We start from the raw sequence: 144179 nt of genomic DNA, 5'->3' as shown, positions 1-144179 counted from the left end.
AACCAGTCCTAAAAAGTAAATCCACACGTGTAGCCTCCTAAACAACGCTCCATCTTGGTAATTCCCTGTTGCACTGTGGGGAATGTCCGCCAACTCCTGTTTCTCCTGGTAGCGCTTACTGCCACTGGGGAGACAGACTGGTTGTATCCTCTCCCTGTAACAAGCACTGCCGCTGGGGAGGGGGACTGACTGTCTCCACTCCCTCCACTGTACGCTGCAGCTGGGGAGAGAGGACAGTTGTCTCCTCTCTCTGTAACAAGCACTGCTACTGGGGAGGGGAACCGACTGTCTCCACTCCCAGTAACTCGGCTGCTGTTGAATAGGGGAACCGACTGTCTCCCATCCCGGCTGCTCCAGCTGCTGCTGGGGAGGTACACCAACCATCTCCACTCCCATTAACTCCTGCTGCTGTTGGGGAGGGGTACCACAGTTGTCTCCGCTACCTGCACTTTACACTGCCACTGGGGAGAGAGACCAGTTGTCTTCTCTCCCTGTAACAAACACTGCCGCTGAGGAGTGAGACTGGTTGTCTCCACTCCCTGCAACACATTCTGCCGCTGTGGAGTGGGGGAACTGTCCTCCCCTCTCTGGAACTCACTTTCCCGATGCTGTACAGAGTTGATTAGTCACTGGTAGTCCTGCTCGAGCTCCCATTCCTGGTTGGCTATGTAGTTCAGATCAGATACAAGGTCTGTTGCTGCTAAAAGATCCAGCAGGTCTCCGTTAAGTTCCCAGATGTCCCAGAATCAGAACAATGCTGAACCAGGGCCAACATAGTCCTCACCCTCCAGAGGGTTGTCGTCTGTGAGCCACGGGTACTGCTGGACCTCAAAGCCTGGTAACTATCGTCCAGACACAGTTCTCACCAGACTAGTCTCTCCAGTTCAGTTACCCATTTTCCAGGGGCTGCTCTCCAAGAAAAGGCATCCGCATATCCAGTTGACCCTGATATCGCTGTTATGGGATTGGGAGGGATTCTTTCTGGAGAACCTGTACCACCTTGAGGACCTTTCTCCAGAGTTGCTTTCAGATCAGGTCCCTGAGATCCTGCTCACACTCTCCTGGGATAGTGCCATCATACTGGAACAGAGCTTCTTATAGTCGCTGCTGAAACTCTGAGGTCAAGCACCTATGTTTCTGCACTCCTCCATCTACTGAGGGATTGCCTCCAAAACAGGGCTATATCTCTGATCCTCTGCACGGGAACTCTTCCTCAAATAAGGATGCTGCACGGTTGCTAGCTTGATCCATATCCTCAGGAATACTGCCAGTGGCTTCCGCTAGGCTTATGGCAAGATCTTCAGCTCTCTCTTTCTCCGTCTCCACCATAATCCAATCAAAACACCTCAGGTGACGTGTTTGGGCCATAGAAAGCCAGGCATTCTCTTACCCTCTGTGAGAGCACACAGAGCTGTTATGCCTCCCCAGCAAGCTGTGGCACAGGAGCTTCCGTGACAGTATGATATGCCTTTTTCTTCTGGCCTCGGTTTGCAAGCTTTGCTTTTTTTTTTTTTTAGAAACTATATTTTAAGAAATTATTTTTTTAATCCCTTTTTAAAAAGTCTGTATATTGTGAAAAGCCTCCTAAAAGTAAATACTAGTCCAACTGTAATTTATTTAATATATACTTTGTGATCACTTTGTGATCACTTTATTGTGTACAACTTTCTAATACTATGTAGAACCCCTTTTGCCGACAAAATAGCCTAAAATAGTTTCAATAAGATGCCGGAAACATCCCTTTAAGCTTTTGGAGTTGCTGGATTTTAAATTGCACCTTACTCCAGGAACCTAAGGTGCCTTGTTGGATTGTGATTTGGTAGCTGTGGATGCAGTTTTAGTAAGTGGAGCTCATTGTCATGTTTGTGGAGTCAGCATGAGGTCATGTGTGATTTATGATATTGCCTTTAGTGGATGAGTAGTGGCAGACATGATTCAGAAATAGTTGATAAACAGCTATCTGATGTTCTGTTCTGACCTTAACAGAAAATACTATCTACATTAACTAATGAATTTACTATCAGAAGGATGCAATGAAGAGCATTACCACTACATTTGCAGATAAATACCTAGCACATGTTGGCATTGCCAACATTATAAAAACAGGGATACGTAGGCCTTAAATAATTTGTGCCTCTTGAATATTTTCTTTTATAATTCCATGCAGTTTGCAAATTTGCTTATCTCCAGCCCAGCATTAATAAGTCAACAGAAGCCCTATGGAAACTTGTGGCTTTTGGATGGCGCCACTTGGAGAAGACCATTCCAACACAGGGAACTGATGACAGAAGGGGGAATTAACAATTTGCAATCTATAAAATTCAACTGTCGTGTCTGCATATTTTTTGCACAAGAAAAATTGAAAGTATGTAATATGTATGTTTCAAGATACATATTGTTTCTTTTAAGGAGTATGGAAGGGTTTAGGCTTCAAGGCAGCATAAAATGTGTCAGTACCAAGGTAGAATGGTTTGTCGAGTTTCCATCTGTTTTAGAAAGAGATAAGATCATGATCAACCAGCCCAGTAGCATTATAGCAGCTGTTGGGTGGGGCTTCAGTATTGTAGCTCATTGAGCATTTGACACAAGGAACAGTCCAGGCCTGGACCTATGTAAGCAGATAGCACAATAATTTAAAGAAGCTAATAAAACGTCACAACTTTAAGACCTGTTACAGAATTAACTCTATCATTTTAAAGAGGTAGCGTTTCTCCAATATAAAATACAAAATGTGCTTACAACTGATTTTAGAACAAAGCCAAAGTGGGTTATTGCTTAACCCCTTAAGGACCAAACTTCTGGAATAAAAGGGAATCATGACATGTCACACATGTCATGTGTCCTTAAGGGGTTAAATAAGCTTGAAGACAACATCCAACCACAAGTTTGTCACAGTCAGCTCATATAAATACTTTGATATATCATTAGATCCCAATTTCTCTTTTTGCTCAGTAAATACAAATTGAAAGTAGTTGGCCATGCTGCATGGTCACAGATTTCTGGAGGACACATGATGCCTTCCAGTGGACTTTTCAGTACAAAAATCATTTAATCATAAGCCAGTACTTATCTGGATTGATTTTGAAAGTTTCACCTGGATGTTCAATAGGGTTTTCAACCACTGTTCTGCCATTGGCCTAGCAAAGATGAGAGAGAGAAGCAGCCATATTTCAGGACCCGCTGAAGTTAGTTCAGTTACAGGAATAAGATTTGCACCACATTTCCCCTCGAGATAGTTATTCCAGTCTATATAGCTGCCATTTAAGCTTATTGAATGCCAAAACTGACAGGAAACACCTACCAACCACATAATCCAAAATGGCTGGTATCACACATTCCTAGCCAAGACATTAGCTAAGCTGGACCGCTTCAGGGAAGGCCTCCTAATACTAGCAGGGGACCTGAACCTTCCCCTGAACCCCCGCCAGGATACCTCGAGAGGTACCAGTGCCATACCATCACACTACCTACAAGCAGCCACGAGATCCCTGCATAAGGCGGGGCTGATTGACAGCTGGAGGACGGCCCACCCAGATGATAAGGACTATACCTGCTACTCGGCTGTGCACAAGTTGTACAGCCGCATAGATTATATCTTCATCTCACAGGAACACCTGTCGCTCCTCCAGGAAGCGCATATAGGGATTGCCTGCCAGTTAGACCATGCCCCGGCAACGATGCTAATCAGCTCCCCCCTTTTTAAACCAGTGGAACGCCAGTGGAAACTCAACGAGTCCATCCTGACGGACCTGGTGACCCGCACCGAGGCACACCAGACTATCACCCAGTACTTTGAAATTAACGAGACCCCCGACATGCCCCCGCTGACACTGTGGGAAGCACATAAATGTGTGATCCGGGGGCACTTTATATCCAAATGCACCCACCGCAAGAAGGAAAAGACACGCCGCATCACAGACCTGACAAGACGAATCGCGGACCTAGAATGCACCCATAAACAGACGTTGGACGATGCCACCTATCTCCAGTTGACAGAGAACCGAAGGGAGCTCAGGGACCTCCTCGCACAGGAACACCTACACATACTGCGGAAATCTTCCAGGTTCTTCTACGAATACTCCAATAAGAGCGGAAGACTCCTGGCACAAATGCTCCGATCCAAGAGGAGGACCCAACATATACACAAGCTCCAGACGCGGGCGGGCACCCACACCAGCATGCCCAAAGGGATCATGGAAGCCTTCAGATCCTACTATACAGACCTTTACAATCTAAAACCGACCTCACAGGACGCCCCAAATCGAACCCAACTTCAAAATATCACAGACTACTTATCGATGCACATCACCCGCAAGATAACCCCGGATATCGCAGAAGACCTGGAAAGCCCCTTGACACTGGAGGAGTTGACCCTGGCATTAAAGCACTCAAAAATGCATCGGGCCCCGGGCCCGGACGGTCTCCCGCTCACGTACCTCCGGACGTTCCAGGATACACTCCTACCGAGGCTCCTCGCGGGCCTTAACTCCATAAGGGATGGCGGGCACTTCCCCATGGACTCCCTGGCGGAGACAGTCACGGTCATTCCCAAACAGGGCAAGGACCCCACCATCTGCGCAAATTACAGGCCCATCTCGCTATTGAATGCCGACTTGAAATTATTCACCAAGGCCCTGTCCCTGAGACTAGCACGAATAATGCCTGACCTGGTCCACCCGGACCAAGTGGGTTTCATCAGGGGAAGAGAAGCCAGGGATGACACTATACGGGCACTTAATGTTATCCACGTCGCCAGGAGGTCCAACCGAGAGACGTACTCATATCAACAGACGCCGAAAAGGCGTTCGATCGGGTGGACTGGAGGTTTATGGACGAAACGCTGCGGCATATGGGCTTCGGACCACACATGCGCTCATGGGTCTCGGCGCTCTACACCACTCCGACAGCGAGGATCAGAATCAACGGAGCCCTGACAAAGGCCTTCCCTATAAGTAACGGCACTCGACAGGGATGCCCCCTGTCCCCCCTCCTGTTTTCCCTCACCCTGGAACCATTCCTTGAGGCGGTCAGACGGGACGGGGGTATCACGGGGGTTCGGGTGGGCGGAGAGGAGCATCGGGTGGCAGCATACGCCGACGATATGCTCTTCTCCCTGGAACAGCCACTGATATCCGTCCCCAACCTACTGCAGGCATTCGAGACCTACGGACGACTATCCAACCTGAAGCTAAACATAGACAAGTCCGAAGCCATGTCAATATCACGAAATGAGGACCTCGATGCCCGACTCAGCTCCCAATTCACATTCTCTTGGTGCTCAACCAAACTCCGCTACTTGGGCACCTGGCTGCCGAAAGACCTATCACAGCTATACCAGTTGAACTTCCTCCCCATCCTAACGTCCATACAACAAGACCTGGCGCGTTGGACAGGCCAATACATATCGTGGTTCGGCCGCATTAGTGCGGTTAAGATGAATATCTTACCAAGACTGCTCTACTTGTTCACAACCCTGCCCACGAGGATCCCAAGAGCCTTTTTCCGGTCGGCGGCGACGGCCATCCGAAAATTCGTGTGGAACCAGAGACCGACCCGCATCCGCAAGACCACCTTAGAACGCCCCAGGGGGGGTGGGACTGCCGTCCCTTCTTGCCTACTATCAGGCAACCCACCTACACAGAGTAGTGGACTGGCACGCCCACCCTAGCCCCAGAAGATGGGTACAGATGGAGACAAAACAGTACCCAGGCACCATCCCGTCCAGACTCTGGCTGGGACGACTAACCTTCGCAGAACTGCAGACGGGCAACCCCATCATCGACGCCACACTCATGACCTGGTGCAATCTAAGATACGCCCACCAATTGACGACCTCCCCAAACCCCCTCACCCCATCACCTACAACCCCGACCTAGCAGGGGGCCTCCCCCCCGCAACCTTCAAAAACCTCCAAAGATCGAACTGGATCTATATGCGACAATGGAGCGCGGGTAATCAACTCTGGCCGCTGACGGACCTGATGGATGACCGGCCTCCCACACAACTGGACGCATATCACTACCACCAGGTGAAGACATATTACACACTACTGCCAGGTAGAGCCCACCTTCACAGGCAACTCACTGAATTTGAACAAATGTGCACGAACAGGAAACATATTGAGCACGGAATCTCCCAGATGTACAGTATACTTCAGGAGTCGGAGGACAAAGGCAGACCAGCTTATGTAAACAAGTGGGAAGCGGAGACCGAGACCCAACTTACGGACCAGGAGTGGGGAAAAATATTCCTACTCACACATAAATGCTCCATAAGCTCAAAGTTCCAGGAAACTAATTATAAAGTACTGACTCGATGGTACCAAACACCGGACGACCTCAGACGCATGCGAGTCACCGACACAGGCGAATGCTGGAGATGCGGCACCGAACTGGGTACCCACATGCACATATGGTGGACGTGCCGGCACATCAAGCCATACTGGCAGATGATCCACTCAAAGATCAGGGAGGTCACTGGTTCGGACCTTCCCCTACAACCCCTACCGATGCTCCTACACCACACACCCACACCGGTACACACATACAAAAATTCCCTCACCATACATTTACTTACAGCAGCGAAAGCCCTTATACCACTACATTGGAAACGCACAACGGTTCCCACATTCCAGCAATGGGTAGATAAGGTAGAAAACATCTATGACATGGAAATCATGACCGCCTCCCTGCAGGAGCGCTCCGACAAGTGTGCCCTTAGGTGGTTCCCCTGGAAATCATATCTGTCAAAAAGGACAGCATAAACCGCCTTTAGAGGGCGCGCAAGGGTGAGACGCCCGATGTAACGGATCGCCTGGCACCCCGACTGAGTACCTCCGTTAATGGATGCTCCTAGTGCTTCCTGAGGACTCCAAGCACTCTGGCAGACACCATAATCACCGAATCCGAGAAACCTTTAAATTCTCCCAAGCGTATGAATGCTGTAGACCATTGAATAGGAACCATACGAATAGGCTTGTACTCCTAGCAGTCAACTGGAACAGCATACAATAAATCCTTCCCCCAATAATGAGACGACACATCACTTTGAGGGTAAAACAGGAACTCTGGCCTGGCTCATCCAGCCTGGCTTTTATTACAATAATACACATACAGGCCACACCCAGGGGGAGGCATAAAATAACCAATCACATACATGGTTCAGCCCACACATCCCCTCCCCTCAGATAACAGTAAACCCAATTATCCGGTACACTTTTCCAGCCAAGTTCTGGATGTACCCCAAAAACAGGGGGTACACCTTTAAAACGAATTGCCTGTGTTATAGAGCCTAGAGAGGGTTTGAATGAATTCCCTTGTTTGTGGGGTTCTTTCTACCGAACGGCAGGTCATTCGGTAGTATCTATACGAATTCCTGGAAGTATGGAGGTCTCAGCGGTGTTTGCCTAGTCAAGTGTCCGATTTTAGTTCCAGACACTCGACGGCAAAACACCGCTGTTCGGTAGTTTAAGATGGCCGCCGCCACGTGTTTGTTTCTCGAATGGCGGCCACCCAGAGGACAAAGAATATATTACAATGATTGCCAATTACCCGTTTGCAACATTGTTGCAAACTGTAATTGGAGGCACACTTATTCCTGGGTGGTCTGGTTGTTCGGTAGTTTCACTCAATATAATGAATGGAGTGATTCTACCGAACAATCAGATAAATGCTGCATACATATCACCCAGGTTAAACTTAACACATGAATACATATACAATATTACAGGCAGCACACTAGAACATGCTTCACAGTCTTAAAGGGACAGTAGTCCCAAAAGTCCCAATGTGTCCATAGATGCTGTTAAAAGGGCCAGTAGCAGCAATATACAGTACAATATGCCCAAATATAAATCTTTAACTGTACCAATTTTCCAGGGGCCATAGTCAGCAGGTAAGAGGCAGGCAGCCAGGCCCCTCCAATGCCCAGTGGCGAGGTAGGTTCCGCCACATTTCTCCCCTTTCCCATTTAGACTATCCAGACTCCAGACCTCTAGTCGGTCTGGGGCTCTGATAGTCGGCTGGCCTTTCTCACAGGGGGTCGTTGTCCAGATGGCCCCCTGCCACTTGTGTCCAGTTGTAGGTCCAAGGCTTGGGGAAAAAGTACCCAGAGTGTCCTCTCCTCTGGTTGAACAAAGCTGTGGTTGGGGAAAAATGACTGTCTCCCCTTCCGATATTTTGTCTGGCTGTTGGGGACCAGGACCGACTGTCCCTATCCCCAGTGGTGTAGATGCAGAGACTACGGTCCCATCTGCACGGTTGTGGGGTTTTCTGTCTCCCCTTGGTGTGCTAAGCTGCCGCTGGGGAGAGGGAATGACAAACTCCTCTCCCTGAACCGTAGACTGCCGCTGGGGAGCAAGGACGGCTCCTTCAGCTCCCTGTAACTTGGGCACAGAGACCACGGTCCCATCTGTGCTGTTGTGGGGCTTACTGTCTCCCCTTGGTGAGCTGTGCTGCCGCTGGGGAGAGGGAATAACAACCTCCTCTCCCTGAACCGTAGACTGCCGCTGGGGAGCACGGACGTCTCCTTCAGCTCCCTGTAACTTGGGCACAGAGACCACGGTCCCATCTATACTGGTGAGGGGCTTACTGTCTCCCCTTGGTGAGCTGTGCAGCCGCTGGGGAGAGGAAATAACACACCCCTTTCCCTGAACCGTAGACTGCCGCTGGGGAGCAAGGACATCTCCTTCAGCTCCCTGTAGCTTGGGCACAGAGACCACGGTCCCATCTGCGCTGGTGAGGGGCTTACTATCTCCCCTTGGTGCGCTGTGCTGCCACTGGGGAGAGGGAATAACAGGCTCCTCTCCCTGAACCGTAGACTGCCGCTGGGGAGGAAGGACGACACCTTCAGCTCCCTGTAACTCACACTGCCGCTGGGCAGAGAGACCAATTGGCCACAGGCCCAATCTCCGCAATCGGCACTCACATTCCCATGCCGCTCGATTCTCCGCATCCAACTTGCGCACGGTTGCCATAACCGCCTCTATTGAAGGATTCGGGCCATATCTGGTTAATCGTCTCATGACCTCGTCCCGGTACGCGTCGCCCTCAAAGCGATAGGTCATGTTTGCTGTGACCAGGGGTGCTGTATGAATACTAGCGTTACCCTTACTTTGTAACTCCAAACGAACTGTGTCTCCGAGCTGCTTTACCTCACACTAGGACGCCATCCCACCGCTGCCACCAATGTAACGGATCGCCTGGCACCCCGACTGAGTACCTCCGTTAATGGATGCTCCTAGTGCTTCCTGAGGACTCCAAGCACTCTGGCAGACACCATAATCACCGAATCCGAGAAACCTTTAAATTCTCCCAAGCGTATGAATGCTGTAGACCATTGAATAGGAACCATACGAATAGGCTTGTACTCCTAGCAGTCAACTGGAACAGCATACAATAAATCCTTCCCCCAATAATGAGACGACACATCACTTTGAGGGTAAAACAGGAACTCTGGCCTGGCTCATCCAGCCTGGCTTTTATTACAATAATACACATACAGGCCACACCCAGGGGGAGGCATAAAATAACCAATCACATACATGGTTCAGCCCACACATCCCCTCCCCTCAGATAACAGTAAACCCAATTATCCGGTACACTTTTCCAGCCAAGTTCTGGATGTACCCCAAAAACAGGGGGTACACCTTTAAAACGAATTGCCTGTGTTATAGAGCCTAGAGAGGGTTTGAATGAATTCCCTTGTTTGTGGGGTTCTTTCTACCGAACGGCAGGTCATTCGGTAGTATCTATACGAATTCCTGGAAGTATGGAGGTCTCAGCGGTGTTTGCCTAGTCAAGTGTCCGATTTTAGTTCCAGACACTCGACGGCAAAACACCGCTGTTCGGTAGTTTAAGATGGCCGCCGCCACGTGTTTGTTTCTCGAATGGCGGCCACCCAGAGGACAAAGAATATATTACAATGATTGCCAATTACCCGTTTGCAACATTGTTGCAAACTGTAATTGGAGGCACACTTATTCCTGGGTGGTCTGGTTGTTCGGTAGTTTCACTCAATATAATGAATGGAGTGATTCTACCGAACAATCAGATAAATGCTGCATACATATCACCCAGGTTAAACTTAACACATGAATACATATACAATATTACAGGCAGCACACTAGAACATGCTTCACAGTCTTAAAGGGACAGTAGTCCCAAAAGTCCCAATGTGTCCATAGATGCTGTTAAAAGGGCCAGTAGCAGCAATATACAGTACAATATGCCCAAATATAAATCTTTAACTGTACCAATTTTCCAGGGGCCATAGTCAGCAGGTAAGAGGCAGGCAGCCAGGCCCCTCCAATGCCCAGTGGCGAGGTAGGTTCCGCCACATTTCTCCCCTTTCCCATTTAGACTATCCAGACTCCAGACCTCTAGTCGGTCTGGGGCTCTGATAGTCGGCTGGCCTTTCTCACAGGGGGTCGTTGTCCAGATGGCCCCCTGCCACTTGTGTCCAGTTGTAGGTCCAAGGCTTGGGGAAAAAGTACCCAGAGTGTCCTCTCCTCTGGTTGAACAAAGCTGTGGTTGGGGAAAAACGACTGTCTCCCCTTCCGATATTTTGTCTGGCTGTTGGGGACCAGGACCGACTGTCCCTATCCCCAGTGGTGTAGATGCAGAGACTACGGTCCCATCTGCACGGTTGTGGGGTTTTCTGTCTCCCCTTGGTGTGCTAAGCTGCCACTGGGGAGAGGGAATGACAAACTCCTCTCCCTGAACCGTACACTGCCGCTGGGGAGCAAGGACGGCTCCTTCAGCTCCCTGTAACTTGGGCACAGAGACCACGGTCCCATCTGTGCTGTTGTGGGGCTTACTGTCTCCCCTTGGTGAGCTGTGCTGCCGCTGGGGAGAGGGAATAACAACCTCCTCTCCCTAAACCGTAGACTGCCGCTGGGGAGCACGGACGTCTCCTTCAGCTCCCTGTAACTTGGGCACAGAGACCACGGTCCCATCTATACTGGTGAGGGGCTTACTGTCTCCCCTTGGTGAGCTGTGCAGCCGCTGGGGAGAGGAAATAACACACCCCTCTCCCTGAACCGTAGACTGCCGCTGGGGAGCAAGGACATCTCCTTCAGCTCCCTGTAGCTTGGGCACAGAGACCACGGTCCCATCTGCGCTGGTGAGGGGCTTACTATCTCCCCTTGGTGCGCTGTGCTGCCGCTGGGGAGAGGGAATAACAGGCTCCTCTCCCTGAACCGTAGACTGCCGCTGGGGAGGAAGGACGACACCTTCAGCTCCCTGTAACTCACACTGCCGCTGGGCAGAGAGACCAATTGGCCACAGGCCCAATCTCCGCAATCGGCACTCACATTCCCATGCCGCTCGATTCTCCGCATCCAACTTGCGCACGGTTGCCATAACCGCCTCTATTGAAGGATTCGGGCCATATCTGGTTAATCGTCTCATGACCTCGTCCCGGTACGCGTCGCCCTCAAAGCGATAGGTCATGTTTGCTGTGACCAGGGGTGCTGTATGAATACTAGCGTTACCCTTACTTTGTAACTCCAAACGAACTGTGTCTCCGAGCTGCTTTACCTCACACTAGGACGCCATCCCACCGCTGCCACCAATGTAACGGATCGCCTGGCACCCCGACTGAGTACCTCCGTTAATGGATGCTCCTAGTGCTTCCTGAGGACTCCAAGCACTCTGGCAGACACCATAATCACCGAATCCGAGAAACCTTTAAATTCTCCCAAGCGTATGAATGCTGTAGACCATTGAATAGGAACCATACGAATAGGCTTGTACTCCTAGCAGTCAACTGGAACAGCATACAATAAATCCTTCCCCCAATAATGAGACGACACATCACTTTGAGGGTAAAACAGGAACTCTGGCCTGGCTCATCCAGCCTGGCTTTTATTACAATAATACACATACAGGCCACACCCAGGGGGAGGCATAAAATAACCAATCACATACATGGTTCAGCCCACACATCCCCTCCCCTCAGATAACAGTAAACCCAATTATCCGGTACACTTTTCCAGCCAAGTTCTGGATGTACCCCAAAAACAGGGGGTACACCTTTAAAACGAATTGCCTGTGTTATAGAGCCTAGAGAGGGTTTGAATGAATTCCCTTGTTTGTGGGGTTCTTTCTACCGAACGGCAGGTCATTTGGTAGTATCTATACGAATTCCTGGAAGTATGGAGGTCTCAGCGGTGTTTGCCTAGTCAAGTGTCCGATTTTAGTTCCAGACACTCGACGGCAAAACACAGCTGTTCGGTAGTTTAAGATGGCCGCCGCCACGTGTTTGTTTCTCGAATGGCGGCCACCCAGAGGACAAAGAATATATTACAATGATTGCCAATTACCCGTTTGCAACATTGTTGCAAACTGTAATTGGAGGCACACTTATTCCTGGGTGGTCTGGTTGTTCGGTAGTTTCACTCAATATAATGAATGGAGTGATTCTACCGAACAATCAGATAAATGCTGCATACATATCACCCAGGTTAAACTTAACACATGAATACATATACAATATTACAGGCAGCACACTAGAACATGCTTCACAGTCTTAAAGGGACAGTAGTCCCAAAAGTCCCAATGTGTCCATAGATGCTGTTAAAAGGGCCAGTAGCAGCAATATACAGTACAATATGCCCAAATATAAATCTTTAACTGTACCAATTTTCCAGGGGCCATAGTCAGCAGGTAAGAGGCAGGCAGCCAGGCCCCTCCAATGCCCAGTGGCGAGGTAGGTTCCGCCACACCCGAGCTGTAGCCACCGGCGGTTCACAAGTCGACCGCAGTAAGACAGAGCTGTTGGCATGGTCGCGAGGGCCTGGGAGTCCCCGATCGGACAACCCGCTCCCCGTCCCCCAGCCCACCCATCCCGATCTCCGAACACACCCCCCCAAACCTGATCCCGTAATGGTCTCGAGACATATACCTAAGATGGACTAGCAAGGCCCACTCACACTGGTAAAAGTCACAGAAATAGGAACTACCAACATGCCCACCGCCTGAAACAGGCCACAACCGATATGAACCCAGACGCACCCAGACGAAATAACACAGAGTCAGACGGAATATGGTAAAGGGAGAAAGTACATACAGACAAATACGTAATACACACACACACTGAAGACTACACGCTCACTTACTATCAGGGTTCTTAGAGGCTCATACGCCCATGCAGAGAAGCTCCCCTGAATGATGTGGGAAACCCCACTTACACGGAGTCGGACCTATATAGAACTGCAGAGACATCCCTACCTACCCTGACCGATAACCCACCCTATAACAGCACCCACTATACACAGAGACTGACGGGACAACAACCCACCCACTGAAAGCCCCGACATACGGAGCTTCTCTACCACGTCCCACCGTTCTACATATACGGATAGGTATCCGTCTTGCAAATCCCAGACCCCAATACCGCTTTCTTAAATTACCCACAGTTTCAACTTACCCTGTTTAGAATTACTTATTCAGTTATATATAAAAATTGGACAGAAAGGTATCACGATAAACGCCTTGAACTAAATACCAATAGAACTCAGCCACTATGTATAAACACTGTTATAACCGGATATATTGTTGCAAATTTTGAGACACGGCTTTTGCATAAGCCTAAATAATGACTATATTCAACATGCTTGTATTAATCGACTCTGCCAATCGAAAAATAAAGAATTACAAAATGGCTGGTATACGTGGTCCTGAAATAAATAAACATATTATTCAGTGCCTTGGGAGCTTTCTGGAGAAAGATCCAAAAGAAAAGTATTCAGATTGCATAAAAAAAGATTCAGATAGTGATCCACAAGAGCCTGATGATCAGACACAGCAGAATGTAGATATTGGGTCATTGGACTGTTGCTGAACACTTCGAGAAAAGAGTCAGACCTGCCCCATGTTTGCTGCAACCAGGTTTGCTGCAATGTAGTGTACTTGAGGAATAAGGGTCTTAATTTATGAATTTTGATGTCTTACTTAAGTGCATGCATTTTGGGTCTCCCTCCATCATAGCAAACAGGTACTGGTGATACTAAATGTGTACTTACCACTTTCCAATAGCTGGAACTGCTTAACAAATCTATGGTTAACAATGATGGCAGGACTTTAACCTTACATAATCTCCAATAGCAGTAGAAAACAGTTAACAATTATCCTTTATATTTCCCAGCATCTCGCAGGACATAGTTTGGTAGGGTTAGCAACTTTTTGACTAGTAGCATTAGTTTTGATTTCAGATTACACTAGGTAAAAAAAAACTAAAAAAAAACTGAATAATTCTAGAATTCATGTCAACTCGTTCAGTTTTAACCTTTCAGCCTAGCCCTTAACCACTCCTCTTAAAACTTCCACAGCACCATAGCTAAATGCTGGTTATTGTCTCCATCACTGCCTACACTGTACCTTCAACCATACAATGAAAAACAAAGTAGGTTGTGCAGCCTTCTTTTATAGAACTCTGTAAATGTGGAATAAGATTGCAGAAAATATCAAACTGAATACCAATATAAAATACACTGTTAAAGGGCATATTGTTGACAAAAATAGCAAGTTGTCGGCTTGTAGTAAAAGAAGCTGGATCTAATACATAGATTGCAACACTGAAAGAAATTAACAGTACCAAGGGGAGTTTTTTGTTGAGAGAGCAGCAAAAAATGAGCTACCCTTAGCATTTACATGGCTCAGGGCAAGACATGTGTTTACTGCACAGAGCACTCTACACTTCTGTTGCAGTCCGGTGAAGAAATTAACTCTGGCAGTGAATGCAATGAGAAAGGTTTGATATGATCTGGAAAATGCTCCAAACTATTCCTGCACCATCTAATTCAGGGACCCAGGCAACCATCTAGAGCATGGGTTCTCAACCCAGTCCTCAAGTACCCCCTACCAGTCCAGGATTTAGAGATTACCCTGTTGTGTCTAAAGTGTTTTGTTTTTTTTCTAAAAACATCTTAGACACAACCGGGTAATCCCTATATCCTTGACTGTTAGGGGGTACTTGAGGACTGGGTTGGGAACCACTGATCTAAAGGAAACAGAGGCAATGGAAGGGAGACTGAATCGAGAGTGAAGAAATAACTACAGGGCCCAGGAGTGTTTGGTACCAAGGCTAAAAGCCTATCTTGTCTTTTCCTATGGGTGATAAACATGTGACTGAGCATGGTGTAGGAAAGTAGGATATAGTTGTTGGAATACAGGGTTTATTCAGTTTTGGCAGATTGATGGGTGAGCTCTGTGCTGGCTAATGTCAATTATGTGCAAATTGTATTTCTGAATATCTTTCTTTAAATTTTCTTTAGAAAAATACAAATAACGTAAACATCAACAAAGCCATCTCTTGAAAGCATAATCAACTTTTACCTATAGGCAAACACATACAGTACTCCTTTACACAAAATCAGACAATAACAATTACTCTGTGCAAATTTTAAAATGCTTTCAGATAATGAAGAGCAATTAATGTACGAACATGGGGGTCAATAACACAGACTTTTATTTGATATCATTATTAATTACTTAACTGGGTTAGTCATTAAAAAAAGTTTTTAAATATGTATATGAAGCATATGTATTGGAATTTTTTTCTACAGCAGCCAACCCATTCATCGGGATCAGCTGCTAGAGTTTTAAATGGCATTAAATCCAGTCAAAATCAGTCAAGATCCAACAAAAATATTGGTCAAAACAAGTTAATAACTTTCAACTTAGTTTTGCCAATGGAATGTAATCAAAGCCATTGCTGTGAAAGCTGAGCATTGACATTTTCAATTTTTATTTGAAAAATGCATACATTACATCTTACAAGTACTTTTCAACATGGCACTGTTTCCCACTTTAATTATTGGTTTAGGTGGTACTTAGGGCTAGAGAACTCTCTAGTTAAAATGATAGGTTACCTGCTATCAGATACACAGTAAGGATATTCACCTTCATACACTGCACTAATATTATGATTTACATTGCCATTACAATATTATTGATGCCTTACACTATTGATTCACTGTTTTAACAGTGATATTTCTAAAAGTCATTGAAACTGATGAGTTTGAATCAAATGAGACAAATGTTTGACAGAGTAATTTTAAAACTTCATAACTGTGACCTGTGACAGCTAATATATAAATACAAAATACAAATTCTCGATGATAAATATTTTGGTAGAAGTTGAGGTAGAGGTAGGTATAGATAATTATTGGCTATTTTGGATATTATGTATTGAGTGTTCTGCCACAGTGTAATACACATTCTCTTATATGTGAGATGTATGTATTGTTCTTTATATTCACAACTATCAATATTATTTTGAGGAAAGCATTAGCAATCGTTGTATTATCTATCTCATTCATAAAAATGTTAGTGGTTTTCTTTTAGTCTTAACACTTAAGCTTAGCTGTTTGGTTTGAATGAATAACAGACATTAAAGTAAAGTTTACATTAAAGTAAACATTATCATAATTTCACTGATCAGCCACAAAATTAAAACCACCTGCATAATATTGTGTAGGTTTCCTTTGTGCTGCCAAAATAGCTATTATGCATCGATGCATGGACTCCACAAGACCTCCGAATGTCTCCTGTAGTATCTATTACCATGACATTAGCAGCAGATCCTTAAAGTCTTGCAAGTTGAGAGGCCTCCATGGATCGGATTTGTTGTTCCAGCACATCCCTCAGAAGCTCAATCGAAATGATATCTGGGGAGGTTAGAGGCCAAGAAAACACTTTGAACTCTTTGTCATGTTTCTCAAACCATTCCTGAACAATTTTTTCAGTGTGACAGGGTGCATTATCCTGCTAAAAGAGACCAGTGCCATCAGGGAACACCACTGGCATAAAGGGGTGTACATGGTCATCAACGATCTCTAAGTTGGTGTTACGTGTCAAAGTAACATCTACATGAATGCCAAGACCCAACTGAACATTACCTAGAGCATTATACTGCCTCCGTCTGCCTGGCTTCTACCCAAAGTACATCCTGCAGTCATCTCTTCACTAGATGAACCACGTAAATGCACTGGGCAATCCACCTGATCTAAAAGAAAATGTGATTCATCAGACCAGAAAACCTTTTTCAATTGCTTCATGGTACAGTTCTGATGCTCACATCCCCATTGAAGGCACTTCCGACAATGAACAGGGGCCGCTACACAGCCTTATACGCAGCAAACTGCGATACACTGTGTGTTCTAGCACCTTTCTAACATGGTGTAACGAGAATATACCCCTACACGCAGGATCCAGCTAAACAGAAGACAGCACAGAGGAGAGATACGTCTACCGGACCTTAGAATGGCCGGACTCGACGTATATAGGAGAAGTACAGAGTCAGGAACGATCCGAGGTCAAGGGCACAAAGAGACAGTGTAAACGAGGATTAGCCGGGGTCTGGTACACAGGAAACAGCAAGCCGGCAAACAGAACAGACAAGGATAAAGCGAAAAACGAAGTCAGAATACAAAGCCAAGGTCAAATACGGAGGAACACAACTGAACACAACAAGCGCTAAAGGGAACTGAAACAGAAACCACGATAGGGCAAGGAACCAAGGGAAAAGGGTAAGTATAAGTAGCTTCCAAACTAATGTGATTGGCTCCTGTCACTTCCACACCCCCAAAAGGTAAGTGTATGGGGTGAGTGGCATGACAGGGGCCAATGGGAGCCTTTTTGCAATTTAGGCTCCCACTGTCTCTTTAAGAGCGCGCCCGAGACTCGCGGCGCGCTCTTAGATTCAGGCGGGACACGTGACCGCATCTCGCGGTCACTGCCCGCCTTCCTGTTAGAAGAGTCGGATGAGCCGCGCGCGGCTCGTGCAGTCGCAGGACCGCGCGCGGCTTGAAGAGAGGACCGCGGCCGCCCCCCCGGATAAGGTAAGTAACGCTACACATGGCCAGCATTAGGTTTTCAGCAACTTGAGCTACAGTAGCACTTATGTGTGATCAAACCAGAGGGGCTGGACTTCGCTCCCCACATGCATCAATGAGCCTTGGGCACCCATGATCCTGATGCAGGTTCACCAGTTTTCTTCCTTGCACCACTTTGGTAGGTACTAACCACTGCATAACAGGAACATCCAACAAGACTTGCCAGTTTGGAGATTCTCTGACCCAGTCGTCGGGCCATCACTACTTGACCATTGTCAAGTTACTCAGAACTTTTCTCTTGTCTATTTTCCTGCTTCCAACACATGAAATTCAAAAACTGACTGTTCACTTGCTGCATAATATATCCCCCTCCTTGACAGGTGCGATTGTAATAATATGATCAATGTTATTCACTTCACCTGTCAGTGGTTTTAACCCCTTAAGGACTGGACTTTTTTTGCGATGTTGTACATTTGCGACCAGGCATCTTTTTGACACTTTTGTGGTGTTTGTGTTTAGCTGTAATTTTCCGCTCTCTCATTTACTGTTCCCATACAAATTATATATTGTTTTTTTCAGGACAAAAGGGGCTTTCTTTACATACCATTATTTATATAATCTCATCTAATTTAATTTAAAAAAAATGAAAAAATATGATGAAAAATTGAAAAAAATACACGTTTTTTGAATTTTATGTGAAAAATCTTTTACTCATCTACAAAAGCGAATGAAAAAAACTGCTAAATAGATTCAAAATGTTGTCCTGAGTTCAAAAATACCCAGTGTTTACATGCTTTTTGCTTTTTTTTTGCATGTTATAGGGCTATAAGTACAAGTAGGATATTGCGGTTTCAAAACATACATTTTTAAAATGTATCAATAGTGACATTGTAACACTGTTATCTGTCATAAATTGCTAAATAACACCCCACATGTACATATTTTTTTAAAAGTAGACAACCCAGGGTATTCAATATGGGGTATGTCCAGACTTTTTTAGTAGCCACTTAGTCGCAAACACTGGCCAAAGTTAGCGTTCATATTTGTTTGTGTGTAAAAAACTAAATTGAACGCTAATTTTGGCCAGTGTTTGTGACTAAGTGGTTACTAAAAACGACTGGACTTACCCCATTTGCAATACCTTGGGTTGTCTTCTTTTGCAAATGGTATGCCATCATGGGGGTAATTCTCATTCCTGGGCTACCATACGCTCTCAAAGGCAACGTAACCAACCTGGCCATTTTCAATGTAAAAATATTTGACCTATATATTTGACCCTGTAACTTTCAAAAAGGCTATAAAACCTGTACATGGGGGGTCCTGTTCTACTCAGGAGACTTTGCTGAACACAAATATTAGTGTTTCAAAACTGGAAAATGTATCACAACAATTATATCATCAGTAAAAGTCCTGTTTGTGTGTGAAAAATGCAAAAAAAGTCACTTTCACTGACCATATCATCGCTGTGATATGTTTTACTGTTTTGAATCACTAATATTTGTGTTCAGCGAAGTCTCCCGAGTAAAACAGTACCCCCCATGTACATGTTTTAGGGTGTCGTAGAACGTTACAGGGTAAAATACAGTGATAGCAAATTAAATTCTCTGGTCTTTCGGCCTGGGTTGGCAGGCAGGTCCCTTAAATTGCAATCAATAAAATAACTTAATTATGTAAAAATATTACCTAAATACGCACGTAGAATTTAAATATATATGCATATTTATATATTTGAAGTCTACGTGTATATTTATATAATTATTTATGTAATTTTGTATATCGACATATGAATAGTTCGCATTCTTTTTATTTATTTAAATATACATAGATATATATACAATTTCATTCTAAGTGTATTTTGATATAAATATATATATATTAATATCAAAATACAGTTAGAATAAAATTTCGTATAGATATATAATTTTTTTTCAATTTTTTATTATTATTTTTAATTTTTTTAATTTAATTTAAATTATTTATTATTCGTATTTTATAATAATATATATATACAATATATATAGTTATTATATATATTATATATATACGTGTGCAAATTAATTATAAGTGTATTTTTATATTAATATATGTACATATTAATATAAAAATACACTTAGCATGACATTATATATATGATATATAGACATATATTATATAGGTATAATATATGTCTATATATCATATATATATACACATATATAATAATAATTTTTTTTTATTACCTTTCACTTTAATTTTTTTTATGATTTTACACTGGCAGGGAGACTGCCTGTCAGCACAGACAGTCCCCCTGCAGGCAGAGACTAGGACACCTATTGTGACCATGTGGTCGCCCTGTTGGGCGATCACATGGCCCCAGGGGTCCTAAACCGCCATGGGGAGACTGTCTGGGCTGCAGGCAGTCTCCCCACACCGGGAGCACCGCCGATCGCCGCCGATCGCCGCCGGGGGAACGACGGCGATCGGGTAAGTACATTTTAAATTTAGGACGGTTCAGGACCGTCGTCGGTCGGCAACGCAAAAATGCCGATGACGGTCCTGAACCGTCCTGCGTCCTCAAGGGGTTAATGTTGCGCTGATCAGAGTAATATAAAGCAATGAATGTAAGTAGAACTGGAACATTTACAAGCAATTTACCATCTATGAACATTTAAAGTAACACTATAGTGTCAGTAATACAAACATGTATTCCTAACTCTAGAATATTAAACTATCTGTTTAGCCATCTGGCCCTCCTTAGATCATTCTGAAAAGTTATTAAACTTGTCTTTTCTCCCACGCCGCACTGATTTTGGTCCCGCCTCCATGGCTGAGATTATGAATCTTGTCATCAATCAATCCTGTGCAGCACTGGACTAGGAACCACCTCTAATTGTCATCTGAGTGACTACCACAAGAGGTTTTACTAGGCAGCAATTACACTGCCTCATGCTATAGACTATAGATTCCAGAACCACTACATTAAGCTGTAGTGGTTCTGGTGATTATATGCACTTTTAATAACTATATTTATATAAATATAATATAATACTTGATGAGACAAAGGACGTGTTTGTTCTTTTCTTCACAAGTTAGTCAGGCATATAAATGTATCAAAATGTATGCTCTTTTCCTTTCAAGTTTGTATTTTTTTTTTATTACAAGAACTGACATAATTGGCATAAGAATTCCAATTTTCTTGTAATCATTTTTAATATCAAGAATAAATTTCTTCTTCTAGCAAACACTTGGAAAAGTTATTTCAATTCTTGATAGAAAAGGATACATTTATACATATTGCCTAGGTCAGTGATGGCGAACCTATGGCACACGTGCCACAGGTGGCACGCCGAGCCCTCTCTGTGGGCATGCGGCCATAGGTCGCCCGGGGGGCGCCGGCCGGCAACAATGCAGAGTAGGCATCTGCCTGCCCGAAACGGCAGGTGCCTACTCTGCTTTTGTGTCGGGGGGACCTGGAGGCAGGGGGAGGGATCTGGGAAGCAGCTCTCCTGTCCTCCCACGAGTAGGCTGTGTGGAGCGTCGCTGCGCATTACCATGGCAACGATCCACACAGCATTGCGCAGGAGGACAGGAGAGCTGCAGCCAGACACATACTTACCACCACAGGACCACCAGGGCTGGCTCTGTCCCCCCTTCTTCACCAAAGGTAAGAAGAAGGGAGGCCGGGATAAAGATTTTGTGTCTTTTTTTTTAAATGTATCTCCCCCCTCACACAGCACCCCTAAGCCCACACACACGAACTCCCCACACACACAGCACGCTGCCCCACACACATACAGCACCCCCCACAAACATCACTCCTCCCCAACACAGTACCCCTTCCGCTCACACACACACAGCACTCCTCTCCCCACACAGCACCCCTACACACACAGCACCCCACCCACAGCACCCATCACACAGCACTCCACACAACCTCCACACCCGTATACACAAACACATACACTGCACCCCTCAATGCAGTATGTGTGTGTGTGTGTATTCCGCAGACTGTGTGTGTGTATTCAGCAGTCTGTGTGTATGTATTCAGCAGTTTGTGTGTATTCAACAGTCTGTGTGTGTGTTTGTGTGCATTCAGTGGACTGTGTGTAGGTATTCAGCAGTCTGTGTGTATGTTTGTATGTGTGTGTATTCAGTGGACTGAGTGCATGTATTCAGCGGACTGTGTGTATTTATTCAGCAGTCTGTCTGTGTGTGTATTTCTCAGTCTGTGTGTGTATTCAGCAGTCTGTGTGTGTGTTGAGGTGTATGTATTCAGCAGTTGGTGTGTGAATGTGTTCAACACTCTGTGACTGCATTCAGCAGTCTGTGTATGTATTGTATGTATTGCATTTGTTGGAGATACTAATAAATGTAAGCTTAATTTTATCTATTTTTTATATCATTATTTAAAATTTGTATCATTGAACTCTGTTGTTGTGTTCTTCTTTTAAAACAAAAGATGTTAATTAGTTTGGACAACTGTACGAGTTGTTTTATTCTAAACTTAAACGTCAGTATTGAGGTTTAATTGCCTAGTTGGCACTTTAAGGGAAATAAAGTTGGCATGTATTGCGATTTGGGCACTCGGGCTCAAAAAGGTTCGCCATCACTGGCCTAGGTTTATAGTAAACATATTGAATTCACAGTTCACATTCAATTCAACAGTTTTTGTTCAAGCATTTACAAGTCTGATCTGATGAGATCTATACATTGCCTTGTTTAATGTTACTGAGGGTAATATATAGGACTGTCAGAATGAGTTGTATCTGATTAATCATTTGTTGTCATTTTATTGAAGACATACCTGTACATGTACATTATAATATCGGTTAGCCCCACCTTCGCTTCAAGAGGAACTGTCCCTTCTGTTGATGACATTTCCTCTTTTACTAAACAGAATAGATGCTTTTTACTTATTTACTGGGGTGGACAGCTGAGGTAAATATAAAATACCCTTTCAGAAAATTGGAACTGACATATTTTCAAGGTGCTGGGCAACATTTTCCTGTGGGTTCTTGAGTATGCATGCTTGGTCAAGGACTAAAGGGTATTGCTGGGCATACATTTGGAACAATGTACATCTTGTGTCATACTTAAAAACTTCCTTTTCACCCATAGTTTTAGAATTCTACTCATGTACCTCTGTGTGTGTAGACATTATTGATATGCAGACAATAGCTGAGATCATAAATATAACGTATAAATGTATAGTAAAATTACATTTGAATTTGGCTAACAGAATGCATGCAAAAATTGCTTTCTTTGTAAAATGACATGTCATATTGGTAATACTAATGACACGTGAATTTTACAAAAGTGCAAAACTGCAAACACATTTAAGCAAACACTACATTGATGTGTTTGCAGTAGTTTGTTGTTTTGTCTATGTGTAAATCAAAGCCAATAAATATATTTTATTTGTATAACATATCATTCTAAAACTATTTTTACATTGGATGAAGTATACAAATCACTGTAGTTAACTATTAAGAGATTATGTAATCTAATCTACTAGTATAAATGCATCACTTAAATGAAGGTATGGGGATTACAGGGGTACACAAATTAGCATTTTGGCGGCAGTCTAAGTATCCCCAGCAGACTGCTAGCTATTAAGCTATTATAGTGCAAGGACTCCATGGCACTCTCACTGTAAAGAGTCAAATTTATTTTTAAACAGTATGACACTTTCATATATCCTCCCAGAGCCTGCAGCACAGCCCCTCTGCATCGATATTTTACTAATGCAGAAGTTCCCCCTCCCCTTTAGAAATATTGATTTTGTCCAACTTGGAGAAAATTATTTGACTTAAAGTGTCATATGACACTCTTCAACTGGTAAATTCCATCATAAGTTGGTCAAAATGTATATTTCTAAAGTGGAAGAGGACCTTCTGCTTTGGTGATGTCTGTGGAAAAAGGCTGGAACAAGGGCAATGGGGTTACCGGGTGTCAACCCCTTTGAAACTATTTGACTCTTAAAAGTGAGTCAGTACCAGGGAGCTCCTGGCGCCATAAACACTAATGTGCTGTAGTGGTTATGATCCTATTTAACTGTTGATAAATACACTGCACAAGTTATAAACTTTAGAACTCTACATTAGATCAGAGGAAATGCTTCCAGATTATACTTGAAAATCGCAATGTAATTCTACCTATTACATAAAATACATTATATTAATTATATAAACGTTGGTTATTAATATATTTAAATAATGGTTACACATTTTTATTTGCAATGTCAAACAATTGGCATGCACAATATAAATTGGTTTACTAAGATGCATTAAGAAAAAGATATAAAAACTACAACACCTCTCTCAGTGAGTTAGATGGCATGCAAAGACAAAATGGAAAAGTAGACAAGTATGCAGTAAAGAAATAGTAATGCTGTTTGTTTTATTTTTGGGAATGTGTATTAAGTGAACAGACAAAAATCAACTTACTGCAAATATAAACACAGATTCCTTTATACATGTAACAAGCATACCAGAGCCAACTTGAACACAAGACAAGTATATGGTTTGTGTTTTATCAAGTAAAGGTACACTTTACTTCAATTCATGTTATTTGCATTATAGAAGGAAAGCAGACATGGAATATAGTTATGCTTGTCTCTGTCCCTCAAACTCTAAATTACCAAGTGCCACTGTTTTACTTTCTTACTGGCTCTTCAACTTCCAGCTGTATATAGCTTCTGCCCATGGGAGCTGTCCTACTGCTAGGAAGGATGGGGTGGTGCAATGAGGAGGGCTGGTAGTGGCCACCTACAAAGGATCCAGGCACAAAACTTATTGGCTGGAAGGGAGATAGGCCAGTCCAGCCCCCCCCCTCCTCAGATTTCGATACTTTTCCCAGTGTTATGTTTAAACATTCTCTATGTACATAATATGGGGAAGACATATCAGGGGAGCCAGGCAGAGGCGAGAGGGGTACTGGAAGAGGTACCTCCTGCTCCCACCCAAACTAGCCCAGCTGTGCACACCGGCCGGAGGGAGGGTCGGTGTGAGATGGGGAGAGGGGGGGCTCAGAGCTGGAAGGACAATGGGAGGGAGCGTGTGGAGGGGGAGGAGAGGAATAGCGCCCGAGAGGAAGGAGGGAGGTGTGTGCGATAATGTAGGTGGGCGGTGCGGTACTTGGTGCTGAAGGATTACACTGAAGAAGACGAGGATCTCTGATCGCGCCTTTACACCCGCCCTTCTCCCCCCCCCCTCCTCCTATCTGCGCTCGATTTCGAATCCTTGGGAGCCGCGGCCGCCGCTGCTGTAGCGCTGGGAGCACACACACACACACACACACACACTCAGTGAGAGAGAGAGAGGACGCGGTGTGCCCGTGCACTGTGTGAGTCGGCTGCGCAGCTCCTGTGCGCACTCCAGCAGCAAGCACCCTGGCATTACAGCGAGAGAGGAGGCCAGGCGGCTCACAACTGAACGAAAAGTAACCAGCTCAGCCCGGCAGCGGCCCCGGCACCCCCAGCATGGCTTCCGAGGAACTCTATGAGGTAATGTAACCGGCCGGGCGGAGACCCCCCCCCCTTCTTGCCCCCAACAACTCAGCTGCTATTGCCCCCTTTTACAGTGACCCGGCTAAGCAGCGCCCCCGGAGTATAGTTGTGGTTTATTTTATTGAGGGAGCTCTGCTGGAGTTACTCCTCTCCCCCAGCACCTTCATCTTCCTCACACTCAGTGAGAGACCGTGTGCGGCCGCCGCTTCCTCCTCTTCGTCATTATCCTCCTCTTCATCCTCAGCAGCACTTTGCTGGACACTCATAATGAGGGGAGCCGGGCAAGTGGCCTTCCTCCTCCTCCTCCTCCTGGAAGGCTGGCTGCTGAGTGAGTGAGTGAGCACACTCAGGGTGTATACTATCCAGTGACTGTCAGTGTACTCACTAATGGTCTCCACACAGTGTCTCTCTCCCCATTAATCACAATCGGGGGCTCACCATTACTTGGGAGACTTTACACAGGGGTAAACTGAGCCTCTCCAAACATATCGGGGGTGATGATCAGACTTGAGTGAAAGTGCCTAAAAATATGAGGAACAGTCATCTGAGTGAATGTGCTGAGGCAGCAATGCACGTAGCGTGAGGAGCTGCTGGGGGGAGGAGGAGGGGGAGGCACGTGCGGTTGGGGTAGAGGGGGCTTTAAAGTATTGGGAGAGTTTGCTACCTGTCCTAATATTGACATACTGATTAACACCCCATCCTTTAGTGGACTGCATGGGACTCCCAACCCTCCCAGTATGTCACAAAGTGGGGCTGGTATAGGGTGGGGTTGATAGTGATTTGGCAAATATGGCAGCCCTCTTCAATATGTGGAAGTTAATGGGTGATATGTGTGAGTCATTAAAATAAAACATGGACTCCTCCATTAAGACAATGGGAATTTTAAGTTCAGTAGTGCAACTGTTGATAAAAAGTTTTTAGTTTTGTTTCTTTTTTGGAAGTAAAAATGTGCATGAGTAGAGTGGTGGAAGTAACTGTGGACAGTGACCATTGAACTTTATGGGGACTTGATAATGGCATTAGGGGAAAAAAAGTACATTTCCATTGCAAATGGTATTGTTTGACAAATGACTCATTTATTTTTCCTTTTTAATATTTGAATGCTTTATAGTTTTGAGCAAGCACAACATGTAAGCACTAATCATTTCTTATGAATGGATTGGATTTGTTAATAGTTGAAGGACCATTTGATGTGAATTATAACCTTTAAGGATAACCTGCCATTTTAGGAAGTAAAAATAAACCAAGGAGACTTGAAATAATGTAGGGTTGAGTTTTGCTAAAAATGTTTTATATTTTGATAGCTGCTTTTTCTGTTAACTCTTAGCATGTGTTATTCTTACCAGATGCAAATACAATTATAGTAGTAGTGAATTACATTTTACTAAAGTTCATCATCTGATGAACTCGATATTGGTCGGTTTTTCTTAAGAGGCTGCCATTGATTTTTCTGACCACTGATAACCACATTGCCAGATGGTTACGTGGATTGGACAATTCCTTGCATCCATTGTATGGATATTTTGTAAATTAATCTAAAATGTTGCACATGTGACATTTGATGACTAGAAATTGTAATGTTAATCAAACATTTGACATATATTGTGAGTCCGTATCATAACTAAATTGGTATCTGGGGCAGAACTATTACTCATTCATCTGTTTGTTGGCGTTTATTCTGTGTTTTACCCATTCTCCGTTCGGGAGTACTTCATACGAACGTAGTCCATTTGTCTCCTGAATGGGGACCACCCCTGTACCCCGTTAGAATGTTCACCCCAGTAACTCAAGTGTGAAACTGCAAGGGACGTAATGAATGCTCCCCTTTGTGGCTGCCATTTCGTATAACCGAACACGTGACAGACAAAAAAATGGTGGCCATCTTGTCTCCCGAACGTGGGCAGCGGACCTTGGTCGTCAACTGCCTGGAACTCTTTTCGGCTAGGCACTTGCGCTAACCTCGGTAAAACCTAGACCGCTGCCCGTTCTATTTCTCGATCACCTACACGATCGAAGTTCGTTAGATATGAACTACCAAACAGGGTAGTATTCGTCTACCAAAATGAAACTATTCCCTTGCTCGGTGTTCGCACAGGAACCTCACAAATGGAGACCGGCCAGAGCACCTATTTTCCTGGAACTGTTTTGGGCTATCTCCTCGTGTCTGGCCGGTCAAAACTTTACCTTGATGGCATTCCCGTTTCATTGAACTGATCTGAGTGATTCTTGGATATGTTGTACACTCATATCGGGGCTATCAGGGAATGTACTTTTTTTTTGTGGGGTTCCTGAGTATGGTGGGTGCACTTTTGGGGTACTATATGTTTTGTACCTGAGAGAAAGGATTAGATTTTCTTTTCTCACGCTATTATCTATCAGACACAGAGGATCCTGTTTTCTTGTATTGTAAACCCCATGTACAGGACTGGGCATAATAGCCGTGTATGTTCCAATAAATCTCAGTTGACTCCCAGGACTATGTTTCGTCTGGTTACTGGGGGAATGGGTATTTACTTGTGCTGATGGTTCCAGAGTGGCTGAAGTAAGGTTATAGCGGAGATAACCAGTTGAGTTACCTGTGGTCCGTTACACTCACAAGTATCCTTTGTCCTCATGCCATATTGAGCACAGTTTCACTGTTAAAGGGACACTAGTCAAGTCACCAAAACAATTTTAGCTTAATGAAGCAGTTTTGGTGTATAGATCATGTCCCTACAGTCTCACGGCTCACTTCTCTGCAGTTCAATTCACACCTCCTGCATGTAACGTGCATAACCTTCCTAGACACTTCCTTTAAAGTTGGATCTAATGTTTACATTTCCTTTATTGTACAGTCTGTTTAATTTAGAATTTCTTATCTCATGCACTGTTAATAGTTTGCTAGGCCTTGCAGGAGCCTCCTGTGTGTGATTAAAGTTCAATTTATGGAACAGGAGATAAAAAAACATCTAAAGCAAGTTGGCATATCATTGAAATTTAAACCATTTTTCCATGCATGCTGTGTGCGTCAGAGCCAGGAAACGTATGGCTAGGGCTACTGAAACAAGTGATTTAACTCCTAAATGGCATTGAATCGAGCACGGAGACTTAAAAGGCATGATCTATACACAAAAAACGCTTCATTACGCAAGTGGTGTTTGGTGACTATAATATTCCTTAAATTGTTGCCAATGACTCCTAAACTACAATTTTAAAGTTTTTACTTGATCATAAGTAGTGTACAATTTGAAATTTATGTTTGGTCATATATTCTATAACTTTCCAGGGTTTCCTATGATTGTGCAAGATTGGACACATCGTGCAACATAATAAATTTTATATTCAAGTGGCTAAGTTTGTAGAGCTGCGCTTGCTCTTGAGGTTTTTTAATTTTTGTTTTGAGGATAGCTGCGATGTGATGATTCTTTTTGGAGGAGGAGATAAGTACATGTTGTAAATTTTAATGCTTAGTTTGTGGTTATAATGTGATAATGGTTTTAATTGAATCCAATGTTTAGGAAAAAAGTTCAAGAAATCGATGCATATAAGTGTAAAATTTGGACTGCTGCACAGTATGATGAATCATTCGTAATTACATTTTTTTGTATGTATTTGTCACATGTGTGGGTGCTCTGTCAGCACCAATTCTCTACTAGTTCCAAACTTACTATTTAGCGTATTGAGTTATTTCGTACCACTGCTAATTTGGTTAAGTTACAGTTAAATTAGTCTTTATTTTTATTTTTTTCTGTACTATTGGGATTTTGCCAGACTGATTTTCTTCATCCGTGGCTCCTCTCACACCTCTCCCCTCTTTCAGTCCTTACATTGGCTTCCTGTATCCAATAGGAGTAAATTCAAAGTACTAATTCACACCTATAAAGCGCTGAGCAATTCTAGCCCTTCCTATATATCTTCGATCCGTAGGTGTGCCCCTTCTCTGTCTCTCCGCTATGCCCATGACCTTCTCCTGCTTGCACCCAAACAGCCAACTCGCGCTTACAAGATTTCTAACAGGCGGCTCCTTTCCTTTGGAATAGCCTGTCTACCAACTCCTCTAGACTGTAAGCTCATTTGAGCTTTTCACCCTATTGTTTTTGTAATTGTTTCATTTATTGTTAAATCTCCCCCTCTGATATTGTAAGGCGCCAAGGAATATGCTGGTGCTATATAAATACCAATAATAATTTTGTCATTTTCCACATTATTTTCTAAATTTTGTGCTTTAAGTTCATGAAATTCAAACGTCACATATGCAACTTTACTTGAATGTTCGTTTGAGTGGAAAATGTTTAGTTTTTTAAGAATGCATAATACTGTGTAGGTGGTGTTAGCAGCAAATTGTTGCCCCTGCATATTTAAACAAAATAAGTAGAGCAAGTAATATAATTTTAAAGAATTTAATCCGATTCAAAGTATCCTGGATTCGCTGCAATGATCCATATATTCCGGGTTAGTTTTTAGCCTAATATCCATGGCATATTTTTTTTTTTTTTTGGATTACAGTTTTACGCACAATTTATAAATTAATGATTGCTTGTTTATACTGAGAAAGATCAATGCTGGTGTAGAGCTTAGTCACCTGTTGGTGCAGCAGTGTCCATGTGGTCTTGTTCTAAAAAGATAGCTATAAGTGTTTCAATATTCTTTTGCCTTTCTCTTTTTAAAAAAAAAAATAAAAAAATGTTTATGGTCGTATTTGTTACTATGACTATTATTTTCCAAACCAGTTTTTGCATTATTTGCAGTGCAATCTTTGTACCCATTGTAGTTCCTATAAAATGAAGAGCGTTTCCCTTACATGAATTACTACTAAATATATTTATAACCATGGTTCTTACTGTTTTGTAACAACAACCCAAATTGCATGTATATATTTACTTTAGTGACATTCAGTTTTAAAATTAGCTTAATGACTCATTTGTACGCTCATGTACTATTTAACAAACATTTCTATGAAAGCAAAAGCATTACTAATTTTAATGTCGGAGGGATCTCCGTTGACCTGGAGAAGGTACTACTGCAACATAAATCAATTTGAGCACTAATGTCTGGAGTTGATATATGGCATGACAATTGCAACCATTTTGTTTTCACTAAAATAGCATGATGATCCAATTGTGTAAGTCCTTACCTAGAGGTTAAAAAACCCCCACTGTTTTACAATGCTATATGTTGAAAGACAAATATTTGATTTAAAGATCTAAAAAGTTAGTTCAAGTGAATTATTGCCTTGAAAATATTCTTGACTTAAACATATAGATTTTTAGTTTTATATCAGTGACATTAATTTGGTACCTGAGTTTTTGTTTTTGCTGGTTTCCTAGTGTGTTCATAATCAATTTAGGACTTTAATGAACGAGCTTGTTAAAATGCATATGAACTGTGGATGTAATGCATCAGAAGAAAGATTAAATAAATTAAACCCAACTTACTTCTAAAAGCAAACATTTTTTGTGTAGAAGGCAGTTTTTATAATGATCCCAGCAGCAGGACTACAAGTTTGTTGTTTGGGGTTAAAACAAATGAGTTTGTAACCTGTAGATAAATATATAGAAGAGCAGCAGTTCATTTGAGATACAACACTTTGAAATCCTAGAATTGCGCCCTAGTTAAGCATATCCCTAAAAGCAAAGATCCCAATTTCACATGATTGGTTCATTATATACTGGAAAAGCCAATGGATTAGCAGAATATTGTCAACCAAGACGAGATGCTTATGTTTTCTGAAAAATTACTTGCACTAAACCATTTTCAAAAAAATATGTTGGCTTTCCCAGGGATATAGAGAGAATGGTAAATTATCCATATTAAAGTTAAAACATACTTCAAAATGTAAGCTCATTGAGCAGGGCCCTCAACCCCTCTGTTTCTGTGCGTCCACTTGTTTGGTTACAATTTGTTTTAGTCCACCCATTGTACAGCGATACAGAAGTTGCTGGCGCTATATAAATTAATAATAAAAGAGCCAGTGTAGCACATAAAGCCTGATGTTGGTGTATTTACTAGAAACCAGCAACCAACTTATCCTTTGTATACTTGGGTGACTTTCTGTCGTTACTGCAACTTCTTCCATCTTCTTCTACATGAAAAGTACTTTTTGCTTCAGGTACATCTGCTCACACAAAATAAAACGCATGTTCAGTTTAATTTGTTGTCCCCATTTAACCAGACATCCTTTACTAAAACTGGCTGATAATTGTTCTTAGAGGATGTAATATCATTGGATATGATGTCATATTGTGAGGAACTGACTCTGCTGGGTTTCGAACCCTGGTTTACATGCTGCTAAACCTCTTCCTTACCAGTACACCAGCCTGCCTTTTGCAAATGTACCTGAGATCTGGTAATCTTGACTCTACAAGCATTGGTATCAGTGACAAGTCTCCTCAGCTGTGTCTGGTCATGTGTCTGGTTCATGGCCTATTAAAGCCACTTCCTGTCTCTGTACCTTTGCCAGATTATTGTGGTTCCTGTACTCTCTAATCAAGCTTGTTCCTGTTTCTCCTACCTGTTGCTGAAGTTGGACCGTTTTGACTTTGCTGCTTCTCCTTCCCACTGACCTCGGCTTGCCTCACGACGATTATCATCTCTCTGTTCCAGTCTCCCATCTCTGCTTAAGACCAGACGGCCACTCAAGGCACAGGGGCTCAACCACCTGGGTAACGAGTGGCTACCTCTGGCAGAAAACATTGCTGATCTGGCTACTGGACTCCAAAACTTTGTAACATCAATATCATTACAGAATAATCTGGCCCATTCATGGAGACCGTCGCATCAGATTCTGCATTGGCCCAGCAGGTTGCTTTTAATACAAGAACTATGCAGACCCAGGCACAGTGCTGCAAGATCAGGTAGCTGAACTGCAAAATGAAGTTCGATCAATGCATAGTGAGCTTACCAGCTACAGGGCACATGATGTTGCGGCTGCTGCTGCTACTAATGTTACACCTGCACAAGATGCCCGCTTGCTTTTACCAGAAAAATTTGGAGGAGACCGCAAAAAAATTAGGGGTTTCCTAAATCAATGCCGTTTGCATTCCATGATGTTACCTAACCGTTTTCCATCTGAAAGAGAGAAGGTGGGATTTATTTTCTCCCTATTCAAAGATGAAGCCCTGGCTTGGGGCTCCCCTTTTCTGGAACAGGACAGTCCAGTCTTGGGAAATTTAAAAGACTTTCTTGAGGCCATGTGCCTAGTTTTGATGACCCCAATCGCTGTGCTACAGCAGAAGCCACTCTCCTTCATTTACATCAAGGGAGGCGCTCTGTGGCTGAATATGCTGCTGAATTCAGACAGTGGGTTGCTGATACTACTTGGAACCAATCAGCCCAGAGGTTCCACTTCAGAAGGGGTCTCTCAGAAGCTATAAAAGATGAGTTAGCTCGTGTTGATCTTCCTGTTGAGTTTGATGCATTTGTGCGGTTGGCTATCCGTATTGATCGGAGACTTTCAGAAAGAAGATTGGAAAGACAAGGCTCTTTTAAACCAAGTGCTATTCCTACTTTCTATTCAAGAATTTCTACTCTGACCCTACAGACTCTGAACCTGAGGCTATGCAGGTAGATCTAATAAGAGGGTCATTATCCAATGCAGAAAAACAGTGGCGACGCACTCACAATTTATGCCTGTATTGTGGTAGTGCAGGGCATTATGCCATCAATTGCCCTAGCAAGTCTAAAAGAACAATAGCTATGACTGCTGAGGGTGCACAGATTCAACACCAATCCCAGATTTCAGACCAACTGGATTCTGTCACACAACCCTTGTTTTCTCTGGCTCAGGGTGAAGAGGGTATGATGACTCAACATCCTCATTTGGTTGTGCCTATCACTTTGCAATATGGTGATAATAAAATTTCAACTACAGCTATGATAGATTCTGGAGCAGGCGGAAACTTTATGGATATTAAATTTGCAGCAGGAAATAAAATTTAGTCTATCCCTAAATCTTCACCTGTGTTAATGGAAACAGTAGACGGTTCTCCACTTACGTCAGGCCTGGTTACACATGAGACTGTGCCCTTAAAATTGATTCTGGAAGTGAATCACCATGAGTCTATATCTTTCCACCTAATTTCCTCAACACAGTTTCCAGTGATTTTGGGTATACCCTGGCTTGCTCTGCATAACCCACAGATTGATTGGAAGACTAGAACTTTGTCCTTTCCTTCAGAACACTGCTTAATGAATTGTCAACCCTCTAAGGCAACACCTGTTGCCACAACAATTAATGAAATGGTTGCTACAAACTTAACTAAGCTTCCTCTACAATATCGGGATTTTGCAGATGTCTGTGATAAGAAGAATGCTGATCAGCTTCCACCTCACAGGCCTTATGATTGCCCCATAGAGCTGCTACCTGGAGCTGCTATCCCATTTGGCCGTATATACTCCCTTTCTGAGCCTGAATTGAAAGCACTTCGTGAATACATACAAGAAAATCTTGCCAAAGGCTTTATTTGACCATCTACTTCTCCAGCAGGAGCTCCTATATTCTTTGTAGAAAAGAAAGATGGCAGTCTACGGCCATGTGTCGATTACAGGGACATTAATAAAATCACTGTTAAAAACCGCTATTCCTTGCCTCTCATTCCTGAACTTCTGGAGAGACTTCGCTCAGCTAAAATATTTACGAAGCTTAATCTACGGGAGGCATATAATCTGGATCGCATAAGACCAAATGATGAATGGAAAACAGCTTTCAGAACCAGGTACGGACATTACGAATATCTAGTAATGCCATTTGGGCTTTGTAATGCCCCTGCAACTTTTCAGCATCTAATCAATGATGTACTACGGGATCTCCTGGATCAGTTTGTTGTGGCATATTTGGATGATATCCTGATATTTTCTGATAATCTTGAAAATCACAGAAAAAGGGTCTGCATTGTTCTTGAGCGCCTTCGTACCGACCACCTATACATTAAACTGGAAAAATGTGAGTTTGAACAAACAGAAATTCAATTCCTGGGATATGTAATAACTCCTAAAGGTTTAAGCATGGACGCAAGTAAAATTAAAGCTGTGCTGGACTGGCCCATCCCCAAGAATGAAAAAGATATTCAGAGATTTGTGGGGTTTGCCAATTTTTACAGGCGTTTCATTAAGAATTTCTCTGACGTTATTACACCGATCACTGAACTTACACGTAAAGGGACTTCTTTTCAGTGGTCCAATAAGGCTGACACTGCATTTTCCAGATTAAAGACTCTGTTTACATCTGCCCCTATCCTGGTACACCCTCAGCCAGAATTGCCATTTACAGTAGAGGTAGATGCTTCTGATTCAGCTGTTGCGGCTATACTGTCTCAAAGGACTGGACCTAAGATGTTGTTACATCCATGTGCCTTCTATTCCCGCCAGATGTTACCAGCAGAAAGAAATTATGACATAGGGAATAAAGAACTTTTGGCTATAAAAGCTGCCTTTGCCGAATGGAGACATCTCTTGGAGGGAGCCACCCATCCAATTACTGTCCTCACAGATCACTAAAATCTGGAATGTATTCAATCAGCTAAGAGACTGTCAGCCAGACAAGCACGCTGGTCCCTATTTTTCTCAAGGTTTAATTTTTTGATTTCATACCGCCCTGGTTCCAGAAATGGCAAGGCAGATGCCTTGTCTAGGATAGCTGACCCCCTCCATACTGCAGTAACCAAAGCCACCATCTTGCCTGAGAGTAGATTTTTAGGAGTTACCTTTCCTTCTGATCTAATGTCTCGCATTAAAAAGGGCTACGCTGAAGATCCAGTTTTTTGTGATCCTCCTCGTGATCTTCATATGACCATGCATAATGGGTTTTGGATTTTTCAACAACGTCTGTTTGTTCCAGAATTAGTGCGACTGGACGTTTTACGTCTCTACCACGACTCAAAACCAGCAGGTCATCCAGGAATCCGAAAGACACAAGAACTACTTACCCGATCCTTTTGGTGTCCTCTTGTGATGTATGTGCCAGACATAAGACTCATCGCTCATCCCCTGTTGGCATGCTTCAGCCTCTTCCTATTCCTCATCGTCCCTGGGGATCTATATCCATGGACTTTATTGTGGAACTACCTCCCTCTAAGGAACACACTACCATTCTTGTTGTTGTGGACCGGTTAACTAAGATGAGTCATTTCATACCAGCTCGTGGTCTCCCTTCAGCTAAACAGACTGCTGACCTAGTTATTCGGGAAATATTTCGCTTGCATGGAGTGCCTGATGAAGTAATTTCTGACAGGGGAGTGCAGTTTACATCTCACTTTTGGAAATATTTTTGTTCTATTCTAGGTATTAATGTAAATCTGTCGTCAGCTTTTCATCCACAAAGTAATGGACAGACTGAGCGAACCAACCAGACTTTAGAACAATATTTGCGGTGCTATATTAGTTACCTGCAGGATGACTGGCTGGATTTTCTACCCACGGCGGAATTTTCCTATAACAATGCCCAACACTGCTCCACTTCTCTGAGACCATTTTTTGCTAATTATGGTTACCATCCAACCTTTCTAGTGAGTCTCCCAATTACTACTTCCATTCCTGCAGTCACTGACCGGCTAACCGCCTTACGAGATTCCCAATAACTGTTGAAGAAGACTCTTTCGGAGGCTCAGGAATGTTACAAAAGAGCTGCTGATAGGCATAGAAAGGAGGCCCCAGTTTATCATGTTGGTGACAAGGTTTGGCTGTCAACAAAGAATCTTAAGCTTAGGATTCCTTCTCATAAATTGGGTCAAAAGTTAATGGGACCTTTTGAGATCATCGCTCAGATCAATGCTGTCACCTTCTGTCTGCAACTTCCAGATTCCATGAAAATACATCCGGTGTTTCACGTTGCACTGCTTAAACCTTTTCATGAAAATACTTTCCCTGGTCGAGCCCTGCCTCCCCACCACTAGTCCTCGTGGATGGTGAAGATAATTACGAGGTGGAAAAAAAATCTTGACTCCAGGATATTTCGCAACAAGCTTCAATATTTGGTTAATTGGAAAGGCTATGGTGAGGAGGATAGATCGTGGGAACCAGTGGACAATATTCATGGTCCTGATCTTCAGTCTTTCCATGCACAGTGCTAAACCAGGAAATAGGGCATCCAGAGGCTGCGCTTGTAGAGGTGGGAGTAATGTGAGGAACTGACTCTGCTGGGTTTCGAACCCTGGTTTACATGCTGCTAAACCTCTTCCTTACCAGTACACCAGCCTGCCTTTTGCAAATGTACCTGAGATCTGGTAACCTTGACTCTACAAGCATTGGTATCAGTGACAAGTCTCTTCAGCTGTGTCTGGTCATGTGTCTGGTTCTTGGCCTATAAAAGCCACTTCCTGTCTCTGTACCTTTGCCAGATTATTGTGGTTCCTGTACTCTCTAATCAAGCTCGTTCCTGTTTCTCCTACTTGTTGCTGAATTTGGACCGTTTTGACTTTGCTGCTTCTCCTTCCCACTGACCTTGGCTTGCCTCACGACGATTATCATCTCTCTGTTCCAGTCTACCATCTCTGCTTAAGACCAGACGGCCACTCAAGGCTCAGGGGCTCAACCACCTGGGTAACGAGTGGCTACCTCTTGCAGATAACATTGCTGATCTGGCTACTGGACTCCAAAACTTTGTAACATCAATATCATTACACATATCTTGATTTGAAGACAATTGTTTCTCACAGACCCCAGAATGTTAGACCAGTTCTTTAATGTTAACTACATGTCTGTTGGTCCACCCATTGTAAAGCGCTGCAGAATTTGACGGCGCTCTATAAATATAATAATAATAATAATGTTGGTCAAGACAGACTCCCCAAATAACTTAGCCCAGCACATATGTCTTGTCCAAATATACCTTTTTTCAACTTTTTTTGCTGGTGAATGCATTATTAAGGGCAAATGAGCACCCCAACGGGGTGCATGATTTTATACAACCGGTCATACTACAAACTCATTCATGTGGTTGGGATATTCTTTTCATTTGTTGAGATCAACTGGACCTTTTGAGCACCTATATAGATGTGTTTTTTTGTTTTTGTTTTTTTATACAATTTATGACCTACAACCTTTTCTTACATTCCAGCTTTGCAAGACCCATAACATAAAGGATTTTAGTGAATCACTGAATTCAACATTTTTGTTCATTTTAGAGGCTGTATTTAAGGGGCATTTAGCAGCTATCCTTGTAAAATTTCACTTCCTAGTACATTTGCTCCTTGATGTGTTGCAAGACACTTGAATTACTGACTTATTGATGAGTAAAGGGACATTCTGGAGGAGGTTACTGCTAAAGCATTATACACAATTCATCTGGATGGGGATATTTACCTCCTACTGAAAGCCATAGGAAGATTAGGGTTGACTAGCTATAAGACATAGGCAGAGCAGGGGGACAGACTCACAATCAAAATTATCCCAGGGATTATAGATTTCATGCAAATAGCATATGAAAATAGCAGGCTAACAAAATCACTTGCTGATCGCCTTAGGAAGCTTCCTTTTCCATGATAGAAAGAGAGCACTTTAAAGGGACACTATAGTCGCCATAACCACTACAGCTTAATGTAGTGGATCTGGTGTCTAAAGCCTGTCCCTGCAGGCTTTTCAATGCAGATGTTACTTTTTCAGAGGAAAAAGCAGTGTTTATATTGGTGTTTAATGGCAGTTACTCAGCGATTCATTCATTCAATGCATCTTTTTGAGGAAATGCTGATTGGCGCATAGTGATGCATGAACAATATTCTTCCAAAGCTTTCCTGTGGAAAAGCGTTGGATTGGCTGAGTTAAAGATTGATATCAGCCATGGAGGCAGGGCCAGCCGTGGCATGACTGTCACAACATGGGAGAAAGTAAAGTACTAGGCAACCAAAAGGAGAGTAGTTCTTCTGAAATGATCATAACTTGCCTGTTTAAACGTGCTTTTCCTTATTCTGATGAGCCTCTGAGCTACTAGGATTGGAAGAATAGTCTTTGGCCTGCGCTTTGTCTGTTTGCCCAGCAGCTGTTGTCATGTCCACCAACCACTGTCCAAAGCGATCACGTTTTCTGTTACATGGAGCATTCTTAATTGCCATTACTTACAAATGTCCATGCAGCTAATGGGGGAAATAGCCTTTTTAATCTTCAATCTTTCTGATATTTGCGTCTTTCCAGTCTTTTAACGATATGTTCTTTATATCCGTTTCCAGACATTCTATATCTTGGAAACCCAAAATCCTGTTCTTGATGTCTATTTTCTTTTTTCTTTTTTCCCAGATGGGTATTATTTGATTCAACACAAATGATAGTGAATAATCGCCTGCCTTATTATTCCATATAATATTAGACAGATTTTTAGTTTGACACAAATCTGTTTCAATTCTCCACCATACTTCTTTTGGAGAAATCTCCCTTTGCATCATTGCCATATGGTACATTATCCCAGCTTCATAATATCTTTCAATATCTGGGAAGCCTAAGCCCCCTTTATTTATATTACAGCTCATAGTATTCATTTTTATTCTAGGCTTTTTTCCCCCTCCAGACAAAATTAGCAAAAGAAGATTTAATCATTTTCAACCATGGTATAGGAATAATTAATGGCACCATCCTAAACAAATAAATCCACTTAGGCAGAACATAAGATCTCAAAGTGTTCACTCTGCCCCACCATGATATCTCTAAATGGCGCCATTCTTTTAGATCTTTATTTGCATTTTTTAGAAGATGTATAAAGTTTGTTTCCATTATTCTTTCTAGGTCTTTATTTATTCTAATTCCTAGGTATACAAATTCTTCTGATTGGGAAAAATTAAATCTATTTTGTAGTTTTTCTATTGCGCTTGGTTCTATATTCTTATACATTGCAATAGATTTGGATTGATTTAATTTATAATTGGATACCTTACTGTACTGTTCTATTTCTGCCATCACATATGGCAAAGAATTTTCTGGATCAGCGACATATAAAAGGGTGTCATCTGCGTATAGTGAGATCTTTAAATCTCCTTTAGAGATAGGGAGACCTTTAATTAGCGTGTTTTGTCTGATTTTTGAAGCAAATATTTCTACGGTAATGATGTACAAAATTGGCGACAGGGGACAGCCCTGTCTCGTCCCGTTTTCCAAGCCAAACCAATTTGAACAGATATTTTGACCTACGGTCCTAGCTGCCGGTTTCTTATACAGAGTGCCTATCGCATCTAACATCCATCCCGAGATATTAAAGGCCCTTAAAGCCCTGAACATGAATCCCCAGCTGACCCTGTCAAACGCTTTTTCTGCATCTAATGACAGGATCAGCAGGGGACTCTCCCTCTTATCTGCCAAATCAATTGAATCCATCAACCTTCTAATATTATTTCCTGCGTTTCTCCCAGGAACAAATCCAACCTGGTCTGATTTAATAATTTCAGGTAGAACTGTTTTCAATCTCTTTGCGATAATTGAAGCGAAAATCTTAACATCGACATTTATTAAAGAGATCGGTCTATAGCTTTTTACATCTGTTGTTATTTTACCTGTCTTCAAAATTGGCAATATATTGGCCCTCAGCATCTCCTGTGGGAATGAACCTCTATCTACAGCTTCATTGAAAGTTCTGGTTAACGGGTCCACAATTATGTTTTTCATAACCTTGAAGAACTTATTGCTAAAACCGTCCGGGCCAGGAGTTTTAAAGTTGGCTAATTTATTTATTGCTTCTGTTACTTCATCTTTAGTAATGGTCTTATTTAATAAATCTAATTGATCTGGGGATATTTTTGGTAATTCAAGATCTTTTATATAATTATCTATTGATTCCTCCGAAGGTCTATTGGGCAAGTTGTAAAGTAGCTTGTAAAATTGATTAAAGGTCTCTCCTATTTCTTTCGGAGCTCTATATGTGTTGCCTTCATGTATAATTTTGTCTATACGATTATCTGTAAAAAAAATTTTCAGTTGGTTTGTTAGGATTTTATCTGCTTTGTTTTGTCGATAATAGTATGTAATTTTTAATTTAATTATTTTCTTTTCTATATTTTCTGATATTTTTTTCTTAATAATCTGTTTGATATTAGCTATTTTCTTTTGCCCTTCTATATCCGGATTTAGTTTGTATTCTTTCGAGATTTTAAATAATTGAATATATAGTTCCGATAGTCCTTTTCCTTCTTTTATTTTGGCTCTCTTTTTGATGTTTATACAGTGTCCTCTTATAGTCGCTTTAAATGTACACCAGGTAATCCAATCTGAAGTATCTTCCGGTCTATTTTCCTCAAAAAAATACTGTGACCATTCTTTTAATAGCTCCTGGTTTTCCATACTAAATAGTATTGAGTCGTCTAATTTCCAAGTAGTTCTGGGGTAAGTATATTTTCCATCTTTTAAATCCATCAAAATAATATTATGGTCTGACCAGACCATTATTTTAATCGCTATATTAGCTACTTTTTCTATCGCTTTCGGGTCTCCTAGGAAAACGTCAATTCTTGAAAATGAGTTATGCGGCCAGGAGTAAAACGTATATTCTTTGGCCGTAGGGTTCCGGACCCTCCAAATGTCATAGAGGTTATTTTTTTTTAATAGGTTGTGGAACGTACTTGCATTTCTTACGCCATTTTTATCGGAAATAGTCTTGTTGTTATTACATTATCCAAAACACAATTGAAATCCCCTCCTATTATCACATACCACATAGAGACTTTTTCAAGTCGTTCTAAAATATGGGCGAACAGTCTCATCGGATTACTATTAGGTAAGTAAATATTCACAATTGTGTACAGATCCCCCCGTTAATTTCACAAATCAATATTATAAATCTACCTTCAATATCAGTGTCCTCATGTTTTATTACTACTTGGAGTGATTTTGAAAAACAAATAGCCACTCCCGCTTTCTTTTCGTCTTTTTTTGAGGAGATTGATAATAGTGGAAAATTTTTACCGAGCCATCTAGTGCTATCTCCTAAGGTCCAATGAGTCTCTTGTATCAGGACCACTTGAATTTTTTCTGCTATTAGGTACTCGTTAAAGGCCCATCTTTTATGCGGACGATTTAGACCTTGGATATTAATTGATGCAAATTTAACCAAACCCTTTTCTTGTCTCTCTACAGTTCCCCATTTCCCCACTGCTCACCACAAAATCTGTATATGCTAACACAACTGAACTATTCATACTCATCCACCATTTATACACATTCATACTCTCATCTTTATATTGGTCTCTAATCTCGAGAGGCCTTCTTGCATACATAGTTTGATGCCTTATCAAGGCAATCACTAAGTTCTACTTAGAACTCATGGGCGGGGTACGTTGGTCGATTGTGGTGGCAGGGGGAGGAAGCATCAAACTTTTATAAAATTTCGATTTCGTTCTCTATTAGTACTCTAGAATTCTTATTTAATTATTGCTTGAAATCTCTGATAACCCCTTCATTATTTTACCGTGTTCTAATCATGGAAAGAGAATAGCAAAAAAAAAAAAAGGGCCCTCAATACGTGAATATATATATTGATCAATTATGGTGTAACTGTGCAACACCATTGCAATTAAATGTGCTATATAAATGATGAGTTACTCCGCCCACTCCAGTTGTAGACTACTGGTGGAGGCAAGAACACTTCACACAATTTCCCCAGAAATTGTAGCTTTTCTAGTTATTAAGTGTTCTTGCATAGCAAGACCACTTAATGTTATCTCACATATATATTATTAAGTGTTCTTGCATAGCAAGACCACTTACTGTTATCTCACATATATATTATTATTAAGTGTTCTTGCATAGCAAGACCACTTAATGTTATCTCACATATATATTATTATGATTATTAAGTGTTCTTGCATAGCAAGACCACTTACTGTTATCTCACATATATATTATTATTATTATTAAGTGTTCTTGCATAGCAAGACCACTTAATGTTATCTCACATATATATTATTAAGTGTTCTTGCATAGCAAGACCACTTAATGTTATCTCACATATATATTATTAAGTGTTCTTGCATAGCAAGACCACTTAATGTTATCTCACATATATATAATTCTTATTCTTATTCTTATTATAGCCAAATTTGCCACCCTAACTCCTCCCAGTTTTTACACTACATAGAAAAAAATTTACCAAAACGTGCAGATTGTTCCCGATCGGATTGCTATTACTTTGTGGAACGTTTCGGCGAATGGTTCTCGGAATATCGTCGTTCTTGTGGCGAAATTTGTCCCATAGGAATGAATGGCAAAGCTAGAGTGGGAGCTGGCAAAAGCTGAAAAATCAGGACATGATTTCTAAACTGCCACCACTCCCTCATTTTCAGGCCCACCTACACAAATCTTATATCAAAACGTTCAGCTATCCCTGCTGCCACTAAAAATTTCCACAGCTAAGCCATAGTCCTGATAGTTTTCACAATATGACCATTTGTTTGCAACTCACGCCGTCCATTGACATTCATTGAAACTCCACTCTGCAAAGCTCACATTTGAATGGCAATTTCTAAACTGCGACTGTGCCTTTATTTTTAATATCTCAGAGACATACTATACATCAAAATGTAGGTCTGGGTCTTGTGATTCTCACAATATAAAGCTCTTCACTGTAGGATTTATAGTTTTTAAAATACGACCGTTTGAAGATGGCATTCGCCAAAATACTCTGACCTGTGCAAAGCTGCAGCAGCAAGTGATGTCATAGACAGGGCCTTTTGCACCTGCTAATGTTTTTATATCTGTATGTTTTAATGTAACTGTAAAGCACTGTGGGCAACAACGTTGCAATTAAATGTGCTATATAAATAAATAATAACAGTTACTCCGCCCACTCCATTTGTAGACTACTGGTGGAGGCAAGAACACTTCACACAATTTCCCCAGAAATTGTAGCTTTTCTAGTTATTAAGTGTTCTTGCATAGCAAGACCACTTAATGTTATCTCACATATATATTATTATTATTAAGTGTTCTTGCATAGCAAGACCACTTAATGTTATCTCACATATATATTATTATTATTCTTATTATTCTTATTATAGCCAAATTTGCCACCCTAACTCCTCCCACAGTTTTTACACTACACAGACAAAAATATACCAAAACGTGCAGATTGTTCCCGATCGGATTGCTATTACTTTGTGGAACGTTTCGCAGAATGGTTCACGGAATATTGTCGTTCTTGTGGCGAAATTTGTCCCATAGGAATGAATGGCAAAGCTAGAGTGGGAGCTGGCAAAAGCTGAAAAATCAGGACATGATTTCTAAACTGCCACCACACCCTCATTTCCAGGCCCACCTACACAAATCTTATATCAAAACGTTCAGCTATCCCTGCTGCCACAAAAAATGTCCACAGCTAAGCCATAGTCCTTATAGTTTTCGCAATATGACCATTTGTTTGCAACTCACGCAGTCCATTGACATTCATTGAAACTCCACTCTGCAAAGCTCACATTTGAAGGGCAATTTCTAAACTGCTACTGTGTCTTCATTGTTAATATCACAGAGACATACTATACATCAAAATGTAGGCCTGGGTCTTGTGATTCTCACAATATAAAGCTCTTCGTTGTAGGATTTATAGTTTTTAAAATACGACCGTTTGAAGATGGCAACCGCAAAAATACTCTGGCCTGTGCCAGGCTGCAGCAGCAAGTGATGTCATAGACAAAGCCTTTTCTACACCTGCTAATGTTTTTATAAATGTATGGTTTAATGTAACTGTGCAACAACATTGCAATTAAATGTGCTATATAAATAAATAAGTTACTCCGCCCACTCCATTTGTAGACTACTGGTGGAGGCAAGAACACTTCACACAATTTCCCCAGAAATTGTAGCTTTTCTAATTATTATTATTCTTCTTATTATAGCCAAATTTGCCACCCTGACTCCTCCCACAGTTTTTACACTACATAGACAAAAATTTACCAAAACGTGCAGAATGTTCCCGATCGGATTGCTATTACTTTGTGGAACGTTTCGCCAAATGGTTCACGGAATATCGTCGTTCTTGTGGCGAAATATGTCCCATAGGAATGAATGGCAAAGCTAGAGTGGGAGCTGGCAAAAGCTGAAAAATCAGGACATGATTTCTAAACTGCCACCACTCCCTCATTTTCAGGCCCACCTACACAAATCTTATATCAAAACGTTCAGCTATCCCTGCTGCCACTAAAAATGTCCACGGCTAAGCCATAGTCCTGATAGTTTTCACAATATGACCATTTGTTTGCAACTCACGCCTTCCATTGACATTAATTGAAACTCCACTCTGCAAAGCTCACATTTGAAGGGCAATTTCTAAACTGCGACTGTGCCTTCATTGTTAATATCTCAGAGACATACTATACAGCAAAATGTAGGTCTGGGTCTCGTGATTCTCACAATGTAAAGCTCTTCGCTGTAGGATTTATAGTTTTTAAAATACTACCGTTTGAAGATGGCAACCGCCAAAATACTCTGACCTGTGCAAGGCTGCAGCAGCAAGTGATGTCATAGACAGGGCCTTTTGCACCTGCTAATGTTTTTATAACTGTATGTTTTAATGTAACTGTAAAGCACTTTGGGCAACAACGTTGCAATTAAATGTGCTATATAAATAAATAATAACAGTTACTCCGCCCACTCCAGTTGTAGACTACTGGTGGAGGCAAGAACACTTCACACAATTTTCCCAGAAATTGTAGCTTTTCTAGTTCTTATTATTATAGCCAAATTTACCACCCTAACTCCTCCCACAGTTTTTACACTACATAGACAGTTATATACCAAAATGTGTGGATTGTTCCCGATTGGATTGCTATTACTTTGTGGAACGTTTTGTCGAATGGTTCACGGAATATCGTCGTTCTTGTGGCGAAATTGGTCCCATAGGAATAAATGGCAAAGCTAGAGTGGGAGCTGGCAAAAGCTGAAAAATCAGGACATGATTTCTAAACTGCCACCACTCTCTCAAGCCCACCTACACAAATCTTATATCAAAACGTTCAGCTATCCCTGCTGCCACTAAACATGTCCATGGCTAAACCATAGTCCTGATAGTTTTCACAATATGACCATTTGTTTGCAACTCACGCCGTCCATTGACATTCATTGAAACTCCACTCTAGCCACCTCAAATTTGAAGGGCAATATCTAAACTCCGACTGTGCCTTCATTTTTAATATTTCAGAGACATATTATGCATCAAAATGTAGGTCTGGGTCGTGTGATTCTCACAATATAAAGCTCTTCGCTGTAGGATTTATAGTTTATTTTTTATTTTTTATAAATACGACCGTTTGAAGATGGCAACCGCCAGTGAAGTGAGCAATTTGGAGCAGTTTGTTTTTAACCGCTCTTCTCTGCCCTATTTGAAATCTATTAGTTCCTGTTGGCAGTTTGTGGAATGTTCGAGGGATTTGAAAGATTTGAAAGCTCTTCTCTGCCCTTGCTGTAGAGTGAATGAACCACACTCCAACCTTTCCACAGATACTCCAACCACACAACAGTTACTCAAGCCGCTCCACCCAGTTACTCCGCTCACTTATATCTTAGTAACTGGTAATATTGCAATACATTGGAACTCAAAAGCTGTTGGATTCCTTCATCATTCAATTCTCTTCATGCTCTAGCTCGCCCCAAGGCTCTTGGCAGACTCTTCTTGCGTAAAACGAACAGCTACTACTCCTATAGCATATACCCTCCTTGGACTACTAGACTGCCATTAGGTCATAAGGTTCTAGTGACCCCATTCTTGATGAGGCAGAAGACATTTGATGTGGAGAAATGAAAGAGTTCTGTTAAGGCTCATTTACTTTTTAATTTCAGTATCCATCAAATCATTAAAGTGTTGGCCCTGTTAGTTGCCTGTTGTACTATGTTGCTCACACTAATCATCTACCCTCCATTAGGTCTTAGTGGTGGTCGAAATTTCAAAGTTTCAGTCTGTTGATAAAAGTAGTTAATGGTGGAAAAATTACCTGGATGCTTGTGTTCTTGTGGCCATGATTCTCATCACCTAAAGCAGAGAGAAAGGATTGGGTTTGAGGTGGAGACCAAGTTCTAGTTGATTTGCAAATAAAAGTTCTCTCTGTTTAGGAAAAGTAAATCTTGGGGACTAGATTTACTGAGATATTAATTTACTTGTGAGGGAGATAGAAATGCTCTGGTACATGTCATTGTGACCAGTGAGCTTCAATGTTAAATGTATCTGATCATGTCAGGGAGGATGTTGCTGGACATCCTTACTAATGAGGAGTCTAGAAATAGGCGTGTCTATTTCCACTGTTACCAAAGGGGTTAAAAAAAAGTATTAAATTTTTAGACCATTAGTGTTTTATTTTTAATTTTTATTGTGATGTTGGTTTCCAAGCCTGTTCCCTAACCCCATTGTTATATCTGTGCCTTTTTTCTAATGCATGTTGTTAAATATGATACATAGAACATCTTTGTTATTAAAGGGACACTAAAGTCACCAGAACGACTACAGCTTATTGAATTTGTTCTGGTGAGTAGAATCATTACCTTCAGACTTTTTGCTGTAAACACTGTCTTTTCAGAGAAAATGTACTGTTTACATTACAGCCTAGTGATACCTCCACTAGCCACTCCTTAGATGTCTGTTAGAGATCCTTTCTGGGTCATGGCTGTCTGAAATGCATCCAAACATTCTGTGTCTCCACCCTCTGCATGCAGACACTGAACTGTCCTCATAGAGATTCATTGATTCAATTCATCTCTATGAGGAGATGCTGATTGGCCAGGGCTGTGTTTGAATCGTGCTGGGTCTGCCCCGATCTGCCTTTTTGTCAGTCTCAGCCAATCCTATAGGGAAGCATTGTTATTGGATCAGGCCACCACTTCTACTGATGTCAGCAGGCAGTGGGCAGGTCTAAAGGAAACAGAGCCAGCACTAGCAGCTCCAGACTTGAATACAAGTAAGATTTTGCTATTTTTAGGGAGGCATGAGGGGACCAGGGGGGCTAGATGGTGGTTTTAACCTTATAGGGTCAGAAATACATGTTTGTGTTCCTGACCCTATAGTGCTCCTTTAAGGTAATGCTATACACAGTGCGTGATTTCAGTCCCTAAAGGGTTGTAAAACTCCTTTATAAAACCCTATCTGTGCCATGCAGAATGTTGTTTTTTTTTTTTCTTCAAAGGATTAGAGAAGATTAGCACAATGACTTAAGTCTTGTTAAATCATTGTCACTACCTACACTTTTTAATGATTTGTGTACTTGTCTGCTATATTTAACTATATGTGAAGTATGAAAATAAAATGTACATGCATAACTCTTTTGCGAGTATTGCTTGGAATAAAAAAACTATTAAAAAATAGATCTTTCTCCTGACAATACATTTTTTGGCGTAAACTCTGTGCTAAAAAAAAACGAGTGACATGAAGAGCAAAAAAGATCTCCCAAAGGTCTATATTTTCTCAAACATGGTTGATATGTTAACATTGTAGCTGTTGCGATTAGTGCTGTTTAGGGAGTATAGGAACAGTGACCAATGTCACTCCATAATATATCTTTCGAATGGATAGAAGGACACTTTAAGATTAGGGGTGTAAGTGCCTGTGTGGCCCAGGGCGGTGCTGTACTGGGACTTTTTCGTGACTTACTAATAGCAATTTATACATCTAAAATGCAATTTAGAACAAGAACAATGCATCTTATTTACACAGACTTATTACTAACTATATTTTATATTGTTAATTACTTGACACTTTTTTTTATTTCTGTACATAGTTTACTTATTTCATATAAAAATATTTATAATATTTGTATTTTATCCGATTGCTTGATTAGTTTTGTTAGTGTTTTATATATATATATATATATATATATATATATATATATATATATATATATATATATACCAATGTTGTATGTTATATTATTTTAAAACCTTAATAAAAAATATTTGACATAACCACATTTATTGTAATTTGGAAGCACATTTCTGTGAGTACTGTTGATGTGGAACTGTGTTATACACTTAGACACACCAACAATATGGAACTCTTTGAAAAGAGGATGTCAAATTTAGAAGAAAGTGGAAGCTTAAGGGTAACACTCTTTCTGGGGTTAACCCAGGTAACTGGAGAAATTAGAAAACTAAAATAGAGTGCCCTAATTAAAACTTAACATTTATTGTTATTGATACAAATTAATAAAGAAAAAGGTATTTTTTTTTATAATTGTGCAAAAGTGCTCAAAGTGAAAATAAGAAACCAAGTCTATATACAATAAGTTAAATTTTTCCTGTCCAGTGTCTATCGATATACTCTTATTTGTATTATTTCAGTAAGGTGTATTGTCTCATTAATATCGATATATTCTTACTACGGTAACAAAGTTCTTGGTTGTTTGTTATAATGCTCTGTTATTCCTAGATTGTTTGGTAATACATTTTGATCTGTGCTCGTTTAGTAAGGTCTGCGGTCAGTTTTTCTTATTTCTGTTAATTTCAGAGAAAGTAAATTTTACACAAAAGAGACATATAGTTTAAGGAGAGAAATTGTAGGAGAGAAAATATTAATCTTAAGCTATCAACCAGACATAGCCTGTTTAATTATTGTCTTAATGATGTTACCATATCCCTCAGGGGATCGGCAATATACTTGACTAAGATAATGCTATATCTATGTCTGAAAGTCACTGTACTGACAATACCGATCGGGTCCTAAAATAATGACCGGATCGGATTGTTTTTCAGATCTTCTGCAGTATAGATTAGTGTTAAATGGAGGAAAGCCATTTGACACTACTGAGGACAGAGTTTAGATACTTCTGTGCTTCCAAGGGCACCGATCATCAATGCAAGCTCGGTAGAAATGCTGGGTAGCCATCTTCTAAATGGCTATTTTCATATTATTACTCAGTGAGGTAATGGTTCACAAATCTTTGTGGAATGTCTTTAACCCCTTCAGGACCGCTGACGGTTCAGGACCGTCAGCGGTAAAACGTGCGTTTGGACCGCTGACGGTCCTGAACCGTCATAACGGTCTGGGGCTACTTACCTGATCGCCGTCGGTCCCACGGCGGCGATCAGTGCTCCACCCGGTCCAGGGGGACTGCCTGTCTGCCCGGGCAGTCCCCCCTCGGCAGATCAGGACCCCACGGCCATGTGATCACTCGATCACATGACCGCAATAGGGGTCTGTGTATCTGCCTGCAGGGGGACTGTCTGTGCTGACAGGCAGTCTCCCTGCAAGTAAAAAATCCAAAAAATAAAGTAAAAAAAAAGAGTGTAAAATCAGTGTAAAAATAAATAAATAATATGTGTATATATATATATATGATATATATACACATGTATTATATCTATATATAATATATGTATATGTATCATATATATATAATGTCATATTAAGTGTATTTTTATATTTATATATACGTATATTAATATAAAAATACACTTATATTTAAATTACACACGAATATATACAATATATATATAATTGCTATATATATGGTGTATATATATATTATTATAAAATACAAATAATATGTTAATAAAAATAAATAACAAAAAATAAAAATAATTTTTAATAATTATAAAAAAATATTTATATATGCAATTTTATTCTAACAGTATTTTGATATATATATATATATTTATATCAAAATATACTTAGAATGTAATGATATATATATCTATGTATAAATAAATAAATAAAAACAATACGAAATATACATATGTCCATATACATAATTACATAAATAATTTCATAAATATACACGTAGACGTCAAATATATAAATATGTATATATATTAAAATTCTACATGTGTATTTATGTAATATTTTTACCTAATTAAGTAATTTTAATGATTGCAATTTGAGGGACCTGCCTGCCAACCCAGGCCGAAAGTCCAGATAATTTAATTTGCTAGCACTGTGTTTAACCCTGTAACTTTCTATGACACCCTAAAACCTGTACATGGGGGTACTGTTCTACTCGGGAGACTTCGCTGAACACAAATATTAGTGTTTCAAAACAGTAAAATATATCACAGCGATGATATTGTCAGTGAAAGTGAATTTTTTTGCATTTTTCACACACAAACAGCACTTTCACTGAGGATATTATTGCTGTGATACATTTTACTGTTCTGATACACTAATATTTGTGTTCAGCGAAGTCTCCTGAGTATAACAGTACCCCACATGTAGAGGTTTTATAGTGTTTGTGAAAGTTACAGGGTCAAATATAAGGCTTGATTTTACTTTTTTTTTTAATTGAAATTTGTCGGATTGGTTAGGTTGCCTTTGAGAGCGTATGGTAGCCAAGGAATGAGAATTAGCCCCATGATGGCATACCATTTGCAAAAGAAGACAACCCAAGGTATTGCAAATGGGGTATGTTCAGCCTTTTTTAGTAGCCACTTAGTCACAAACACCGGCCAAAGTTAGCGTTTCATGCATTTTTAACACACAAACAAATATAAATGCTAACTTTGGCCAGTGTTTGTGACTAAGTGGCTACTAAAAAAAACTGGACATACCCAATTTTGAATACCCTGGGTTGTCTACTTTAAAAAAAATATGTACATGTTAGGTGTGTTTCGGGGATTTATGACAGATAACGGTGTTACAAGGTCACTATTGATACATTTAAAATATATATATATTGAAACAGCAATTTCCTACTTGTATTTATAGGCCTATAACTTGCAAAAAAAAAGCAATAAAGCATGTAAACACTGGGTGTTTTTAAACTCGGGACAAAATTTTGAATCTATTTAGCAGTTTTTTTCATTAGCTTTTGTAGATAAGTAAAAGATTTTTCAAGTAAAAGTCCAAAAACATGTTTTTTTTTTTTAATTTTTCACCATATTTTATTATTTTTTTTAAATACAATATTGGACATAATAATAATAATAAGCTAAAGCACAGCTATATTGTAGGTAGAATAAATGTATGTAAGCTCGGGATCCTGACTAAATGTACACGAAATTCCTGATCTAATAATAGTAGATTTTAAATAAAAGCTGTCTACCAGTATCACAAAGAGCCCCTAACGCGCGCATTTCGACCTCAGCTCATCAAAAGGGAACGGATGTGCGGGAACTAACAGATATTCAAAAGAGGAGTGTGAAGTCTAACTGGAGGAATTCAAAAAAGGTCATTATTGTCTTTGCCAATCCTGTTTGTGAATGGAAATGACGTGGATGGAAAGTTTCAATTGATTTATTAGGGTAATTGCTCGTAGTTGTTTTCATACATGAAAATAATTTCTGATATTGATTTCATTATCAAATGCAACAACTTATTTTGCATTATTTATTTCTAATAAGATGCATACTAGTGAAATCTAGCATATTCGTTTTAAGTCATTCAATGTGTCCATATTGTCTGTCAATATGTATAAACTAATTTGTTACATTGCATTTGTGTTCATTGATACTATGATACTATGTATTCCCTTTATGTTAAGTATTGAACTTGTCAAGTTTTGTCTGTAATGCTTATTTCTAATTTGTTTTCCCCATTATCCCAGACTTGTTGAGATGAGTTACAAATTTACAGTGATTATGTTGATTAATGGTACAGAATTTGCAATTTCACAGATAATTGGGGTTATTGTCCTGACTTTCAATGTTAATAGTAGAAGAAAATTATCATATTCGCTGTAGGTGGAAATTCCTGCAATACAGTGGAACGGAACCAATTAATCGAAGTGTAAGCAAACAGACTCTGTTTTTGAGTATCACAATTTTTCAACATTAGAATTATGCATACTAAAACATGGTTTCTTACTAGAATGTCAATAATTCCTTATTTTTATTGGAATTCTTTGATGCTCAATTTTGATGCTTTTGATTTTCAGTCAATGCTCAATTTCATACATTCCAAGATTTTATACTTGGTTTGAAATATTAGATATTTTCTGAATTAATGCCAGATGTCATGGGATACATATTTCTTAGTTTGAAATATTTACTTAACTATAGTAACTGTGTATACTGTGTATTTGCTCTATGTTTGATGTGAAACCATTTCAAGTACTTATTTTCGATTTTGTCTCCTCTATTGGAGACTTGTTATAGTGGAATAAAAATCCTAACAGTGACTATATTTGTTTGTAAAAAAAGAGTTTGCAGTTTTATACATAGTTGGAATTAGTGTTGCAGCATTGATTGTTGAGGGTAGAAGAAAGGCTAACCTCAATTATTGTAAATGTAAGTTTCTTCAATGTAGTGAGTCTAGATCAAATCAATCTAAGTGAAAACGAACAAACTCTGGTTGTTGAATGTTTAGGTTTCTTTTAAACCTGTTTTTCTTTGAGGAAGATTGACTTAATTAACTATGGTCTCTATATTTTTAAGTTGTTATAGTGTAATGAATGTTTATAAGGTTTTCGAGTATTAATTGAGATTGTTTCCTAGCTTTAATATATGCTAAGAACAGTTGTTTAAAAAAAAAAAAAGGGGGGGGGGGTGGGGTGGGAGAAGGGGAGGGGGGAAAGTGGAGAAGAGAAAAAAAAAAAATGACCGTCATCACTGTGTGTTCCAAGTTATACACACTGGGAAGTTGGAATTAAATCATTCGGGAGTTGCATATGTATGGTTACCATAAATGTTACAATTGAGTGAAGTTGAAGGTTAGTGATAATTGTTCTTACTAGGTTTGTTGTTTGTAAGATAAATTTGTCTTTCACTATGGTTTCCTAAATTGATTATGGAATGCCTAATGAGCGCAATTAATATTGTGCGCATAAAGTCTGAATTTTGATTGAGTTCTTGAGAATTATACATGCTTAAGGATGGTTTTATATTATACTAACCATTATCTCTTATTATTGTTAGAGTTCATAGTTCCAGTGCATTTATATAGATCTCGTATCTTTCTCCATGGTCATTTCAATGTGAATCAAAGCTTAATACTTGGTTTCAACTATTTGCATATTAATCCCAGGTTAGTGCATATTTATGCCAGATGTTATGGAGACACTTTTTCTTTGAGGAAGATTGACTTAACTGTGGTCTCTATATTTTTAGGTTGTTATAGTGTAGTGAGTGTTTATAAAGTTTTCAGGTATTCATTGAAATTGTTACCTAACCATAATATGTGCTAAGAACAGTTGTTTGAGAAAAGGTGGAAGAAGAAGAAAGGGGGAGGGGGAGAGAGAAAATGATCAACACTGTGCGTTTCAAATTATAAACACTGTAAAATTGGAACTAAAATAATTCTGGAATTGCATAAGTTGTAGGTGGATCAATGTTAGTGATAATCGTTGTGTCCTACTGAGTTTGTTGTTTGTAAAAGACATTTGTCTTTCACTATGGTTTCCTAAATTAATTATGGAATGCCTAATCTTAGTCTAGGCTGCCTTGGGAAATTTTATCATTCTGGAAAATAGAAATATTTTCACATAATTTTATACTAGACTCATTGATGTATGAAAGGGGTAAAATTAAATTCCTCGTTGAGGCCTCTAGGTGTTTGTGTCTGGAATTCATAAATCAATTTAGACTCTTTCCGTAATAACGTCAAATTGAAATTCTTTCCTAGATTTAAGAATGACCTATTCTAGGGCTTGGAAGGTTAAATGGTTTGGATTTCAATCATGGAAATTTCTAACATGGTTCGCTATAGGAGTAGTAAGGTTGAAGTTTTTAATGCAATTTACGTGTTGTAACATTTGTCTCCTGAATTCCTGATATGTTTTGCCTATATATTGCAGTCCACACGAGCAAGTGTAATTAATGAAATGGTAAATTCTGAAGTCCTTCTTAGTTCTTTCACTTTTTACTGATTTTTAGATGGTTTGACAAAGTTGCAGGCTTTGCAGTGGCCACATCTGTATACCCCCATTGTTTTGGTAAGCTAACTTAGTGGCGAGGGTTTCCTTTCTAAATGGCTATGCACAAGCATGTCTCTAAGACTTCTAGACCTGCGAACTGTAGATATGCTATTGTTTTTGGGTCAATGTCTGTGTCATATTGTAGAATTGGCCAGTGTTGGGAATATTTTTTTATTTTTTTTATGGGTTCCCAGTGTTGGTCGAATGTTCCAATACATCTGATCATCTGGTTTGAAGGTATAGGTCTAGTTGACCGTAAGCTTGTTTCTCCATCTTGTGTCAGGGCCCTTTTAAATGCTCTTTTCAGGATTCTGTTTGGATAACCTTTATCCTTGAATCTGGTTATTAGTTTATTTGCCCCTACTAAGAAAGGCTCCTCATTTGAGCAATTTCTTCCGGCTCTAAGATACTGTCCGTAAGATCTACCTGCTTTTAATCGATATGGATGAAAGCTTTGCCAATGTAAGAGACTGTTTGATGCTGTTCTGTTTGATGCTGTACTTTTTCGGAAGAGCTCAGCCTCTATCTATCCATCCATATTTAATAAAATCCTCAGATCTAGGAATTCCAACTGTCTTTCATGGATCACCTTGGGTGAGTTGTAGTCCAATTTGGTTGTAATTTACTTTAGTTCTTGGACCATGTTATTGAAATCTGTATATGATCCAGTCCAAAATAATAGGACGTGATCAATGTATCTTGACCATTTGTGGATGAATTGATCGTATTTGTTCTTTATTTCTTTTAGTATCGTTTCTTCCCACCAGCCTAGATAGAGGTTTGCGTAGCTTGGGGCACAGGCTGTGCCCATTGTTGGGCCCTGTAATTGAAGATAAAACTTGCCATCGGGGGGGGGGGGGGGGAGGGAGGAGGAGAGACATTTGTGGACATTCGGTAGGCAGTAGAAGGCGGCAATAGTAGGATTGATATTTGGAATTGTGAATTGATATTCTTTTTATTAGGTTTTTCTCTACTGCCATTATTATTATTGTTCTAATTGCCATTTATATAGCGTAACAGAATCCGTAGCGTTTACAATATTATGAGAGGTGGGATTTAACTATAAATAGGACAATTACAAGAAAACTTACAGGAACGATAGGTTGGAGAGGACCCTGCTCAAACGAGCTTATATTCAATCAGGCATGATTAGCAATGATCTTAAAGGGACACTCCAGGAACCCAGACCACTTCTGCCCATTGGAGTGGACTGGGTGCCAACTCCCACTACCCTTAACCCTGCAACTGTAAATATTGCAGTTTTCCTAAACTGCAATATTTACATTGCAGGGTCAACTACTCCTCTAGTGGCTGTCTACTTGAGGGCACTTCCTGGTTTATAGCATAAAATCCCCATAGGAAAGCATCTTTCAATGCTTTCCTATGGGGAGGTCTAATGCGCATTAGGTCTCCCCTGCTGGATGACGTCGGCAGGGGAGTAGCGTGGGTGGACCCTGAACCAGCGCCGAGGGACATTGGCGCTGGATACAGGTAAGTCACTGAAGGGGTTTTAACCCCTTCAGCAACCAGGGATAGAGGCTGGGAGGGAGAGGGACCTGCAGTGCCAGGAAAACGGATAGTTTTCCTGGCACTGGAGTGTCCCTTTAACTCAGACCGGAACAGTTTAGTAGGCTCCCGAAGTAGTCTTTTGAATTGGGTTTCGTCTTCCAGATGTTTCATGCACATTTTTCTTGGTCCATGATGACTACATTTCCTCCTTTGTCTGAGGGTTTAAGTCCATTACTGCTTTTCTTTCTCCCTTTGTTAGATTGTCCTTAGGATTATCCAATGGTGAAAGTGATTCTATGGATTTGGTGTTCATCTGTACGAAGAGATCTACACTAGATATTTCTTTAAAATTGGGAGTATACCAACTTTCAGGTTTACAACCAGTTGAGGGTTGGTCTGTGTCTTGTTCATTTAGAAGTGACAGCATAGTTTGTAGATGTTGGTGGTCTTCATACGTCAGACCTAGTTCCTTTGCTAGTTTGTCTTTCTTTTTATGTATTGCACTTAGGGCTAATTTTTGTCCAAACAAATTTGGGTCTTTAACCCAATTGAATTTGTCTGTTTTGGGAGGGAGAACGAACGATAGATCTTTGTTTAATAGTGAGATATGTATATTTTTAAGGCAAAAAGTTGAAAGTTTTATTATTAAATTATCTTCTGTAAAGCATCACGTGAAAAAAAATTCAATAAAAGTTATAGATAATTTTCAAAGTTCAGTGGTTTACTTTCTAGAGGTAATTTTCTATCTTTTTGGACAGCCATGTTGGCTCAGACTATTGTTATCTTACCTTATTTACTGCTCAGCGTGAAACTGAAGCAACTTCAATATAGATCATTAATATATATATACTGAGAAAAAAAGTTATTTAAAATGTCTGCATTTTCTGGTCTTGATTAACTAACATGTGCATCTTTGTTTTCAGTGTACCTACACTTTTTTTTTTCTTCAATTTATGTACTTAAATGTTTTAGGTTGGTTTTGCTATTTGGCTATCATTTTCTAATTTTCTAGTTTAGCCATTCTTATTGTTTTTTTGCATGTATTGTCTTCTATATATGTCTTATAGGATTTCTCTGATTTTTCCAATTTTTTTAAATGCCCTCTTTACATTTTTAATATCTTGGTTTACTTTACCACTAAGCCTCATTGATTTTAATTTGTTTCTTTTATATTTATTACCCAGTGGTAAATACTGAGACGAGCACCTTTCTAATATTTCTAATATTTGTTTGAAGATATTCCATTTATTCTTAGTGTCTTCTTTTTTTCACTACAGAGTTTATTCCACCTTATAGGTTGTAAAGCTGACCATATCTTATTGAAATTGTCTTTTTACGTGTACTTTTGCTTTAAGTTGATTTCAAAAGGTCATATTGTGATCACTATTTCACAAGTGCTCCCCTACTACAATGTTGGTCAAAATATAAACATTGTTTGTTTGTTACAAGTGTCCTTTCTAGTTGTTGGGACCTGCAGGTGTCATTTAACACATTCACAACCCTAATTCCCGTTGCTGAACTGCTAATCCCTCTACCCAGTTTATTTCCAGGTAATTAAAATCTCCAATAATTAATGCTATCCCCATTTGCCCTAACAACTGTTCTTCCTTATCAATATTAACATGAGGTGGTTTCTAACTTATCTCAACCAATAATTGATTTCCATTTTTTTGCCCCAAGCGGTTATCTACCCATAAACTTCCATGTTTTCCGCAGCAAAATTTTGACTTCAATTCATGGTTGACATATAAACATACCCCACCATCTTTCCTGTTTTTTTTTTTTTTTTTATATCCTTCCTAAATATGTTAACTGCCCAGTCATGTGTCTCATCTCACCATGCTACTGTTATACCTATTAAGTCACATTGCTCAGTGTATGCTACTGCCTCTAGTCCCCACATTTTGTTATTTATTTGTATTAGTAAACCTATATTTAATATTATCATAAGTCACTTTTACTGTGACTTTTTATTACTATTACATGCCTCCTCTGTTCTGATCTTTCCCCTTCCGTATCTCAACCCCTTGTGCTGAGCTAAAGCACATTTCCTTTCTGTCCTATCTCTCTTTTGTAGATTTGTGTCAAGATAGTGTTTTTTTAATAAAACCGAGGTTCACCTATTTCAGGACTTGGCTCCTTAAGTATTCGTGGATGAATACCGTCAGGCCCTGAGACTTTGTTTATATTAACTTTCTTTAGTTGCTGCATTACCTTGTCTTGAGTCATCCAGTCACAATTTGTCTGCAAGCCTTTTGCAGCAACAATTTGCATATCTCTTGCCATAGGATCTTTCCTAATATATTCTGAGGAAAAATTGTTATAAAAATATGATCCCAAAACAAGAAAAAAAGCTTAATGCACCATCACCACTAAGGGTAAAACAGGGTGGGGGGAATGCAAAAGTCTGTATATAACCTATCCTAGGTGTGACCTAGGATAAACCGTCCCGCTAATAGAAAGGCAGGGATGTAGCTACATAGAGAGCCTTGGAGTGCATGTAATTGGGCAAGCTAATTACCAGACTGTAAGGAGAAACTTATATCGCAATGACCAGGATAACAAAGTGTAAATGAGTCAAACGGGAAAACGAAGTGTCCCTGCTACTTTGTTACATCAACAAGTTGCAAATAGTGCAGAGATTCTGTCTGAATATATCCTGCTGTTGTGCAAAGCTTGAAGACAATTGTATCTTTGCTGGGATATTGCTGTGGAGAAAAAAAAAAGATTCTGCTCTGAAGGAAAACTCCTATCTGGAGATTGCATCTATATACACAGGCCGCTTCCTAATGTAAGCTTCGGTTAGACTCTTATTGCTCCCATCCACCCAAACCTAGTGTCACATCAAACGTGCTGGTCTAAAAACAAAACAGGAAAAGGACCTAACGTACCTTTCGGCGCTACCACAAGCGCCTTTGTCAAAGGTAACTCGGGTACTGATCGGACAGCGTTTAAGTACCTCCTTCAGAGAGTGTTGTGGCCAATCAGAGTGTTACACGTATCGTGTCTGTATGCACCAATCAATAGGTGCCGTGTGGATTATGACGTAGAGTCCGGTCCGCCCCCTTGGGTGTGTACGGGGGCGGAGTCTTAGATGCTGAGCGAGAGCGATCGTCGGCTAATAATGTATGGTCCGCCCCCGTGGGTGTAAACGGGGGCGGAGACTTTGAGACCGGTGAAAAAGTTTGTAGGCTAAAACTGGATGATATGGGGAAGGAATCTGTCATATCGGACAGCCTCTCAAAGGTCCATAGATGTTAGAGAAATGATCTATGGCGCCACCTTATACCTCTATTTAGAGCATACAGAGTGTGTCCGGAGAAAAATATATATATAAAGAGGTGAATGACAAGGTACACCTCTAGGGGATGGAACGTCTCTAACATTATATATGAGCAAGAAGGAGGTACTTAAACGCTGTCCGATCAGTACCCGAGTTACCTTTGACAAAGGCGCTTGTGGTAGCGCCTAAACGTACGTTAGGTCCTTTTCCTGTTTTGTTTTTAGACCAGCACGTTTGATGTGACACTAGGTTTGGGTGGATGGGAGCAATAAGAGTCTAACCGAAGCTTACATTAGGAAGCGGCCTGTGTATATAGATGCAAGCTCCAGATAGGAGTTTTCCTTCAGAGCAGAATCTTTTTTTTTTTTTTTTTTTCTCCACAGCAATATCCCAGCAAAGATACAATTGTCTTCAAGCTTTGCACAACAGCAGGATATATTCAGACAGAATCTCTGCACTATTTGCAACTTGTTGATGTAACAAAGTAGCAGGGACACTTCGTTTTCCCGTTTGACTCATTTACACTTTGTTATCCTGGTCATTGCGATATAAGTTTCTCCTTACAGTCTGGTAATTAGCTTGCCCAATTACATGCACTTCAAGGCTCTCTATGTAGCTACATCCCTGCCTTTCTATTAGCGGGACGGTTTATCCTAGGTCACACCTAGGATAGGTTATATACAGACTTTTGCATTCCCCCCACCCTGTTTTACCCTTAGTGGTGATGGTGCATTAAGCTTTTTTTTTTCTTGTTTTGGGATCATATTTTTATGATGCCCACATTAAAGTAAATTATTTTAAGTTTGTTACTTTAAGCAGAACTATATCTGCAGAACCATTTTTTTCTGTGCTCCCTTAGCCAATCCAGCTTGGGATCACGGTTCATCTATTTGTTCAGTTTATGTACATACGCAAGGGTTATCCCCTTTGAGTTCTGCAGCCACACTCCTGTTCCCACCCGGTTGGGAACTCAGCACTCCAGTGCTTTCTTTCTTTTCCTGAAAAATTGTTATTTCAAATTTTTGTCTTTTCCTGGTCTTCATTAACTAACGCACATATCTGTTTTTCCGTGTACCTACACTTTCAAAATGACTCAGATTGTATCCCTAAATAAGGAATTAGTCAATTAATGGCTGATAAGCAGACTTATTGGGATTTTCCTAAACTGCTTGCCAGATATTTCTAGATAAAGAGAAATAATCTAGTTAAATCAAACAAAAACAAAAAAGCTTTATTGGTTATTTGCTTTCTTTGGCTATTACTTTATAATTTTCTAGTTTAGCCCATTTATTCTCCTTGGCATGCTTTATTGGCCTCTTTATATGTTTTATAGAATGCCTCTGATTGAAACACCCCTTTTCTTATTTGCAATTTATTGGTTTACCTTCCCGCTAAGCCAGATTTGTTTCAATTTCCTTATTTGATATTATCAGTACATAATGAGAAAAGTGTACTTTTCTGTTAATTGTTTGAAAAAGAGATCCTATTTATCCTCCGTGTTTTTCTCTTTGTTTTTTTTTACTAAAGCGTTTATGCCAGTCAGTTGATAGATGAAGTCACTAGGCTCCACATTATCATTGTACATACATAAGTGCAAAATAGGACATAGATAATATCATGCAAGTTAACAGGATCTTCCACAGGTCTTCTCATGCTTGTATAATGAGATATAGGTTTATATTGCCCATAGTGCAAGAAGATGCAAGTTCCAATCCTCTGTCTCGAGTGAATGTTGATGAGAATTGGCAAGACTCGACCAGAATAAGATGATTCAAAGTGTCACTTTCTGACATAGTTTTAATGTTTTGTGCATAAGGCACAATATTCCTTACTTAGTCTTTTAATATCTTTTGACAGTTGGAATTTCAGTGATTTTGCAGAACATTTATATATGTATTGGAAAAACGAATAATTAGCCATTTCCCATTAAACTAATGCATTTTATTTATTTTAATGGAAAATAAATCTAATAAATTACTCTATAGGCATCCAGACCACTTTGTTTCAATGAGGTTATCTGGGTGCCATGTCCACCCGTTTTAACCCTACAGCTAAAAACATTACATGCAGAATGTGGTTTCATTGCAGCATTTGAATGCCTCTAGTGACTGTTTTAACTATTCTCACTTTCGATTTCTTTTTAGGTTGAACGAATTGTTGACAAAAGGAAAAATAAAAAAGGAAAAGTAGAATACTTGGTACACTGGAAAGGATATGACAGTGGTGATGATACTTGGGAACCAGAGCAGCATTTGGTTAACTGTGAGGAATATATCCATGAATTCAACCGAAGACACAATGAAAAGCCAAAAGACAACAGTACAATAACAAGAGCAAACAGGACATCTCCAAATAATGCCAGAAAACAAATTTCTAGGTCAACCCATAGTTCATTTTCAAAGACTTCTCCAAAGTCGTTGACATTTGGTAAAGACAATGACTCAAAAAATAACCAACTTCTTAGTATTAGTCCAAAATTACGCAAGAGTCCTTCTCAAGCTATTCCAGTAAGAAAAAACATGGACCTTTCTAGATCTGGTATTAAAATACTTGTGCCTAAAAGTCCAATTAAAAGTAGGATCTCTGTTGATGGCTTTCAAAATGACAGTACGGAAAAATTAAATCATATGGAACAAGAACAAGACTCTGTAGCGCCTGAGGTAACAGCTGAGAAACCAGTAGGTGCTTTACTAGGACCTGGTGCTGAAAGAGCTCGAATGGGAAGCAGGCCAAGACCACAGTCATTAGTACCACAAATTCATATGCCACTGACCGTGACTGCATCATCCGCTTTAGCGATAAATGGAAAAGGTAAGAAATTGTCACATCGTATTTATTATGCTTTGTCAGATTCCCCTTTTTGTCTAATTTTGCAATCCCTTCATTCACGAGATTACCTCTGTAAAGTTTCAAAGTGAGATGTGACAATTATTTAAAAAAAAAAAAAAACAGAGAAAATGTAATGTCCTTTGATTTCTTGTGTTTCTAATTGTTTTGATTGGAGATGAATAAAGCAGTAAGGTTATTAACTTGTTATAATATAAATAAAATGGGCAGGTTAGTTAAGTAAGCAAAGTAAATATTTATAATATCAAATCTTAATATTTTTTGTCTTTTTTTTATATTCAATGTTTTATTGACAAGATTTTTCAAGGGGGAAGGGGGGGTACAGAAAGAAGGGGGGTTGGGATGTCAGGGATCACAATAATACAGCTCGACATGCATTGCAGCGTGATGTTGCTTATGAATATACAGTGTAGTGAACAGAACAGGTAATGCAAAGTATGCAATACATAATCCATAATATGTGGGTTACAATATATACAGATACAGATCGTCGCCCTGTGTGCGGTGGTTGATATATAGCATATGGTGCTTGGGACACAACTTACACTGCGCTACATTGTTGTGCATTGATTGTGTATTCGTTGTTCGAGTGTAGAGGTGTAGCGTAGGAATGCCACTATGGGCAGAACGAGATGTCTTATAGACTCGCTATCCGTTTTGGGTGCCTACTTTGATTGCCTACCAGCTTAGGTTATATTAAATGTGGGAGCTGCTTCTCATCTTGGAAACAAGGGCCGTAACGTGCCCTTGTGCGAGGTGCTTCGGTTTCCTGGGAGTTAAGCCAGGGGGGTATACTTTATAACGTTGTGGAACAGTTTGAAAAGCAGCTTGCTTCATGCTATCTTATCGTTGAGCTATAACCCTGCTTGCATTAGTTCAAGTTTGTGATCACGGCATTGATTGTTGTCGGCTGCCCCCTTACCAAATCTCTGTGTCGCTTTTGGGCCTCGGATAGTTCAAGGAAGTTCGGTAGGGAGGTCTCATGTGGGTGACGTAGGCTCGATAGTTGTTGAATAGCTGGGGGTCCTGCTCGGAAAGACCACTAGAGCCCTATAGGCAGTCAAAGGGGAGAGGGGGGGATGATTTTCCAGCATTCAAATTTTAGGTCCACCCGTAGTGCAACACGGAGATGGGTTTACATGTTTCGGGTGGCAGTATGTAGTACTACAAGCTCAGGTTAGTTCCAGAATCGTGACACTGCCCTAATTATGTAGCTCAGAGTCAGAAGCTGAGGATGTTGGGCTGTTAAGGGGCCTTCCTTGGTGGGCCGAGGAGGGTGGTTGCGTAAGTTGCCTTTCCCAGTATGTGACCCATGGGGCCCAGGTTGATAAGAGACGTATCTTGTGCGCCGCCGTTTGGGCGGATAAACACTCATGGGTGTAGTACTGGTGAATTTTGGCCAGGAGTAGAGCCTTAGAGGGGCATTGTGTTTGCTTCCAGTGGTTTGCAATTAGGTTTCTCACCGCTAATGCCATGAGCGCCATGATAGTTTTTACTCGTTTCGGTACCAAATTGGGATATGTTAAAAATATGCCTGTATGTATGTCTAGGGGCGGCACAGTAATGCCTATGGTTTGCAGTATAGTTTGTGCCTCCTGCCATAGCGGGCGGATACGGGGGCACGACCACCAAATGTGAGTCATTGTGCCACTTTCTGTTCCACACCTCCAACAGTATGGGGGGACCGTTTTGTGCATTTTGTGAAGTCTCTGGGGCGTTAGGTACCACCTATACACTAGTTTTTTATGTGCTTCAATATGAGAGTAGCACTGTGTGAGCCCCTTGAGTGCAGTGAGAGACTTTAATATTTCCGTATTAGATGTCGTGTCACATTCTGTGAGCCACTGTGTCACGAATGTAGGAGGTGGAGGCGGTGAAGTCCGCAATAGGGTTCTGTAGCAGGAGGCAAGAGATTTAGGTTTGGAAGGGGCCCGCCAGCATCTATCATACAGAGCCTTCAGGTCCATCAGGTCTGGATTATGTATTGTAATATCGTGTGTGACATGGGTGGGTATGATACTCTTGAGTTACATATACAGGAACACTGAGGAGTTAGGTAGGTGATATTCCCTTTGTAGGTCTGGAAAGGGTTTGATGTGGTTCATATGGAGGACTTGTTTGAGGGTGGTTATTCCTAGCTTGACCCAGGAATGTAGTGAGAGCCAGAGTGAAACCGCTTTCAGAGCTGTCAGTGGGGAGCGTGGATGGTATTTATGAGGTGTGGGTTGTTTTTGGCGTATCGTGTCCCAGTGATGTAGGGTTTGTGCAGTAGTTGGGAAGAATGTTGCGTCTTTGGGGCGTAACGATTTTGGTGTCCAGAGTATGTTTACTAGCGATGTGCCGGCAAATTGGTCAACTTCCATGTCCACCCATTGGAAAACCCCTTTTGAGGTGTGAAGTTTCACTGCCGCCTCTAAGATGGCCGCCTTGTAATATGTGTATATATCTGGAAGGCCAACACCTCCCTCCATGTGGTGATTCTGGAGGAAACGTTGGGAGATTCTCGGTTTGTGGGCATCCCATATGTAAGAGGACAGCACTTTTTGGAGCGATTTAAAGAACAGTGGTGGAGCCCGTAGGTGTAGAACGCGAAAAACATACAGCAGTTTGGGAAGGAGGATCATTTTTACTGTGTTAATTCTGCCCAGCCACGACAGTTTAACCGATTTCCACCGCAGGCATTCAGCTTTGCATAAGTTAAGGAGTGGTTTATAGTTATATTGGAATATTTGCTCAGTTGTGGGCGCGATTTTGACCCCGAGGTAGGTGATATAGTCCGACCTCCAGTCAAAATCATATGTGTTGCTGAGTTCCTGAGCTAGGTCTCTAGGAAGGCCTATAGGCAGTACTTGGGTTTTCGTTTGATTTAATTTGTAGTATGTCAGGTTGCCATATTGTTGTAAAAGCGACATCAAAGTGGGCAGGGACGAAGACACGTCGCTCAATGTTAAGAGAATATCGGCTGCGAACATGGACAGTTTATATTCAGACCTACCTACCACCATGCCTTTAATTGTAGGTTGACGTCTAATTATATGTGCCAGTGGTTCTAAAGATAGGACAAATAGTAGCGGGGATAGGGGACACCCCTGGCGTGTGCCGTTGGGTTTTTTGAATGGGGTGGAGAGGAAGCCTGCATTGGAAACCTGAGCCGTCGGGGCATTGTAGAGTGCCATAATACCTAAGATTCTGGGCGTAGTGAAACCAAACGCTCGTAAGACTTGCTGCATATAGTTCCAATTAAGCCTGTCAAAGGCCTTCTCCGCATCCAGTGCTAGGAGAAGGCCTTGTCCACCCTTGTTGTGTGAGTGAGACAGGATGTTCAGGATCTTCCTGGTATTGTCCGAACCCTGTCTCGTTTTGACAAAGCCTGACTGGTCATTATGTATTAATGAAGGGAGAATGGCGGACAGCCGGTTGGCTATGAGTTTAGCGTAGAGTTTGACGTCTACATTCAATAAAGATATGGGTCTAAGATTTTGGCACTGTGTTTGAGACTTGCCTTGTTTTGGGAGAGTGGAGATGTGGGCTTTCAACATTTCGGAGGGTAAAGTTCCCTGCGAGTAGCAGTGGTTGAATAGTGTGGATAGGTGTGGTGAGAGGACGGAGGCAAAGGTCTGGTAGTAAAAGTTGGTGTAGCCGTCTGGGCCAGGTGCTTTATGCTTGAGAAGCCGCTTAATTGTTGCATCTAATTCTCGGGCGGTAAATGGAGTGGTGAGAGAGGATATGTCTTCTGGGGAAAGTTTGGGTAGATCGGTTTGTGCTAAGAAGTCAAGAATGTCTTGTGTGGCTGGCGGTGCTATCTTGGGGTCGTCCTTAAGGTTTTAGAGTTTGCTATAATGCATCAACTATGTTTTGTGGGTTGGTGAGTTTTTGTTTTGTTGCCGTGATGATGTATGCTATCCTGGAATGGGCCGTGCGTGCTTTAAGTCGTGCGGCTAACAGTGCACCCGCTCTGTTCCCTTGCGAGAAAAAATTATGTTTGTAGCGCTGAAGTATGTGGGTGGTTTTGGCTTGTTCCATGTTTCTGACTTCGGCGTGCAGTACAGAAAGTTCATGACGCAGTGTTTGCGTGGGATGCATTTTATTTTTGTGTGTGCGGTCAGTAATCTTGGCGATTAGAGCGGAATAATCTTTAAGTCTTTGTTTTTTAGCGTGGCTCCCTGCTCTAATCAGGAGGCCTCTTATTACCGCTTTGTGCGCTAGCCAGACAGTGGTCATGTCTACGTCGGGGGTCAGGTTCGTTCTGAAGTAGTCAGTAAGATCCACCCTGAGTTGATCTACAATTTTAGGGTCTCGTAGCAGGGAGTCGTTTAGCCTCCATGTTCCTTTGCCGGCAGCGGAACATTTTTCTGATAAGGTTAGGGTTCTTGGGGCATGATCCGACCAGGTTACAAGACCTATTGTCGTTTTTCGGACTGCCTGCATTAGCGTGGTTGGGATTAAGAACCTGTCGATTCTAGTCTATGTATTATGTGCCAGGGAGTGGAAGGTGTAATCTCTCTCTAACGGATGGAGGACCCTCCAGGGATCTAGGAAATTGTGTTGGAGAATTTGATCGCATAGTAACGATGAAGTTTTGTGTGATTTACGTGCGGATGCGTTGGTTAGTCTATCGCTAGATGTGGAGTCTAGAGAACAGTCCAGGAGGAAGTTGGTATCTCCTCCGATTACAGTAGTCCCAAAGCTATGTGCGCTCGCTAGGGCGAAGATTTTGTCCACAAATTCCACTTGGTTAGTGTGTGGGCCATAAATGTATGGTTCATTGTTTAAATAGCATTGGAGTATCAAATATCTACCATGTTTGTCTCCCGTTTTCTTAAGTAGTGGAAAGGCTACCCCTTTCCCTATCAGAATCGATACCCCTCGTTTCTTTTTTTGTAACATGAATGAAAATCATGGGGGTATGCAGTAGAGCAGAATTTGGGACGTGCGCCCCATTTAAAATGGATCTCTTGGAAGAAGGCGACTTGAGCTTTGTGTTTTTTTGCTTCATCCAGTGCTAGTCTCCGCTTATGCGGTGAATTTAGGCCTTTCGTGTTCAGGGATAGGACATTAAGTGTCATTGAGATATAGGAGCGGTTGCTGTGACAGTGAATGATGGGGATAGAGTCGCCAGTGGGGGGTGATTGGTATCCCTGATGTAGAGCGTGGTTCGGTACGCCGGTGTTTCCCTGCGAGGCGCGTTAAGGGTGGGCTGTGTGGGGGCCATGTCATCCTCCGGCAGTCGACCCGGGAGTAGGTGTGACCTGCACTGGCAGTGTATGTTTGCAAATGTGGCATAGAAAACATACTGCTCATAGTTATAGAAGCATTCGTTATTAGCGCATTACACGGTTGCGGAGCATTTTTATCAGCGTGCATTAAATGTCTGTGGGGAGGGGAGTAGGGAAGGAGGTAACAGAAACATAACCGGTATTGAAACATATAAGTATAAAAAACGATGTACAATAAGCCGCCGGTTGGGACGCCCTGGGGCATAGGCGGTGTTGAAAAGGCTCTGTTGAGCCTGGTGGGGCGGCGGGAGTTGACAGGTCATACAACCCTGGTGTGCTAGGCAGTGTGGGGCAGTCTCAGTATTTATAACAAACATTTTTTTTTTTTTTTTGCAATATTTTTTTTTTGTGTGTTTTTGGATTATGCGTTCTGGGTGGGGTGATAAATAGTGACCCCATTGCAGGGTAAGGTGATCACATGGGCAGTGCGTGTCAGGGAGTGGTGCGGCTTAAACGCGCCGACCACTCTGTGTGGTCTCCCTTGGTGTAGAGTGTGGTGCATGCCTGCGTGGTATGTGTGCTGACCTCCAAGATCCCTTGGCTGCAGCGTGCTGCAAGCGCGCAAAACATCAGCACTTTGTGGTAGATAATTATAATACAACAACCATTCTAGCGGTGTCTGTGGTAGAGAAGCGTGTCTTCATGAGCGTGTGAGCAGAGCGTGGGACATATACAGATACATCAGGCAATATACAGATACATCAGGCAATATACGTTAGGGAGTCCCAGAGATTGCACAAAAATCTGACCCCGCCATACCTAGTGCGTCACCGCCATGGCTGGGTCCAGGTCAAGGGCCCCGGCATGGCAGCAAGGCTCAGCTTCAAATATTTTCCCAGAAACAATTATAAATAAAGCATTAGTGAGGTGAAAAAATTAGCCCACAGTAATACATGAAATCAAAGGGTGTTAGGGGAGTGTGCGGTCCATGACCCTAGAGGGTATGTGTATCGGGCTAGTACGCCCAATTATGGTAGAAAAGAGAGGATCAGTTCATTTCACTTATCTGCAGACACCACGTTCCAGTCCGTTGAGACCTTCCTCGGGGACCGTGATCTCTGCGGCTTCGCTTGGGCAGCCTGTCCAGGCGGTTGCGATAGGATGATGTTCCAGTCTTTCAAGAGCTTCATACCCTCTTCGACGGAGGTGATGTGGCGGTCAGCTCCATTGCGGCGGATGGTCAAGCCAGCCGGGAACCCCCATCTGTAGAGGACGTTGGCGTCCCTCAGGGATTTGGTAATGCAGGCCAGCTCTTTTCGCTTCATCAAAGTTGTGGCGGACAGGTCTGTAAAGAGGTGTACGCCTGCAAATCCTTCTGGCGGAGACTTTGTGCTTCTCGCAGCTCGCATTACTTTGTCTTTGCTGGTGTAGTAATGGAATTTCGCAATGGTATCTCTAGGGACCGAGGTCGGGAGAGATTTCGGCCTCGGTAGGCGATGTATGCGGTCGAGTAGGCAGTCCTGGAGTGTCAGGTCAGGGACTAAGGCCTGGAAGAGGCGGAAAGCATAGGCTGGCAGGTCTTGAGGGAGGACCTCTTCAGGGATGCCGCGGAGGCGGATGTTGCTGCGCCTGTCCCTATCCTCATGGTCCGCAACTTTGTCGGTGAGGTAGTCTTATTTGGCCCCCAGCTCTGCATAGGCATCCGCCAGGGTGTTATGGGCAGAGATGAGTTCCTCCGTCTTGTCTTCGAGGTGCGCCGTTCTGTCACCGAGCGCCTGAATTTCCGTTTTTATGTCCCGTGACATTTTTGTCATGTCGGCCTTGAGCATCTTGTGGATGGAGAGATCGGTCGCGGGTGTCGCCGCTGGTTCCGATATCGAGGTAAGGTCACTGTGGTCTGAGTACGCGGAGGGCGAGTTTGGCGCGCCGGCGCCATCTTGGGCCTGTGCGCATGACGGTGTCAGCGCCGAAACTTGTAATGCCGTCTGCTTGTGTTTCATTTTCTTGGCTGATTTGGATGCCATGGTACTCACGGGCAATGCTGTATGTCTATGCGGGAATTCGGGGTACCCACTGCTGTTCAAATCGCTGTACAGGGTTGATGTCTCACGGAGCTAACAGCTCATGCGACCGTCCTGTTGAGCTGTCAGGCCATTTTTTGTCTTTTTATGCTTGCAATGATATTAAAACTTTATCCAGAATATAATAATACTCCAAATCTTGACTCCGTCTTAGAGATCTAAAACGCAATTGTGCACTACTAGGAAACAGATGATTAGTTAAACTTGGAAGGTTTGGAACACAGAATATGGGTATGCAGTAGGATTTCAACCCTGCTGGTCAGGCTGAAGTTGTGGCTGCTACATGATACGCCACTTGAAAGAAATGTTAGCTGCATTTTCAACCCCCCCTACCCCTCCTCAAATGAGTACTTTATAAAACTAAAATCTTTATTAAATACTTACATTGTGTTGGAATTTCACCAGAGTTCAAGCTCAGTCACAAAATATACTAAGACAAAGTAGGGCCTACTTTGTCTTAATATTTTTCCTGCGCATGACAAAAAGGCAGAACTACCTTATGTCAATCCTCTGTCTATGGCAGGCGTTCCAGCAGTCCCGATTTCAGTGTGACAGTCACGATCCTGTCCTGCTTCAGTTCCCTGGTGTTCCGTAACAAAGGACACCAGGAAGTTGTCCCCTGGCAGCACAGTTCTCATGCATCATTAGATTTCCTTGCATTGTGCAGTGGGTCCTAGAACCATGCAGGAAGCACTTCAACAGTGCTTCCTGCATGGTCCTCACAGGTGGGTGCCAGCCAGAAAACCTGTCAATAGGCAGACCTGCCTCTTGCTGATGAGCATCACCGGTGACGCAGGTGACATCACTTGTAATAGCCCTGCCCACTGTGTCCAGATTCCATTTCCCTCCCCCTATTGTTGGGAGTTAAGTCTGTAGAGGATCCTGCAGCGGCCATGAGTGATAAGTTCTGGTAATATCACTTGCCTTCCCCTGCACCCCTTGGAAACTCTACATCCAGCGACAAAGTCACCAGCAAGGGACAAAGTTTAAAAAAAGTTACAAAATAAAAAATGATCATTACCATACTACACCTGGAACAAACTAGCAAAAAAAATGATCACATGCTAAGGTTCAAAATATGCCTTTTGAAATACCCCAGGGTGTATTTTTTCTTTAATGGTATGCATTTGTGGGTTGTTTGAATAACCAACCAGCTAAACTACTCCAAAATTGAAAATGGACACAGCATAAATAATTAAAAGTTTGAAATTTTTTTTTGCTGTGTCTCAAATGTTCCCATTCAACACCCACATATATCTGGCAAAGGTACATACGGGGAGGGGGGGGGGGGGGGGGGGTATTGCTGTACTCAGACGACAAGTATTTTTATGAAGTATTTTTCTGCCCTAGCACACATAAGGTTTGCAGAATATACTGTGCAAACTCACTTTGTGTGTCAAAAAGGCCGAACAAATGCTTATTAACCACTACACATGGTACTAAATAGCAAAAAAATTATCCCATGCTTAGGTTCAAAGTATGCCTTGTGAAATACCCCAGGGTGTATTCTTTAAGTTGTGGTATGCATTTGGAGTAGTTTGAATAACCAACCATCTCAACTACTCCAAAATGGAACATAGACCCAGCGTAAAACGTAAACGTTTGGAAAAAAAAAACCTGAAGGGCTTTGTCTCAAATGTGCCCCTTCAACATCCACATGTACCTGTATTACTGGACTCAGATGACACAACTGAGCAGCCTTTGATGTATTATACAACCACACCAAAATATACTGTGCAAACTCACTTTGTTAAAAAATGCTTACAAGCTAGTGGAATAATGATCCCACGCTAAAGTTCAAAATATGCCTTTTATAATACCCTGGGATATCTTCTTTAAGAAATGGTACAGTATCTCACGAAAGTGAGTACACCCCTCACATTTTATTAAATATTTTATTATATCTTTCCATGTGACAACACTGAAGAAATGACACTCTGCTACAATGTAAAGTAGGAAGTGTACAGCCTGTATGACCGTGTAAAGTTGCTGTCCTCTCAAAATAACTCACAGCACACAGCAATTAATGTCTAAACCGTTGGCAACAAAAGTGAGTGCACCCCTAAGTGGAAATGCCCAAATTGGGCCCAGAGTGTCAATATTTTGTTTGGCCACCATACTTTTCCAGCACTGCCATAACCCTCATGGGCATGTATTTCACCAGAGCTTCACAGGTTGCCACTGGAGTCCTATTCCACTCCTGCATGACGACATCATGGAGCTGGTGGTCCTTGCGCTCCCCCAGATGGCAGTGGTTGTCTTGGAGGTATGTTTGGGGTCGTTATCATGTTGGAATACTCCCCTGCGGCCCAGTTTCCGAAGGGAGGGGATCATGTTCTGCTTCAGTATGTCACCGTATATGTTGGCATTTATAGCTCCCTGAATGAACTGTAGCTCCCCAGTGCTGGCATCACTCATGCAGGCAGACCATGAAACTTGCTTGACTGTAGGCAAGACACTTGTCTTTGTACTCCTCACTGTCAGGATTACAAGTTGATCCAGCACTCAGAACTGTGTCACACCTAGGACTTGGTATAACGTATAACCGGACCTTAGAATGTCCGGACTTAACGTATCCAAGAATAGTCAAAATACTTGCCGAGGTCAGGAACACCTAATCAGACACAACGATGAGGGAAAGCTAAAAGTCAAGGATACCAGAATTCAGGGAAGTCAAAACGAAGACAAAGTCAAATACCAGAATATCAAGATCAGGAACACACTGTCGGATTACCATCAAGATGAAACCACGACAGGGCCATGAGCAAGAGGAGAATTGGGTTTAAATACCCCTCCTGTGGATCCAATTTGTCTGTAACCGGCCTTTGACCCCTAAAGCAATTACCAGGTTTCCATGTGTATGATTACTGCTCGGCACAACTCTTCCTGTCAGGACGGTAATGTTGCTCGGCACAACCTTTCCTGTCAGGACAACCGGACTTGTGTACCGATTGCAAACAAGCGGTTTGCGCAAGGACACATGAAAAGTATTAAGTATACGTAAGGACGCTGGAAGGGCCATAGAATAAGAAACAGGGTTGATCCTCCTAACCACACGAAAAGGACCAAGGAACCTGGGAGCAAACTTCATGCTGGAAACCTTCAACCTGATGTTGCGTGAGGATAACCAAACCCGATCACCCACCTGGTAAAACTGGATTGGCGCTTCGCCATTTATACGCATGAAACGTAAAGCTAGCAGCCGCAGTTTCAAGAGCGGAGTGAACCTTAGTCCAGGTATCACATAGAGGTAAGGTAATCATCCAGAGTAGGAATAGCTGTATCAGAAAACACAGCAGGGAGAACAGCAGGATGACGACCTGTATTGACAAAAAACGGAATATGCCCAGATAAAGCATGTGTGGTGTTATACTTTGCAAATTTGGCCGAAGGCAATAATTCAGCCCAGTTAGAATGTGTACTATTCACGAAGCAACGTAAATACAGCTCAAGTGATAGGTTAGCTCTTTCAGCCGTACCATTTTGGAAAAACGGTCAACTACCATTAGGATGGTTGTATACCCATTGGAACTAGGCAGTTCAACTATGAAATCCATCGATAAATGAGACCATTGGATACTAGGTATAGGAAGTGGCTGTTACAATCCACACGGAAGTTTATGAGGAACCTTTGAAACTGCACTGACAGAGCAGGCTTCTACATAATCTTTAATATCCTTCCTGAGTGACTCCCACTAAAATGATCTGGAAATGGCGGATACAGTTTTATTAATACCCGCATGCCCAGCGGTCACATTGTCATGGCATACCTTCAGCACCTCTTTCCTGTCAGGCAATGGAATTAACAATTTATCTTGAGGTTTGTTGCAAGGTGCCTGGGGCTGAGATGCCATGATAGTACGGAGTAAAGGGGACGATAAAGGACAGTGGATGCAATAATACACTCAGGAGAAATAATGGGGGATATCTCTTGTTCTAGATCCCATTCAATGTCAAATTGCCTAGACAAGGCGTCGGCTTTAACCCCTTAAGGACACATGACGTGTGACATGTCATGATTACCTTTTATTCCAGAAGTTTGGTCCTTAAGGGGCTAACGTTCTTAGAACCGGGTCTGTACGTGATAATGAAATTAAAGCGAGACAAAAATAACCATCCAGCTTGTCTAGAAGACAGGCGTTTGGCATCCCCAACATATGCCAGGTTCTTGTGATCAGTAATAATCATAATGGGATCCTTGGAACCCTGCAAAAGATGTCGCCAGGGGCGGACTGACCGGTCGGGCACTTCGGACATGGTCCGAGGGCCCGGCCGTGAGGGGGGCCCGCCATCAGGGGGCCGGGCCGCGCCTTTAAATGCTGCAGCCGCCTGAGCGCTCTCTTAAGAGGCTGCAGCTTCAAACCTCCCCTCCCCTGTAGCTGTGCGGTCCGCGGTGCCCGGCCGGAGTGATAGGAAGGTGCTCAGTGTGCACCTTCCTATCAGTCCGGCCGGGCACCGCGGACCGCACAGCAGCTCGGCCACGCTACAGGGGAGGGGGTAAAAAGAGAGTGGGGGGGGGGGGTTTAAAAAGAGATTGGGAGGGGGGGTTTAAAAAGAGATTGGGAGGGGGGGTTTAAAAAGAGATTGGGAGGGGGGGTTTAAAAAGAGATTGGGATGGGGGGGTTTAAAAAGAGATTGGGATGGGGGGGGTGTTGTTAAAAAGAGAGTGGGAGGGGGGGTGTTAAAAAGAGAGTGGGGGGGGTGTTAGAGAGTGGGAGGGGGAGTAAAAAGAGAGTGGGAGGGGGAGTAAGAAGAGAGTGGGAGGGTGGGTAAGAAGAGAGTGGGAGGGTGGGTTGTAATCAATGGAGTATATTCGAAGCTTGGGCTTGTCACCAGTGGGGTACCTCAGGGATCTGTACTTGGACCCATTCTCTTTAATATTTTTATTAGTGATATTGCAGAAGGTCTTGATGGTAAGGTGTGTCTTTTTGCGGATGATACTAAGATATGTAACAGGGTTGATGTTCCAGGAGGGATAAGCCAAATGGCAAATGATTTAGGTAAACTAGAAAAATGGTCAGAGTTGCGGCAACTGACATTTAATGTGGATAAGTGCAAGATAATGCATCTTGGACGTAAAAACCCAAGGGCAGAGTACAGAATATTTGATAGTCCTTACCTCAACATCCGAGGAAAGGGATTTAGGGGTGATTTATTTCTGAGGACTTAAAGGTAGGCAGACAATGTAATAGAGCAGCAGGAAATGCTAGCAGAATGCTTGGTTGTATAGGGAGAGGTATTCGCAGTAGAAAGAGGGAAGTGCTCATGCCATTGTACAGAACACTGGTGAGACCTCACTTGGAGTACTGTACACAGTACTGGAGACCATATCTTCAGAAGGATATTGATACCTTAGAGAGAGTTCAAAGAAGGGCTACTGAACTGGTTCATGGATTGCAGGATAAAACTTACCAGGAAAGGTTAAAGGATCTTAACATGTATAGCTTGGAGGAAAGACGAGACAGGGGGGATATGATAGAAACATTTAAATACATAAAGGGAATCAACACAGTAAAGGAGGAGACTATATTTAAAAGAAGAAAAACTACCACAACCAGAGGACATAGTCTAAAATTAGAAGGACAAAGGTTTAAAAATAATATCAGGAAGTATTACTTTACTGAGAGGGTAGTGGATGCATGGAATAGCCTTCCAGCTGAAGTGGTAGAGGTTAACACAGTAAAGGAGTTTAAGCATGCGTGGGATAGGTATAAGGCTATCCTAACTATAAGATAATGCCAGGGACTAATGAAAGTATTTAGAAAACTGGGCAGACTAGATGGGCCGAATGGTTCTTATCTGCCGTCACATTCTATGTTTCTATGAGAGTGGGAGGGGGAGTAAGAAGAGTGGGAGGGGGAGTAAGAAGAGTGGGAGGGGGAGTAAGAAGAGTGGGAGGGGGAGTAAGAAGAGTGGGAGGGGGAGTAAGAAGAGTGGGAGGGGGAGTAAGAAGAGTGGGAGGGGGAGTAAGAAGAGTAGGAGGGGGAGTAAGAAGAGAGTGGGAGGGGGAGTAAGAAGAGAGTGGGAGGGGGAGTAAGAAGAGAGTGGGAGGGGGAGTAAGAAGAGAGTGGGAGGGGGAGTAAGAAGAGAGTGGGAGGGGGAGTAAGAAGAGAGTGGGAGGGGGAGTAAGAAGAGAGTGGGAGGGGGAGTAAGAAGAGAGTGGGAGGGGGAGTAAGAAGAGAGTGGGAGGGGGAGTAAGAAGAGAGTGGGAGGGGGAGTAAGAAGAGAGTGGGAGGGGGAGTAAGAAGAGAGTGGGAGGGGGAGTAAGAAGAGAGTGGGAGGGGGAGTAAGAAGAGAGTGGGAGGGGGAGTAAGAAGAGAGTGGGAGGGGGAGTAAGAAGAGAGTGGGAGGGGGAGTAAGAAGAGAGTGGGAGGGGGAGTAAGAAGAGAGTGGGAGGGGGAGTAAGAAGAGAGTGGGAGGGGGAGTAAGAAGAGAGTGGGAGGGGGAGTAAGAAGAGAGTGGGAGGGGGAGTAAGAAGAGAGTGGGAGGGGGAGTAAGAAGAGAGTGGGAGGGGGAGTAAGAAGAGAGTGGGAGGGGGAGTAAGAAGAGAGTGGGAGGGGGAGTAAGAAGAGAGTGGGAGGGGGAGTAAGAAGAGAGTGGGAGGGGGAGTAAGAAGAGAGTGGGAGGGGGGAGTAGGGGGAAGGGGGAGTAAAAAGAGGAAGAGGGGGAGAGAAGAGTAAGAAGAGGTGGGAGTAAGAAGAGGGGGAGATGGGAGTAAGAAGAGGGGGAGAGTAAGAAGGGGGGTAAGAAGGGTGGTAACAAGAGGGGGAGGGGGGAGTAAGAGGAGGGCAATTGCCCCCTCCCCTGTCCGCAGGCACCGTGCGGGCAGCCGGCAGGGGAGGGAGGAAGAGAGGACCCGGGAGCTCAGCCTGCAGCTCCTCTGGGTCCTTCTTGCGCGAGCACAGATCGTTGCCGCGGTTACCACGGCAACGTTACGGCTCTTGCGAGTGTAAACTCTAGCCCTGGAGCTACGGGCTAGAGTTCACTCTCAACACTGTGACCACCAGGGATTCCTGGTGGTCGTCGCAGTGGTGAGAGGGAACTCTAGCCCCATAAACACACTGCCCCCACACACCATACACATTCACACACTGCCCCCCATACACACGCACACAGGGCCGGCCTTAGGGGTGTGCGAGCTGTGCGGCCGCACAGGGCGCCATGTAGCAGGGGGCGCCGTGCGGCCGCACAGCCGGCCGGGATTTGAAAAAAAAAAAAGTTTTTGTTTTTTTTCAAATTTGCAGCGGGGGCGGAGCTTACCGTGCGGCGGGGGCGGAGCTAAAAGCGCCGTAAAACTGCTGCAGGGGAAGCAGGAAGGAGTCCCTGCTTCCCCACCAAACAGTCACCAGGAGCTGCACTGCCTCCACAATGAACTCCACAGGTAACTGTGGGATTGTCAGGTGAGTGTGACTCTCTGCCTGTGTGTATTACTGTCTGTGTGTGTATGACTGTCTGCCTCTGTGTTTCTGTGTGTATGACTGTCTGCCTGCCTGTGTGTGTGTGTGTGTGTATGACTGTCTGCCTGTGTGTGTATGTGTGTATGACTGTGTGTGTCTGTGTATTACTGTCTGTGTTTGTGTGTATGACTGACTGTCTGCCTGTGTGTGTGTGTATGACTGTCTGCCACTGTGTGTCTGTGTGTATTACTGTCTGCCTCTGTGTGTGTGTGTGTGTGTATGAGTGTCTGCCTCTGTGTGTCTGTGTGTATGACTGTCTGCCTCTGTGTGTATGACTATCTGCATGTGTGTGTGTATTACTGTCTGCCTGTGTGTGATTGTGTGTATGACTGCCTCTGTGTGTATGACTGCCTCTGTGTGTATGACTGCCTCTGTGTGTATGACTGCCTCTGTGTGTATGCCTGTCTGCCTCTGTGTGTATGCCTGTCTGCCTCTGTGTGTATGCCTGTCTGCCTCTGTGTGTATGCCTGTCTGCCTCTGTGTGTATGCCTGTCTGCCTCTGTGTGTATGCCTGTCTGCCTCTGTGTGTATGCCTGTCTGCCTCTGTGTGTATGCCTGTCTGCCTCTGTGTGTATGCCTGTCTGCCTCTGTGTGTATGCCTGTCTGCCTCTGTGTGTATGCCTGTCTGCCTCTGTGTGTATGCCTGTCTGCCTCTGTGTGTATGCCTGTCTGCCTCTGTGTGTATGCCTGTCTGCCTCTGTGTGTATGCCTGTCTGCCTCTGTGTGTATGCCTGTCTGCCTCTGTGTGTATGCCTGTCTGCCTCTGTGTGTATGCCTGTCTGCCTCTGTGTGTATGCCTGTCTGCCTCTGTGTGTATGCCTGTCTGCCTCTGTGTGTATGCCTGTCTGCCTCTGTGTGTATGCCTGTCTGCCTCTGTGTGTATGCCTGTCTGCCTCTGTGTGTATGCCTGTCTGCCTCTGTGTGTATGCCTGTCTGCCTCTGTGTGTATGCCTGTCTGCCTCTGTGTGTCTGACTGCCTGCGTGTGTGTGTGTGTGTGTATTACTGTCTGTGTCTGTGTGTATGACTGACTGTCTGCCTGTGTGTGTCTGCCTTTGTGTGTCTGTGTGTGTGTGTGTATGACTGTCTGCCTGTGTGTGTGTGTGTGTGTGTGTGTGTGTGTCACATACAACCAATACACGCATATCACACACTGTTAATACACCCATTACAAATATCACACATAGCATACATATCACACACAGTCATCACACCTACTATAACATACACAGACAACACAAACATTACAGCATACATGGATGACGGGGGGGGGGAGGGGGGGCGCTGAGAAGATTTTTCGCACAGGGCGTCTAAATGCCTAAGGCCGGCCCTGCACGCACACTGACCTCTCTAAAGGACACTGAGATAGCCTCTGCTAGAATGCTCCCCCCCCTCCATGGCCCATTAGCCCTCAATTGTAGTCTCTACTGGGGCCTGGAGGCGACTGTTTCCAGCAGGGACACTGAGATGGCCTCTGTTAGAAAGACCCCCTTCCAAGCCTATTAGACTCCATTGTAGTCTCTACTAGGGGCTTGAAGGGATTATTGCACTTTTGTTCCTTGTGTCTAAAGATTGTGTAGGGTGTGTAGGGTGTCAAAATAAGACATAGCCCCATCAAATCCATCTATGAAAATTGTAACTATAGAAACTGAAATAGCCTGGTCTCGTATATGGTATTGTAGCTTCACAGAATAGTGGCAAAGGCATACAATGGGGGTATCATTGTATTCAGCAGATGTAGCTGAACAAAATATTGGGTTTTATACAGGAATAACACACACCAGCTTTACGAAATACACATTACAAAAACCTTGTTTTATATGTATATGCCAAAATAGAGAGAGAACACAATTTTACTCTTATATTTAGCAGAGATTGGCAATAAAATGGCTACGTAAAAAGTGTGTGGCAAGTTTGTTTTTTGTGATGGCTATTGAACTTGCAAGACAAACATACCAACTTCTAAAATTGTTTCAGATTGAAATTTTATTTTAGTCCTAGTATTTTGTGACATGTAACTTTTAAAATAAGATGAAATCCTATATATTGTATGTACTCTATTACTCAATACACAGAAATGAATTTATTTTGAATTACTTTTCCTAAGTTGGACATATTATGCACACATAATTGCACGAACTGAATTTTTTTGGCATCTTTATATTTAATGAGAATTTATATACCGTATATACTCGAGTATAAGCCGAGGCCCCTAATTTTACCCCAAAAAACTGGGAAAACTTATTGGCTCGAGTATAAGACTAGGGTGGGAAATGCAGCAGCTACTGGTAAATTTCTAAATAAAATTAGATCCTAAAAAAAATATATTAATTGAATATTTATTTTGCAGTGTGTGTGTATATATGAATGCAGTGTCTGTATGAGTGCAGTGTGTGTGTGTGTGTGTGTGTGTGTGTGTGTGTGTTGCAGAGCCTATTTTTAATTATTGTAATATTTGTTTTTATTATTATTTCTTATTATTAAATTAAATTTTATTTTTTTTTATTATTTATTTTTCGTCCCCCCTCCCTGCTTGATACATGGCAGGGAGGGGGCTCTCCTTCCCTGGTGGTCCAGTGGCATTGGCAGTTCAGTGGGGGGGGGGGGGAGAGGGGGGCTGGCAGAGCTGTAACTTACCTCTCCTGCAGCTCCTGTCAGCTCTCTCCTCCTCCGCGCCGTCCGGTCAGCTCTTCTGTCAGCTCACACTGTAAATCTCGCGAGAGCCGATTTACACTGGGAGCTGACCGAGGTGCTGAACGGACGGCGCGGAGGAGGAGAGAGCTGACAGGAGCTGCAGGAGAGGTAAGTTACAGCTCTGCCAGCCCCTGTCTGTATTATGGCAATGCAAATTGCCATAATACAGACTATAGACTCGAGTATAAGCCGAGTTGGGGTTTTTCAGCACAAAAAATGTGCTAAAAAACTCGGCTTATACTCGAGTATATACGGTATGTATATGGGACATCGAAACAAAGCCCTTTTTTTCCCCTCTAAAAAACTGTATACAATACATGTTGGTGCAATAAATGAGAGATGCAAATTGTGTTTGAACACAAGCCGCAAAAAATGCTAAAATTGCTTGTGTGTGTCCTTAGGGGCAAGTCCAACTTCTGAAGCTGTGTCCTTTTAAGTGGCTTGCTACCCCCTTAACCTTACCGTATTGGCCCGGCCCCCAATCCGCCTCCTTGGTGACATCATCAGAATCTACAATTTATAGCCAATCTATGGGAAAGCATTGGCTTGTCTGAACTCAACAAAGATTGGGGCGGGGCCAAACGGTGTTGAATCAATGCATCTCTATGAGGGAAATTCAGCATCTCCAGTGCTGCTTACTGTGCGGCACTGTCCCAGGAAGCACCACTAGTGGACATCTGAGTGGCCGCCACTGGAGATGTCCCTAGGGGGCAATGTAAACACTGCCTTTTCTCTGGAAAAGACAGTGTTTGCATGAAAATGCCTGAAGGGAATGATTATACTCACCAGAACAACTACAATAAGCTGCTGTTGTTCTGGTAGCTACAGTGTTCCTTTAACCCCTTAAGGACCAAACTTCTGGAATAAAAGGGAATCATGACATGTCACACACGTCATGTGTCCTTAAGGGGTTAAAATGCAACTTTTACGTGGTTAACACATTTGAGTGACATGCATGATTTAGTTTAGTCCAGGAGTTCCCAATTAATTTTTCCTGTGGAACCCTTTGACATCGTGGAGCCCCCTTTCCCCCAAAAAAACAACTGCACCATTTTTTTGTATGTGCTGGTGTGTGTCAAGGTGTGTATATTTGTGTTTGTAGGTGTCTTTGTATCAAGGTGTATGTGTATATCTGACACACAGATACACACACACACAAACACTGGCACATAAAATCATAACGATAAACACACCTTGACACACAGTGTGTATCTGTGTGTATGTATGTATCTGTGTGTGTGTGTGTGTATCTGTGTTTGAATGTGCCAGTGTGTATGAATCTGACCCACAGATAAACACACACACTGGCAGATAGTGGCATACAGATACACACACTGACACAGATCCTTGACACACAGTGTGTATCTGTGTGTCAAGGTATATGGATCTATTTTTCAAAGTGTGTGTATCTGTGTTTGTATGTGCCAGTGTGTGTATCTCTGTGTCAGTGTGTGTGTATATGTATCTGAAACACATATACACACACACTGGCACATAGTGGCACACAAATACACACTGACCCACAACTTGACACACTTTACATTTTACTCCAGCCAGCCCCCTTACCGTTAGGAGTGCCTGCATGGAGTTCCATTGGTCCAGTGGGGCGGCTGGCATGCAGGCAGCGAGGGAGCAGTGATCTCTCTTAGTGATGCCGGAGTGTATTACTATTCTGTAATAGAACGTATAAGGCCTTCTTCATAGGAAAGCATTGAATCAATTCTTTCCTCTCATGATTTGCAAAGCGTGAGGTCTTCCAGCATCATTTCAAGGTGTTAAACTCCGTGCAGAAAGCACCTCGAGTGGCTGTCTGGTAGACTTAACAGTCTTAACTTTTGCAATGTAAACCTTGCAGTTTCTCAAAAACAGCAATGTTTTACATTACAGGGTTAAGGGGACAGGTACATTGCACCCAGACCACTTCAGTGAGATGAAGTGGTCTCGGTGCGTAGTGTGTCCTTCTAACAGAATAAACTTACAAAAAACTTCTTATTTTTTAAGTTTGATAAGGAGACAGACATTTACACTTTTATTTCTTTGGCAATAAATATATTGGGGAAATTGGTTCTAAAATATAAATTAGTGGTGTTTTTTGCGGGGGTTTTTTCCCCCATCATTCACACGAAATATATAAATAAATTTTTTTTTTTTTCAAGTAGTGTGTTCGTTTCATCTTGAGATCTCCACCCATTTTAAAATAGGTACATATTTGATATAAAACTCATTTTCATCTGTTTACAGGTACTTCTACTTTCATGGAAGCTCTCACAGCCAACGGTACCAGCAATATACAGACCTCAGTGACCGCAGTAACAGGCAAAAGGAGATTCATTGATGACCGAAGAGATCAACCCTTTGATAAGAGGCTACGCTTCAGTGTGAGACAAACAGAAAGTGCTTATCGGTATAGAGACATCGTTGTCAGGAAACAAGATGGATTCACGCACATTTTACTCTCCACAAAATCATCTGAGAATAATTCCCTGAATCCAGAGGTTAGTTAACTTTTATTTATTGTTATTCTGTTTGTTCTTCATGTACGTCTAGCATTCCTTGCAGGGAAATAGGACATATTTTTTTTATGAAGGTGAAGTAGTGATGAGAGGGAAAAACTGATATATTGCTAAAATGCACATAGAAAATTGATGCTGTAATAGGGAGTAGGGATCGACCGATATTGATTTTTTAGAGCCGATACCGATACCTATATTCTGTGAACTTTCAGGCCGATAGCCGATATAATTTGCCGATATTCTGTACATTTACCATTTTGGAAAATAAAAAACTATTTCTAAAGGTAAATGCACAAAATATACATGCCACGTGTAGTGGATGCAGTGTGTTTAGACAGGGGAGCTGTGTATGTGTGTGTCGTGGATGCAGTGTGTGTGTAGCGGATGCAGTGTGTGTGTAGCGGATGCAGTGTGTGTGTAGCGGATGCAGTGTGTGTGTAGCGGATGCAGTGTGTGTGTAGCGGATGCAGTGTGTGTGTAGCGGATGCAGTGTGTGTTTGTAGCGGATGCAGTGTGTGTTTGTGTAGCGGATGCAGTGTGTGTTTGTGTAGCGGATGCAGTGTGTGTTTGTGTAGTGGATGCAGTGTGTATTTGTCTAGTGTGTATATAATGAAAGCAGCGTGTCTGTGTAGTGTGTGGGTAGTGTGCGTAAAGTGAATGCTGTATATACTAAATGCAAAGTGTTTGTGTAGTGTGTGCATATAAGGAATGCAGAGTGTGTGTATTTGTGTTGTGTGTGTATAGTGAATGTAGTGTGTTTATATAATGCAGAGTGTGTGTGTTTGTATAGTGTGTGTATATAATGCAGAGTGTGTGTGTAGTGTGCATTATATAAACACACTACACAAACACACTGAATTATATAAACACACTACACAAACACACTGCATTATATAAATACACTACATAAACACACTGTGTATATAATGCAGTGTGTTTGTGTAATGTTTATATAATGCAGTGTGTTTGTTTAGTGTTTATATAGTGTGTGTGTATATAATGCAGTGTGTTTGTATAGTGTGTATATAATGCTGTGTGTGTGTGTGTATATAATACAGTGTGTTTGTGTAGTGTGCATTATATACACACACTATACAAACACACTGCATTATATATACACACACTATACAAACACACTGAATTATATACACAGTGTGTTTGTGTAGTGTATGTGTATAATAATAGTGTATGTGTGAGGGGGCATTTTTTAATAATTTTTTTTTTATTTTTATATTATTTTTTTTTTATATATATATATTTAATTATTATTTCTTTTTTGTTGTCCCCCCTCCCTGCTTGTTTCCTTGCCAGGGAGGGGGGATATGTTAATCCCTGGTGGTCCAGTGGCATTAGTTTAGCGAGGGGAGGGGGGGTGGGGTGGGCAGCAAGCGTTTACTCACCTCCCAGCAGCTCCTCCAGCTCCCCAGTGTAAATCTCGCGAGACCCGCGGCCGTCAGAGCTGGCCGCAGGTCTCGCGAGATTTACACTGGGGACCTGGAGGAGTTGCAGGGAGGTGAGTAAATGCTTGCTGCCCGCCCCCCCAGGACCGCCGGGCTTGTAATGAGCCTGGCGGTCCTGGGAGGTATTATCGGCAATATCGGTATCCCTATTGGCCGATAACGATATTGCCGAAAATACCGAATATCGGCCGATTATATCGGTAAAACCGATAATCGGTCGATCCCTAATAGGGAGTGTTGAACTTATAGCTCTTGGTTATTAATTGTGGACTTGTCAACATTTCTCCCTAAATATAGCGTAGGAAATCTATAATATACCGTTGGGTCCATAAATATTTGGACACTGACACAAGTTTTGTTATTTTGGCTGTTAACCAAAAATAAATTCAAGTTCTAGTTAAATAATAAATAATAATGGCTTAAAGTGCAGTTTCTCTGCTTTAATTTGAGGGTATTCACATCAACATTGGAGGAAGGGTTCAGGAATAGCGTGATGGCATGGGTTTGTATGGCTTCCTGTGGAACTGGGTTACTAGTGTTCATTGAGGAGACCAAAGTAGTCGGTGGAATTCTGAAGAGTATAGGGATATATTGTGTACTCAGATTCAGCCAAAGTCAGCTAAGTTGATTGGACAGCACTTCACTTTACAGATGGGTCAATGACCCAAAACATTCTGCGAAAGCAACCCAGTTTTTTTTTTTTTTTTTTTTAATTCTTTATTTTTGCGAGTAGTGGCAAATAATACAACAAATTTTATGAGTCGCAGTTTATTTTTCTTTCCCATGTCTCTGGGGATCGGGTAGAAGCTTGCGTGGGTCTGTTCCGAGGGCCATGTCGGCTTGTATTTCTCCGTTCTCAGACCCGTTTGCGGAGCAGCTCCGAGACACGTCTGGCTCGTTTAGACGCTGGCTCTGCCCCCAACCCAGTTGTTTTTTAAAGTAAAGTGGAATATTCATCAATGGTCAAGTCAGTCACCTGATCTCAACCCTATGGAGCATGTATTTCACTTTCTGAAGACAAAACTTAAGACAGAAAGACCCATGAGCAAACAACAACTGAGGACAGCTGCAGTAAAGATCTGGCAAAGTATCACAAAGGAGGAAACCCAGCGTTTGGTGATGTCCACGTGTCCTAGACTTCAAGCAGTCATTGCCTGCAAAGGATTCTCTGCAAAATATTAAAAATTAACATTTTACTTAGGATCGTGTTAGTTTCTCCTATTAAATTTGAGCCCCTGAAACAAGGGGACTGTGTATGAAATAGGTTGCATTTCATACAATATTTTTGTTCAACCCCTTGAATTGAAGCTGAAATTCTTCACTTCAATTGCATCTTGGTTGTTCAATTTCAATCCATTGTGGTGGCATACAGAGTCACAGTTATGAAAATTGTGTCCGTGTATAAATATTTCCAGGCCTAACTTTATATCCTAGTACTACTAATTTAAAATATATATATATATATATATATACACAGTAGGTGTCCGGTGCGCGTTATTATGACGTTAGCACGCACTATTGCACGTTCACACGCAGACGCACCGGGTCGCACTTTGATCACGTCATCACGCACGGATACACGTTCATACGCATGCGCACAGTCACGGAACACGGAAGTGGATAGAAAACTTTTCACACAGATGGGGTAAGTTATACATTTAGTTTCACTGTATATATAGGCATTTTTTGACACTGTTATTATCTTGATAAAGGCCCAGAAGGGTCGAAACGTTGATGTAGAGGTGGTGATTTTTTATTAATACAAATTTGAAAATTCCCAGAGAGTGCTCCTGTCTTCAATTTTTTGTTTATAATTAACAAGTATCACTAATGGTAAATTATTTAACCAACTGGTATTAAATGTTCAAGTACTCTCTAATTTTGTCACACTATTCTGTTTTAGTGGTTCTTAACCTTTTTTCAGGATCCTAAATCTTTGTTGATTGTATTAGCTTGGTGATCCATCCAACATTTCTAAAAGCATCTGACACATTAATCAACCATCATATCCAATATAGCCAAATATATTGTGCATTAAACAATATCCATTATGTTAGTGGTATCCCACTTCATTGGGAAAGCTGCTGCAATAAATTTACTGATTTAAAAAAAAAAAAAAAAAAAAAAAAAAGCAATGCATTGTGTACCGTTGTATTGGGATCTGATGAATATAATGTCCCCATTCCAGCCATTGAGAAACCAATTTTGGTAATTATTATTATTATTTTTTTTTTTTTTTTTTTTATTAGAGGTGTATGAGAAATATATTACTTCACATGAAATAAATGTGGAGTCTTAAAATCCAAATAGATACATTTTATAGAAACTAGAGCCTAATGTGTCACAAAAACACATCACATGTATTTTATAATAACAAAAATAAAAGTCCTCGGCAATCAATTCAGATGGTTTATACAGCTATCAAAGTGAAATGGTAACATTTTGTTACTTATGTGTCGTTCTCAAGCAATAAGTGAAATTGTGCAACACTGCAATGTGTATGGGTGAATAATCTAAAATAACCAATCACAACATCAAATTTAAAGTGTCCAAATCTGTATTTTACTTTGTTAATGTCCTATATACCGTATTTTCCGCTCCATAAGACGCACTTTTTTTCCCCTCAAAAGTGAGGGGAAATGTATGTGCGTCTTATGGAGCGAATGTGTGGTACCTTGAGTCAAAACGCCGGAGTGCAGGGATGAAATGTGGATCGTGCGGCAGAGAGGAGGCTCCTGGGGTTCCGTGCGGCTGAGAGGAGGCTCATGGGGTTCCGTGCGGAAGAGAAGAGGCTTCTGGGGTTCCGTGCGGCAGAGAGGAGGCTCCTGGGGTTCTGGTATTGCGTCTGTCCAGCACCGTGCTTCTTCCCCACTCGCTCGTAGCCGGGATCTACCGCCACCTAGCTTACCTCACTTGAACAGCAGTGGTCTTGCTGGGATCTATCGCCACCTAGCTTCCCTCACTTCAACAGCAGTGGTCTTGCTGGGATTTGAGGTAAGAGATCTATCGCCACCTAGCTTTCCTCACTTAAACAGCACTGTTAGCAGTGATCAAAACCCATAGCTGATTAAACACTGTTATATTCCCACAAAATGTTGTAATATATTACAACATATTACAACATGTACGGTAATTACCGTACATTAATATATATTGAATATAATATTAATTTTATTTAAATTGTCAGGGATCAGATTAATGGGGCAGTTCTCTGAAAAGTGCAAGTTGAATTTGCACATTTATTTTCCTTGTGGAATTTTATAGATGTCACTTACGGTACTACGTATGTTTGCTATGATGCCATTATTTAAAGGTATGGTCAGCGCTCAGTGGTACACATTGGAGATACGGTACATTACTGACAGTTCCTTCATCACTGTATTTTCTTGCAGAAACCTTCCCCCATTCTACATACAAGGATGAGCAAGCAGAAAAGACTAGCATATAAGATTCCTTTTAAACTAGAGGTAGTAAAGTATGCTAAGGAGCATGGAAACAGAGCAGCGGAGAGACATTTTGGGCCACCTCCAACTGAAAAAATGATAAGAGAGTGGAGGAAACAGGAGGATCAGCTGCAAAAAGTGGATAAAAGTAAGCACACTCTTCGTGTACATGCTGCAAAGTGGCCACAGTTAGACGTGGCCATGAAAGAATGGATCACAAATCACCGGAATAATGGCTTCTCAGTCTCTACAAAAATGCTAATATATGAAGCCAAACGCATTGCTGTAGAGAAAGGCATTCACGATTTTATTGGATCACCATCGTGGTGCTACAGATTTATGAAGCGATGTGGCCTTGCTATGCGCACCAAAACCAGAATTGCACAAAAACTGCCAAAAGAATATGAATCGAAGATTCTTTCTTTTCATAAATTTGTCATTGATGCTAGGAAGAAAAATGGATATGAAATTGGCCAGATTGGGAATATGGATGAAGTCCCGCTAACCTTTGATGTGCCATCTAATAGGACTGTTGATCTGAAAGGTGCCAAAACAATCACCGTGAAAACCTCCGGACATGAGAAAACCCATTACACGGTTGTGTTGTCTTGCTGTGCAGACGGCACCAAATTGCCACCCATGTTGATTTTCAAAAGGAAAACGTTTCCAAAAGAAGCGATTCCAAGAGGAGTTGTTGTTCATGTTCATGAGAAAGGATGGATGGACGAAAATGGAATGAGAGTATGGATTGAAAAAGTGTGGTCCAAACGTCCTGGAGGGCTTCTGAAAAAAACTGCCTTATTAGTACTTGACCAGTTTAGAGCACATATTAGTGAAACTACAAAAAAGTGCTTTAAAGAAGTGAAGACTCATCTAGCTGTAATTCCTGGAGGTCTTACCAGCCAGTTGCAACCTCTCAACGTTTCCATCAACAAACCATTTAACTTTCTTTATGCGAGAAGAGTGGAACAAATGGATGGCTGCTGGCAATCATGATCTGACACCTGCTGGACGAATGAAGAGGCCCACTATCACTCAAGTTTGTGAATGGGTGAAAACTTCATGGCACTCTGTGAAGGAGGAAATCGTTGTCCAGTCATTCAAAAAATGTGGCATTAGCAATGCTTTGGATGGAAATGAAGATGATATCTTATATGAAGATAGCGAAGAAAGTGATGTCAGTGATTGTGAGCAACTGAGCTTCCTAAATTCTGACTCTAGCAATGATGAGTTCTTGGGGTTCACAGAAGACTAGAAGAGTACTCAAACCTTAAAGTCTCTCTTCATTTGTTAATGACAGTGATGATGGTTCTTAATGCCACTGTTGACTTAATGCCACTGTTCACTTTACATGGTTGAAATATTATTCTGATATACTGGTAGTTTATTAAATAGTTTAGTACAACATTTGATTCAGAATATTTTTTTTCTTGTTTTCCTCCTCAAAAAACTAGGTGCGTCTTATGGTCAGGTGCGTCTTATGGAGCGAAAAATACGGTAACTCCATTGATTGTTCGTTAAAATATGACTGGTTAATCGCTAAATGTATTGCTCTTTCAAATTTCTTATTGATAATTTTTTTTTTCTTTTTTTTTTTTTTTTAAATCCCCTTAATGCTCTTGGGAAAGCAATGTTTTCAAAGGTCTGGATCCCGTCAGTAAATTAAACTATCACACTACCTACCCACTTTAACACTGAATTACTTTTTCTTGTGCAGTTTTTTTTTTTTTGCTCGGAAAGGCAGATAAATATAGCTAGAGGTTAATTCCTGACCGCACAATACATTGTTACTCCTTCTCTCTGGTCTACATGCTTTGCAATGGGTAATTAATAGAAAGGTGTCCTCGTATGATTTTAACTGCCTAATTTAGTATATTCTGGGGCTTGATTCTGTGGCTACAGAGAAGTTAATCTCTAGCAGTTGCATAAACAATAAACAGTTGGTGAGAGCACACTACACAAAGTAACACTGTACCCTTAGAGTTCAGAAAGTCTGTAATTTTATCAATACTTGATTTACTCCTATATATAAAATAAAAGAAAAGGAAAAAAAATGCACATAGAGTAGTAAAGTTAAAGTCTAATTTATAACCCAGACTTAAAAAGGTTTCACTCACATGGTTTTGAGCCACTATACATAAGCTGGCTCAAACTACAGGCATGGATAATATCAACACGTGGCCTCCACACACCAGGCTGCTCCTCCTCCGTAGTTCTTCCGTTATATTCAAGTATTCCAGAATGCAAGGAATTGAAATAACAATTTTATTGGACACACTAAAAAATTGGGGTCAAAACAAACACTGAGTATAAAGAAATAAGAAGTCCACTGTGCAAATAGCAAGGACTTGACGCGTTTCGGCCTGGGCCTTTATCAAAAGTCTAATCATCTTCCTCATTCCTAATCATTTAAATATGTCCGGTTTTGGCGCCCTTTTCTGATTTTATTATTCGAAGAAAATGAAAAGAATTAACCTAGGGCCAAAATTTAGATATCACAAGGTAGAGGGCACAAAAAGGGGGGTAACCCCTAAATAGTGAATGTCATAGAGAATAAACAAAAAAAGAAAAAAATGCCATTCTACCTGTGTATGATTTACTGAGAAGATTATAGGCTTAAAAAGTAACTTTTAATAAATAAATCTAAAATAAAAATATATTAAAGAAAAATCATATGAACAACTTGAGTGGGTGGAGACTATACAGTGAGTAAAACTCTGACTACTTATACAAGCTGTAAAAGTGTATACATAACACTAATGCTGAAGCAGTACTGTTTTGCTACAATATAACATCAGTGTTTTCCCAAGTAATAGAAGTGATACTATATTATATATCACTAATAGCTGTAACAAGAGGGGGGAGATAAGACGACTGCTAAACCAGTGCTGTCAATAGTTAAAAGATTTATGGATAAGTAAATCCCTACATGATAGTACAACTAACGACATGGGTAAGCTCAACATACAATAATTGATAATGTTCTATGGTGCTTAACCTCTGAAAGATACAAGATAATGGTTCAGCTAAGACAGATTTCTGACAGACGGCGATTAGCCAGTTAAATATCACAAAATCTGCCTAGATCATAGCAGCGTATTGATAATAAATAAAGGTTTCTGTCAAGCAGTAAAGTGTAAAATAAGGGGTTGCTGACCTGGCTCCGTTTTTTCTCCAAGATACCTAGCAGTATATTCTAGTGTAACAACGGCTGCCTGCACTGAGTTATCTTATGCTTTACCACAGTGGAGCACAAAGTAGTAGCTCACCTGTGAAGGACTGCTGACAGGCAGCAGTTAACCGGTTAAAAGTCACACAAGTTGCCTAAGTGCTAGCTGCATCTAAATAGTAGGTCAAAGTATAAAGAGAGGGTTTGCAAACAGTTTTGAACAGGTTGCCTAGGTAGTAGAAAATATACAGACAGTGACAGAGGAAGGCATATAGAATAAAGATTCCTGAGTCTTGTGCCTTCGAGGGCACCCCTTAATAAAATGCCTGGTCTTATCAATCTCCCCCCATAAACATAATAAAGGAAAAAGAAAGAGAAATAAAGTATGTACAGAGCACATAAAATTAGTGTTAAGAGTCTCCAATATGCACTCCTGAGATGCTGGACATGAAAGAACTTGATGTCGGTAATTTAGCAATTGATAAGCAGAGAGTTAGGTGCCGACATCAATAATGTGTCAGTATGTGTCCAGAGCCCCTGACGTGCACGTTTCGCCAGTGAAGCTCATTAGAGGGGAGAGCTATTAGTGATATATAATATACTATCACTTCTATTACTTGGGAATACACTGATGTTAGCAAAACAGTACTGCTTCAGCATTAGTGTTATGTATACACTTTTACAGCTTGTATAAGTAGTCAGAGTTTTACTCACTGTATAGTCTCCACCCACTCCTGTTGTTCATATGATTTTTCTTTAATATATTTTTATTTTAGATTTATTTATTAAAAGTTACTTTTTAAGCCTATAATCTTCTCAGTAAATCATACACAGGTAGAATGGCATTTTTTCCTTTTTGGCTTTTGCACCAATTTTCTTTCTACTTCTGGTATTAGGGCTGCATCCTATGCCCTGGCCTCCTTCCGATGCCACTTCCGGTTCGCACGGTGTAGCGTCTGACGCAACTTCCGGCCCCTGCCTCATGACGTACTTCCGGTTCGGATGTACTTCCGGTTCGGACTGAAAGCTCTGCAAATTTGCCAGTATTAAAAATGCTCATATTTAAATGATTAGGAATGAGGAAGATGATTAGACTTTTGATAAAGACCCAGGCCGAAACGCGTCAAGTCTTTACTATTTGCACACTGGACTTTTTATTTATACCCAGTGTTTGTTTTTACCCCAATTTTTTAGTGTGTCCAATAAAATGATTACAATTCTTTGCATCCTGGAATACTTACCGTATATATACGAGTGGATAAGCCGAGTTTTTCAGCCCATTTTTTGGGCTGAAAAACCCCAACTCGGCTTATACTCGAGTCAAGGTCTGTATTATGGCAATTTGCATTGCCATAATACAGACTGGGGGGAGAGGGGGGCTGGCAGAGCTGTAACTTACCTGTTCTGCAGCTCCTGTCAGCTCTCTCCTCCTCTGCGCCGTCCGGTCAGCACCTCGGTCAGCTCCCAGTGTAAATCTCGCGAGAGCCGCGGCTCTCGCGAGATTTACACTGGGAGCTGACAGAAGAGCAGAACGGACGGCGCAGAGGAGGAGAGAGCTGACAGGAGCTGCAGAACAGGTAAGTTACAGCTCTGCCAGCCCCCCTCTCCCCCCCACTGAACTGCCACTGGACCACCAGGGAAGGAGAGCCCCCCTCCCTGCCATATATCAAGCAGGGAGGGGGGACGAAAAAAAAATATATTAATAAAATAAGAAATAATAATATAAAAATAATAATAATAATAAAAAAATTAATAATAACAAAAAAAAGGGGTATAAGGACCACTATGGGAGGGGGGGGGGTATAAGGACCACTATGGGAGGGATGGGGTGGGTTAAGGACCACTATGGGAGGGATGGGGTGGGTTAAGGACCACTATGGGAGGGAAGGGGGTATAAGGACCACTATGGGAGGGGGGGGTATAAGGACCACTATGGGAGGGGGGGGGTATAAGGACCACTATGGGAGGGGGGGGTATAAGGACCACTATGGGAGGGGGGGGGGTATAAGGACCACTATGGGAGGGGGGGGTATAAGGACCACTATGGGAGGGAGGGGGGGGATAAGGACCACTATGGGAGGGAGGGGGGGGATAAGGACCACTGAGGGAGGGGGGGGGATAAGGACCACGGAGGGAGGGGGGGTATAAGGACCACTATGGGAGGGAGGGGGGGTATAAGGACCACTATGGGAGGGAGGAGGGGGTATATGGACCACTATGGGAGGGATGGGGGGGGGGATAAGGAACACTATGGGAGGGATGGGGGGGGATAAGGAACACTATGGGAGGGAGAAGGGGGATAAGGACCACTATGAGAGGGAGGGGGTGGGATAAGGACCACTATGGGAGGGGAGGGGGAAGTAAGGACCACTAGGGGAGGGGAGGGTAAGGACCACGGGGGTGGGGAGGTAAGGACCACTGAGGGAGGAGGAGGGGAAGTCAGGACATATGGGGGGGGGGAGGGGGCGGCAAAAAATGTTTTGCCTACGGCTGCAAATATCCTTGCACCGGCCCTGCACACACTGCATTCATACACACACACTGCATTCATGCACACACACACTGCACTCATACACACACGCTACACTCATACACACACGCTGCACTCATACACACACATACGCACACACTGCATTCATTATACACACACTGTAAATAAATATTCAATTAATATATTTTTTTTAGGATCTAATTTTATTTAGAAATTTACCAGTAGCTGCTGCATTTCCCACCCTAGTCTTATACTCGAGTCAATAAGTTTCCCAGTTTTTTGGGATAAAATTAGGGGCCTCGGCTTATATTCGGGTCGGCTTATACTCGAGTATATACGGTAAATATAACGGAAGGACCGCGGAGGGGGAGCAGCCTGGTGTGTGGAGGCAACGTGTTGATATTATCCATGCCTGTAGTTTGAGCCAGCTTATGTTAAGTGGCTCAAAAACATGTGAGTGAAACCTTTTTAAGTCTGAGTTACAAATTAGACTTAAACGTTACTATATGTGCGTTTTTTTTTTTTTTTTCTGTTCTTAGATTTTATTTACAGGAGTAAATAAGGGGTTGATAAAATTTAAAGACTTTCTGAATGCTATGGGTAAAGTGTTACTTTGTGTAGTGTGCTCTCACCAACTGTTTATTATTCACTTGTATGTGTCTGAGTGACTTACGTAGGTGATTGAAGCACCCTTGGTTTTTTTTATCTGGTCTATTTTTAACCTTGTATCTTATTTATTTATTCTAGCAGTTACATGGCATTTTTCCCATTGAACCATGGAAAAATTCAATTTATTATCATTCTTAGAATCTAGCTTCTGTTAAGCTTGCTTAATTTGCACCAGTTTTCTTATTTACTCAATTACACCTGCTTTTGTATTTCTTTAGATCGCTAATTAGAGGCTAGTTTTTATTATTTATATAGCGCCAGCAAATCCCATAGCGCTGTACAATGGGTGGGCTAACAGACACATAATTGTAACCAGACAAATGGACTCACAGGAACAGAGGGGTTGAGGGCCCTGCTTAATGAAATGACATGCTAGAGGATGTAACGTTTATTTAGAATATAACTTGTTATATACTATTCACATACAATGAGAACAATTTATATAATCGAACAACATAAGTCAAATTGTCACAATTCAGCAATTACATAAAATTGTTAATAAGTTAACAAAATAGAAGGCTAACAGAGTATAGAAAATGGAAGATGGGCTCCCAGGAAGAGAACCTGCAACCTCCCTATGCAAGATCCTTGCGGTTCACAGAGGGTCATGCATCTAACAAAGACTAGACAAAAGTAGAATAACTAAATTTGTGCATTTGCAGAAGTAAAAGCATTCTCAGCTAAACATATCACATTGAACATCCATTCAATCCAAGTTTCTATATGAGAGATCAAAGTCCACTTGATCAACCATGTATCCTTGACTAACTCCTGCTAGTGTTAATAGGAAAAAATTGAGTCATGTGCAACTGGTATCAATGTGCACACCCTGGTGCTACCATATTTTTTTTGGAAGCATTGACAAAGCACTGAATCATTCTTATTTACCATACAGGGCTTTTTTTATAATTATGTAAAGTCCAATAGTAATGTTGTAGTAGAAGCAATACTGGAGAGAAATCTAGTTCAGATTTAGATTAGCACACATTTGCATGAATATTTCCAAAAAGGCTTTATATGACTACAAAACAACCTTTTACAGATGAGTGATTTTCCGCAAACTGTGCTATTTTGGAAGTTGTGTTTTGTCAATGTGTCTTTATTACCTTTTAGAAAAGGGTGATTTATTGAGAACTTGTACATGCAGTAGGAATCCTTAGCCACTGATCTGTCTATGAAGATACCCAGGTTTTTCTCCCAGCAGATAGTGAATTAGGATCATCAGACCTTGGGTTACTAGTAGTTTATGAAGAGTGGTAAACTGTGTGGTGTATCCTCTTTCTTATGGATTAAATAAAAAAATAATAGTATAATTCCTGCCTACTGATATGTGAATTGTTAATACTCTCAATGTATCCAGATAAACATATGGAATGAAAAAGGACATCATAAGGCCTCCAATAGTGTAGTCGTAATCAATCAAAATGGTAAATGTGCATAAAAACCACAGTCCCATGTAAGGAGCTTTCAACAAGCTCAGAGTAAACCACATAGTGGTACAATCCACCTAAAGACATACATTGATTGAATCTTTCCCAGGAAAAATAAATATAGTTAAATAAAAGGGTAAATCTTACTGAAATGTATCAACAAAAAATAAATCCCTAAAAAGTGGTAAAATGTACAAATCAAGAATAAAACTGTTTTACTACTTGTATCGCCACGTAATAAAGTCCGCCTCAAGTTTAAAGGGACACTGTAGGCACCCAGACCACTTCAGCTAATTGAAGTGGTCTGCGTGCACTGTCCCTTTTGCACTTCGTACACTTGGTACTGCAATGTTTTCCCCCTAGGATTGATTCAATGATTTCCTATGGGAAGGTCTAATGCAGGTGTGGCATTTGCTGCGCATGCGCATTAGAACCCGCTCATCGCGGGACAAAGGAACTGGAAATACATGAAAAAACAATATTAGGCCGATCAAGAAAATCTTGTGATAAATAAATGAGCGGAAAATGCCCTCTACTGATGACTAATGAGCTAGACACTACTAGGACAAGGGAAGTATAAAGAATAGCTAACCGCCCTCTGGTGAAGAGCCAGTAAAGTAGCAAATTATAAAAGAAGAGAAGATGGGGAAGGAGGGGGGGGGGAGATAAAAGATACAATTTTAAAAGAAATAAAAAAACAAAAACAGAAATTTAAACTCTGCATTGAGTCCTACTGGTTCTAAGGTTTTGAGGTTAAATATCTTGTTCATTTCCATTTTTCTTAAAATCTTCCTTATGTCACCAGCTCTGGTCTATTGTATTTCTAGATACCTATAATCTTTAAAGGATTTGGGTTACTATTATGCATTAGAATATGTTTGGACAGTAAGTGGCCATTATAGCCGTTAGTGATCGTTCAACAGTGTTCAGCAATTCTGGGTTGCTAGTATGCATTAGAATATGTTTGGACAGTGAGTGGCCATTATAGCAGTTTGTAATAGTTTTACAGTGTTGAGCAATTCTGTTTTTTAGGCATCTAGATTGTGTTCCCACATCTTAAAGTGGCACTGTCACACTGAACTTACCTTTTCCAAATCTTCCTCTTCCAGAATCTGTTCTTCTTTATTTCTGATCTAGTTTTCTTTAAACAAAAGACAGAGTAGTGACTGCTTTGTTTCATGTATTTTTCCTGGGCTTGACTTTCTCTGACTCTAGGAGGAGCTTAAGTCGACTCCATTTACTGTGTCAAAGACTGTTTTTCCGCAATATTCACACTCCTCCGTATTCTCGCAGTGCTTAATTTGTCATTCTTGAATGTCCTTCAGGTAGACTAGGGTGGTGGCGAATTGACCAAGTTTTGTCCTAACAGAATTTCGAAAGTTTGTTCATTCATTTTAGGATGAAATTCATTTTGGTTTGGAATTTCATTCAGAGATGCCCGCGGTGGCATCTTGCATCCGTTTAGTAGACCGTACCCTGGTAGGAAAACATTGTTTGGATGTGTGCTTTTTTTTTGTTTGTTTTTTATTGTTAAGGGGGGTGGGGGAGATGGCATAGCTAAACTCTGCATTATTTGTACTTGTTGCATAAGTGAGTCTTTGAAAGAAAAAATGTCAGTGCAGTCAATGGCTGAGCTATGTACCTACACTGATAATGAACTCTTTTTCTTGATTAGAAAGAAAAAAGGTGTGGCTAAGGAGGAAGCTTTATGAAGCGTCTTTCTGCCAAATATTTATTTGTTTTAAATTACAACTATTTTGCATGCAAACGTACAGTCTATTAATGAGATCAAAACTTATCAAATGTATTCAAGTCGTGTGGGTGCCCAGATTATCCCATTAATGTAAAACGTAATTGTTTTTGATCCTTTGTGATATTTTTACACCTATTACATTTATGGTGGTAACGAAATCCTACTGATCTTGCTTTAATGGTTTGTTACATTGATTATATGTTCAGAGTCAGATTTTAGATATGTCAGATATAAAATTAACATCGCATTAGATTAAGTTTTTAAATTGATTATTCCAGGGGTCAACAAATCTATGGTGCCAGGTTGCCATAGAGACACAGAAATGGCACCTGGCAATGAGAATCTCCCTGCCAATGGAGAACAAAAAATTTCACCTGGCACGTATGATCAAGAACGGAATGAACGGTCTCTGCATGCTCTGACAGTAAAGACCACATCAGGGCTTCTTCGCACTTTTACTTTAAAAACCTGTCATTGTAACCACTGCCATATGCCCCAATTTCCCTTTTATTTTTTTACAGAAACATTTCGAAATTGAAGCTCTGAATTATTTTTAGTAAAACTCAACCAACCATTATAACTTCTTATCATTCTCTATGTAAAATAAGACATTTTCTAGAACCTTCATATCCTTTTTAAAAGCAGCAAATGTTACATTGTAAGAAATTAGTTGTCTTCTCTCTATATTTTTCTTTAGTAGTTTTTTTCTCCGTTGGCTGCTTTACTACATATGTATCCATTCTTACCTTAGTACAAACTTTTTATTTTTGTGTTTTTTGGGATTTTAGGTCATGAAGGAAGTACAAGGGGCACTAAACACCGCAGCTGCAGATGACAGCAAACTTGTACTTTTCAGCGCAGTTGGTAGTGTGTTCTGCTGCGGTCTTGATTTTATATATTTTATACGGCGTTTGACAGATGATAGAAAAAGGGAAAGCACTAAAATGGCAGAAGCCATTAGGTATGTATGCTTTAGTTTTTTGTGTTTTCCCTCTTGTCATATTGATAAGTGATTTATTTTAAAGTATAACCTTCCCAAAACTATAGTTAATATTGGAGATATCTGTAAAATGTAAAAATGTTCTATTTATTTATGTGATTGAGGACTGAGGATAAAGTTGTTGTGACTAATTTTTTCCCCTTTTTAATACCTCATTTACTGTTATACAATATTTGCTAATTATTCTAGTTTGCACATTGAGTATCTGATTCACAGGTAGTGATTGCTTTGGTTTGTTTACTAAAATCCTAAATTAAAATCCGTTAACAGCTGTCTGTGCAAAAATGTGTTCACATTGGTTTTAGGTATTCGGTCCTTTTCCAAGCCTGGTAGCTTCCTTAGCTAGCTCAAGTCAACTTCAATGCATGCATTGGGAGTGGCTATACTGTCAGTTACTTGAACCTCCCAAAAATGTAATTCAAAAAAGAAAAAAATCAAACATGAATAATAATTATTCTTTTACTTTCCATTTCAATTTACCTATTTTTTTTTTTTATTCTTTATTTTAGTTGTGCATAGATAATACAAACAGGCTTGTAATGCCGCAACAGCTAGAGAAAGCATTTTAATAGACATAGATTGACAACTGTATGGCATTTGATAACACTGCACATTTTTATTAAATAATATTGAATAAGAGAAAATGGCTAGCCTACATGGGCTGTAAGTGATGCATTTGCAGATTACTCAGATGTGTCCTAACATTAGACTTAAGAAATCTATAACTGAGAAATATAATAAACCAGAGTATGTGTGCTTAAGGTGTTAAGCACGTCTAAAGCATAAGCAGGAGTATTAAAAAGCTACTGGAGCCTCACTATTTGTTATGTTAAAAAAACCACCAAAAGACTAAAAGGTAAAAGAGTTAAGACTTTATCAAGCATTCTGGCCCCATGAAATTGTCCCCCAGCCACCAGGTCACTGAAATCCAGCCAGTACCATGCCATCAGACCCAGCGCGCCACACAAGCCTGCATTCTTGCTCTCAGATTCAGTCTGTCCAGCAGCTGTAATCTGTGTCTCCGGAGAGTTACTAATGATGTTCCTGTCACTTGCAGACTTCCCTCCAGGGTATAGGGCCATTGTGGGGAGTTTCCCGCCATTAGGCCCGAGGCCAGGGCAAGTAGCTGCAGCTATCAAATTAAAGTGCTGGGCACTTGGCTGCACGGGAACCACGAGAATTGAGGCCTCTCTTGTCCAGTGTGACTTTCCGCAGGCTTATCGTTGTGTCAAATTTCCTTAGGGTTCCAAGCTGCAGCCATCTTAGAAGCAGTTCTGCCAATGAATAGCCTCTAAGTGACTTCCGAGCCCTCCAGCAGGAACTGGGATAACCCCCACAGGTCCAAAAGAGGGGAAACAAGACCAGTCAGACGATGGAGCGACGTGTTGATGCACAGCCTTCGGGTTGCAGAGCAAAGCAGCGGCCGTACGCCTCACTCCCTACCCCAGGGTTTACACACTCAGGGACTCTTATTCTCCAGTTACAGATCAGATCCACAGTACTGGTAGTCACAATAATAATATGCTGCAGTTTTCCAGTTCAAGGTAGCCAGGTAGGTATGTTTTTAATTGATTTTATTATACTGAAAGGAAGAGCACAACCAGCTAAAATACAAAGCGCTTTATTGTACAGGAACACACATAACAGGCATCAGCACTATCAAATTAAAGTATCTATATAGTCAAACATATTACAATGAATATGCAAGCACTGACTAAGACAAAAGAAAAAGATCAGGAAAAATCAATAATACTTATTTTGATACTTGTATAGGGGGGCTGTTATTTTTTTGACGTCTTCACCCTCTTCTCATGTACTTTGACAGGTTCTATTGGTTTTGGTATGTACTTTTTGGTTAATACTCCTATGTAGGTATCAAAATATTTTTTTTGCTGCATCTGTGGTAATACCACTCAGTCTGCATATTCTAGACTGATTTTTCCTGATCTTTTTCTTTTGTCTTAGTCAGTGCTTGCATATTCATTGTATATGTTTGACTATAAAGATACTTTAATTTGATAGTGCTGATACCTGTTATGTGTGTTCCTGTACAATAAAGTGCTTTGTATTTTAGCTGGTTGTGCTCCTCCTCTCAGTATAATATTATTGTATCTGTAGCCTTTTGGAAATAGGGCTTTGTGAGTGAGCACCCTAATCTGTATTAATTGCCTTAATCTATTGCATATGGCTGACAACCGGGTGTGCCCACCATTCTTTTGTTAATACACATTTAATTGATTTTATGCCAGAACCCTTGGGAGCTGTTTTGACATGCTGGCTGCCCGTCCACACCACCCTACTCCATTTACTTTTTATGTTTGTTTTAGTTTATTTTTCTTGTTTTATACGCAAGTCTGCATCTATGAATTAATCCGCCCAATTGATTTTGAAGTGACGAATAGGTAAGGGAAGGGTACTTACTCTTTGTCTAGTGATATAATGAAATAGTATATTTAGAGAGTAATTTCAGTTTTTCTTATTTCTACTTTTATGAAAAGTATACAATAGCTCTTTACCATTTTATTTTTATGTTGTTATATTTATTAATTATTATTTGTTTTTAAACTATTCAGTTTTAAAAAGTATATAAGGGTAGCTGGTGGGTGGATTTACTCATCAGGAAGAGAGTTCTATATGAATTGGATTCCATTATCAAGCATCACAAGACAAGTTGAGAGCTTCCAGTTAATGGCAACTCAGCCGTGCTTACCTGAGCCAACTAAAGGAAGCTACCAAATGCAAACAAGGATCAAATATAGAAAAAGAAAGTCTGAAAAGGGTAAGCTAAATAAGCGAACCCTATAGCAGACTTGGTATCCTCAGGAAAGCTGCTCTATCAGCGATCGCCTATTTTCCAGAACAAAAAAATAACTATAATTTTATTAAATCCTTAATGAGAAGACTAACAACAAAAAAGGTTTTAAGTGAATAGTGTGATACAGTGTAGAGAGGGGAAAAAACCCAATAAAGGTTGTGATTAAAATAGGACTTACTGCTTTGATTAGTATCCATGATAATTAAGTACAGTCTTCCCGTCACTGTGGATTTGTTTTACTTAGGATAAGTGATTTTTATTTTAGTCTCTCCTTATCTGTAGGGGGGGACCTATTGGGGGGGTATCTAGCCTTACCGAGTATCTACTATAGCCTATACTGGTGACTTGAGTCAGAATAGGGCAGTCCTAATCCCCTAATCTCCTCTAGCAAATAGCATCGAGGATTCTCTTGTTAGGGTGTCTGACTATTTGAAGCTGGTACAGGGATGCCCCTGCACATATTGACAGGTCTTTTTTTCACTATTTATTAACAACGGCTGCAGCATCTAGCGTTGAAGACCAGAGTGTGGGAAGGGACTTCTATTTGGGCTACTTATACTCTCATTCCAGGACCGTGATGCATTAAGTATACCATATTCTCTCTCCCTTCTAGCAAGCCACACTTAAAGCTTGCTTTACACCAACATTTTAGGTTTAGTATATTACTATATTGGGATATTATAATTGGGAATGAGTGCATTGAGCATTCTTGCACCATATTGCTAGCTTCCCGTTTGTTGTATATATTCAATATGGATTTCGCTGCTATTACTCCCCAAATATCCCTATATCATTATTTTCGTTTCTACTTATTTACATGCTCATTGGTTACCCCCAGCTATACAGATGTCCATATTCATACATGCGACTAGGAACACCCCTTTACATAGGTATTCATAACCTTTCAGTAAGGGTGATCTTTATTATTTTCATTTGGACAATATCTAAGAGTATACCTATTTGACAGTATCTAACATAGTGTCAGACACAGACAAAAATAGCTGTTGCAATTGAAACCAATACCTTGCAACATTGTATTCAGCACACCAGTCTCTGCCTGTACCTAATTATCATGGATACTAATCTAAGCAGTTAGTCCTATTTTAATCACAACCTTTGTTTTTTTTCCCTCTCTACACGGTATTCCCTTAAAACCTTTTTTGTTGTTTGTCTTCTCATTAGAGATTTAATACAATTATAGTTATTTTTTTGTTCTGAAAAATAGGCATTACTAGCCGATCACTGATAGAGCAGCTTTTCTGAGGATACCAAGTCTGCTATTGGGTTCGCTTGTTTAGCTTACTCTTTCCAGACTTTCCTTTTCTAGTCAATTTTGGGTCATGCCCTCAGTATCCCACAACCACTCCAACTCTGTTGAAAGGTTTTCCCTCTCAGCATTATTGGACGTTTCTCAAGGATCAAATATAAACTATCAGAACAAGATGGATATTTTGGTACCATGTTAAAGGAGCTCCTTTTTCTTTTTATTATATTAAAATTTGTTAAGTTATACTTCATTATTCATATTATCCATTTCATTTTTTTATCACTTTATGAAGAATTATATATTAAATACACTGAATATCACACACGTTTGCAAGTGATCAGTTGCCAATATATACATATTGAGAATTTGAATTAAAACCACACACAATATTAAATGCCTTTTTATTTATTTTTTACTTTCCCATTCGTGATATTGTATATTCTCTCAAAACAAAAGAGAAAATACCAGTCACTTATTTGTATTTGTTACATATGTTCCATTTTGGGTTAAACATGTCTTTATTGTATTTTGATAATCTCGTGGGTGTGTTTGCACATGCATTGGACATTCACACTTTCTTTTGGTAAGTCTTGGGTGAAGTTTCTCATGGTGTTTTGGCTCTACTTTTTTTTTTTTTTTTTTTTTTTTGGAGGGTTGCATACCATCTGGAGGTCAATGCTATACCTGTATGAAGTAGTTTAAATGAGCATGGATATACTTTCACTTTCTTCCTGGTCCTGGCAAATTTTCTTAAATTTCAGTGTGCATTAGTGGAAGTATTTTTGCCTCAATCTAGACCACCATGAACTGGTGTGCCAATGAGCTTATTTTGTTGTGGTAAAACAGAATTTAAAAAGTACAAATAGATATTGAACAGAATTGGTTTGCTGAATGCAACTGAATAATGGAATGATATTTAAAATCTATATCTAACTAAAACTCAATTCCCTACAAAGCAACAGTTTTGGCACACTTTATTTAAAATCGTTTAAAAATGAACATTAAAAAGTTGTAAGTTGTGATACTAAATGCAAAGGCAATTTTGATCTGTTGCACTTAATACATTCTATCCTATATATCTATCTAATTAATCTATCTTCTCTCCATAATTCCTTCTCTCCTTTTTTCCAGGACGTTTGTGAATACCTTTATTCAGTTTAAGAAGCCAATTATTGTAGCTGTGAATGGGCCTGCTATTGGACTTGGAGCATCGATACTGCCTTTATGTGATGTAATTTGGGCTAATGAAAAAGCCTGGTTTCAAACACCCTACACAACATTTGGCCAAAGCCCTGATGGATGTTCAACTGTTATGTTTCCTAAGATAATGGGCCTTGCATCTGTAAGTAATTTATTTGTTTTTTAAATCTTTAAGTGTATAATTAGGAGTGTTCACTGTGTAATATTGAAGGAAGCGATGGGTCAGCGCTCAAGTTATTGGTACAGATAAAACAATGGATAATTGGGCAGCACACCATGGTAGTAAGGCTCCCTCAGAAGGCCTTACAGGTAGACAAAACAATAGGGTAGAGGGTAGAAGATAGGCGGCACCAGTAATAGAGCAAAGTAGATAAAAATAATAATATAGTCTAAGTGATTAAAAGTCCAGTAGTAGAGTTCAAGAATGTCTTTTGGGGGACTGTATGTAGAAGCCAACGAAAATGTAGAATATGGGATAAACGCTCTATAAGCCGAAGATGTTCTTACACTCTGTATGTGGAAATAAGAGACAACTAATGGTGCAGTATATTCAACAATCAGGTGTTATTCTGGTAAAAGTCTTATATGATCCTACTCAAGTTTTTAGAGCTAATGGTCTAGCTCTAGTATGAAGTGCATACAGTGGTATAATATGGAGCACAGGATACGAGAAAGTGGCAGGGATCTCGACCCTCCACACCTCATACCTGACAAGCCGCAGTGACCACAAACCGCTACTAAAGCAGCTTCTACATCGGTGAAGCCGAAGAGGCAGCAGTCTCGCCTGAAGGTTGCCATCCACCCTGAGTTGTCCAACACCCGCTATTGCCTTCCAAGGCCGAGGATGCAACCCAGGTGCATAACCCACTAACACGGAAGGAGACAGCCAGAGGTCAAGCGGTGACGCCTCCCCGAGATGTTGCTCGCAGTGTCGAGAGAGGCGGGAGCAGTGGGACCACCACATGAGCTCTTATGGTAGCCCGGGGCCGGCGGAGTGGCCTGCATTTGACTGCCAGGACGCTATCTTTACACATGGCTCTCATGGCCAGCGTGGGTATCGGGTGAAGTACAGCAACAGGGGGAGGGGGAGACAAATGTGGAACCGACAATGAATAAGCTATATATGTCACTTTGACTACCATGCTCCTTCAAACACTCCACCTTGGTTCCCCACAATCATAGAATTTTACTTCTATCTGATGTTATTAAGTAGATACATGACTTCTGTTTAATTTTAACCTATCATGTTCCTACCCTGCACACAGCCATACTGACAACTAGCATTATGTCAGCCTAGACAGTCTGAACCACTAACACACAAGTAAGCTACATGGCTGACCAGCTTACTCTCCTATACTTAATCGACCATGTTTGAACGTAACTAGAACATGTTATTTCACCTACCCTTATATTACCTCAAAATGTCAGTATGTTTATTCTGAAAATAACTTGTCTGCCTTATTTCATAGCTGACATGCTGGTTTCTCTCTTGATAAATCTCCACTAGAACATAAAATGTGCAAAGTTTTGATATGCCATACAACTGTCTCTAAATGTTGAAAGTTACGCTGGCAATAGCTGTTGTGGCATTGCTTGCCTCTTTGTCTTTTTCATGCATGACAAAATAAAGAATTTAAATAAAAATAAATATGAATAAGTAAATACCCCCTCTCCCCCAGGACCTCGGACGTACCTAGTACGGTCGAGGTAATCCTAAATTACTTGCCTAATCGCTGCTGTTCCCCCACCGGCGATCGGTCTTCTTCTCCACTGGGGGGGTCTGTCTGATAGCCCAGACAGTCCCCCCTCTGCAAAATAAGAACCCAAGGGCCATGTGATCGCTCTGAAAGAGCGGTCACATGGCCGCCATAGGCGTCCACAGTGTTGCCTGCAGGGAGACTGCCTGAACTGACTAAAAGAATAGTTAATAAATAAAATAAAAACATTTGTGTGTGTGTGTGTGTATATATATATATATATATATACACACACACACACACATATTAATATAAAAATACACTTAGAGTAAAATTACACGTGTTTGTGTATATGTATATGTGTGTATGTATGTATGTATGTATATATATATATATATATTGTATATATTATGTCTGCAAATCCTCAAATGTACGCAGATGACACGGTAATCTATGCGAGCAATTCCGATCTACCGCAGCTTGAGGCTATGCTCCAAGACCAGTTTACAGAGGTAGAAAAGTGGATCGCAAAAAACAAACTCTTCCTGAACACTGACAAAACTGTCACAATGATCTTTGGAACAGTACCTAAATTACGCAAATTACACAATTCCCACCTATCCATCAAAACAAATTCAAATGGCACACTAACCGCAGTCCACTCTTTCAAATACTTGGGTATGATGTTAGACCCCAATCTATCTTTTGGCCTGCACATAGAAAAGCTTGCATCTAAACTTTATCCAAAACTAGGTGCCCTGTACAGAAACAAATCCTGCCTAAGCCCTACAGTAAACGAAAAGATTGTACAGCAAATGCTGATGCCAATCATTGATTATGGAGATGTAGTATATGCAACTGCATCGTAATCCCACATTAATAAACTCAACACATTCTATAACTTGTTCTGCCGATTTGTGCTACAATGTAATTACAGGACCCACCAGTGTGACATGCTAAAAGAACGAAACTGGCTGTCGCTGGAATCCAGACGCACCCTTCATCTTTCCAGCTTTGTGTTTAAGAGCTTTTCTGGGAAACTCCCACCCTACCTGAACACAATGCTTTCCCCGGCTGTTCCCACTTCCTATAACCTCCGATCCAGTACCAACACTTTACTTAGTCTACCTCAATACAAAAAGAAAGCAGCCCGATCCTCCTTCTCCTACATAGCACCGCAATTGTGGAACGACCTCCCGCACAATTTAAAATCTTCCCTAAGCCTAAAGTCCTTTAAGAGATCCCTCTCTACAACAAAACAGAATGCACCTGTCATGGTTGATTATATATTTCCCACCTGTTCTTTGTTAAATTTTGTATATATTATATATTAATATTGGTTTTGTATTTTATTGTGCACTAACTGTAACAATGCAATGACTTATGGACCCAGGACATACTTGAAAACGAGGGAAATCTCAATGTATCTTTCCTGGTAAAATATTTTATAAATAAATAAATAATATAAAAAATAATGAATTAAAAATAAATGTAAAAATAATAGTAATTTTATTCTACCTGTGTTTTGATATTAATATAAAATTGTTATATCAAATACACTTAGAATGAAATTATATATGTATAAATAAAAATAATACGAAATATACATATGTTTATATACATAATTTCATAAATATACACGTAGACTTCAAATATATAAATATATATGTATATATATTTCAATTCTACGTGCATATTTATGTAATATTTTTACATAATTAAGTAATTTTATTAATTAATATTTGGGGAACCTGCCTGATAACCCAGGCCAAAAGTCCAGAGAATTTATTTGCTAGCAGTATATTTCAAAACCGTAAAACATATCACAGCGATGATTATGTCAGTGAAAGTGATGGGTCTTTTTTTTTTTTTTTTTGCCTTTTCCACACACAAACAACATTTTCATTGATGTTATAATTGTTGTGATACATTTTACTGTGTTGAAACACTAATATTTGTGTTCAGTGAAGTCTCCCGAGTATAATCGTACACCCCATGTACAGGTTTTATAGTTATTTTGAAAGTTACAGGGTCAAACAGAAGGCTTGATTTTCAGTTTTACACATTGAAATTTGCCAGACCAGATTGGTTATGTTGCCTTGGAGAGCGTATGGTAGCCCAGGAATGAGAATTACACCCATGGTGGCATACCATTTGCAAAAGAAGACAACCCAAGGCAATTGCAAATGGGGTATGTTCAGTCGTTTTTAGTAGCCACTTAGTCACAAACACTGGCCAAAGTTAGCGTTCATAATTGTTTTTTGCATTTTTCACACACAAACAAATATAAATGCTAACTTTGGCCAGTGTTTGTGACCAAGTGGCTACTAAAATAGACTGGACATGCCCCATATTGAATACCCTGGGTTGTTTACTGTAAAGAAAAAATATGTACATGTGAGGTGTGATTCAGAGATTTGACAGATAAGTGTTACAATGTCACTATTGATACATTTTAAAAATATATATTTTGAAACATCAATGTCCTACTTGTACTTGTAGCCCTATAACTTGCAAAAAAAAAAAAGCTTGGCACATGTTAACATTAGGCATTTCTAAACTCAGGACAAAATTTAGAAACTATTTAGCATGGGTGTTTTTTTGGCGGTTGTAGATGCATAACAGATTTTGGGGGTCAAAGTTTGAAAAAGTGTGTTTTGTTTTGTTTTTTTTTCAATCATATTTTATAAAACTTTATAGTAAATTATGATATGATGAAAATAATGGTACATTTAGAATGACCATTTAATGGCGAAAAAAACGGTGTATAATACGTGTGGGTACAGTAAATGAATAAGAGTAAAATTACAGCTAAACACAAACACTGCAGAAATGTAAAAACAGTCCTTGTCCTTTAAGGTAAGAAAATGGGAAAAAACGGTCTGGTCACAAAGGGGTTAAAGCCTATGTCATAGAATGATGGTTAATTCCCATTTACTTTGTAGAGTTCATATCATATTCTCTCCATAATTCATAAAAAATGTTTTAACATTTCAACAATTGTGGTAACATCCATTTATATAGGTCAGACAATTAAGTCTCATTATGTTTGTGTTATGAGCATCCAGATGTTCATAGGTTAGTATTGCAAGAATATGTGTAAAAAAACAAAACAAAGAGAGAGAGAGAATACTGCTGCTGCCATTTAATGGTATGTTAATTGCAAGGAATTTAAAGACATAAGCTCTTGAAACTGCAGTTGGCATAGAGGAACTCTTTTTCATGTACCATTAGTCTGTGTGTGGAAGCATATTGTTGTAGGACATTAGTGGTTGAATGATAGCGGTCTTTTTTTTTTCTTTTTTTTTTTCCTCATGTTAATACCACCACATAAAAATCTAGTTGGTTGTGCATGTATTATAAATAAAAATGATTGCATGTTTGTACAAAATCAGGAGCAAGGCTTGTGTTTCTAGTACCTTGGAAAAGGTACCTACATAGATAATTAAAATAAAACCATTACGGTAAGTTGATTTTAGGCCTACACCTTGCTTTTTGGGTTTTATCAAAGTTTAAATTCATTAATTGTGCACATATTTACCAATATGTCTAAGATTTAAAGATATCTGTGAATCATTATATTATTTGTACAAATGTGTTGACTCCACAATGTAAGCATGAATGTTTTGTTATACAAACATTCTCGTTTAACTTAAGTGAAATGTGAATAGGATGGAAGTAAAAATAAATAAATAAATCTTCCACAATTTTTTTCTTCTTTTTGTGTTCTAGGCAAATGAAATGTTGTTCAGCGGGCGAAAGTTGACTGCGCAAGAAGCATGTGCAAAAGGACTTGTTTCCCAAGTGTTCTGGCCTGGAACTTTCACACAAGAAGTGATGGTTCGCATAAAAGAACTTGTAACCTGCAATCCAGTAGTATGTTACTTTGTGTGTCTATTTTAAAAATGGTTATTTAGTGCTCATACTTTCTAAGTAAATAAGTATAGTCTAACTCAATCTACTGAAACAGTTTTAAAACATATAAGAAAATCAAATCCAATAGTGCCCCAACAAAACAGATTCCAACCAAGCGTCTCTAGAAATATATTTTGGTTGATCCAGAATGTCAAGAGAAGAAAAACACTCTTTCTGGTTTTGTAAGCCACAATTATTTTATATACGTTACACTTTTGTTTTCTAAAAATACATTTTACCCTTACTTTGTACACAGTTTTTGCCTCATGTTTAAAATTTGTACAAAACATGTACTTCCTTATGACACATACCTGTGCTTAGATATACTTGCTTATGACACATTTACTAAACAGCATTTTCTCATTCCAAATGTTTAAAGGGGCAGTCTATGCATCATAACAACTTTAGTTCAGTGTAGAGGTTATGGTGCACAGAGTTTGTGGGTACCATCTCATATTTTTGGGTGTTTGTTTTTATTCTAATTAATGTGTGAACTATTTGATCTATAAATTAATTTAGTGTGATAACCCACCTTGCTAAAGTAGATCAGTTATTGTATTCCCTAATTTAATATAAAATACACTATATGGACAAAAGTAGTGAGACACACCTCTTAATTGTTGAATTTAATCAGACCAATTGGTTCTGGTGTATAAAAGCAAGCACTTAGCCAGGCAGTCTGCTTTTACAAACATTTGTGGGGGGAAATGGGATGTCCTAAAAGCACAGTGAATCCAAGTGTGGTACTGTAATAGGATTCCACCTTATATACGTCTGTGAAATGTCATCCCTGCTAGATATTCTACGGTCAACTGTAAGTAGTACTATTGGAAAGTGGAAGTGTGCACAGTAGAAACATGGCCATGGCACATAAAAATCGCCAACGCTCTGCTGATTCCATAGCTGAAAAGTTACAAATGTCCACTGGAATTCATTTCAGCACAAAAACTGTGCGGTGGGAGCTTCATGGAATGGTTTCCAGGGCAGAGCAGCTGCATGCAAGTCTCACATCACTAAGTACAATGCCAAGCATCCGATCGAGTGGTGTAAAGCACGCCACAATTGGACTCTGGAGTAGTGGAAATGTGTTCTGTGGAGTGACAAATCACGCTTCTCTGTTTGGCAGTCTAATGGGCGAATGCCCTGAGAACTCTACCTGCCTGACTGCATTGTGCCAACTGTAAAGTTTGGTGTAGGAGGGTTAATGATATGGAGCTGTTTTTTCAGGGGTCTTTCCGTTCAGTGATGGGAAGACACTTTGAACAATGCTGTGCTCCAACTTTGTGTTTTGGGGTTGGAACTTTTCTATTGCAGCATGACTGTGCCCAAGTGCACAAAGCAAGTTCCATAAAGACAAAGTTGGATGAGCTTGGTGTGGAGTGGAAGAACATTACTTACCTGCACAGAGCTTTGACATCAACCCCATTGAACACCTGTGGAATGAACTGGAACAGAGATTGCGAGCCAGACATTTTTCGTCTAACATCAGTGCCTGACCTCTCAAATGCTCTACTGGATGAATGTGCAAAGATTGACACTGAAACACTCCAAAATCTTGTGGAAAGGCTACCCGGAATAGTGGAAACTGTTATAGCTGCAAAGGGAGGACGAACTACATATTGTTTAGAATTCAATGTCATAAAAGTTCCCGTTGATGTTATGCTTTTGTCCATATAGTGCATATTTACATTTTGACATTAAAGACTATGTTAAGATTAAATTTTTTAATTTATTTTAGGTACTTGAAGAATCCAAAGGTTTAGTTCGTAATATCATGAGGGAAGAACTGGAGCAAACTAATGAAAGGGAATGTGAAGTACTCAAGAAAATCTGGGGATCTGCTCAAGGGATGGACTCCATGTTAAAATACTTACAAAGGAAAATTGATGAATTCTAAATATTACCCTGTGGATTTTCTCATAGACTAGCACTGAAAATCTCTTTTTTGGACACTTTTTAAATGTGACCTGTAGCTGAAAATATGATTTGTGTCATGTTTTTGAACAAATATCTACAACCTTGCCATGACTACAAAGCATATAAAGACATGGAGTGTCATAGCAATCCAGGACTTGAAATTTCGGCATGTACTGTAATGAAAGAAAACGGCAATGAAGAACATTGTGTGTTCCAGTGAAGCCTGGGATATGTTTTTTTTTTTGTTTTTGTTTTTGTTAATTTTTTTATTTTATTTTTTTTGTATTGTTTATAAAATATTTAAAAGAAGAAGAAAAAAAAACGGGTATCAGCCAGCCCTACATTTATTGCCCAACCAGTTTAGTTTGAGGCAATGCTTTATTTCAGAAAGGTTAAAATACCTCAAACATATTAACTTTTTTAAATAAAAGAATAAAACTAAATTCAAACATAACTCTTGGTAATGCATTTTAATAATCCAAACAAATATGTATACATGTGTTCAGGACATGTGATGTAAAGAAAGTTAAGTGAAGAAAGTGCTTCACATTCTGTTCGAAATGTGTAGTTTGTACATTGTTCACATGAAGAAACCACTGTCAGAGAGGGCCTTATCTTTTTTGTGTTTATATATATATATTTTTTGTGATGCAGTATTAGTAAGTCACTGATCATCCTTTTATAGGTGAGGTTCCTTCATCCTACCAAGGAAATTTGATTTTTAATATCTAATTTAGTTCGTTGAGAACACAATGTAGTTGTTTGCTGGATTAATGTATTACACCAAAAACTATTTTATGTTTATACTTGTATAAATTTTAGTTTTCACTAGAATGTTTTATTTAATAAGTTAATTTTGGTACACTATTAAATTACAATGTACCCAAGCAAAAACTACCTTTTGGTTAGAAGTGTATTATTTTGCTGTATTTTGGGGAGGGTTGTTTTTGTGCAAAACTATATGAATTATTTCTTCTCTCTATTTCTCTGTCTCTCGTTCTCTTCTCTCTATCTCCTCACTCTCATCTCATTACTTTTTGATAATGTATAGTGTAGAAAATGTTCTTGTAAATACAAATATTATTCCATTCCTCTTTGGAGTGTTAATTGACTTGTGACTGCAGATACATTCTAAATGAGATATCTGTGCTTGCAATCTTGTTGAATGTATGAAGCATAGTAAACAATTATTTTTGTACAGTTTTTAAATTTTTACGTCAAACTGACCATCTCCTTTTGGTGGAGAGTAGCACCCTACATAAATCTGCCTTTAGTATTTTTGCATTCTGGACATACACTTTTGTTCTGAAAAGATATATGTATAAATATATATAAACTGTACAGTCTGTAAAGTTTTATAAAATATACAGCTGTGAAATTGGCTAAAATAAAAACTAATATTTCTTAACATTCTTTAAATATTGTTACATTTTGTGATGTTCTTTCCAACTTGTTTATTTTGAGATTTTGTCACGCCAAAGTACAAACATAAGGAAAACAAAATACAAGTTTGATATTTGAATTGTATTATACAGTCACTGGAAGTAGTAACTGTATATAGTTAAAAAAAATAAAATAAAAAAAAACACACTAACTTTGATCCCCAAACTCTGTTATGCATCTACAACTGTCAAAAAAACACCCATGCTAAATAGTTTCTAAATTTTGTCCTGAGTTTAGAAATGCCCAATGTTAACATGTGCTTAGCTTTTTTTTTTTTGGAAAGTTATAGGGCAATGCTTTATTTCAAGTTTGCCAGATTGGTAATGTTGTCTTTGAGACCGTATGGTAGCCCAGGAATGAGAATTACTCCCATGATGGCATACTGATATAGATTAATTTAAGCAAACAAATATGTTTAAATGTCTATCTGTTCCTGTCCAAATCTGAGATGATTAAATTGCGTATACGCAGAAGTAAATTCACACTGACACACGGAGTTCAGGTTAAAATAACTTCGAGGAAATTTAATGGCATCTGGTTAAAAAGCGGGCTCGCAGACCCTTATAAAGGCAATATTACATCATCATTGAATATCAAGATAACAACAAATAAACATCATTAATTGGATTAAGTGTTAAGTGGCTATGTCAATGTCCACCCATCAATATTATTAATTGGCTCAAGTATTAAGTGGCTGGCTAAGTGTCCTCCCACCAGGAGGTGGCGTCATCTTGGACACGGGTGTGGACAGATGGTTCAGGCGCCATCTTACTCAGCACGAGGCTTTACTCGGTGGGAAGGGGGGCTTGGGCGTCATTTTGGGTAGTTAGTGATGTCAGACTCGGGGTCAGGTTCAGGGTCTTTTTTATGAAAGAACATTTCATTAGAGCAGTTTCTCATAAGCTAGCTATTGTATACTTTGTTTCATATTACAGGAACTTGATAATTCCGGTGTTAGTCATGTCCTTCTAGAAAATACATTCTCTATCTAATATTCTGAATGCTGTTAGGAAAATCTGTCATGTAATGAAGTTAAATGGAGTTAGTACAAAAATTTAATACAGGTTTAATAAAGGTTTTTAATAATTCTACATCAGTCCCCCCTATGAAATGTTAGACTCTAAAAAAGATAAACTTTATTTGTTAATACCAGAAGACGTGTTAGCCCAAAGGCACAGAAACCCCGTGACCGCTAGCTAGGTGTTATTGCAAAGTGCAATTCTGTCCCTTCCTTTCCCTAATAGGCTGCAGCACATCCGTCAATACGGTCAGGAAATCTCTTAACTCCGCTGGTAACCCGCGGTGGCTTGTCCACCACATCTCCGCACGGCAGTCAGTTCCATAGAGACGGACGCTGTCCCTAAGCTGGTTCCCTACCTAGAACTCTTGCACTTTATCAGTAAAAGGGATAGTTTGCAGCGGTATACAGGGTGAGTTGAGATCTTGGAAATCTTGGTCATCAACTGTCAGATGTGCAAAAGTTGGTGCCGCTTGGTCTACAGTCTTCTGTAGGAATTTTCTCAGACAGGGGAGGACACAACAAACGAGAAGAGCAAAAATAAAAAGAGAAATTAGTATTGCCATACCAATATGCATTAAAGCTTTTTGCCATCCTGTCATCCAATCAAACCATCTTTCCCAGGGATCTTTTATTCCAGAATTCCTTTTTAACTCTTCAGAGAGCTCATTTAATTTCTCTATGGCCAAGGTGACTTTACCATTAGGGCCTGTGTTTTCTGGGATGTACGTACAACAGGTCATGGTGTCGGGCAATATTTTACATACACCCCCTTTTTCAGCTAGAATCATGTCTAAGGCCATTCTATTCTGGAAGGACATTTGAGATGTAGCCTGCAGCTGTTCGGCTAAACCCTGGAGGGCATCTCTGGTGTAGTTAACAAAGCGTTGTTGGTTGTAATAAATGTAATTTATCCAATTTAAATTCTTGTTTGCAGTAACTATGGTAAAAAGTGATTCAAACCCCGCAGCAACTTCATCTCTTGCTTTAAATTCATTAGGCACCCCCCTAGGCACCCCAATGGCATCAATGTAAATGTGAGGGTCAAAACTGCCTCTTACTGGGGCTTCACGCTTAACCTTGGCTGGTGTGTGTATGGACTCATGTATGTCAGGGTGTGTGTCAGAGATAATATGTATAGGCATGATGGCTTTAGCCAGAGTACACTCCCCCCACCATTCCTTGTCCATCCTGGATCTTAGCTGTAAATCCCCACACAACCAGTAAATATCCCCTAACGACCTAGTATGGAATTGCAACAGGTACATAGGGACAGTTCTGTAAGTGGCACAATACCCTTTGGAAAAGTTACCCAAGAACTTACCAATTCCATCATAATTGGCATAACAGGTGTAGTTTCCCTTGTAAACTGTAACACCATCTGGGGGTTTGACATCCTTGGTTAGGAGAGGGTATTCTACTGTCCATGCTTTGCAGAGGGACCTATTAAAGTTGTAGTGGTAGGCAAAAAGACTCAAAACACATTCTTCTATATCTACTGGCAAAGTCAAAGGTACGGTGCCAAGGTGAGGCCGGGCACCACCACACACATAGCATGCGGTTCTGTTATGTTTGTTGGCATTGTATTTCATCCATTCTAACCATAAATTAACATCATTAAAACCTGTTTCAGCGGCCATAGTATCTTCAAAGGTGGGGTTAGCAATGGCCATCATGTCTTTAAAGGACTGGATGTGTGGTTTTAATGGATTTGAGACCATGTGGGTGGCCCCTTGCCACTCTGGAGAGTGGCACATATCCTTTAGGTAGAAGTGCCCCAATTTGTTATAGGAACCTTTCTTCCAATACATTCCCATTACATACTGGTCTGCATCCGTTGGACTGGGATGCTCAATATTTAGGATTAATTTCATGGGTATACCTCCTCCAGGCTTCCTTAGAGTCATCCTTTGGAGAAGGGATCTACCGTGATCATCTACCTTAGATAAGGCACTTTTGGGTTTGTAACCCCAGGCAGGCCCAGCATTCCACCCTGCAGCCCCCCAATGGTTACAGTTATGCCCCCATTGTTTGTCAACTACACAAACATAGGGGTCCTTTACATGAGGGATATCTTTATAGATATTTTGAATTTGTGACGTAGGGAATGGGCAGTCTACAATGTCACAGTAATCAAAAGTGTATGTAGCCACACGGGTACATGAAGAATTGTACCAGAAGGTATACCCACTGGCATCTTTAGTAATGGCTACTTGTTGGGCCTTGATTAGGCTAATTAAGGAGATGATGTACCAGAGGTACATGGTTGTGCAGTATCTGCTTCCTCTGGGGCAGGAGTCTTCTTGCAATGGGAAGCGTGGATCCAATGTGGCCTGCCGGACAACTTGACGGAGGTTGAAGTGATCAGGAGAACTTGGAATGGTCCGTCAAATCTCGGTTCCAGGGTGTGTTTCCGCACAAATTTCTTGACCAGAACCCAATCTCCGGGGAGCAGGTTGTGGGTACCCGTATCAAATTCGGGATCTGGAATTGAAGAGAAAACTTGGGCATGTATTTTGTTCAAGGCACTTGCAAGTTCAGTTACATAATCTATTAAAACATCAGTTTGAAGCTGCAACTGTTGAGGGTAATAACAACCTAGTCTGGGTGCAGTCCCAAACAGAATCTCATATGGGGATAGTGAGTGCTTCCCTCTAGGTGTGTGCCTAACGCTGAATAAAGCTATTGACAAGCTTTCTGGCCAGGGCATCTTTGTTTCTTGTGACATTTTTAACATTCTGGCTTTTAGGGTGCCATTCATGCCACTTTGCCACTACTTTGTGGGTGGTAAGGGGTGTGAAAAGCTAGGGTCACTCCCAGAGCAGTCCAAATTTCTTTAGTCACTGTTGCTGTAAAGGCTGGGCCCTGGTCACTTTCAATGACTTCTGGAAGTCCAAATCTACATACAATATCTGCAAGTAGACGTTTTGCTGTTGTCTTGGCAGTGATATTGGCCACTGGATAGGCTTCTGGCCAGCCTGAAAACATGTCCACTATTACTAGTGCATATTCATGAGGCCCACTCTTGGGCATTTGTATGTGGTCAATCTGAATTCTCTGGAATGGGTACATAGGCTTAGCCAGGTGTTTCAAGGGCACTTTGGTTGGTTTTCCTGGGTTGCATTTTGCGCAAATGACACAGGCCCTACAGAAGCTGTTGATCAATGTTGTGATTCCAGGTGCTTCATAATACTTCTGTATGAGGGCAGCCATTAAGTCTTTTGACAGATGTGCAGGTCCATGTGCCCATTGGACAACTGCTGGATATAGATTCTTAGGAAGGCAGAATCTAAAGTTGTTGTAATATACTCCATCCTTTAGGACTGCTCCTTTCTTCTTCCATTTCTGTATTTCTTCAGGGGCAGTAGTAGCTTGCTGTTCCCGTAGGATTCTTAGGTCAGTAGGAAGAGTCTGCAAGGTAAAAATAGGAATTTCTTTGTGTCCGGACACTTCTTCATCCACTTCCTGCAATTTTCTTGCTGCTTGCTTAGCAGCCTGATCAGCTAAGTGGTTGCCCTTTGCTTCATCTGTATCCAATTTCCCATGTGCCTTTACTTTCAAAATGGCCACTTCTTCCGGGAGTAGGAGGGCATCCATTAGTTCCTTGATTGCAGAACTGTGTTTGACTGGCGTACCGGCAGTGGTAAGAAATCCTCTTGTTTTCCAAATTAGTCCGAAGTCATGTGCCACACCCAGAGCGTATCTTGAATCTGTGTAGATGTTGGCACGTTTTCCTTCGGAGATCTTGCATGCTGAAGTCAGGGCTTGCAATTCAGCTTCTTGTGCAAACATTGTTGGTGGTAAAGATGATGACTTGATAACTTCATCTGTTGTGCTGTTGTGATTACGGCATATCCTGTGTGGTATTTCCCTTCTTCATCAGCATACCTTGAACCGTCCACAAACAGAGTGAGATCAGGATCTGCTAATGGATCCTCATGTACAGTTGGTAGATGTATTGTCTCCATTTTCATCTGTTCAAAACAGTCATGAGGTGTCTCTGGATCATAGTCATTCACTATGACTAGATCTTGAAATTCATTTTCCAGGAAGTGGCGTGGCCATGCTTCAAGATGGTCAATTGTTGGGTATTTGACAATGCCATTTTCCTGTAGCTGTGATTCATTCATGGTGGCCCATAATTTCGCCATGGGCCCAAGATCATTCCATGATCTTGTTTTCAACTTGGTGACAGGGACATGTGGGATAACAATGTCCCAATGACGATACAAGTATTTGAGTTCTGAAGGCAGATGATTCAGGACCATGCTGTTGCCTTCAGAGTCACAGTAGAAGTCTTATGCAGTGAGTTTCACCTCCACCAGATGATAGAGCTCATCTTCATAGCAAGGTTCAGGAGTGATGTTTGGTTTGTACCACATGGTACAGAAGGCATATCCTGCTCCCTCGCAGAGAGGTGTTTGTCCATCATGAAAGGATAAATCAGGATGCATTCTCTTGATGGTACCAGTAAGAAGGTAGATGTAGGTTTCATCCATGATAAACCCATAGTGGATACCTCCCTCAGGTAGTGGGAGAAGAGTGGACGGATTGAGAACTTGACATCTTTGTATGGTAATGTTGTCAGGCAATAGGAGATGACATTGAAGACGTAGGTGCCTTGCAGGAGACACATGCTTGAGTTGTACTTGGTTGATGATGGCAGAAATGTCATGAGGGGCCAAGACAACTAGAGGGTGGCCAAGGACCAGGTCCGCAGTTCTTTCAATTAGTTCTCTTGCTGCAAAAACGGCCCGAAGGCAAGAGGGGGTCCCTCTGGCCACAATATCCAGCTGGCAGGAGAAAAATCCAATAGGCCTTTGACGGCCTCTTAATTCATTTGTTTGAGTAAGGACTCCTGTAGCGTGGTCTTGTCTTTCAGAGACAAACAACTTGAAGGGTTTGGTATAGTCTGGTAGGCCTAGAGCAGGAGCAGATGCAATGGCACGTTTTAGTGTACAGAAGTTGTCTTGTGCTTCATTGGTCAGGCAGAATGGGTCTGACTTGAGTGCATCATAGAGTGGTTGCATGAGCAGAGAGGCTTCTGGGATCCATGCTCGGCAGTAGGAAATGAGGCCTAAGAAGGCATGTAGAGATTTTGAAGTCCTTGGAGGTGGAATATCCAGTACTGCTCTAACTCGGTCACGAGTGAGATGTCTAGTACCCTGGGATAGACAATGGCCAAGGAAGATGACAGTTGGTTGACAGAATTGCAGCTTGAGAAGTGAAGCTTTGCATCCTTGTTCTGCTAAATAGCAAAGGAGATTAATTGAGCATTCTTCTGTTGTGGGTATGTCATCTCCACAGAGCAGCAAATCATCCACATACTGGAGCAGGACAACTTCTGGATGGTCTGATTGCCATGGATCAAGAATAGAACACATGGCCTTTGCAAATTGACTTGGAGAGTTTTGTGCCCCTTGGGGCATGACAGTCCATGTATACTGTTGCTTTTCATGCGTGAAGGCAAACAGGTATTGGCAGATTGGATCGAAGAGTACACTGAAGAAGGCATTGGCCAGATCAATGACTGTGAAGTATTTTGCAGAGGGTGGAACCCCAGAGAGCAGAGTGTGTGGGTTTGGCACAATAGGGGTGTCCAGGACTGTTGCTTCATTCACCGCATGGAGATCCTGAACCATTCTGTACTTCTCTGGTTCACCTTTTGGAGTCTTCTTCTTCACAGGAAACAATGGGGTGTTGCATTTTGATTCACATTTCACGAGAGCACCCTTCAAGAGAGCTTTGATTTGAATTGAGATAGCTGCAGCTTGAGCTGGTTTCAAATGGTATTGTGGTTTCCTTGGTAACTTTGCTCCTGGAATGAGTTTTACCACCACAGGTGGAACTTTTAGGTGACCTATGTCCTCTGGGCCTGAGGACCATAGTTTTGCAGGAACAGCTGTCTTTAGTGAATCAGGGAAATTGGACCTCAGTTCCTTTGCATCCCCATGGGGTTCTTCTAAATGGAGCATCAGAGGCAGGGAGCACAAGGCTGAGGTGTCTGACACAGATAGAGGGGTAGATAATTCTACCTGTCCATCTGGAGTGAAAATGATAGATGCCTGCAGGCGTGAAAGGACATCAGCGCCTAACAGGTTAATGGGGCATGTGGAGGACACCACAAAACGAGCAAGCAAGCTTGGGAAGTTGCCAACTCGTAATGGAGTTGATAAAGGACTTTGTCTTGGTAGGCCATCCACTCCTACACAAGAGACATCAATCTTTGACAGAAATGATGGATCTGGCCGATCTTGTTCTCGTAGAACACTTCGGGCTGCACCTGTGTCAACAAGAAATGTAGTAGGTTGTCCTTCAATGGGTAGAGTCACAGTGGCAAGTGGCCCCCCCTTATCCCCTGAAGACACTGCCATGACAGGGGTTAATGACACAGGCTTGCCAATTTCCTAATCATCTGGTTCCTCAACGATTGGAACTGTTTTAGGGGCCTTGGGGACATGTGGAGCCTTTGTCACTTTCTTGGGTTCTGGGCATTCACCTGTGAAATGTCCTTTAGCACCACAATTAAAGCAATGTCCATCCTTGGGTTTGGTGCCTTTTGGAACAGGTCCGGGGCGGGACACCATGAGAGGAGCTGAATTGGGCTTTCTAGGAGTCTGAGCAGATTCCAGACCCCTAGCAACTAGGAGTAAGGTGTCCAGAGGGACCACTTTATATTCAGGGCGTGCAGCAATGATTCCCTTGCGTATGGAGTCTTTGATGCCTAGGACAATTGAACCAGACAGCATTTGAGAATGGATCTTGTCTGTAAGATCGAATCCCAAATCTGTAAACATTTGATACAGTCTTGCATGAAACCTTTCCACTGATTCTCCTTTTTCCTGTACAATATCAGTAAGGCCAGCAGCCTGATCTGCAAGTTTGTCCTTAGCCCATTCCTTTAGCTGGTTGCAGAATGCTACTCCGGAAGCGTAATCAATATCAGTAGTAAGCAAATCCGTGCTGAGGTGGTGGGCTATGCTGGGCCAGTATGCATCTCCAGCTTTAATGGCACAAATGCTTAGTAAATCACGCCATGCGGCGGAGTAAGTCTTTTGAATTTGAACTATTCCTCGGTAAAAAGGCATAGGTTGCTTTTCTGGGTCAGGGAGTGATTTCATCAGAGCACTAGCCTGAGTAGGATCAAAAGAAACATATTTAGGAGGGGCCTGATCCCCCCGACCCGTATGTCCGAAAGGATCATCGAGGGAACAGCGAGGCGGAGGCCCCATGGCATCCGGTGAGCCTTGGTAACCATGAGAGCCGGCCTCATCATACTCATCTTCGTATGTGACCTGGACCCCTCTGGGAAGCGGGGCCGCTTGAGGTGTCAGAACCGGGGGGTATGTGGGGATCCCGGATGCTGGGGTGGCCAGTGGATTATGAGCTCGGGATGGGGGTGAATAATCACCAGGAAGTACCGGCATTATGGGTGCTGGATTACTGGGGGCCGCCATATTGGAGGCGCGGAAGGAAGCTGCGTTAGGGTCAAGGGAAGTAGTGGCAGCCATGTTGGATGTGGGCACATCCGGGGTAGCGGGCGTGAACGGGACCTGGGTAGTGGCTTGGGAAAGGAAGTAGGGATGATTTGGATAGGGCAGGGCCATGGGGTAGGGGAAGGGGTATGGCCAGGCCATCTGGGTAGAGGCTAGGGCGGAACCTGGGGAGGGCGGGATAGCTGGGCAGGGATTAGGGAAGGAGGTGGGACATCCGGGGTACGGAAATGAAGCTAAAGGGGGTGGGAACTTGGGCTGTGGGAGGAGTAGGCAGGAGAGAGGATGGAGAGAGATTAGCAGAGGCGGGTATAGTAGGAGGGACCGGAGTGGGTGTAGTGGGATTGACAGTAGCAAGTGAGGAGGGGTTAGTAAACTGGGTGGATGCAAGTGGGAGGGTAGGATTATTAACGGAGAGAGAGCGTAGGGAAGGAATGACGGATGAAATGGTTGGATTAGACAGAGAAGGTAGTGTAGGGATGGATGAGGATGATGGGAATGATAGGGATGATGGGGGGGCGAATAAAGATCCATCAGAATTCAGGACCGGACAAACAGGGGAAATGACGGGATGGGTGATGGGAGGATTGGGAGTGGGGAACATGGTCAGCTGGCTGTCACTCATTGCTGACTGAACCTTGGGGATGGACATCCCCTGAGCGCCATTTTGGGGCGCTGGCTGAGGGAATGCCCCAGCAACATAATTATTATGATATACATACAATTTTACACCTTTGTGATCTATTTCTTCCTCAACCCAACCTTCCTGCTGAATAGCTCTTGCTACTCTATACCAGGCTTCTGCAGTACGTAGTAAATCATTATCTGTAAGCTTGCCTTTCTTCTCTGTCAATAATCTACGCCAGCTTTCTGGCTGTAATCTACCACATGAAGGCACAGCAATCTTGCACACCTTAGCAATCTTTTCAACTCCCTTAACCATCTCTTCACCCTCTCTGTCTTCAACTAGATCACACGCTAACCAGCCCTTACCGGGCTTTTCTAATCCCTGACCCATTCCCCCTATAAAAGGCGTCCCAGATAGAGAGGAAAGAAGGTTTTAAACAGAGTGTCTACAATGCTCGACTGCCACTTGAAAGGGTGGGTCCCCCCAAGTGCGTCTTCCCAAAACGTAGACTAGTCACTAATTCCGCCTACCCGAGGTAGCCACGGATTGGAGCGAGGTGAGAAGTGTGTGACCAATCACTTCTCTCACAAGAGAAATAGGAGTGGAAAGTGTAAATAACACAGGAAGTAGAGTAAAAAGTTAAAGTAAAGTGAAAGTAGAGACAGACACAGGAGTTTGAATGACTCCTAATTAAAACAACAATTCAATTGAAATACAGTGCATGCATCACAGTTTAAAATACATTCAACAATAATCCCTTCCTTTACTCATGTGGCCAAAGTCACCTCCCTCAACCTCGTAGTGTCCCCGCTCGGAGAACGACTTTCCTAAGTCTCACTACCAGCGGCCACAGGAAACAGCAACCATCTTCGACCCGAATCCTGTATAGCCTCCCTTGTTACAGCGGTCCACTAAGTGTGGCCACCACTATCCCTCACTCCCGTAGTGCCCCTACGGACCCACCCGTAAGTCTCACTACCACGTGGTGCTGGAGACAGCAATGCCTGCTTGAATCCACCCGCCACAAATAAAATTGGAATGCCACCAGCCTCAGCGCTCGAAGCTGGAGGGTACCACCTCTCTGCAAGCAGAGCTATGTGCACAATGAGGCTAGCTAGGCTATCAAAGTGACACCATGGGGAATCCCCAGGAAGCAATGAGTCTACACCCCTCCACAGATTCCCCCCTCCTCTTTTTCCTAACTGCTGCAGCTACCCAGCACCTAAAAGAGGTAAACAGGCAAAGAAGACCCCCAGGAAAACTTCCACAGGTCCACCCCCCTTTTTCCCTGCAGCCACAGCCACGTGGCTCCTAAAAGGAGTAAACAGGCAACAGAGGACCCTCAGGCAAACACCCACAGGTCCACCCCCTTTATCCCAAAAGGGGTACACAGATAAACACTCCACCCGGGCACTTAAGCTAGAGACAGACCAATGCAAACACACCCAGGCAACAGATAGACTAAATGCAGGTAAACAGGTGGGTAACAATAAGGCACCGGGCAAGATATTACCTGTCTTTGATGTCCTCCCGGTAGCAGTCACAGACACTGGGACGGGTCAATCAAAGGGGCCGGAACATACCGGGATGCTGCAGGCTTAACCGTGTATTCAGAGGTGATCAGTCTCCTTTCCTTCCCCCAGGATTCCTCCGTCCAGCAGCGTCTTCATAGGACGGCTTACCGGCACAAGGCCATAGCCCGGTGCCCCACGTTGGGCGCCAAATTGATATAGATTAATTTAAGCAAACAAATATGTTTAAATGTCTATCTGTTCCTGTCCAAATCTGAGATGATTAAATTGCGTATACGCAGAAGTAAATTCACACTGACACACGGAGTTCAGGTTAAAATAACTTCTAGGAAATTTAATGGCATCTGGTTAAAAAGCGGGCTCGCAGACCCTTATAAAGGCAATATTACATCATCATTGAATATCAAGATAACAACAAATAAACATCATTAATTGGATTAAGTGTTAAGTGGCTATGTCAATGTCCACCCATCAATATTATTAATTGGCTCAAGTATTAAGTGGCTGGCTAAGTGTCCTCCCACCAGGAGGTGGCGTCATCTTGGACACGGGTGTGGACAGATGGTTCAGGCGCCATCTTACTCAGCACGAGGCTTTACTCGGTGGGAAGGGGGGCTTGGGCGTCATTTTGGGTAGTTAGTGATGTCAGACTCGGGGTCAGGTTCAGGGTCTTTTTTATGAAAGAACATTTCATTAGAGCAGTTTCTCATAAGCTAGCTATTGTATACTTTGTTTCATATTACAGGAACTTGATAATTCCGGTGTTAGTCATGTCCTTCTAGAAAATACATTCTCTATCTAATATTCTGAATGCTGTTAGGAAAATCTGTCATGTAATGAAGTTAAATGGAGTTAGTACAAAAATTTAATACAGGTTTAATAAAGGTTTTTAATAATTCTACATCAATACCATTTGCAAAAGAAGACAACCCAAGATATTGCAAATCAGGTATGTTCTTTTTTAGTAGCCACTTGGTCACAATCACCTGCCAAAGTTAGCGTTCATACATTTTTTTTTTTTGCATTTTTAACACACAGATATAAATGCTAACTTTGGCCAGTGTTTGTGACCAAGTGGCTACTGAAACAAAATGGACATACCCTGGGTTGTCTACTTTTGAAAAATATATGGTTTGATGGGGGTAAAGTACATTGGCCGGCTTAAAAAAATGCCCCAAATAGGACATGTGTGCATGATGACCAGCTGTGAAAATGCCAAGTTGGAAAACTGGAATGCGCACCCTCCAAATAAGGTATTTTAGCCCCCAGAGAACCTGAGACACCTATACATGGGTGGTATCACTGTACTCAGGAGATGTTGCTGAACATATTGGCGTGTTGGCAGTAACCCTTAAAGTTCTCAGTACATGTATTCTTAAATTGCTATGTGTGTCAAAAAAATCACCAATTATTTTTTTATTTTTTGGGGGCATGAAAAGAGTCAAAATACCCCAAGTTTAATACCTTATATTGTCTTCTTTTAAAATAAATATATAGATAGAGATAGAGATAGAGAGAGATATATATATATATATATATATATATATATATATATATATATGTGTGTGTGTAGGGTTATATACCATTTCCATACCAAAATTAGACAAACCAAGGTATTGCAAGTGGTGTATGTCCAGTCTTTTTTGTAGCCTCTTAGTCACAAACACTGGGCAAAATTGACGTTCAAGTTAGTTTTTTGCATTTTTCACACACAAACAAATATTAATGCTAACTTTTGGCCAGTGTTTGTGACTAAGTGGCTACTTAAAAAGACTAGACATACCCCATTTACAATAATGTAAAATTAAATGTAACATGCTATTTTTGACCCTGTAACTTCCCAAAACACCATATAACCTGTACATAAGGGGTACTGTTTTACACGTGAGACATCGCTGAATACAAATGTGTATTTTATTGCAGTAAAAGCAAACCGTATTATGACATTTACAGTTAAAATGTCATGCAGCACGGCCTCCCACGTGCTGGCAGGTCCACACCATGGCGCCCAGATCTCGCTGATGTGACACCCTCCTGCATTATGCGGACCGGCTGGATACACCACAGCACAATACAAATCTGGGGCAGACGGAACGACAGGCTCGGGGCCACTGAGACCTTTACAAAACGAAGTGGGCAGAAGCCAAGCCAGGGGATAGGATGAAACTCCAACTACACGCAGCCTGATGTGCACGTCTCAGTTAGTGCCTTGCTGTTACTCCACAGACTGATAGGTATCAACCCCAAACTGGACTGTTTATTTTTCTTATTACTTATCATTTACTTATCATTTAATGTCATCCAGCAACTAATCGTTTGTTATTAACTATCTAGTTTAAATGCCTGTTTACTATAAGCATACAGCTGAAGCACCTAATGCACAGTGGGCAGGTTCACAAACGGGACACCTCATTAAAGCACAGCCTAGCCAAAAGCCTTCTGTTAAATTTTACTAGTTGTAAGCAGTTCGACAAGCTCAGGACAAACCTCATGTAAGATGTACTCTAACAAAATGTGTAGTACCCTTGAATGCCAGATGTATGTATAATCTCAAGTGCAAATAGCTCAGTTACACCTAGCACTCTAGACACAAGCATCCCTGTCCAAGCGTTACCTACCTTACCTGAGTTGCATATGTTATACTACAGCTTAACAGTCAGGGGATACCAGAGCGTTAATAAACATACCAAACTAAATACTACTTATAAAATTGTGCATGCATTATCATACCCCATTCTGATTTCAAATGTTTATGAAAAAGCGTGAGGATTGCCTTTGGGGTACCTCATGCCTGTTGTTATCTTATTTGCACGACAAAAATAAAGAATTTAAAAAAAAAAAATGTCATGCAGAACTAAAAAAAAATAGCAAAATGTCTTAATTTTTTCACATTTTTTTATATTTTATTCATATTAAATTATGTTTTCTAGCTAAATATTTGATGTTAAATGAAAGCCCTATTTCTCCTGAATAAAATTATGTATAATAAGTGTGGGTGAAAGAGGTGAATTACGGTTAAACAGACATATAGTAAAATTCCAAGTTTTGTTTACGTTTTATTTTGATTAAAACGTGTGCATTTGGCTCAGTCCTTAACCCCTTCAGGACCGGTGACGGTTCAGGACCGTCATAGGCATTTTTGCGCTGACGATCCTGAACCGTCACAACGGTCTTATGTACTTACCCGATCGCCGTCGTTCCCCCGGTAGCTATCGGCGGTGCTCCTGGTGTGGGGAGACTGCCTGCAGCCCAGACAGTCTCCCCATGGTGGATTAGGACCCCTGTGGCCATGTGATCGCTCAACACAGCGATCACATGGTCACAATAGGTGTCCATGTGTCTGCCTGCAGGGGGACTGCCTGTGCTGACAGGCAGTCTCCCTGCAAGTGTAAAATAAAAAAAATTAAAAAATTAAAGGTACATGTTAAAAAAAAAAATCATAATTATATATGTGTGTATATATAATATATATATATATATATGATATATAGACATATTTTACCTATATAATATGTCTATATATCAAATATAAAAATACTTATAATTAAATTACACACGTATATATAATAAATATAGTGTGTGTGTGTGTGTATATATATATATATATATATTATAAAATACAAATAAGTAATTTAAATTAAAAAATTTAAAAATAATAAACATTTAAAAAAATATATACATCTATATGAAATTTTATTCTAACTGTATTTTGATATCCATATATATATATTTATATCAAAATACAAATTGTATATATATCTATGTATATATAAATAAATAAAAATAATACAAAATATACATGTCCATATACAAAATTACATTTATAATTATATAAATATACATGTAGACTTCAAATATATAAATATGCATATATATTTAAATTCTACGTGCGTTTTTATGTAATATTTTTACATAATTAAGTGATTTTATTGATTGCAATTTAAGGGGCCTGCCTGCCAACCCAGGCCGAAAGACCAGAGAATTTAATTTGCTAGCACTGTATTTCACCCTGTAACTTTCTATGACACCCTAAAACCTGTACATGGGAGGTATTGTTTTACTCAGGAGACTTTGCTGAACACAAATATTAGTGATTCAAAACAGTAAAACTTATCACAGCCATGATATTGTCAGTGAAAGTGACTTTTTTTTGCTTTTTTCACACAAAAACAGCACTTTTACTGATGATATAATTGTTGTGATATGCTTTCCTGTTTTGAAACACTAATATTTGTGTTCAGCAAAGTCTCCCGAGTATAACAGTACCCCCCATGTACAGGTTTTTTAGCGTTTTTGAAAGTCAAATATTTTTACATTGAAAATTTGCCAGGTTGGTTACGTTGCCTTTGAGAGAGTTACTCCCATGATGGCATACCATTTGCAAAAGAAGACAACCCAAGGTATTGGTAAATTTTAAAAATGTATGTTTTGAAACCGCAATATCCTACTTGTACTTATAGCTCTATAACTTGCAAAAAAGCATGTAAACACTGGGTATTTTTTAACTCAGGACAAAATTTTGAATCTATTTAGCAGTTTTATTAATTCGCTTTTGTAGATGAGTAAACGATTTTTAAAGTAAAGGTAAAAAAACATGTATTTTTTTAAATTTTTTATGATTTTTTCTTTAAATTAAATTACATGAGATTATATAAATAATGGTATGTAAAGAAAGCCCTTTTTGTCCTGAAAAAAACAATATATAATTTGTATGACAGTAAATGAGAGAGCGGAAAATTACAGCTAAAAATAAACACCACAAAAGTGTAATAAGAGGTCTGGTCGCAAATGTGCAACATCGCAAAAACAGTCCAGTCCTTAAGGGGTTACGAGAGCTGTGAATAAACAAATGCCAGTAAACCTCAATGAACTGAAACAATGTTCCACCACAACAATGAGAGACTGATAAAGTCATATAGAAAACAATTACTTCAAGTTATGCTGCCAAAGGTGGTTCAACAAGCTATTGAATCTTAAAGGACCACTATTGGCACCCAGACCACTTCAGCTCAATGAAGTGGTCTCGGTGCCAGGTCCCGCTAGTTTTAACCCTGCAGCTGAAAACATAGCAGTTTCAGAGAAACTGCTATGTTTCACTGAGGGTTAATCCAGCCTCTAGTCGCTGTCTCACTGACAGCCACTTCCGCGATTCTCACTGTGAAAATCACAGTGAGAAGATGCTGGACGTCCATAGGAAAGCATTGAGTAATGCTTTCCTATGGGCGGTTTGAATGTGCGCGCGGCTCTTGCCCGCATGCGCATTCGCATCTGACGTCGGCAGGGGGTGGAGTGTTCCCCAGCACAAGTTTGTTTTCCTGGCACTCTAGTGCTCCTTTATGGTGTGCTTAGTTTTTCACACATTACTTTTCTATTTTGGCTTTATTTTTGTTAAATCGTGACATGGTGTAATTCGTTGTTCATCTGAGGTTGTTTTTACCTCATTTTAAGACCTGCTAGGGAACAGATTATTTATGTCCCGATGTGTAAAACAATAGAATTTAAGAGGGTGTACTTTATTTTTCCCATGACTTTATATTCCTAATGCTTTAGCGTTTAATTCCTTTCTTCAGATTTCTGCTTTCCAATTGAAATTTTCCTCCTCCTGTGTCATCTTCTTGCATACTGACTCCTCTTCAACTTCTCATCCAATCCCCTGCTTCTCATAGAAGAAGCATTGTGGACTAGAAGCTGGGGCATGGTCTGAGGTCGGAGCGAGCAGGACGCGTCCGTGTGACGCTCCGCTAAGACCACGGGGCCAATAGCTTACAAAAGCCAGGATAATCGATGAAAATCATCCCTGGGAGCGGGGGAGCCACGATGGACAAGCGGGCCCCTAGGAAGCAGCCTAAGGAACAGCCGGAGCAGGGAACCACGGTATCCAACATGTTCGCAGCTTCCTGTGCCATGCGGCTGAGCTCTCAAGATGGCGGCCGGGACAGCCTGGGAACTCCTCGCTCTCCTTCGAGCCCGGTGGGTAACCTCGTCCCATGTACTCCTGAAACGGACACCGGGCAAATATTAGCATAACTGGCAAAGGCCCGCTCTTACCTGGCCACAGAGATCGCCAGGAATACGAACGAGGTGAAGGCTGAAATTCAGGCCTTGGGCCAGAGGACGGAGATCTTGGAGCAGCGGAAGGAATCCACGGTTTTGGCCCACACCGATGCTGCCCAGCAGATCAACACCTTGTCGGTCCGCTGAGCAGCGGCTGAATCTGCCCTGGATGACCTGGGTAACAGGTCCAGGAGAAATAAAGTTCGGCTCCGTGGTCTCCCAGAGCTGGAGGGGGAGGGATCCTTGATCGAAGTGGTGGCTGCAATCTTTAAACCGCTTCTCCCAGAGATACCAGACCACCTTTGGCATATCGAACGGGCGCTCTGGGCGAGGCGAGCAGATGACAGGAGGCCTCGATATGTCATCATCAAGTTCTTGTCCTTTCAGACTGAGGTCCTGATGAGAGCATGCCCTATACTCTATAAGGGCGTGGAGCTAGCGTTGTTCCAATATTTAACTCCTACTACACTGCAGAGGCGGCGGGAGTGGCGCTCAGTTACGGAACTTCTCCAACAGCACTCCGTCAAGTTTGCCTGGGGCCACCCCTTTCATCTGATGGCCTACAAGTACGGGCGTGCCAGGTTCTTGCAACCCGATGGAGATCCGGTGGTTTTCCTGAGGGAGCTGGGGATCCTGGCCCCAGCGGATCTGGTGACACAGACGATGGCGGAGTTGAAGTTGCGCCCCCTCCCGAGTGGTACACGGCGTGTGAGTGAAGCCTGCAGGCGTCAGCCCCCACATGGTCGCCGACGGTCTTTGGTCGGTGGATGCGGGGAATTTTATCCCGCAGGTGGGCCTAATGACTCTGTTTGGGTGGGAGGCCATTGGGGCTTCAGCTAATCGGGGGGTGTTTTCAGATGTTATACCTGTGGCCCTGGTTTGCAGGGTCTCATGTTGGGCCGTGCCCGGTCTCAGGTGGGTGATCCCTGTATATTGGGTGGGCTAGGGCTTTTTTCTTTCCTCATTTTCATCCTACATGGGTCACATGTTTTTGAGGGGTGGGGTGAGTTTTGGGGTGAGATAGCTGACAGATGTCGCTTTCTCTCTCAGGGATTGCAGGACATGGTGGGAATAGCCCATGGGAGACTGATAACTCTGCTTATGTTAGCACAGTTGCGGGGGACGGTGGGCGGCGGTGGAGGAGGCCTTTTTAGCCTCACTATTGGGTATTTTTTAGTGTTCTATATTTTTTGTATTATCACAGTCAATGTTTTATAATTCTCAATTTCACCACTAATGTCCCTAGTTATTCCCTGTGCGGTTGGGTACGATAGGTGCTGTGGGGGGCAGAGGGCGGCGGGGGAGATAGCCTTTATAGCTTTACAAAATGCAATATTTGCCCTTAGCATACCACCTTTGTGTATTGTAACCATCAATGTCATATATCTATCGCTATTACTCTTGATGTCTCGGATGGGGTGATACCCTTTTCGGTTAGACGTGGTGGGTACCGTGGTGGGCGGAAGGGGAAGTGACCCTACAATCTGCACTACTCATCCTCAACATGCTATTTTTTATACTTATAAAGGTGGAGCGCAAAATCAAATCCACATTCCCATAGGGTCCTTTAAGTGGCTTCAGCTCAGTTGAGTATATAAAAAAGGATAAAATACATATGATAGTGAAGCACAGTTACAATAAATTACAAGTATTTATTAATAGTTTCACTAAACATAAAACACTCCTAGCAATGAAGAAAATTTATCAAGATCAGTATTAAATAAAATACATGAATCTTTTATTAACTTTTTTTCTCTCTTAAAATTAGGTATGGTGGTGAAAAATTAACAGTATAGGTAAATTGTCTGGAAGAAATATATTTAATTGTTATCCGTAATAAATATGTCTATTAGGTAGTCATTTGATATTGGCTATTATATGGTTAAAGTAGAGACTACAAAGTTTAGATACACCTGTTCAAGAGAGACTATTACTAGCGATCCAATAGGAAGCGAGAGGACCGCTAGAAATAATGGACTAGCAAGACAAGACAGCATCACTGCTTTATGTCCTGAGGAAGCTTTGGCGAAACGCGTAGATGACGCAGTGACGCACGCCTGTTACGTAGTGACGCAAAAGGGGCGGAGCACCCGGGAAGCTCGCAGAACCCCAGACCGACGCCCAGGATTACCTAGTGGCCTGTTTTCTCTGTTGTATCCGTGGAGGGAAAAGGAGAAGCCGGCTACAAGTTATTTTCGTGCCTGGGCTAAGGCAACTAAACAGCGTTTGTGAGTAGCAGCTGGGACTGCATATACTCACCTACTTTCATCTTGTAAGAGGCTTATTGTTTAATTTTATTTTCATTTACTTTCATCTGATTTATGTACTTTTATCTGATTCATGTATTTTATTTAATATTGATCTTGATCAATTTTTTTCATTGCTAGGAGTGTTTTATGTTTAGTGAAACTATTAATAAATACTTGTAATTTATTGTAACTGTGCTTAACTATCATATGTATTTTATCCTTTTTTATATACTAAACTGAGCTGAAAGCCACTTAAAGGACCCTATGGGAATGTGGATTTGATTTTGCGCTCCACCTTTATAAGTATTTTGTCTGTTTGTTGGTGTGGGAATTGGGTACACACAGGTGTGCAGCAGCTTTTTGAGACTTAAAGGGAAACTCCAGTGCCAGAAAAACGATCCGTTTTTCTGGCACTGGAGGGTCCCTCTCCCTCCCACCCCCCAATCCCCGGTTACTGAAGGGGTGAAAACCCCTTCAGTCACTTACCAGGGACAGCGGCGATGTCCCTCGCCGCTGTCTCCGCCTCCGCGACGCTCCTCCTAGTGATTACGTCGGCCGGTGGGCGAGACTAATCTCGCTCACCGGCCGAGGAGACCTAATGCGCATGCGCGGAAAAGCCGCGCATGCGCATTACGTCTCCCCATAGGAAAGCATTGAAAAATCATTTCAATGCTTTCCTATGGGGTTTTGAGCAACGCTGGAGGTCCTCACACAGCGTTAGGACGTCCAGCGACGCTCTAGCACAGGAAACCTGTGCTAGAAACTAGGAAGTGACCTCTAGTGGCTGTCTAATAGACAGCCACTAGAGGTGGAGTTAACCCTGCAATGTAATTTTACAACATGACAGGAGGCTTCGTATTTGCTTAAGACTTTCTTTACTTCGTAACTTTTTACTTAGTAACAGGGTAACCAATCAGAAAAAACAAATAGCAAGGTATAAGAGTCCCTCCCTGTGATGTCACTTCCTCTTTCTTTGCTGCTTCACACCAGTACAGGTCAGAGTGCCACTGTCTCCTACTTTCTGTGGGTTTCTGTGGTTTTTCTTATTAATTTGTCTGTCATCTGTTTTACATTATTCACTACTATATTTACTATTATATTTGTTCTTAATATTTCTTATCCTTATGGGCTTTTATTTATCCATCTTATTTATCCTTTTCCTATACTTTCCTCACTACTGAGTTTTTTATGTTTTCACTACATCTAAATTCTGTCTTTGGTATTCCGATTTTTATAACTGTTTTTTTCCGTTTTTTAATATCTTTTTCTACCTCTTTTAGTCCGGTTTGCGAGCGGCATTCTGTGCCCCGTTTTCCCGGGCTTTTTGGGCTGTGGAGAACGCCTCCATCAGCTCTCAGTGCGCACGGCGGCCATCTTGGACCTCGCGCTCCTCCGCGAGATCCAAACGGCCTCCTCTTTCGCTCATGCGCATGTGCGAGATCGCGGCGGCCATTTTCTTGGTTCCGCGATCTGCAATCTCTCCGGCCGTGCGGCGGCCATTTTTTGCCGCATATCGCGGCGTTTTCATATTTAACTTACCTATATGATTAAAGTCAATCACTCATATATACCTGCTCAGTACTATATATATATATAACTTAAAATTACAGGTTAAGTGTTCTCTACTTCCCTCTACTCACCATAGGAGGGATTTTAAAATACCATTAGAACAGCCACAATCTATTTCAGACTATCTCCCCCTGGTGGAAATTTGTTTATACTGCATTAACCTATATTCTCATTGAATAAACAATTCTTGATTATATTACTGAATACCTTGGAATACATATAGGGTAAATTCCCTATCTATACCTTTGATTAATACAACCCATACTTATACTGTGGATGGGTATAGGGAAAAAATCCCTAAACAAGTTTTATGATTGCTGTTTACTTATACAGCCCATGATTGGCCCGCTTTGTCTGTGCCTCCATACCTCTATACGGGTTTGTATAATTATTCCCAGAGGTTATTTATGCTGGGTGACCCCCAGTTTCAGCTTGCACTGTGGATTTATAACATATTGTGATATATGGTGACGGCCTTAAGATACATTCTAATGCTGGCCTATTCTGCCCCATAGGTCTCAACACTGTTGCTATGGAGGCTTCAAATCAAGATCAAAACTTGCAAGCAATTATAAATGCGGCTGTAGCCGTTTCACTAGAAAAGGCCCTGGCTCGGGTGCTGCCCATTGAGCCAAAGGATCCTAAAATATCTGAACCCCCGCTTTCTGACGAAGAGGCGGAGGAGTCAGATTCCACAAAAATAAACCCTTCCAAACCCAATAAGAGATATTGGAAAGGGAATGGGCCAGAACCTCTCAAACGCAAAGGGAAAGAACCGGCGAAACGCCCCAAACAGGCAGACACTAAAGAGAAGCACTCAGTCCAGCCCACTCTATCGGAAGAGGAGGAAGACTCTTTCGACCTACACCCCTTAGCCATCCTAGATGAATGGCAAGCTGACCACTCTTCTGAAGATGAGGAAGACTGGCCCGAGACATCGTTTAAAGGAGCACCTCTCCTTCAAACTGCTATGGGAGATCTCACAACCGAAGATATGGTACCCAGTTCGAACCCTTCTGGGGACGCTGAATCCTTTCTGGATTCGTTTGGTCAACCTCTTTTTGACCCAAGACAGATCAGATACCCTCGATCATCTGAATGGTCACTCCCAGACCATCTCTCCAAGTATATACATTTTTGGATCAGGAGACCCCTAGACCGGGAAGTCCGCAAGCGCCTAAGAGCCGAATGTCCTAGACCTTCTCTACCGGACAAGGTCGCTGTGACCCCAGAGTTTGATACGCTGCTCTACACATATATGGCCAGATCCGGCCGTGACCCTAAAAAGGGCATTGAGCGCAGCTTGCGCCTCACGCAAGACAAGATGCTAGATATCCTGGGACCCCTGGCCAAAATTCTTCTACTGGCTGATGAAGCCCTCTCTAATGAAGATCCTTTAGACCCATCCGTGATAAGAGAATGGGCACTACGCTCAATTTGCCTGCTGGGCAATGCAAATACATCTCTCTGTACTGAGCGTAGAAAAGCAGTGCTGCTGCGTATGGATGCCAAGTTAGCTGACTTGGGAACAAAAGAATTGGGTCCCAAGGCCAAAGGCCTGTTGTTTGGAGAACCCTACATTAAAGAATTACATAAACATGTTAACTTATACGCCACACTAAACAAGGCGCAGTCATCCATGAAAAGGGTATTTCATCATCAACCCTCACGGGTTTTTGGCAGGGCTGGCCGTACAAGGGGTCGTACAGTCAGCCGCTTCTGGTCCACAAATCAACGCCAAAGAACCCCCACTTCATCATTCTTCCCCAACTATCAATCAAGGGGCTCCTACACCCAAAGGGCGGATAGGGGAAGAGGATACAGAGCCCGCGGACGCAAGAGATACCCAACAGGTGAGATTCCCTATCTTTCACCTTTCTACTGTTTATCATGCGGGCAGGTTGTCACTTTGTGTAGACATGTGGAAGACGCTGTCTTCAGATACCTGGGTTCTAAACACAGTTCAGGGTTATTCCATAGAGTTTCATTCTCTCCCTTCTCAAACAGGTTATCCTCACTATCCAACAATGTCAAAATCTCAGAGTCTTCTTCTCGATTCAGAACTACGTTCTCTACTAACAAAAGGAGCGATTCAACCTGGTCCCCTCGACGAAGGCTTCCTCAGCTCCGTCTTCTTGGTCAAAAAGAAATCTGGGGAATTCCGCCCAGTAATCAACCTTCGCCAACTGAATACCTTCGTGATTTACAGACACTTCAAAATGGAAGGAATACATCTCCTCAGAGACATTCTCCGACCAGGCGATTGGTTCACCCGACTCGATCTCAAGGATGCTTATCTCTCCGTATCAGTACATCCATCCAGTCGGCGTTTTCTCCGCTTTCCTTGGCACCACCGGATTTTTCAATTCACCTGCCTTCCATTCGGCCTGAGTTCCGCCCCATGGTGCTTCACCAAACTGCTCAAGCCAGTCACCGCACATCTTTGAGAAAGGGGCATTCGTTGCTTAATCTACCTCGATGACCTCTTGCTACTCTGCGAAGATGTATCCAGGCTGCGTTCACAGACGAACTATACATCTTTATTGATTGAATCTTTGGGGTTTGTCATCAACCAAGAGAAATCGTCACTGTCCCCATCCAGAGTCATTCAATTTCTCGGCTTCGAGATCGACTCTTCAACCTGTGTTCTTCGCCTGCCTCAATCCAAGTTAACTGCGATCAGGAAAGAACTACGCAAAACGCTTCGTCAAGCAGATCTACCCCTTCGAGGTTTAGCTCGGATCGTAGGCCTACTTTCAGCTTCCATTCAGGCAATCTACCCAGGTCCTCTACACTATCGGGCCATGCAACGCTTGAAAGCTCAATTCCTCCGGACCCACCCATCATACGATCAGAGGGTCCCGATCACCACCGAAGTGAGGGAGGAACTTTACTGGTGGCTCCGCCACATGTCTGCCTGGAACGGCAAGGCAATTTTCGGCCCCACTCCGGACTTCATGGTGGAATCAGACGCGAGCCTTCAAGGCTAGGGCGCAACCTGCCATACATCCTCCACCGGAGGACCATGGACCAACACAGAACATTCTCTCCACATCAATTGCCTGGAGTTAATAGCCGGCTCTTTCGCAATTCGCAGTTTGACCAATCATCTCTCAAACTGCTGTATTCTCCTTCGGATGGATAATATCTCAGCCGTCCAATACATCAACAAATTAGGCGGAGCCAGATCTCACATCCTCTCCGAAGTGACAAAGGACATCTACGAATTTTGCTTCCAATGCAACATCACACTTCAAGCAGAATATCTTCCAGGGGAGACGAACATTACCGCGGATTGGTTCTCCCGACATTGGAGAGACGCCAGCGACTGGCGCCTACACAGGACAATCTTCCTTCGCATCTCCAAACTCAGGGGCCCGTTTGTTCTGGATCTATTCGCCTCCCGGACGAATTTTCAAGTCCCTCGTTTCTTCAGCTGGCTCCCAGACCCAGAATGCTCGGCAGTGGATGCCTTCCTTCAGAGGTGGCCGACAACGGGAGCCTATGCCTTCCCTCCATTTGCGATGATCTCCAGAATCCTTCTTCAGGTTCGCAGACAACAGGTCACGCTGGTTCTACTCACCCCACTCTGGCGGGGCCAAGCCTGGTTTCCAGATCTCCTGGACCTCTCCTGTCGACATCCTCTCCTTCTACCTTCATGGCCCAATCTCCTAGAGGACCCTCAAGGGAATCCTCACCCAATGATACTGCAAGACCACCTCCACCTAGTAGCTTGGACTCTTTCAGGGGAACCTGGCATTTCAGAGAACTATCGCAGAGAACTAAGGAACTCCTCTGGGATTCATGGGCCCCTGGCACCAGAAGATGCTACCTTTCCTCCTGGAACACTTGGTGCAATTGGTGCCTGGAACGGCATACCAATCCCCTTACTGCCCCTAGACAATTCATATTGAATTTCCTCTCTCATCTATTCGACCTGGGCCGATCCTACCGATCCATCAACGTTGCCCGGTCAGCCATCTCGGCAGCCCACGTTCCCCTAGAAGGAACTCCAGTGGGCCAGGACCCGCTGGTTTGTAGGCTTTTGCGGGGCATTAAACTGGCTCGCCCCCCAACACCGAAATACTCCCATCTCTGGGACGTCAACGTCATGATTCGCTTCCTGGAAACTTGGCCAAACAACGAGGATCTATCCCTCCATCAACTCTCTGCAAAATTCACCCTGTTACTTTGCCTAGTGTCCTTCCGACGGGTATCGGATGTTCGAGCATTTGACCATGACGCTGTCAATTTTTCTCCGGAAGGTGTCACCTTTTTAGTATCCAGACGGACAAAATCAAACTCTTCTTCAGTTTTTTACCCGTACTTCCCTAACCACCCGAAATTGTGTGTGGTTTCACTTCTCTCCTGTTATTTACCACTCACCCCCTCTCTCCGTTCAAACTCCTCCAGCCAACTATTGGTCTTGTACGTTCGACCTCATCATCCGGTGTCAACCACAACCCTTGCCCGATGGGTTAGATGGTTACTCTCCCTGGCAGGGATTGAAGCCTCCTTCGGAGCCCACTCCATCAGGGGAGCAGCGGCATCGGGAGCATTCAACGCGGGAGCCTCTCTTTGAGACATTCTTCAATCTGCAGACTGGTCACGGGAGCAGACGTTCCGCAACTTCTATTTTCGTCCGGCTGTGCAAGCTTCCTTACCCCTTCTCGGGGAGCGTTAAAACAGCAAATACGAAGCCTCCTGTCATGTTATAAAATTGTAGATTATGCTAGCTTTAGTGTACCTATAATCTTAATTTTATTAATGACAGGAGGCGAGTATTTCCCACCCTTCACTCTCGTTTCTTCCCCCCCCCTTTAAGGTCATCACGGTAGGTAAGTTACTCATTGACAAAAGTAAATACACTATGTTTTACTTCCATGGAGCAAGGGGTTACTCTCTAGGGGTGTATAGAATAACTCCGGGTGGGAAGTGGCCTATAATACATGATTTACAACAACTGGATGTCATGATTTTAGAAGTCCAATTCACGGATTAATGCTTGGTTTCGACTCTGCTCTCTCGTTTCAGCGTAAAACTCCGCTAAGAAGAAAAGACTAGTTGCTGTTCCACCTCAAGCATCATCTCAGCTCTTCAAGAAAACATGCTTACGTTCCTGTTTCCCTCTCAGGCATCAACTTTCTCGTCTGGCATTCTGAATTTCTCATCTGGTTCTTCTTCAGTTTCCTGTTCCTATTTGTTCGCAGCCAGAAAGAGGAAGTGACATCACAGGGAGGGACTCTTATACCTTGTTATTTGTTTTTTCTGATTGGTTACCCTGTTACTAAGTAAAAAGTGCTGCTGTGAAGCTTAAGTAAAGAAAGTCTTAAGCAAATACTCGCCTCCTGTCATTAATAAAATTAAGATTATAGGTACACTAAAGCTAGCATAATCTACAATTATTGCAGTTTATGAAAAACTGCAATAATTACACTTGCAGGGTTAAGGGTAGTGGTAGTTGGCACCCAGACCACTCCAATGAGCAGAAGTGGTTTGGGTGCCTGGAGTGTCCCTTTAACTCTGTATCAGAAATGTTCAGTACTTTTTGAGGCGTTATAGAAATTTTGCAATTTTTTTTCTCTCACCTCATCTGTGCTTATATAGCTATATTTTTAGCGCTTTTATATTCTAGATATAATGCTATTTTTTATGTTATATACTTATCACTATTGTTTCTCAGGTCTCTAGTGGGGTTGTTCTCTTGGTGGGGTTGTTCCCCCCCCCTCCCCCGGCTGCATCTTCGTCCCTAGGCGGTCGGCTACATAATATAGAACCGTCAACTAAATGGTACCGTGTTGGTTTATTTATGTTGCGAAGCAAAACCAATGCAGGGTCCTCCCACACTTGGCCCGGCACGCAGAGCTGCAAGATCTCTTGGAGTGGCCATCTTGCCCCCGCTGTGGTTACGATATCGTTTTCTAGGCCGTTGGCGTCCCCTGTTGTGGGGCAGGAGGAGGATATCCCTAGTTCAAATATTCATGGAGTATAGCAGCTACCATTTGCGTTATTATCCCATAAAATGCTCAAGTTGGCACCCTTGTGGTGCGTTTACTATTGGTCTATGTCTCTGTTACCCTGGAGCTTCGTTGATGTCCTGGGGAAGCTGGGACATACGCCCCGTTTAAGCCTGGCTATAGAAAGACCAGGCAAAAGTTGTATATACTGTACTGTTCTCTACACTTTTTTCTTTCTCCCTTCCCTTCTCTACACTTCCCTGTTCTTTTTTCCCCTCGGGAGGGGAATTAGGGGAGATCTGGGGTATGGACTGGCTGCACGGGGATCACGGGGGCTCAGCCTCACAATCAGTGAGTGTACAAATACGAGATGCATGTGGGATGCCGCCTCAGGGTGGGTGGATATGTCAGGCACAATATAACCCCCTAGTATTGTATGAAACTAATATCATTAAATGTTAAGGGACTGAATGCCCCGAAAAAACACAGCCTCATGTTCAGGGAACTTAAACGCTTAGATCCTGACATAGCATGCCTGCAGGAGACACATTTACTGTTGTCGGCGAGATTTGCCCTAAAAGACCACACCTTTCGCACTGCATGCAAGTCTAGAGCTCTCAACAAGAGGAATGGGGTAGCTGTGTTTCTGCATCACAGATGCCCACTCAGGGTAGGGACCATAGAAGCGGATCCGGAGGGTCAGTTCGTGCTGGTGTCAGGAACTTTTTATTCACATTCAATACATATTCTGAATCTATATGCTCCAAATGACCCGTCCGTTGCCTTTTGGGACGCAGTGGAACGGATGGTGCTTACTCTGCCGCATGGCATGGTGATCGTGGGAGGTGACTTAAAGGCTGCACCATGTCGCGCTGTGGATAGGGGTCCCTGTTGGGGGTTACCGCAATCGCATAGAAGGGGCAGGCAAGATAAATTGCTTCATTCCTTTATACAACGCACAGGTCTTATAGATGTTTGGAAGTCCCCTTACCCAGACGACCCTGACTATACTTTTTATTCGGCTGCACACGATACTTATTCTAGAATTGATCTATTCTTGGTAAACACTCTCACGGTGGCCAAAGTGTCTGGCTCCACTGTAGGTTCTATTACGTGGTCGAATAAATGAAAGTGTACAGGCACTCTTCCATCAGATAGGTGCTGGATATCTGGGTAACCCTCTCCTGGTACCTCAAAAATAATATATATAACAACAATTGATACCGCACTCTATAATAAGAATAAGAATGAGTAATGTAAGGCAGATACTAGCAAATATTAATTTATTGAATTTGTGGAGATAATAAATATCTCAAAAAATAGTATCCTATAGTGAATAAAGTATATCAAATCTCACCATGAGTACCTTAAAATGAATATACTAAACAATACCAAAAAAACCCAATACAATCCGTCAGTTGAAAGCGTGCCGCAAGGCACTGTATGGTAGAGAGCCCTCTACCTGCTGTACACAATATATACAGAAGTCCATCAGCAAAATAATGTTGAAGAATGTGTATATTAGAAAAAATAGATATATTCAAAAATATAAAAAAGGCAAAAAAGAATAAAAAAAGAAAAAGAGAAAAAGAAAAAAAAATGTATTTACAGTCCAAGTGTGTACACACTGATGATAGTATATAGGTGTCTCTTCAATGCTTTATGGTTTATGGTTTGATCTCACCAAATCTTGAATTCAGAAATCCTGTCTTTGACGATTGGAAAAACCCAAAGGTAAGCGTTTTTTCTTTTCAGTTTGCAGCAATTGAAGAAACCTCCAGACAGTCCTCTTGTGCTGTTGGATGAGGCAGGGGGTCTCACTATTACGTGGTCGGACCACGCTGAGGTTACCATGACCTTAGATAAATTGTGCACGGCGTCTCCATGGTCCTGGAAGCTGAACACTCCTTTACTACAGGATGTAGTGGTTGTGGAGACCACTCGGAAATAATTATCTGATTATTTTGCTAGGAATACAGAGTCCGGCCTATCGCCGGCCATGGTGTGGGTGGCTCACAAAGTGGTGATCCGGGGAGGAGTGATTTGTGAAGCCACCTTGGAAAAAAAACGTAAGGTGAAACTATTGTCAGCTCTCTTAGAGTCCCTGAGGAAAGCAGAACAAAAACATAAGACCGATGCATCTGCTCTTACATTGGCGGAGGTGCGGGCCCTGCGGAAGTCTGTACGCGAAACACTCCAAGAGAACATATTATGAAAAATCTAATAAAATGGATACGCTCTTGGCCAAATCACTTCGCCCGCGGCAGAGGAACACCCATATCACGAAGATTAAGGATTCATCTGGTAGATACCAAACGGATCCCGCCAACATCGCTCAAGTTTTCACTGATTATTATAGCAAACTATATAATCACTCTTGTGGAGACACTGATGGCCTACCCAGGGAATTGAATGACACCCGTGCATTTCTATCTCAGCTGTCCCTCCCTAGATTGTCGGATGCCGACTCAGATAACCTACGACAACGGATCTTGACAGAAGAGATAGATGTGGCTATATCCTCATTGAAAGGCAACAAAGCCCCGGGCCCTGATTGCTTTGAGGGTGGCTATTATAAGACATTCCGCAAGGAACTCACTCCTCATTTGGAGACATGGCTTAACAACCTCATGGACGGAGGCACACCAGATAGAGACCTGTCACTAACAGACATCGTCTTGCCGAAACCCGAAAGGATGACTCAGCACCGGAAAACTTCCGTCCGATATCTCTAATTAGCCATGACTCCAAGATTTTGTTGAAAAGACTCACTAACAGATTAAACCCGCTTCTGACATGCTTAGTCCACCCGGATCAGGTGGGTTTTGTGCCTGGTAGACAATTGTTTGAAAACACTCGATGTAATATCAATCTTATCTGGAAACAGGCCACTGGGGGGCCCCTACCTTGATTCTGTCACTAGACGCCGAGAAGGCCTTTGACAGGGTCAAGTGGCCTTATTTATTCGAGGTGCTGGCGCATTTCGGCATTCCTAGTCCGTTCATCACCGCAATTTGCGCTATGTACTCTAATGTGCAAGCAAGGGTCCGGATCTCTGGAGCGAAAATAGCGCCGCTTTGTTTAGGTAACGGTACTAGACGGATGTCCTTTGTCATCCCTGTTATTCGCGCTATCTCTAGAGCCCCTCTTACAAAAGTAACGCAACAAATCGGATTTTAAGGGAATTAAGGTGGGGGGACAACAGTACGTGGTATCCGGATTCGCGGATGATATCCTGCTGACGCTTACTGAGCCGAAAACCTCCATGGTGGCTCTAAGGAGGAGAGGCGGTGGGTAGATCTAGAATCTTCGATGGTGGCATCTGACATTCCGCAATTCTATATGTGGGTCCCGAAGGAACATAGACCATCTATTCGTGTTGCTTGCCCACCTATTTATAACTCTCTAAAAATATGGGACGCCACATCATTAAAATATAGTCTATCCTCTTCCCCTTCCCCGCTTACTCCTTACTTGATGAACTCCTCATTCCTCCCAGGGATGGATACAAGAGATTTTCGGGGTATTGAAACCGCAGGCTTACAGCGTTTCTACTATCTCTATAAAGGTGATTCCTTTATATCATATGAGGAATTGAAAGACAGGGCTCCGCTGCGTCCCCATGATTTTTTCCACAACCTCCAATTGAGGGATTATGCCCAAGCTCCCGCAATTAAAAATGCTGCGCTAACACAACTTACTTTTTTTGAAAAGATGTGTATCGGAGAGCACTTCCCAAGAGGCTTGATTACTAATCTATACGCTCACCTAAGCGCAAACACCCTGGAATGGGGAGAACTTACATATATAGACCAATGGGAGACGGACCTCGGTAAAGTATTGGAGGGTATCGAGTGGCAGGGAGGCAGCCGCAACATCCTCTATATGTGTCTCTCTGCAGGAACAAGCTTACAAAATCATGTTTCGATGGTATACCACACCGGTGAAACTTTGCAGAATAAACAAAACTCCAACAGATTTCTGCTGGAGAGGGTGCGGGCAGAAAGGTACCTACCTACATATGTGGTGGGACTGCCTGGAGGTACAAAAATATTGGACACAGATCGCGGCACTGCTGCGGAACCTTTTCAATAGAGACGTTAAACTAGACCCTTGGGTGTTCCTGTTGGCCAGGTCCATGGACGATGGGTCGGGGACGGAACAGAAACTGTTACACAAGGTGAACTTAGCAGCCAGGAGGGCCTTGGCCCAGGTGTGGCTACAGAGGGAGACCCCCTCACTCACAGCAGTCACGAAAAAAATTAAAGATACTCTACTCATGGATAAATTAACAGCTCAGGTCAGAGGCACCATGAAGAAATTTGAAAAGATTTGGGGCCCTTGGATGGTTAGCAATGTTGGAGCTTAGGAATGGGGCAGAGTAGGCTCATTCCCACACAACACCGCCCTCTATGCTACCGTGGATGGCGGTCGAGGAACTCACATCTCCATCCCTTCTGGGGGGACTTTAAAGATCCCTTCGGAGTTTTACATGTAATCTAATGCCCCAAAGTGAGATTCCACTGCAAATTTGGAGACACACCCCATCTTGCGCCGCCTGGGCCGAGATTCTCCTCCCCGGGCGGTCTCCCTGCGGCCTTTGTCAGTTCTCGGGTTCCCCCCACCCCCTTCCCATTTCTCTTTTCCCCTATATCTATCATCCTTCTCTTTTTTTTCTCTGCTTCGTTTCTAGTTCCTTTGTCTTTAGTTACCTCTATCTCTATTATTCATCTTAACCTTATCTCTCCTCTGACTACCATTAGCATTTCGACCCGCTATTCTTATAGAAATTAATGCCTTTCGAGAAGTGTTTTGAGTAATGAGGTATACCTAGGGCTGGAAAGGCAGAATTGTATTGTCAACATAATCATTGTAGGGTCGAGGGTGTCAGCATTGTGCTTCTATTGGCACATCTAAAAAGACACAAAAATTAAGCTCGATTACCGAAGTTGCTTCATAATTGGTTGGTCGGATTCACTCTATTTTATCTTTTCTTCCATTTAAAAATACCCTGGCGGGTCACCACCATGAACAGACTTCCACAATTGCTATATATATCGTTTTATTGCCTTTATCGATGTCGATTGCTGATTCGTCTACTCGCATGTATATGTTTCATGTTATTACAAAAATATTATTGGATGGATGTAAACTGATGCACTTTTTTTATACTTCTGTTAAACTTGTTGGTGTCTTGCCTTGGAATAAATAAAAAATGTTTTTAAAAAAAAAGAAGCAAGAGTGCTGCACTCCTCCAAACAAGTGCTGCTAACAACGATACTTGTCTCGCAACTAACCGCAACACGAGTGCTTAAACCGACCACGAGGCCTACACGGGAGCGGAGACTAGTGCCTGGGGGAGGTGGCCGTTCGCCCGGCACGGGAACTGCTCGCAAGCAAGAAGCACACGCTGCCCTGCTACCCTCCCTCTGGACCGGTGGGGGATATCCCGGTCCTTGCCGGGGCCGACTACCCCCGCAAAGCAACGCGAACAGGCGATAAAACCTGCGGTGAGGCGAACCTGCAGAGGGACTGTTAAGATGGCGGCACAGGCACGGCCTGCAACACAGAGCACCCATATCAAGCCACCCAAACATACTTGGGCATTCTTCGACCGGCTCTGCGCAGGCCTCTGGACGGAACTCAATGTCCGGCGAAACTTGGGCGGACTCCCGCCAAGAACTATCAGAGTGGCCTCCCGACTAAAATGGCGCCGGAAAACGAGATGGCCAGAAAAGCTGGCATGGCCCTTGGGCTACAGCACTCATACAAACGCGAGACCAGCCAGTATACCCGACCTCTCAGCCACTCGGAGACTCCGGAGACCTCCGACCTACATGCCGTACTCACCAACCCCCGAGCTCCAGCCCGCAATGGAGGGACTAACCGGAAAGGTAAACAGCACACACAGGCCGCTGGAAGGGTCCGGAGAGAGGAACAAGCGAAGGCTTCGACCCCTGGACTGCTGACAACCAAGAGAGAAAGGCAGTTGTACACCGACAGCCTCCCAGTACAATGGCGGTAAACACACTACATAGAGCCAAGCAGACACCCAGAGACAAGATCAGAGAAGTTTGTCTTGCCTTACCCGGCATTGGACTTTTACATTTTACACTCTGCTTATACTTCTCTATACCAATATAACGAGATCTGCTGTGCCCCTGCTAACATGCCTACCTAATGCTAACCCTCATGCATATCTTAGTATTCTCCTACATAGCCCCAGCCTTGCAGACCAACCTGTTAGTAGCCCGTAATAACCTGAATTGCCATGACCCAGTGTTATCTTACTTCAAGCACTACGCCTCTATACAATGCTTAACATGCCCAACATTAAGCCCAGTCGAGGTTGAAACACCACAGGCACTAGCATTGCATAAAATCTAC

The 144179-nt window shown here is 41.7% G+C and overlaps 1 protein-coding gene across 1 annotated transcript; it reads left to right on the top strand.

Moving 5' to 3' along the window:
* Positions 1 to 25081: 25081 nt before the first annotated feature.
* On the top strand, positions 25082 to 111268 carry CDYL (chromodomain Y like). Its single transcript, XM_063451760.1, has 7 exons — positions 25082 to 25319; positions 60962 to 61628; positions 81352 to 81605; positions 96827 to 96999; positions 102252 to 102462; positions 107750 to 107893; positions 109671 to 111268. Exons 1-7 carry the CDS (start codon positions 25296 to 25298, stop codon positions 109827 to 109829), a joined length of 1632 nt encoding a protein of 543 aa, XP_063307830.1. The 5' UTR covers positions 25082 to 25295; the 3' UTR covers positions 109830 to 111268.
* Positions 111269 to 144179: the final 32911 nt, after the last annotated feature.

This window comes from Pelobates fuscus, chromosome 4, assembly GCF_036172605.1.
Source record: "Pelobates fuscus isolate aPelFus1 chromosome 4, aPelFus1.pri, whole genome shotgun sequence".
NCBI classification, from domain to species: domain Eukaryota; kingdom Metazoa; phylum Chordata; class Amphibia; order Anura; family Pelobatidae; genus Pelobates; species Pelobates fuscus.
The sequence above is the reverse complement of the archived record's forward strand: the minus strand, read 5'-3'. Positions and strand labels throughout refer to the sequence as shown.

Excerpts from the sequence above, each read along its gene's own strand:
- CDYL (XM_063451760.1), top strand. The coding sequence starts at position 25,296 with ATGGCTTCCGAGGAACTCTATGAG. Across the intron at positions 25,320-60,961 it reads CTTCCGAGGAACTCTATGAG|GTTGAACGAATTGTTGACAA; the intron begins GTAATGTAACCG and ends ATTTCTTTTTAG. Across the intron at positions 97,000-102,251 it reads AAAATGGCAGAAGCCATTAG|GACGTTTGTGAATACCTTTA; the intron begins GTATGTATGCTT and ends CCTTTTTTCCAG.